Genomic DNA, 113,356 nt, shown 5'->3' on the forward strand with positions numbered 1-113,356 from the left:
CCTCCTGATGATGGTAACGAGCAGCAGCTGTGCAGAGGGCTCTGCTCAGGAGGATCCACGGCGGACTCTGCTGGAGAAGAGAGGTACTTCTCCAGCTTCCAACAGATTTCTTTTTAATAACACATAAGAATTCACTTTCCTGGGGGTTCTACCTTCAAAAGAAAAAAAAAAAGAAAAAAAATTACTACTGATGTTATGAATCTGAAGCTTACAAACCATTGACACCATCAACTATCATCTGACTGCACTAGAAGACAATCTTTTTATTGGCAGTTATTCTATAGAAATGATTTTGACCTAAAACAGGACAGTATCACTACACCTTTTTAAAGTTTGTACTTGCTTACATGTCTCTATTTAACATGGCTTTTCTGTCTAAAATAAAAGTTATTATACAATATTATATTATATTATATTATACATTATGGGTTTATATTATCTCAATTTTAATGTAATTTTTTCACCTGTTCTGTCTGTGCCAAGGTTCAGCTGTAACACAGCACTTTTAAATATCAAGATCTGCCAGAGTTGAGCTGAAGAGTAAAGAGAAAGTCTAAAATGTATGTGTCAAACAGGTCTATAAAAGATTAGCCATCTTTAAACAAAGGAGAATAGACTTAAACTCTAAACTAGTTGCAAAAATCAGTTTTGAAATAGTTTTCCTCCCCCTACTGTTGAACAGAACTGCTTAGACAATTTAAAGACTGCATGTGTGAAATAAACTAATCTGTCAGACTAGTTTGAGTTACATGAATCAATGGCTGGTTGTTTAGCATGTGTGTGAAAATAACTGCCAGTGTGTGGAATTTTAATTGACATAGTATTACAACGTTAAAAAACACTTATATAACTGGAAGCAGAGGACAAATGTGTGGGAACAACTGCTTTAAAAGTGTTGTCATCCATTTTTCATGTTAAAACGCGTGTTGGCCCTCAATTAAAACGGACTGCCGGTCAGTCTGGAGTTTGAAAGTGCCTTGTTTCTTTTTTTTCCCCCCTTAAGTGGACTCCATCTTGCAAACAAGATGTCTTCATTCCATTAAAAGGCACAATTCAACAATCAGTGACTCTCCTTCAGTGCAGTCAGAGAGAGTTGAAGCTTTTGAAAAGTTTTACCTATTGTGTAAGAGAAAGGAAAGCTATGGCACCGTTGGAAACTGCTAATGTTGCTAATGCTATGTCCAGAAAAAACACAGATCAAATTCTTCTACTCTTCAATTTCAGAGTTGCAACGGTTTCAGAATGGTTCTACATGTGAATTAACAGGTTATGACTCGACTTGTGCACAATCAAAGTAAAAGCAACAAACATTAAAAACATTTTGCTTGTCTCAACCACTACTTATGCAACAACTGAAAATGATGATAGTTTAGACTCTTACTCATTATACAGAAATAATTGTTCCATATTTTTCAACATTTTAATTTTATCTAATAAATGATCTTATGTAATTTGGAAATCAATGTTTTGATTTATTAGATAGAAGCTGTATTTTATTGCCCCTTGACACACTTGTTACCTGCTGCCTCTCCTAGGATATTGCAGCTCATAAGCTCATAAAACAAAATCCTTCAAAGCTGGAACAATGCATGAGCTATTTCCCTATACCCCTCTCACAGAAACTCTCCATCTAGCTATCAAAATCTATCCATGTCCACATTAACTCCTTTCTGTGCTTTTTTCCTCACACAGATAGAGCAAATCCTTGCAAAAAAAATGCAGTTTCCACTAAAGCTGAAGTGTCCTTAGGTAAACTGATAGTCACCTTGGCAATTCTGAATTACCATCTAAAAGTATTGAAGCTGACTAAAGTCTCTGCTACAGATTACAAAAAAGGGAAACATGTTGAAATTCTAATATAATCTTTTATAGCTGTCGCATCATATTAAGATGATGGAGTTGATTTGAAATTTGCATCTTTCCACAAACCATTTCCAGAGTTGTAAATAAACAGAAAACCCACAGAGGTTACTATGTCTGCAAAAGGGAAACACTCCCCAACAGAGGAACACATCTTCTTATAAAATTGCTTCTCCCAGCTTCCATAACATACATAATTACCTAGAGAAATAAAACAGATTTGCAGTTTAGCACATCCACTACATGTTTGTTTACAGGTATCAAATGGAAGGAAGTTGGATTAAAATGGGATTTGAACCAGATTTAAGAGTTCACATGTATAAAAGGCAATACAATCAGTCACCAGCAAGACCTTTGGCAGGCGCTGGAGTTGAAATTTAATTGAATGAACTGGATCTATTAACTATCTCTTTAAAATGCAATATCAACCTACTAATATATAAGATACTTGTGTGACAAGTGAAAGGGAAGGGATGTAGAATAGAATAATGTACATATTGGATTGCAGTCTGATTTATCCACACTTCCTTTACTGAAATGCTATAACTCACATCTATCTGAGAGCAGAATAGTTATCGATATACAGATCAGACATTTTTTGACAAAGCTTTTGAAAGGAATTGGTAAGACATTAGTAAGAGATCCCCTGAACAGAGATCATCTGAACAGCAGCCAAAACAATGGGTAAGGCAAGGCAAGGCAAAATTATTTGTATAGCACAATTCAGTTCAAAGACAATGCAAAGTGCTTTACATGATTAAAATACAGGAAAAAAAAACTGAATCAAAGCAAGTAGGAAAAAAAAAATAATAAAAATGCAGAAACGAAAAAGAATATTAAAAACAGTTGGACTAAAGAAAATAAAAAAGTTGAACTAATGATCACTGCATGAAAAGTGGGATTTTCGTCAATATGCGGCACTGTAGATTGTCGTGGAACTTCAGGTTAGCTGCAGTTTACGACAATTTGCAGGCTTCGCCGAAAACTCCCGTAAATTGTCAGAAATTGACGTGGACTCTCTTAGGCAGTGTTCCCCCCATGCCTCCCCCCCATGGAATTCTAGGGGAGGCTTTAACATGTAAATGAACATGCTGTGAGCTATACAAATGCAAATCAGGGTTGCAGGGGGGGTTTTACTCCAAGTGACATTTTTCTAAAAGGTAAGAAAATCTCTGATACAAAGAGATCAGGCTCAGTATAGCCTCTTACATTTTAGCTTGAATTGATTTATTTAATTAAAGTATAGAGACCAAAACAGATCTTTAGCTGACAGAGCAATACATTTAGAGCAGTAATTATAAAAAAAAAAAAAAATTGCATTTAAGATAAAAAATAAAATGTTGTCTGTCAATATGCTCAATTCACAATAACTTAAGTGGAGAAGTTTCAAGAAATGAGTCTGAGATGATTCACTTTATAACATGGCGCATTATTCTGTTGGAAGTAGCCATCAGAAGATTGGTACACTGTGGTCATAAGGTCCGGCCAGGTCAAGATCCGCAATTGCAATCGCACCAAACAGGAAAAAGAACATCGACAAATTCCGGTTCGTCAAATTAAAATATAGCAGCAACAGATCGGTGACTAGAAATTATAGCACAATTCTTATATATTAAAAAAAAAAAACTAACACCGTTTATTTAAATGATTGGATCCAAACTATTGGTTATTCACCAACGAGGAAGCAGATTTCTCATCTCCATCAAAATATTTATTTTATACCGAGGGACTTAAACTTTAATCAAATCCATTCAAAAGAAACTTCTTATTACAGGAATGAAAAGAGATGTTTGGGAGAAGAGAACAAGTTCATTCAAAAAAAGCAGTTTTGAATTATCCTTATCCCCGTTACAAAAATCTACAAAAATATAAATATATATTTGGGCAGAAACTGAACATATGCTGGATGATGGTGGGATTGTTTTAATATGTCATATTAAATTAAGCGCTCACAGGGTTCATACAGGAATGAGTGACTCTAATTTAATGCTATTTGAAATGATTTTAATGCCATCAACAATAACCATGTACACAAGTTATTAGTGTACATGAAATATGAAGGAGCTGTAAGCAGAGTTCCATGACTCCTGTATGTATGTAAACACACACACACACATATATACGTATATATATATCCTCTAGCTTTTTCTCCGCCTGGAGCGATATAATATATCTGACGAAATTGTTTTTATAAGCATTTTTTATTAAAGAATTATAAATACTTCGATAAACATATTTAAATAATTTTAGTGCCAATTAAGGCCTTGATTTAAAAAAAAAAGAATGATTTTTTAATTAAAACCCTGGTTCATCTCACGCATGCTCTTTACGATCTCCAAGAAACTCAGAGCGGAGCTCTCCAGCCACAGTGGAGGATGTATGCTTTGCTTTGTGCAGGCGGTCTGGAGCGTCTGGATTTCGGGGTAAAACTCCTCTTGGACGCGATGGCGACTCTGCATCGAACAAGACGAACTCAAAGAAGAGATGCTAGCGGTAAATATATGTTCGATTACTGCCTGCTAGGCTAAAAGCAGCCTAGCCTAAGCTACGGCTAATAGCAGCCTAGCCTAAAGCTACTGCTAACAGTAGCCTTGCAAGAACAAGCTTTATTAAAGTGTATTTTTTGTGATTCACAGGAAGCAGTACGCCGTCTTCACAACTCGGAGACTAATTGCAGGCGGTATGAACCGGAGCAAGGGTAAGATTTAAAGAATATGCTTTCATTCTGCGGTAAAAGGCAATGGATACGGATAGATACCGATCATAGCTTTACATTTTGTTTTCACAGACTACTGTCGCCTCACAATGAGGCGGTGACCTCCTATTTGCTCGGAGCCATATCAGCAAGTCAAGATTTGCACGATATTGATAAAGACGACATTGTGTGTAAGTGACTTGTTTTAATGTTTTCTCCTTCCTTGTTACTGTGACTTGCGTTTGATTTTTTATTTATACCACTCTCATTTAATTGTTTTCCAGCTGCCTGTAAGACGTATTTTCAGACGGTACGCAGGAACTTCAGATATACGCAGCCAGCCACACGCTGCGTGCGGAGGCTATCTGCTCAGAGTCGGGCCAGAAGAAAGAGGGTAAGACTTTATTTGGTGACTATTTTTCAGGTGCATTAAAAGATGTGTTGTGTCCATACGCAGTGCGCTGATTCATTGTTTTTTTTTTTTTCAGCTGCTGAAAGCGAGGCAGAGTGTGCTAGCAGATGAGGAAGTGGAACTCTGGAAGTCCGCCGTCGTCTGCGGTGTCTCTGGATGGATTGTACGGTCGCCGCCATTTCGTAGGCCGGATCTCACTGAACTCTCACTGAACTTAAGCTGCAGTCCCGGTTAGAAGCGATGCCGAAGTACAGGGCCACGCACAGTAGGCGTCTGCACATCGGACCTGCCTCGGAGGGAATGCTGCCAGTTACCTCCAACCCCGAGGAAGCAAACGGACCGTTCACGGACTTTTAATTTTTAGAAACGCATGTGTTTGGATACGCGTTGTATATAGTTGTGTGTGTTTCAATAAAGCTCTTTGTTTGCATAAACAGCTTCCTGGCAAATGTTCATTTCCTGTATAAATTAATTCATGTCCTTGATGGTAGCATAATAATTGTGTAGTAGTGTAGGATAACATAAATACACACCATATGAATGAATAAATATATGAATGAATAAATATATATATATATATGAATAAATATATATATGTATAAATATATATATGTAAATTTATATGTAAATATATATATATGCCAACCAATCACGAGCGACTTTACTTGTTTAAAAAGAAGTGGTTCCGTCCAATACTCAGTAAGAAAATTAAAGCCTGGCGTGGCCACGTGTGGTTTTGCTGCCAATCACGAGCGATTTCATTTGCTTGAGAATAGTGGTTTCAGCCAATACTGAGAAAGTTATTCAAGCCAGACCTGGCCAGCCGCGCGGGTTTGCTGCATTCATATGCTAATTAGGGCCATTAGTACAGCTGATCGCCCTCCACATACGTCAGAGTCCGTTTCCGACAATTTGTGGCACGACAAACGCGGACAAGCACGGGTTGCAAATTGTCGGAAACTGACGAAAATCAGGCAGATCTGCGGGAGTTTACGGGGGTTTACGGGGACGAAAATCTCACTTTTCATGCAGTGGATGTTTCAGTTGAACTGTTTAACTAGAACAGTCAAAAGCAATCCTAAACAAATGTGTTTTTAGTCTTGATTTAAAGGAACTCAGGCTTTCCGCACCTTGACAGTTTTCTGGAAGTTTGTTCCAGATAAGTGGAGCATAGGAACTAAATGCTGCTTCTCCATGTTTAGTTCTGGTTCTAGGTATGCAGAGCAGGCTGGAACCAGAAGACCTGAGTGGTCTGGAGGGTTGATACACTGATAGCAAGTCTGTGATGTATTTAGGTGCTAAGCCATTCAGAGATTTATAGACTAACAGAAGTATTTTAAAGTCTATTCTCTGAGATACAGGGAGCCAGTGTAAGGAATTTAGAACTGGGGTGATGTGCTCTACTTTCTTAGTCTTAGTGAGGACACTGGCAGCAGCATTCTGGATCAGCTGCAGCTGTCTGATCCACTTTTTAGGCAGACCTGTGAAAACACAGTTGCAGTAATCGATTCGACTAAAAATAAACGCATGGATTAGTTTTCCCAGATCCTGCTGAGACATTAGTCCTTTAATCCTGGAAATGTTCTTCAGGTGATAGAAAGCCGACCTTGTAATTGTCTTTAAATGGTTTTGGAGGTTCAAGTCTGAATCCAGCACTACACCTAGATTTTGGGCCTGATCAGTGGTTACTAGCTGAAGCGACTGAAGCTGTGGCACTGGTCAACAGCTTCTAGCGGCTCATCAGCAAACAACAATTTGCTGACCATTTTCCGTGGGTCAACCAAGCGGGTTCACAAAACACTACGTTCTACTGGGTTTGAGGCACAGGAGAAAAACACACTACATTAAGCTCTTGTGATTCGTAGGCAGCAAGAACTCTTTGTCAGCCAGCAAACACAGATTTTTCTTCAGAGGGGTCTATGATATAGCCTCAACCAGAAACCAGTGTAGGTACCAGATCTGATCGGGTGGTCAGATCTGCTTGGGCCCTCTGCATGCCAGTGATGCAGGGTGACCAGATGTCCCCGATTTCAAGGGACAGTCTCCATTTTGAACCACCTGTCTTCTGCTAAATCTGTCCCTGGAAATGTCCCCGATTTCACTGTTTTATGAACAAGGGGGGAAATGTTACGTATAGACTGTTATTGAGGTAGAAACGTGCGTGAGCATGTTGCGGGCAGAAACAGCTATTATGGTAGCATTTTGCGCTGCTCTAAACCTGAAGATGATTAAAAGAGTAAATCACTTGTTGGACTGTCAGCTGCCATTTAAACACAAAGAAGAAAAAGAGTGCACCACTTTTTAAACAGAAAGAAGTAAAAGAGTAAGTTCATTATCACAACCTGACACAACTGATGGGGAGCCTTGTGTCAAGGTGTGTGTTAATCAATTTTCTTTATTTGGATTAAGCTGATACTTTGATAAATCTTTGCTTCATTTCCAGTTTAAAATATAATCAACAAATAGAAATAAAACAAGACCACGGTTTACTGCTGATGTGAGTGACTAGACTCGCATTAAAAACTCCTTGTAAGGAGTAAGGGGGTGGGGCTCTTTAGGCCCCAAAAATCAGAAAGCCCTGCTAAACACCCTTGACCCGTTCACTCTCTCTCCCAACCCAGAGACACATTTCTAGTTTTCTATTAAAACACTATCGATGTATTCATTTTATTAATCTTAAGAAAATACTACCAGCGTTAAGAGACATATGCCTGGCTTTAAAACTTGATTTTTGTTGTTTAAATATTAATACACTTATAAAAATAAATGAAACCGTAATAGTTCCCGTTTCATAATTTCATCTAGATGAAATGTACTATTTTTATCTATGAGTTGGAAATGTCCCCAGACTTGGTTTCAGAAATCTGGTCAACTTACAGTGATGTGTCTGTCGGGATGTTGCCACATGATGTAAAACATTGTGGTTGCCCAGGCAACGATAATATAACAGCTTCCATGCGTCGAATCGGGAGCATCTGTAGCGTTAGCATGTCTAATGATTGTTTTACCTGATTGATAACATGTGAAAAAAGTAAGTGCAAGACCACGATATAAAGGTGGAGAGCTGGGTAGCTCTGTGGCTAGCTGTGCTCAGTAGCTAACAGGTTAGCCAAATTAAGCTACACTATTAACTTTTTGTCAACAACAACAGTTCATTTTCTACAAGGAGAATAACTGTTGTTTTCTTTGTCTAAAATCTCAAAGTAAATAATTTTTAAGATGTTCCATTTGTTCTCCCCAGCCCTTAGATTTTAATAAAAAGAATAAGAGATCTTTTTTTTCAGCTTGTTAAATGGCAGACCTCAGTCTTAGACTGCAGTACTTTCCTTCACGACTGACAATGATTGTTTTAAACTTTCGGCTATTTTAGATCCCCAATGAAATGTAAAATAATAGCAAATATAGGTAATATGTTGAGACTCTAAAAGAGATCTCATTCTTGCAAAAAACGCTTGCAACACAGTTTGTCCAATGCCATATGATGACAGCATAAGAAGGGGCAGGGTCCCAAGCAGATCTGGTACCTACACGGGCTGTGTCTCCTCTTTCGAGGCCAAAGAGCCGCAGGCCAGAGAGCGTGGAGTGGAGTTTGGCTGCTTAAGTAAAATCTGTTGCAGGAATGTAACGTCAGGGGGGGACTCACTCCTGCTTTGACATTTGATTATCACCAATAGGTAAAAGCTGGCTTTCCAGTACTCAAGAGTGCCTCACAAAGCTACATCTTAACAACTATATGAACCTTTTTATATAATTATACATTTAGCTATATGCTAAGAAAAAAATATAAAATTGATAATGTCACAAAACTTGCTTTCTGCTGAACTGAGTCTGGTCGGTCTGGTCTTGTCAGATGAGACACAGTTATTAGGAGGTGTGTAGTTGCACATGCTTAAAAATCAACACAAGGTGTTGGGTGGCCCAGAATAAACCAACACATGATCTTAGAAATTACAACCTCACAGCATATAACTCCATGCCCAACAGAAATAAACTAGCAAATTTGGTCAAAATAGCCAATTCAATTAAAATAACCCAATTATATTACCCAACATGCTCAACCTAGCAATTGGGTTAAAAAAAACAACATCCAGTATTTCTTAGAGAACAGGGAAAGTAAACAATGGAGACCAACATGGAAGGGAGCCTTGGCGTAGTAACTGTACTTTACTGTTTAATTTATTTTTTCCTCTGTATCTTTCTCAGCAGTGCTTTGACATGTTTATCTGATGTAAGTAGAGTTGTTTTGGCTTTTCAGATCAGACACCATTGGCTTGGTGTGTTGACATCTGTACACTGCATTTAGTGGTGTCACGTGAGTTAAGAGGTCGACCCGTGTCTGCATGACAATGTGTTTGAAGGTGACTTTAAGCCTGGTTGCTTGCTAAGTCGTTTGACATGGGTCGTCATTGTTCACTGGATTTTTAGCCACTCAAAAAGGCATATTTGTGTCATCCAACAAATCCCTACTCTCAATATTAGATCCGATTTCAGAGGTCCTATCTGATTGTTAAATGCTGAAAAGGTCACAAGAGTGAGGTTTTTGTATGTCGAGAGCTAAAGGGTGACAGCTTAAATGCAGCAATTACTGCTATCTTAGACTCAATTGGCTTTGTTCACAATGTAAATAGTCCAAAGCATTCTCATCTTTATACTTTGGACCGCGTGCTTACAAATGGCATTGAAATGTAAAGAAACAACAGTATTTCCTCACAACCCTGTCCTCTCTGACCACTTTTTGCTGACCTTCATAATTACTTTAACAGAGTTCTCCTCCCCTAAAAGAAGGTTACGCTTTATCAGATTCTTATCAGGTAATGCAGTAATGAATTTTAAAGAATGCGTTCCACTTTTTATCTCCTCTGCATCACTAAACAATACTGCAGAGGGTAACATTTCATTTATTCCCCATCAAAATCTATTATTTTGTTAATGGGTTTATTAGTTCCTTGCTCACTACATTAGACAACATAGCTCTTTTGAAAAAGAAAACATTAGGAGTAGAAAGCTGGCTCCTTGGTTTAATGCAGAGATGTGCACTCTGAAGCAAAAAGCTAGAAAACTGGAGAAGAAATGCAGCTCTAGGAATCCTTCCAAATCCTGTGAAAAAGTTTGCTGCTGTATAAAATGATATTTTTTTTAAAACTGGAGCAGCATATAATTATTTTTGTTTATAGAGGAAAATAATAATCCTAGATTCTTTTAATACAGTTCACAAACTCCTACAAAACCATAGCTCTATTGAACTGTTTTATGAGACAACCTAGCAATAAAGCTAGTTAAGCTGTCCTTACCTTCCAGGGCTCTCCAGTCTCATGTATGACCATAGAACCCACATTTAATCAAACCCAAATGCTCACATGCAACACTTTGAATTTCTTTTTCTTTTTTTTATGTATTTATGCTTTTTCAGAGTTAAACAGACAAGACAAAAAAAATGTACAACAAAAAGTAAACAAGAACAACAATAACAAATATCAACAAGACAAAACAGTGTCAGCTTACTGTAGAACTGATAAAAGAGGATAAAAGATGTACTCATCAAACCATACAGCATATTAAAGCACGAGGCAGAGTCAGAGGGAAAAACAGACAATTCTGGAGACATTATATCAAGCGGCTCTCCATAAAACATGGGATATCAACAAAAGATGAAAGCAATAAACGATAATGACAGTATTAACAATAACAATGAATAAGAAGGAAAAAAACACAGGTCCAGAAGAGTATGAAAGTCATTTCAACCCAATTATTTTGAATGTATTTATGAAAAGGACCCCACACATCAAGGAACTTATGATAATTGTCTGACAAAAAGTATCAAATTTCTTCGAGATAGATACAGGAAACCATATCATTGAGACATTTCTTAAAGCAAGGAGTGGTAGAGGATATCCATTCCTGCAGAATAACCCGTTTTTGCAACCACCAAACCAAACATTAGAGCCTGCTGCAGAGACATAGGAAGAGTAACAGAGAATTTAAAGCAACCCAAAATGATCAAATGATTATCTGGATATAGAACTTTGCCATATGCGTTACTATAAAATTTAAATATCTTCCACCAGAAGTCCATAAGCTTAAGGCAGGAGCTAAACAGATGACCCAAAGTCCCATCATCTGATTTACATTTGTCACATGTTGGTGAGACACAGGGAAACAGCTTATTGAGTTTGGTTTCAGAAAAGTGCAAACAATGGATAACCTTGAATTGATTAAGTTGCAATGTAGAAGGTTTTGATCCTAGACAGACTCAAATTCCACAGCTCATCTGAAGTTTCGACTAGTGTATCAGAAGCCCAGGCCTCTTTAATATGATTAGTAGGTGGAGATGGACTGAAAAGATTAACAAACTGACAAATTAGCTTTTTAGAAGTAGGGGGCTTTTTTATAACATGATTTTATGACAAAATTATGAACTTGCAAGTGCCTAAAAAAATGGCTAGAAGGAACACCAAATTTGGATTGGAGTCGCGGGAAGGAAGCAAAGTTGTTATAGATGTATAAATACTTGCCCCTTTCTAACCAGTGCTTAAAAGCTACATCCATATTCCCCGGCTTAAGTGCTGCGTTCTGAAAAATAGGAGCATAGATGAAAAAAACGTGGAGATTCAGAACAGTCTTTATCTGCTTCAGATTTCTGAAGGATTTTTTGTAAAATAAAAATATCCTTCAGCAACTGAACAGGGAAAGAAAAACACCACAGCAGAAAGAGAGGAAGTAGTAAGGGCTTTGGACACAAGGTCAGCAGCCAATTGAGCAATAGTGAGTCAACCTCTTCACCCCTCGGATAGACATGACTCCAAAAACCCAGGTTCTGGTATTACAAGCCCAGTGATAATGACGACAAACAGGAAGGCCTAGACCAGAGTTTTTCAATCCTGGTCCTCAAGACACACTGCCCTGCATGTTTTGGATGTTTCTGAGGTTCAGCCAGCCTGATTCAGATGATAAAAGTTCAGCAAAGCCTGATAATCTGCTATCATTTGATAACAGGTGTGTGAAAGCTGGGAAACATCTAAAACATGCAGGGCAGGGTGCCTTGAGGACCAGGATTGAAAAACACTGGCCTAGACCACCCTCAGCAGTAGGTTTCTATAGGTGAGACTTTGAGATTCGAGGGTGTTTACCGGCCCAGAAAAAAGGAATTATAATGGAATCTATCATCTTAAAAAAAGAAGCACTGAGATAAATTGGTATATTTTGAATAAGGGTTTTTGTCAATTTTGGAAGGACCACCATCTTAACAACATTAACATGACCAATCAAGGAAAGAGGGAGGAGCTTCCAACTGTCCACCATAGATTTAAGTTTGTTGATTAACTCCACAAAGTTGTGTTTAAAAAGAAGTTTAGGGTCCCTTGGGATATTTATACCCAGATATTCAAAATGACTACTGAAAATTTTGAATGGTAGGTTACTAACAAAAGTAGTGTCCAGACCATCAGTAAGAGGCATAAAAAGACTTTTGTCCCAATCAGTGGTAAAACCAGAGAACATGCCAAAGTTTTAATAAGAGCAAGAAGCAGGGAAAGAGAGATTGTGACATCTGAAAGAGTCAAGATAACATTGTCCGCATAAAGGCCAATGGGACTATCTGTAGCATAGTCCGTAATGCCAATGATCAATGGATGGTTCCTGATGGAAATAGCAAGGGGTTCCATGGCCAGCGCAAATAGAAAAGGTGAGAGACAGCACCTCTGTCTGGTTCCGCGATGTAATGAAAAAGAGGCAGACCTATCATGATTAGTCAAAACTGAAGATTTGGGGTGAGTATTTTTAATAATCTCATAAATTTATCACCAAATCCAAATTTTTGGAGAACCAAAAACAAATACATCAAATACAATACAACAAAATAATCAAATGCCTGCTGGGATCCAATGAAATAATTGCAGAGGCAGGAAGGTTGGTCCAGTACATAACATGTATGAGTCAACGAGTGTTTGAAACAGAATACCTGTTAGGGATGAAGCCAGTCTGGTCAGGATGGATCAGGAGAGCAATGTGTTTGTTTAGACGAGTAGCTAATACTTTTGCAATTATTTTTTGGTCGCAGTTTGGTAAGCTTAAAGGATGGTGTGAGGCAATATTAGAGCAATCCCTGCCTTTCTTCAGGAGAAGACAGATATTAGCTTTGTAGAAACTCTGTGGAACTACTACCTCCCTAATTGAAGAGTTCACCATACGCAGAAGAGGATGGGCAACCAGATCAAAATGGCTTTTATGGAATTCTATTCCAAATACATCCGCACCACAAGCCTTACCAGATGATAATGAACGTATCGCAGATTTAATTTCTTCAACTATTAAATTATAGTCCAAGTCTACCCTGGCGGATTCATCCAGAACAGGTACCTTTATATTGTTTAGGAAATGTTTAGTATCAGAACTGGTAGCAATAGTCTTAGGAGAGTATAAATTGCTGTAATAATTGAAAAAGGCGTCATTTATAAGTTTAGGGTCAGTTAACATTAGCCCAGAGGCGGACCAAATTTTATGAATAGCTCTATCTCCATGTGTGCCTTAAATTTGTCTGTAGAGCAATCTATCATTATCCCCTAGTTCAAAATATTTTTGTTTAAGTCTGCAAATGTAATTATCAACTTGTTCCCCAAACATGTGATTGTATTCAGAATTTATCTTCAGGATAGCACTGAGTATATTTATATCATTTGAATTCTGATAGCCGTCCTCCAAAACAGCCAATTTAGCCTGAATATCTGCAAGACGCTCTGATCAGGTCTTTTTGACTGAAGACTGATAAGAAATAATATTTTCCCTTTATACTACTTTAAATTAGTCCCACAAAACTGAGTCAGATACTTCTCTGTTGTCATTAAAAAAAGAAAATCTGAGATTTTGGCAGAAACATAAACCTGAAATGATTGATCAGAATTGATAGGGGGGATAAATTTCCAATTAAACGATGGAGCATAAAGATTAAAGTGAATCTGTAGTAAGAGAGGGGCGTGAACTGAAATGAAGATGCTGTGATACATTGAGCCAACTGTATGTGAAATTAATTAAGAATCAATTAAAAAATGGTCTATTCTAGTAAAACTACCATGGAAGGGAGAAAAAATAAAAGAGTATTTACGATCAGAAGGATTGCTGACGCCTCCAGATATCAACTATATTTAATGACTGCGTGAGATTATTTAGAACCGAGACCGATTTCAAAGAAGGGGCAACTTTATTGGAGGACCTATCCAGCAATGGATCGAGATAACAATTAAAGTGACCTCCTATTATTATGTCCCTATCATTACATTGTGCAACAATGTCAAATATCTTGCCAAAAATAGTGGGACAGTCATAATTCGGGGCATAAATATTTATTAAAGCAACAGGGAATTATCGCCAAGGACAAGCACATATCTTCCCCCTGAATCTGCAGAGATGGAGTTAAAGATAAATGGAATGGATTCCCGAATAAGGATTGCAACCCCTCTAGCCTTGGAAGAAAAATTTGATTGGTAAACTTGTGACACCCATGAAGATCTCAACCGTCTCTGCTCATTTGGCTTTCTCCTGAAGAAAGACAATATCGGATGAAAGTGATTTTAAATGTGAAAACACCTTTGCTCTTTTAAGCGCTTTACCAAGCCCTCTGCAGTTCCAGGAGACAAAATTAATAGGACTCATGCTTAGAAGTATTATTATCCTGCAGTTATCATAATGTAAAAACATCAGCTGACAAGATGAACACAACAGAACAAAGGAGGTTTAACAACAACAGAACAAATACAAAATCCCCAAAATTCACCCCAGCTGCAACAGGTACGAAGAGGCATATCCCTCAATCTAAAGTGGAGGCTGCCAGATAACAGAGAGAGGAAGCCCTAAGTAAGTAGCCCAAACCCAACGAGCGGTGTTTACCTTCAGAGGAATTATATAAATGCTAAAATGCACCAAGGCTTAAATAAACATTGGTGTAGAACGCTTCATAAAGTCAGTGGATGTGAGACAATGAGTTGACAAACCGCTCTGTATAAGCCTATGAAGTGAAGGTTTTCACATCGTCATTTAAAGACACTTGCAGCTTGGCAGGAAAACGTGAGGAACATTTGGCACCAGCTTCCACCAGCCTTTTCCTCATGGTGTTGAAAGCCTGGCGCTGTGCTGAAACCTCGGTCCTGTAGTCCGGGAATATGAAGACTTTCTGGCTGTGCTACAGCAGCAGATTTTGATGTCGACTCAGTCGCAGAATAATCATCACGTCAAGATCGTAGTGCACTCTGGCGATGATAATCCAAGGTCGTTCATTGGGAACCGGCTTGGGTCTCAGGGGGCGGTGCACTCTGTCTATTTTAACGGGCTTTGTAAAGTTGTCCTGTCCCAGCAGCTCTGAGATTAACTTTGAAACAAACTCTGCAGGACGGACACCCTCTTCCCCTTCCTTGACACCAACAATCCGAATAGTTTGTCTTTGTTTTAGGAAGACCCTTAGCTGGCTGCAAGTTGCCCCCAGCACCGAAACACGGATATATGTGGAGGATAGAGCCACGTCTATGTCGTCTATACGGTGTTGGGCTCACCATGCTCTGTTTGCAGGGTTGTTAAACAAGCCTCAATGGAGTCCAGGCGACCTTTCAGTGATTTCTTGAGAGAATCCATGAGGGTGTAGACTTTAGGAAGGTCATCTTTATGGCTATTGACGGCATCTAAAATAGCCTCGTTGCTAAACCTCATTCACTGAAAAATAATACTACCCCTGCGTTATAGATTCTGAAAGACCTTCCGTCAAAAAATGCTGCACAAAATCAGTGCAATGAGTGCAATGCAATACCTCGGCTCCAGACGTCCCCGCCCCCTCCACAGACACTTCGCTGCGCCTCTCCCACATTGTAGCTGACCGCAGACAGTGCCGCAGACAGGAGGCCGGCTTGTTTTGTTTTTATGACTGAAGTTGCAGAAAACAACTCGTGAAGTTTGACCTGCTAGAAGAGCGAGGTGCGCGAGAATGCTGGGACCCTTTTTCCACCTGGATCTACGCTCTTTTTGGCCCTCATGTCCCTCCGTCGTCGGACTAAACTCACCCCCACTCCCTCACCTCCTCGGCTGTATCTAGACGCACAGTGTGTAGCACAGACCACGCTTAAATACTGAGCATAAATCAAAAATGTCTGTGTCAAGCTTGCTGCAACACACTGCTGTAAGAGTATAACCAGGAAGCGAGGTAGGAGGGCAAAAAAGGTTTAGCGCCACTGCAGCACGGGAGGAAGAACTACGCCCAGGGGCAAATGGATAAAAATAGACTGGAGGAAAAAAAAAACATGAATCGATACTCTTGCGGACGTTACGATGCATCGGATCATCAGCTGTTGGTTCGATGCATCGATACAAAACGATTATTATTTACACCCCTACTTTTGATACTACAGTTATTTTAGATAATGCCTGTGTCACTATGTAATTCCATGAACAAACAGTAGGAGATTATAACAGAAGACTTTTCAGTTATTTTGATTAAAACGTAATTTGTGATATTGTGATATTGGAAAAACAGTAAGATGTTGTTGCAACATGACAACCTCGTCAACACTGTAGAGTAAACCATGACACAGAATATGTAGAACTGATAAAGAGGACAGAGAAGGAAGGGCAAAGGTGTTGCTGCTGTTAGATAGAAGGCAGGTACATTGCAGTTATAGAGCCAGAATATGTGGAGCTCTAAATGGCACTAAGCCCTGTTGCAGTTGGTGTTGCACATAATAAGTAGTTATAAAATAAGTTGCAGGATAAATAAATGCTTCCAACAAATACCTGCATTAATTTATTTATTAATTCACTCAGGGTGAAATACTCTAATTACTATAATTTTAATATAACGTATTTAGGGAACTTAAAAAAATATATATATACTAGATGGTTTTGTATAAATATATTTATATGTTTTGCTATTTACAAAAATTCCAATTAGCTAAGACTGTTGAATTAACATTTAAAAACTGTGTGCTGTGAATTTATTACAATAAGTATGGCATTCATTTATTTAGTTAAATATTTCAAAGGGATTTTCAATTAGAGCCTGCCAGTGTTATGCAGCCGCCTTTTCTCTTCTAAATGTGTTTCTGTTCCAGGAGATTATTGCATTCCTGTCCAGAAGCTACCTAGGGCTGCATATGCTTGTTAATGACCTATTTATTAAGGCAGGGAAACACCTAAACATGCAGAACAGTGGGTCCTGAGGAGTGAGTTTAAAAACTATTGTTTCGAAGGAGTTACTAGATTTTGTACATTTAACAAACACATTACAAGGTGTATTTGCAAAAAAGAACTCTATCCTAATCACAAATACCAGATTGTATTTTAATCAGTATCAGATCCTTAAGGAAATTGGTGGTATTGAACATAATATTTGGGAAGACAATTTAGGACACAGCATCTGTTCATTATCATATAAAATAATTTAATTAATACAAACAGAAAATGCATCAAATTATTCTGTTTGTTTATGATTTAAGAGAGTGATTTTGCTGTCAGCGATTGAAATCTCCCTCCTAGATCAGATCAGTAGTTGAAAGCTCTATTATCTTTACTTTTCCCTAAGAAAAAATACAAATGAGCAAAATAAGTGAAAGTTACAAACAAGTACAACTTCCAAATTAAAAAAATGAAATAAGCTAAGAACTAAGCAATAAATGCAACCAGAGGGACATGCATCACTAGTATTACAGTAGTTTGGGAGTCTTTCTGTTTGCCTGCATCTTCCTTCAGAAACCTGTTTTTTTTTCTAATCTATAACTCACAGCTGTACAGTGCTTTTAGGATGCAACTGCATGATACCTAAACCTAAATTTTTCCGTCTTTTTTCCTTCTCCTCTGGCGGCCCCCGGTTTTACTGTCCTTCATCCCTGAGCTGAAGGCTAAACTGCTTTTCTACCTCCTCTTTCACCATCTAGTGTCCAACACCATTAGCCATTAGAACAAACTGGTCCTTTCCTTAGCATGCCATCTCCTCCTGTTTCCATTTGTCACTCACATGTCAGGATGATCCGACTCTTCCTTTTTTCTCTGTTTTTACGTTTTCTCTCAGAGCAGCCATAGCTTGGCTAAGGTATCGCTCCAAAGTTAATTGCAGAATCTGGTCTGCAACACAGCAACTCAAGATTGGATTACAGTGTGATTTAATGGATGGAGGGACATTTTCTGCTCTCTGGAATTGATTGTCTCAAGTGACTGCCGGCATGCTATGAGTCGACATGAGTTGAAACAGCCTGTTAAAGGTTACAGTTGTAATAAAGGAGTGCTCAGGCGATACCAAACATTTACTTTTCCATGAATTACCCACTGACTGTACTTCATTGAACACTTCCTGATAAACGCTCCACAGTATTTCCCTTTTTGCCGCTCTTCTCCACTTTTAATCTGCCTTCTTTTTTATTTAACCTCAAGTATTTTGCTGTGGGTATTATTTCATAGCTTCTTACTCTTTTGCCTCCTCTTTTCCTCCCTCTTGTCATCACTTCACCTCCCCATCCCACCATCCGCTGGAATCCTCCTATCCCAACCAAGTGCACTTCTGCTATCTCTCTCTTCCTCTCTTCATCTCCCCTCCTACCTCCCTTTTTCTCCCCTTCATCTCACCTCCAGCAAGCCGGAGCACCCCTCCTCCTCCTCTTTCTCTTGGATCGTTCTAGTGCACTTTTTCCCTCTCTCTCTCATTCTCCCTCTTACTCTCTCTCTTTGCATCCTCTTGTCTCTCCTCCTCACCCTTTCTATCTCTTTCTTCCTGTCCTTCACTCCTCTTCAGCTGCCAGAAGCTCGCAGACTCAGCTCTCCTCTTCCAACAACTGACGATTCAGAAGCACCCCGGACAAAGACCTTGCAATAGAGGTAGGTGTCTATGGTTAGGAGTTCATATGAGTGCTTCTATGTGCATTTGTGATGATTGTTCACTATACCTGTGCTGGCACTGGCTTTAGGGCACAGGTGTGAAGATGATGGGATGTCTGCAGTAGAGGAATAAAGTCGAGAAAATGAACAATAAGGATTATAATAGGAATGCATGAGAAGGAAATAAGGGAAAGCCCTTTGATAAAAGCTGTTTTAATGCAGCATTCCCCCCAAAAAACTGCAGCATTAAAAAAAGATAGACATTTGAGGTAAAACAAAGAAGACAGTAAGGGAAGAAGAGCTTGGAGAAATTACAATAAAGTGGAAATTAATAAAAAATATTTTAAAAGAACAAAAAAAAATAATAATAAAATTGGTCACTGGTGTCTTTCTGCATGCCTACAAATGCATCAGCTCCTGCCCCCTCCTCCTCCTCCTCCTCTCCCGTAAGAATCCCATTCACAAACAGGACCAGCAAGCAGGCAGTGGTGATTGGTTCCCTGAGCTCTGTTTGTGTGTGCACATGCGTGTGTGTGAGGGAAGAAAGAGGAAGACATGAAGGATATAAAAGAGGTGGCAGAGATGAGGCAAAGGACATTACATTCCTGTGCAGGTGAAGCTTTGTAGAGGACGGCTGAGTAAAGCCGCAGCCTCCGCTCTGGTACATTAACATTATCTGTAACGCCACCGTCCATACGGCACAGTGCTGCAGTGATGGCGAGGAATATCAGATGTGGATTGGAGGAATCAGTGCTTTCTAAACTACTGACAGAGATATAGACATAGATATGTGACACCTTAAAACCGCATCGAAACTATTTTAAACATTTAGCTTTACTGCATGATTCACACATTTATTCCATTCATTAACATTCTGCAGTCTGTTCTCTTAGCTGGCCATATGGAAGTAACAATTGTCTTGATAGAAGGACCAGAGGCTAAAAACTTAAACAAATCTCCGAAGCTCTCAACATCTCATAAAAGCTCTGTTCAGTCATCCAAATAAACTGCTTCTAACCTTATTGCCATCCCGCTAATCTGACCAGAAGAACATTAACCAGAGAAGCAGCCAAGAGGCACACGGTGATTCTAAAGGGGCTGCAGAGATCTGCTGTTAAGGGAGCAGTATTTAGTAATATGATGTTTTTCTAACCTTTTCTTGGAGATTGGCAAGAAGCAATCCTCTGAAGGTGCCCTTGTCAGACGGTATATTGAACTTTTTGGTCTACATCAAATGTTCTCATTTTATTTCACCCAGCAGAATTAGTTAACGCCTCTAAAATCTATCTGATAACCTTTGGGGAATGCTTGTTTTAAAGAAAAAAAAAGATGCATTTTCCTTCTAGCTCTTACGTTTTCTCCAGAAGCTACATCACCACTTTTCCATTAACCAAAAATGTCAAGCCTGATACATGGGTAAAATTTTTCCACCCGATTACCTGGGAATTCACTGATTTCATGAGGATGAAGCTCAGCGAAGCGTGAAACACCCAGGTGTGAAATAATGTTCCTGTGGGAGGGGACCTTGCAATTTAGCTGTGGGGAGTGACTGAAAAAATCAAACCCAAGCAGACAGACTGAATAGTTTTGTATGTCTTTGTTAAAAAGGCCTTGATTTGCCTGACATTAGCAGATATTGTAGTCATTTCCATAAAACGTCTTGTTATTATATTTTATCCTAATTTCTCTGTTTTTTTTTTTTAAATAAATACATGTTGATAACATCTAGTTCCTAGCACCTTATTTAGAATAAATAATATAATCCTGCCTGGTTTCAATTTTCATAAGATCTCAGTAATCTACCTGAAGAAATAATGTAAATGTAAAATAAACTTCCTCATCTACCAGCTAATGATGTACTACACTCACTCTCATACTATCGTTGATTAAATCCCTTTTTTATTTACATGCACTAACGTGTGGTCATACACCTATTCCACAAACACATCTAGAGTAAATCTCTGTTTTGAGACAAATCCTTCTACTCAAAACTGAATATGGTATATTTATAACTGCTTCTTTTTTGCAGAAATCATCCTTCAAGCACTACAAAGTTTGAGGGAAAAACACCAATCCAGAGTTTATTAGGGAGGGATTTCTGACAAGAAAAAATGATTCTTTTACATCGCCCTCATAGCCACCAATTTTGCTCTATGGTCGTCATTTTTGGTCAGTTTGTAGACTCAAGCCTCTGGTTTCACACAATGTCTTTACAATTGTGCTCAGATACATGGTTTTCCGTAAAACCCCTCCAGACCGTTAGAAAGTCACTGCATTCTTTTTACATTCATTTCCAGCAAGTAACTAGAAGAAAAGCAGTAGTGACAAACTATTTTTGTGATTGAGATACAGACATAAGATTGAGCACAATCAAGGAAGGGGGATGGCTGTCACAGTGAAGCAATTTTTTGAATACCATTTACAATTTTCAAACAGCTGTTTATTTATATTTGGTATTTGTTGGGAGGGGTTGTCGCCCTTTTAAAGCCCCTGTCACACCTTCACTATTTAGACCAGGGTATGCCTTGACGTACAAAAAATATGTCAAAAAAGCTGGCATACATTACATAAGTTATTGGTATGTTTTGTGTAAGTTATGAGCACGCTGAAGTATGCTTAAGCACACTGGCACACGTCGACATATGGCAAGTATGTCGAGAGATTTTGAGTGTGATAAAAATTTCCTGACGTACTAGATCCCAACGTCATACGTGGGGAATCATTTGATCGTTTACATATTTTAAGTGTAAGTTACTCATCAGTCGTGGTGTCCAGCTTATCCAAAATTTGGGCATAACTTGTGCATAACTTATGCATAACATATCAAGAAAATCCAAAACTTGGGCATAACTTGTGCATAACTTATGCATAACATATCAAGAACTTATCTCCAAAGCATATTAATGAATTTGATGTGTTCCAGACGACCACTGAACGTGTTTTTATCTTACAGCTACTGTATAAATGGCATATTTGGTATAAAAGGGGGTTCATAGGAGGAAACTGTCAGTTCTCCTCCAGACTTCATCCCCATCATAGAGTGAGGAGGAAGGTTAGAGTGATGGATCCCTAAACATCTTAGCAGACATGACCCTAAATCTGCATTGACTGCAATCCTTCTTTCTTTCTTTTTCTTTTAATATATTATTTTTTGGTGCAGGCGGTAAACAGCAGCCAGTGTAATACCTCTATCAAGGACATGGACTTTTTATGCAGCCCAGGTGCCTCCGGGCACAACGCTGCTCTCCTCAGGAAACTGGCTTGTGCATCATTTCATTGGTATTCCAAAAAAACGTTAAAAACAATCCAGTGGACCGTCCAGTGGATTGTTTTTAACTTTTTTTTGGAATGACTATGACCTGGATGACTGAGAATCTTCACCAACATTTCATGGGCATTATGCAGCTGTGCGTTATGCATAAGTTAGGCTGTCATTGGACATAAGTTCTGGACACGTTATGAATATGCTATGTATACAACCAAACTTGAAAAAATACATAGAAAGTCCAGCGTATGCCAGTGTTTTAGAAGATTCTGGGTTGTCGGGCGTATGCTGTCTTAATCAGCAAGGTGTGACAGGGCCCTAACATACATTTCCAATGAGATCAGCAGAAACACAGTTATAACAAACTTTTTTTCCAACATCCTAATAATGTTTTAAAATGACATACAGACATGAAATGAAGCACAATTGAGGGCATTTCCAAGTACGTATCCATACTATATGCAAAACTTGATAATGTTATGAGAGTGTTCGTCTGAAGGGGCCCCCCCCTTTCACTTCAAGACATATAGATATTGCTATTTGGTCAGCTGCTGATGACCCTCTAGGATTTATTGACAGAAATAGGACAAATGATCTGAAAAATCAACACATCTAATACCAATAACCAATTTTGGAAAGAAATTTAAAAGAAGATTCTATTACCGAAGCACGTGGTTAGTGTTTTCTTCTTTATTCATAAAAAAACAAAAAAACATAGAAAATTTTGTATAAACTAATCAGCTTAGCTTTTTCTAAAATCAAAGTGTTTTATTATATAAAGCATATAATTATGACAAACAGCTGCAGCAGAGGAAATGCAATGGGGTTGCAGATGTTATTTAATAGCATTGTTCTGCAGCTGTGTATATATTTATAATTGATGGTGCCCTTCTATTACAAAGATTGTGTATGTGGAGCTAATGGATCAAAAATACACAGAGACTACATAAGGGCATACAAAGCTTTTTTAAAAATCATGGTATTAAAATATTTTCTTTGTTTTACATTTTCTGGTTACCCTAGCATGTTAGGGTAAATGTTTAGTGATCTATATTCAGTCTTAGAGCATCTTCAGGGGGTCAGATAACTGATTTATTCAGAAAATAAGTTTAGGTCCAAGTGTTGTAGTAACCACACCACAAATTCAAGTTACTTTCAATGCCTTAGTGAATGAAACTTCATTGGCGCAAACAGAGCTTCTGCTTAGCATAACCTGAGTTCATGTAATCAAGTAGATGCTATAGCTTTTACTTACTAATACAGTGAGAGGCTGCCTTAGCTTGAGATCACATTTTACAAGCTAAAATATTTATTGTGTGCAAAAGTACAGCATGGGCATGTTATACTTAAGGCTTCTTTACACTACCCTTTTGAAACCGTGCTGAGAACGGTAACCGAGTGCTATCTGAGATAACTGTTGAGTGTTAATAGAACGCAGCTGAACTGCTAGATCAAACTGTGCTAAATCTCGTACTAATTCAACAGTTGCGCTTGGCAATATTCAGCTGTGGCTCGGTTCTCAGATAACAAAGGGCGAGCAGACCGCGTCATCTCGTATTTACAGTCAGTTGACTCATTTTGCGGGTTTTGTGGTGTGTCTGGCTTTTTAATTTACACATCTATTCACCTGTTCACAACACAAACTTCTTCTCAGCCTATTAACAATAACTGGCATCATAAGAGCATGGTGCGACCTGGGATGATGCAGAGACTGAGGTTCTCATTAAAATGTGGGCAGAGGACATTTTTTGATGGGTAATTACCACATTGAGAGCTGTAGAATTATGGACTGCTGATAGGAGGCGAGGAACAATGCTAGCGTGATGTGAAAATGGTTATAAGAACAAAGCTCGGCACGGTTCACCGATCCAACCTCGGTCTGAACATGGCATGAACCGGTTTCAGAGGGGTAGTGTAAATGGGGGATTAGGGTTAGTGTTTGTCATGTACCACTAAAACTGAAGGGGGATTTGCATTTATTTGCAACATCTTTAACTCTAAATAAGAGAAATAAATAAATTTAGAGATACAGGCAGCTCTAAAACCTCAATTTTCATTTCTCATGTGAATCTACAGTATATTTTCCTTTTAAAGGGTTATTAGTAACATAATAGCTTATAAACTAATAGAGGGCAGTTCTTGGTCATAAAGGGGTCAAATGTTTCATTTACTTCTTATAATTGCAGCTCAAGAGTTGTCATCCTATTTGTAAAAAGATCACATAAAACTCCTGCCAGTGCCAGATGTGAGCTCTGCTAATGGGAACTACTGAAAGGTCAAAGTGAAAGAATATGGACTGGTCCGGTTGAAGGTTTTGTGCAATGTGAGGGAAGTTAGACTTAGAAATATAGAAACTATTTCAAGACACAAACTGCTAAACTTCACTAGTGGTAACTAGCAATATGCAGTTTTCTAAAAGGAGAAATTATTCTTTGAGTGGTTAACAACCGTACCTGTTTTACAGTTAAATGCTAATTGTCATTATGTCCAAAAAATAATTACTGCCTAAGTGGAGGAGCAAATTTGAAGATGTCTTGAAAAATAATGCTTTCATGATGTTGTTGTTACTATGACTCAGTTCTACAACGTCAAGTGCAAGATCATCTTACACAAGCTTAGAAGCTTATACTTTAAGAAAAGCAGCTCTGGTTCCTCCAGCTTTCAAAAAATGATATATTGACATAGAAGGCTAGAGTTTTAATTTCTGTAACATCTTTACAAATGCAATTTTTACAGTGACTTGCTTAATCTTTTTTATGGCATTGGTGGTATCATGCTGAGGGGCCACTATTCAGTGTTAGGCTCTTACTTAATATCCCATTACAGGTTGAGTTTGTACCATTATGAAAAAAATCCCAACATTGAATATTTTGTCCCTTTGGATGGCGTATCATGATTTGCCAAACTTAATGTCTTAAAATTACATCAATCCAAATATTGATTTTAGAGGCAGCTGCAGCCACGTCACTGTTTATTTCTTAGCACAGGAGTAGAAGCTGGATGTCAGGTCCATCCATTCCCCAATTAGCACAGAATAGCTTCCCTGTCGCTGCTGAAGAACATCCCCACTGCATAATGCCACAATGTCCATGTTTTAACTTGCATAGACTTGTGCAAATGTAAAATGATAAAATGTGGAAAAAGGGTTCATGTGTGGTTTTGTTTTCAAGGCACCGGAGATACACAAATTTTAGAAATTCATCCTTAAACTGGAGAATTCAATCCCCAGAAAGGAAATCAAACACCAAATCGCCCATCTGAATTTTTAACTGCCTGATCAACCAAACGGTCAACAAAATGGATGACCATTTGGTTGACAAAATGGAGGTTGGAGGTTGACAATGCAGTTTAAAGGGTAAAGGTCTTTGATCAGTTTTCACTCCTCTTATAAAACAGCATCAAAGAAATGAAAGAAACATGATTGATGGCAGTAAGCAGTCTTGTGTCACATTTCATTGCTGCATTCATGGCAGCATCTATCCTACAATATGTCCTACTTTGCCAATTGCCCTCTGGTTCCCTCCCTCCCTTGCACAGGCTTATGGGGCTTGTATGGAGAGGTTGAGAACATGTGTAGGTAGGGGTGCTGACTAGAGGTACATATGGGAGTAGATGTTTGCGTGGGCTGGTAATTGAAAGTGAGAGATGTCAAAAAGGGGTCAGTCAGATGTGAACAGTCAGAGGGGGAGGCACAGTGATTCCTCGTGTTTTTTCTTTCCCTTGACCTTTATTTACCTGAATAAAGGCTTTCCTTTTCTTTTCTGTCAATCTCTACTTCTCTACTTCAGTTTTACTCATTTCAACTCTTTTGCAAATATGGCTGCATTGTCACCAGGGTGCCTCAGCAACTTAAGAGGCTGCTTGGATAATTAAAACGCCATCACTCTTCCCTGTGGAACAGAGGTCGCTCACGGAGAATTTGCATTTGCACTGATTTCAGGAAAACCACAATTAACCCCCTGTTTAGAGCCTTTGTTTTAATGGCATTAATTAAAGGAGATTTTGGATGAAAACCGAGGAGAGAACTACATAGTTCTCATTGGCAGACAATAGTGAAACAGAATTACACATTAGTTCGCTGAAGCTTTTGTGCAATATGTAAAGATAACTTGGCTAACTGATACAAAAAGGCAGAAATTGGGTTCACTGAAGCAAGCCAGGTTGCAGATGACATGCACTCTTCTACCTATCACAATTACAGTGCACGCACACGCATTAATAAAGGTCTTATTTATCATAATGGTTTCTGACAGAGGGCTGTGATAGCCAAACTGACTCCCAAGAGTTTTCACTGCTTAGCTGTTGCTGCCAAGGTCAAGGACAGATGTTGTGTGATGCGGCCAGCATCTGAGAGCTTGATGAGCTGGCTGATACACAGGTTGATCAGCGTAAAACGTGATCTGTGCTGCATGTTTGGGGCTTAATACTGTCTGAATGCATCTGTAGACATCAGATAAAAAGCACATAGCAACAACTCCTGGAACTAAGACTTTATTAAGGGATCAGTAGAGATTTGTATTTGTGCACTAAATACATTTATATATACAATAGATAGATAGATGGATAAATAGATACATCGATAAATAGATGCAGATCTAGGTGTGTGTATGTGTTTGTATATTCAAATCCAAAAAAATATGTCTGATAAAGCCCAGCATGCATTAGGACACGTGTAAGTAAATCTGTCCATTATGTTCTGAATGGAAAACACTTCCTTCTCGTGGGAGGGTGCGAAGGTTATTTGAGTAATTTAAATGATTGACCATGTTTGTGGGAACAGAGTGTGACAGCGTTTGAGTATATTCAATGAGGACAAAAAGTCGCAGTTAACTTTAGACAGTCACCGAGTTCAGTCCAGAGCAACGAGAGTCCTCCCATTTCCAATTAGAAAACCCATGACCCCCTAAATTAGATCATTAACAAACCCGTGGTCTGATGGGACAGAGAGCTAGAAAAATGGATAGAGAGGTCTCCTGTTATTTTAGCCTGGTCTTTTTCCTTTTCTTTTTTTTAGAAAAAGAAATTAATTGGATGATGTGACCTATTTTGTTAAAACCACTTAAAGTAACCATCTATAGGGAGCAACGTTCCAGTATATATAGATGTGCTGTACTTCTCAAGAAGTGAGACCTAAGGTTAAAAATTCTTGGTCAACATATACTAGCCAACAGTACACATAACGTACCAACATTTAGTTTTTAATAGCAAGCAACCCAAATAAATAAATAAGAATTCGGGTTCAAGAAAGTCTTTTTTTATCTTTGCAGTCCTGATACTGTAGACATGGCAGATTGTTTCAATAGATCGCAAATGCAAAAATTGAGCATTCCAGAAATCCAGAAGGCTTATGGAAGCAAAACACCTGCAGACCTCAAGGAAGTCTAAACCTAACCAAGGCATCTTAGTTTAGAAGGAGTTTTTTAGGATATTGTAAAGAGGTGGGAGGAACAATATGAGCATCTCTGCGATCTGATCACCTTGTCAGCTGGGTAAAGTAGACTCTCAGTACTTTTGGGAAGGAAATTTTATCACTGTTTAAGCAGTTGCTGAGATAATTCTTCCCACTTGCATGGGAAAATGATATGGGGATACAGCTGTGCTTAACTTACCAGACAATCTTAATAGCTATGTTTACATGGACACTGATAATTGGATTGAAGGTCTGATCAAATCAATAGTGTTTCATGTAAATATGTCAGACTGAGGGTTCTAATCCAATTTCAAATGAAATAAATTTAATTCCTAATAAGACAGCTGGGTTTTTTTTTTTGCTGATCGTCATTCCGATTGGCGTCCATGTACACACCCATTTGGACCTTTGAAGTAAAATAATTTCCACTTCGCTTGTAAAGCCGATGTGACGTTTTTCTCTTTACTAAGCTTCATCCACTGACTACTTGGTGGAGGAGGTTGATCTAAATGTAATGAGCGGATGAACATGCCATCCTACCCTCTACCCCTGTAGTGAAGGAGCATAGCATAAGGTACTGCTGAGCACTCAACCAAAACAGCCAACAAAAGCAAAACTATGGATACAAAGATGCAACAAAGGACTATAATGGAAAAACAGTCACAACTGAGTAACTGAAGAAAAAAAAAATTACGCGCAGGAAAATTTAACAACAAAGAGTAACTAAAGTTGAGGATGAGATGACTACTATAGGTTTGTTCATAAAAAAAAAGGATGCTTCTTCTTCTATTACTTAAGTGTTTCTGGAAAAATAGATGATTTAATCTGATTAAAAGCTTGGTACATGTAAACACAAGTCACGATTGGATGATTTTATTTGTCCATATAAACAGAGATTTTGAATTTCCAATCAACCAAGGTTAAATTTGATTGGAGAAATTTTGGGCATGTAAATGAAGCTTATGTCACATAAAACACCAGTGAGACCAGAGCTTTGAAAGACAGAGCATGTTCTAAATATTAGGGATTTGTCCTTTTTAAAAAAGTTTTGAAATGTCAAACCTCAGATTCAGCAGTAGCTGTATAGTTTCTAATCCTGAATAAAAAACTCTTAAACATATCTTCTCCTTTATAGTGACAAGGGAAGAGTTTCAGAGGATATTTAAAACTAGAGATGCACCTTGTGGGGGATGTTATGGTAGTATTTGGTGCAAGGGATACTTTTATGAGATTTTATATCTTTGCAGATGCAGTGGGGTCAGAAAAGAGATACTCACTTCTCTGTAGTAAAAGTGTTCAGCAGTAGTTTTATCTCGTAAAGATGCGAATGCTACCTCGGATGCCTTCTTTTGGAGTTGTGCACTGGGTAGAAACCCTAACCCTTTCATTTCAATTCAGTGTATTTATCAAGGCACTTAACAGATAAAAATTACCTAGATCGACAAGTTAAATTGCCTTAGCTCGTTGACTTTTCAGCAATATGTAAGAGTATGCCACCCAAGACAAATTTCAGAATTTTTACTTGTATAATTCTGAAAAAAAATATTCATCCAAGCCTGAACTTCCCACACTGATGCTCCGAACAATCTGTTATATTGAATTGTTTCTGTGAGTTGTTGTTACTTTTGAATAAGTACAAAATGCAAATGAAAATTAACCATACCGAGGACAGCACACATTAAAACTAGTTACATAGAGTTATATGGAGATATCACAAATATGATTGAATATTGATTAACTTGTAAGACTAAATTTTATAGATGAAACACATAGAAAAGCCACTTGACAATAAGATAGAGAACCAAAAAGTAACAACTGTACTATTCCTCCTCGACTCCTTACAGTCTTGACTTGTTCAGTCTTAACACCAAACTAGTCCTTACCTGCCTGCTATATATAAAATAAAATGTAAAGGTGTTACATTACTGGCTTCCACTGCCAGACCTGCAGAAAATGTTATTTTTACTGTTTATGGTTTCTATAGACAGCTTTGAACTGTCATATATTTTGAATTTCTTATATATGCATCTTTAAGTTAATGATAAATCAAGCCTTTGATGTGACGACAAAATGAAGACAAAACTTTACTTATTTACTTCCAGAAAGCATTTAATATCTGTTGGTTCTTTTATTTTGCACATTGGCTCTCAAGTAAGCAGAGAAGAGTGTTAAAAAGTGTTCTAGCTACAGAGCAGATATTGTTTTACGCTGTGGGTGTACCATCATTCAGCTCCACTCAAAGTGTTTTTAATGACATGAATGACAAGGCTTTTCCTGCGGCCTTGCAAAGAAGCATTCATTGAGAACAATATCCATCAATCCCTCCAAGACTGTCATATTCCAGGCCACATTCAGCCCCTCAGGATTAGAGACATCGATTCCAATTGTGAGGATGTTTTCCTTTAATAGCAGTCCGCTTTCGTGTGACCTTCATGTGACATAGTGACAGTGCAGATTAAGGTCAAGCAGACTTTGTTTAGTTGGATGGGGTGAGGAAAGATGGTCGATGAGGCCAACACAAAACTGAATTTCCTTGTTTCCGCCTTTGTATGGTTGTCAATTCTTGTCACGGTTGTGGATGGGTTGGGCTGAAGTGCACTGGGGTGAAACACATCATCCTACTTCAGTCAACAGTTAGAGATTGTCAACTAGAAAATGTGTTCTCTGTGGTCATATCACAACTTCTCTATGCTTAACCATTTAGAGTTGGAGAGTTGGAACATTCTAAAGACCATTTATCTATGATTTGTGTCAAAAAGAATCTAGCCTTTGGGATGCACCCAATAATTCTTTCTATATCTACTGTTTTGGGCCACATAATGCTTCAAAATAAACCACATACAACAGAAGTCTAGTTATTTGCTGTTTTTGCACACTTCAGTGCAACACGTTCAGTATGCTATAAAGCTTTCAGTTAATACTCAGTATTGATCCATGTGAGCTCCTCAAGACTTCTTCAAATTCTGTTTTTTCATTGAAAGTTTACATCTTAACTTGACGAGGCTGGCTCAGCTGAGGATTTAAGCAGAGCCATCTTAAAGATGGCATTGTCTTAGTGGTTACAGGACAATTCTCCTTTTCTCTAAAAACGCTAGCGTTTTAAACTCTTTAAATTCTGCTGCAAAGTCAGTAGAGCTCCACTCCCCTATGCTCAGCTGTTTCCCACATACGGCACTGCAGGGGCTGCTGTGAATGACAAGACAGTGAGCTGCTGATCTGGCGTCCCGTGCAGGGGTGGAGGTGCAAGGCAACTTTGCACACTGGCACAAATTGGCACCCGCATGCACATCTGCCGTTGCAATGAGCACTGCTAATTCATGCACAACACAAGATGATGAACATTACTGTAATGGTAGAATTCAGTGTCTCATTCTCTAAATATCATTAGTAGGAATACACTGCAAGTCTGTATTCAGGCTGTATGGGGCGACACTGGTGTCAGATGCATAGGTTTGCCCTGCAACCGAAAGGTTGAAGTTTCAAGCCTTTCAAGGCTTTATACGTCGTTATGTCTTTGGGTAAGACACACTCCCCGACATTGCCTCTGATCAAAAGGCTAAGAGGTGTACAGCAGCCTTGCTTCTGTCACTGAGTCCAAATGCAGCTGTGGCTACAGTGTGGGATGCAAATGTCTGAATGTGGTCTAAAGCACTTTGATCGAATCTCCTGACTGGAAAAAGAGACATATAAGTATGTAAAATATCATAAAACTTAAGTGCAGGCAAGAAACAAGTCAAAATAACAACCTGGGTAATCAAGCATATGTTCAAACAGGTGCTGGTCATGATGGTCAAGTAAAATGATTTGCTCCTAATTTGAAGTTGCTGCAAAAATTCTCATGATAGCACCAAGAGTTTAACAGTGATAATCAGTATAATAGTGTAGGAACACGTTGATTGATAGTGCAATAAAAGCCATGTAACACTTGAATTCTTTTTCAGTGAAATTAGCCAGTCTTCACCAGTACACCATACAAAGTGCTTCAACAGGGACCAAAAGAAAGGGTTTTTACATATAAGCAATCAATGCAAAAATACTTGCAAAAGAAAAAAAGATGGATTCCACTCAAGTCTTTGCCATTGTGGCCCCCTTTCCCACCTGCCATCTGCTCCATTATGCATCACACCTGTGTTTGGAAAAGGCATTAAGAGTGAGGAGAGAGGACCTAGAAGAGACAGTGGGATGAGCTCAAAAATAAAGAAGTGCTTGATAACTTGAAAGTAAAAATAAAAAGTACTTGCAAGTAGTACTGTTTAATTTAACACATACATGCATAATAAAGTAATTTCCTTTAAGGACCAGTAATTTCTTTTAATGTGTGATTAACACACTTTTCTGTACTTTTTGGAACTCGTCTGTTTTCTTCAACCGTTGTTGAAATCATTGCATCTGAGAAGGGTCTAGAGAAGGGCGACAGGACGAACCTCTGGATTTTTAAACTGTTATCCACTAAGGAAAGTATCAGACTAAGAGTTACACTTTGACAAACTATATTGTCATTTTGTATGCACAGAGTGTATACAAAACGAAATTCCATTGTGTTCAGATTTTCAACAGTGAAGCAGTTAAATGAACTTTACCATTCATAAAGTGCAGCAGTGATCAGAACGTAAACAGTGTAGGAGAAAAGAAACCATTTTAAAAATACTGGTGCAAAAGGGCAAAGTAAATGTCAACCAAAGCATCATGTCACATGTGGTTATTTACCACTGAGGCAACAACATATTTTTTTACAGTAAACAAATGAAACAAGAAAAACAATAAATACAGATATAACAAAGACATGAAATATGATCCATTCTTTTTCATCTGTCCTAATAAAAGAATATATTTATTTAAACAGTATGTTTAAAGTTTGTTCATTTAGAATAATCTGTGGCAGTAGATTAAAGATGTTTGGTTTTAATAAGGTCAGGATGGATATTCCTGAGGAAAACAGAATGTATTGTGATCATATGGCTCAGTTTCCTCTGTAAAGTTAAACATTTTGATGTTTTTATTGTTTCACATCAAACTAATACAGCATGTGATAAGGACAAAAAACAAAAGCTTCATTCTAGCAGCTCTTTTTGGGATGACAGTTTGGCATTAATCTTGCATTTCGTTCGTTGGATATATTTAATTTCTCATTATTATCCCCCTTAAAATCTTCCGTTCGTGTTCGTTTATTTTTCCATCATAACAGGTAAAATTCAGCTATCTTGAGTTAAAGTAAATGCCCATGAGTATTGTTGGCATTTTTTAGGATAAGAGTCGTTATAGGTTTTCTGCAGAACATTCTTGATAATTGTCATGTTTGATGTTGTTGCAATCGCAATAAATACAGAGTTCCATACAACGATATGTGTCCACCATGATGCTCAAATGAATTCTGTTAAGATAAATAAAAAAAAAAGAAAATCAGAGATTAATTTGTGATTAATTAGGAGTCAACAATGGATATTCATGCAGCTAATCACAAGCTAATATTAGAACTGATAGGCAGACCTACTTGTAATTAAACATATGGTGAAGTGCCAAGAAACCAGTGTTTATGGGTTAGTGCTGGGAGGGCTACCACAAAGCTGTTGTGTTTAGGGAGCCTAAATGGCTGGAATACTAATTCTGTTGCCTGAATACTGTAGGACAGAGCAGACAAGTAGACAGAAATAATGTGTTCAACTGAAAGAGGATCCACGCAATAACAAAGTCAGGCTGCTCAACAGACAAAAAAGGGAAAGGCAAAGAAGAAATAGAGATGGTTGCAGTGAATGATGCAAAATGGATATAAAGGAGGGAGACACTTAAATTGAAAGACAAAAAGATGCACAGGATCAGAGTGGAAGGAAAGAGAATAAACAAGATTTTTTGTCCTTTCTAACAATAATAGTGTTAGACTGAAAGTCTCGCCGCATTTCAAACTGTTGAATTAGGTTCAAAAACAGTTAACTAATAAAGCTTTAGCTTTTCACCTAAGAGATAACCTATGGTTCAACTCTAAACTTAGTCATTGTTCAGACAAGCACAGTGTGTGCAAGGGCCACTCAAAAGTGATAAAAAGGCACCTCAGGAACCTGAGAGATACTTCATATCTCATTTTTATTGTCTGTTCGGAAAGAAATATAAGAACTCCAAATTTACAGGATTGCATATCTGTTCTGATTCCTATAATAAATCTCTACTAGCTTACAGAATACTTTTATGGCTATATATAAAGGGCAAGGCCAAACCTGATTTATTGTAAAGTAATATTAGATTCCTCACATAATGTTTGGGATTCTTCTTTTTCTGCAAAAAAGAAATATGAATTCCTAAGGTATGAGCCAAGGGTATGATAGAAAAAAGTAACATTATTTAATTCTCTAAATCGTAAAATTCCGCTGTTTTTCCTCACAATATGTATACAGGTGTGTTTTGTATGTATACTCCTAGTTTTTAAGGTATCACCACCACCTGGCATGGAGGGTTATGCCACCACTTCTTCAATTTTCCACATTCTTCACTGGAAGCAGTTTTGTTGTTTTTAAAGAGCTAATGAGGATGCCCTTTAAAAACATTTTTGATGTAATCAAAGCCTAGGTTTCATTTAGTACATTCTCTTTTTGTTTAATGCAAAGGGTTCAGCAATTTAAAAGAATTTTAGGACAATATCAGTGATATTCTAAGGATGATACTAATTATTATGTCATAAATAATGAAGTTATAGGGACTAACAAGGCAACACTGTTTTAATATGCACATAGGCAGCATACAGTGAGTCACCCCCGCAAACCCATCAAGCTCCATTAAAATCATCAAAAATGGGTCTTATTGCCATTCACTGCATATGAGCTATCTTTCTGCAGAATTAAAGCATAGATAATCGAACTGCCTTGCTCCAAATGATCTATTTCTTTAATCTCTGACATTAAAGGAAGCAAAAAGGAAACACAGAAGATGCAAAAAGTGGTCAAAATGATATTTATATATGATTGTAATTATTTTGAATGTCAGACTGTGCAGAACAATCGCCCACAGGCCGTGTGTGCTATAAAAGAAACATCGGTGACTCTCTCTGACCCCATTTACTCTTGGCCCAAACTATGTTTGTGTCCCATTGCCCCAAGCACTACACCAGTAAGCTATTACACATGCATACTCTGTGACATAATCAACATCTGTCCCATTCAATTAATTTTTTTCCTCTTGAAACTGAGTGAAGCTGAGCTCCCTTCCTTTACAGTCGCCACAGAAAAAGGAGACCCTTACATCACACTGCTGTAAGCCAGTCGGGCATGACGAAGACTGCAGTATTTTCAGCCAGGGAGACACAAACTGATAGGCACAGGACAATATAAGAAAGGGGCAAAAGTAAATTAATCAAACCCCAAATTAGCAATAAACCTGATTTAAACACTTAGAGATGACACAAACCTTAAAAAGTTTTTCTGTTTTCAAAGAGTATTCATTAGATAGAGCATGTCTAAAACAGTGCAAACACAGCAATAAATCCTGAACTTAAAAAAAAATGCCATACAGCTGCATTCCTTTTTGTCTGTCAGCTATGTGGTTTACATGTTGCATGCAAATAATCTCCTGCTTCATTACAATATTAGTCATTGCCCTTGTTCCATGTAAGTATGCATCCTTCATACCTGCTCTGTAGGAAAGCAGGGATGCTTGCTTTCATTGCATGAGTGTGTGTTTATTGGCCTGCGGGCTTTCCTTACTGCAAAGCTGAAAATTTAAACAAGTTAACAAGAGAGCAAAGAAGAATGAGGCATCAGAAATACCTAAATAAAGGAGGAAGTGGATCAATCAGTCAGACTCACAGCCTGTAGCAACTAGTGACACCAATCACAAAATCACATAAAATGAAAACTTAAATTAGAGGAAATATATTGGTGAAGAACAGAGTAAAGAGGCCTCCTTTTTCAGACACTGCATATTTTCCTAAAGAAATGTAACTTTTTAGGCTTAAACTGCTGTATTTGGTTTTAATGTTGATGAAATGAGGATGGTTGACATTTTTTTAACTGGACGGATTTACACTGTGCAGACTGTATCTGCAAGTCACTGCCCAGGCATACGTTCATGACTGACAACAGTGAACATAAGAGCATGACCGTCACTCTGAATCTGTGTCATCTCTGCTCAAAGCCCAAATACACAAGTCAACTATTCATACATGAACACAGATTTTTTTTTTTTTATAATTTTTTTTCTGTGAAATATGTGCAAATGTATTCATCGCTTTTCCATAAATGCTCTCTCCTTGGAGGGTCGTGGAGGGATTTATGCTTATCTCCAGCAGTCATTGTACAGGAAACAGCTCACTGGTCCATTAAAGGCCAATCTAAAAACAGATAACAGTGAATGCATAAGCTCACACCTAGGTGCTATTTTGAGTATTCAGCTGGCTTCACATTTACATTCAAATAGTCCAAAAGGTAGATTAAGCAAAACAGACAACCAGCTTTTTAATTGGACATTAATCATGTGTTAAAAAAATAAATACATTCTGGTAATTTTTTGTATATTTAAAGAAATTACTACCCGAGCAGAAAACATCAAACCTAAAAAGTCTAGTGCTTTTTACACACTCCAGATTGTATGAAATATAAGTCATGCCCATGGCTGTGATTGTTGAAACATCATCTTGGTTCATTTTCTCCCAAGTATACGTACTACATATAAATCTGTGATGCCACAAGTAGTTTTTATATGTTCTTTCCGGTTTATCGAGATTATCTGTTAGAAAACTCTCACCAAAGGCTTGAATAATCTGGCACTGGTGACTGGAAAAAGGCAGGTTAAAAATAGGCTGGGGAAGGTGACACAGATTAACGGTGATGAGAAACTGGGCGGAGCTAGGCAGGTGAATAGAATTAGCAATCAAGCCAGTCATCAGCGCCAAGATTATGACATTATTAACCTCTAAACAGTAAACATTTTGCAGGACGTGCAATTAATGAGCCATTATAGACATCAGGATTTTTTCTGCATTCCCTCACAAAACATAATAGTCGTTTTCATGCCTCATTGAGTCCTGAAGCAAACCTTTGAAAGCACAATATTGATGCTGATGTTTTTTTAAAAGTCGGGTGCATTTTTATCCTTCGGAATCAGTATAAAAATACAAGAAGTGGGGAGAATAATCACTTGACAAGAACACTGAATTGGGGGAAATGGCATAGAATGCACATTAGACACATAGAGACTAAAACATCGTGAGGAGAGGAAGAGACCTTTTTGTAGGGCAAAATGTCTAAAGTTAAATTTCATTCTTTGGTTATGCATAGAAATGTATTTTTAAACCATGGTGATGGCTCCATAGAGAAAGGCTTATGTTTAAATCTCATATCACAGCTCAGGCTTTATGCATGATAGATTGTCTTTTTGGAGAAAGAAAAAGGAAAAAAAAAGATAAAGGGCTTGGCACAGAAACATTGGTGCAATGATGGGGCTATTGGCTGCTCAACGTGTGTGTTTAAAGGTTTGTGTGTGAGCCACATTTGGTCCTCCTGTGGTCATCATTCAGTGCAGCACACCTGGAGTTTAAGAGCCCGTTTGCTACGGCCAAATGATCTAGAGAGCTTCTCAGGGAGAAAAATAGATGGGGATAAATGTGTGTCAGTGTGTGTGTTGGGTGGAAGGGAGATAGAGGGAGGGCTGCAAAATTTACTAAGACATTCTGATGAACCCACCCATTTAGATGTGTTATACTGAGAAAGAATGAAAGCATAAAATTAATGGAGGGTGATGGAAAGCAGAGTGAGTGACTAGAGGAGACTGAGAGAAGGATGGCTGAATGAGAGGGAGGCGATAGATGGAGGGACACGCAGATAGATGAGAGCATTCATTTAGGTTGCTGGGACAAAACATTCCTTAATCTGCAAAAGGTTGAAGTCAAGCCGCAAAGGCAAATCAGCAGAAAAGTAAAAGAATGATTGAAAAGATACACTGTAACATTCACTGAAATAAATTAAGTTTAGAAACCCCTATTTGGTTGTTTTAAAAAATAAATGTTTATTTGAAAGACATTCTTCCCTACCTTCTTTCACAATCCCCCCTCCCCCCAAAAAAGTGAATATGAAAATAAAATGTGCTGCTGGCAGAGACACACAAGTAATGTGAAATAATTCTGCAGTAAGGAGATTAAGAAGGCTTGCAGAAAGCTTTTCATCAGGTTATTACCATCAACTCCCTGCAAAGTATGACAGCCCTCATATAAACTTCTGGCATGTCAAAGGTTTTTTGGGCTATTATAAGTTTTCTCCTTTTTTATATTTAATGTTTATCTTTTTGGTAGCAAAAGCAAAGTAGAGGGGATATATGCAGTATTTTGTATAAATAGCTTCTCTTATATATTGTGCATTTAGTTTAATTGAAATACCATTGATAAGGCTTCCATTGGTGTTAAAGGAATAGTACACCCAAAACATGATTAGCCTTCATTTTCTACTCACCCCCATGCTGAACAACACTCTGGAGTACTTTTTTGATATCTCAAATGCATCTGGAGATCTGGGAGGCTTCTTGCTGTCTGCTGACATTCAAATAATGGAGGTCTATGGTGCCCGAGGCAGAAAGGTCCATAAAAATCCACAAAAAAACGTGTCAATATTCCTCCATACTGCTCGTCCAATGTATTCCAAGTGTCCTGAGTGGGTAGCATCCAAAATTTACTCGAAACAAAGTCATTTAGAATGTTTTTAGAGCATAAACAGTAGTGTAGTGTAATTTGCCAAATAAACATTTAGCTCCAAACTGAATATTTCGTTTGTTAAATAAATATTTATTTCCAAATAAAATATTTATTTAGCTTACTAAATATGCAAATTCACTTTCCGAAACGTGGAAATGGACTACCAAAGTAAAAGCCTGTGAATCTCTATACAACTCCTACTGCTCAAGAGAAGAGATTTCTGTTTAATCAGGTGAATCTTGGTCTGCTAAGTAATTCCACGGCACAACGTAAAAGGGACAATCACAAACTAGCTAGGATTGTGGGTGTCAGTGTGTCAGTTTGACCAGCTTGTTCGTCATCTACAACCCTTCATCCAATGCCGGACAACACCTACTGCAGTTCACCCGTGAGTGTTCCTAAAAGACTGGCCATGGCGCTGCATGTTTTGGCTTTGGGTGCAAACCAACAGATGGTCGCACAGAGCTACAAACTAGGGTCATGTACTGTGTCTGGGATAGTTTCCGAGGTGTGCCCGGTGTTGTGGATGGCACTACAGCCAGAGTTTCTGCCATTAGGTACCATACAGGAAATACGCATAGTGTAGAGTGGATGTAGAATTTACCAATCAGATGCCTTCTTTGTCTCCTCCCTGCGACTCTATCTGCGGCACTGTCTGCGGTCACCTACAATTTTGGGGAGGTGCACCATTCACTCTGGTCCACCTCCTGCTTCCCTTTTCTCTGCATGTAACCTAAAGGTCTGTTTAAATATAATATAAGGAAACTGGAACCTGTTTGAGATGGAAGGAGACACCTTGTGATTTGATCCAGTCTCTCCAGAGCAGAGAATGACATAATGGTTAAATTAGGAAAATGAGAAAATCATCATAGACTCTGGCATGAATGACAGCTGCCGGTTTCCATCAGAGAGAAGGAATGAGATTTGTCAAAGACGGAAACAGCATGATGCAAAGATGTTTGTTTGATCTAGCAACATATGTCAATGTACAGTAACACAAGAAGAGAGGGAAGATGTGGAGAAGATATAAAATTATAACTGGGGAAATGAAGTGGGTCCAACGTTCAGAGCTTAGCATTGGAAATAAATAAATAAATACTGTTTAACTGGGATTTATTGCTCTTATATTTAAATCTCAACTGAGCTAAACTCAGGAATTGCACATAAACTCTGCAAAAGCAGTATGGCGGAAGCTGTATTTCTTTTCCTTAGCTTACAAAATCTGCAGGATTCTGTGACATAATTTATCCCTTTTAAATAAAATTCCCACTGCACCTGGCTTTGCTATACTGCCAGTAAGGTCCAAAGCGAAAACTCTAGCATTATAATCAATAAGAGCAGAAAGCGGGTCAGCATAGTTTGATTCAGTGCTGTAGCAGGACAGAAATCAGGCGCCCCATCAAGACAGAGCATCAAGATTTTCAAATTAATTCACTACAGAATTCTAGATGTAGCTAAAAACCTTCAATGTTGAACATTTCCTAAGCATATTTGTATACATGTCTAAATATTAGCAACTCAACAGATCAATTATCGAGCTGTGCATATTGAATTAGGTAGTCAAAACATGATTAAATAGTTTAGTCTGACTTTATTGTTTATCATTGGCTTTTAGTGTCAGATATGTCTATGTTCCTCCTCTTGGCTTCAAACCGCAGCAGAGTGCAGGCAGTGTGAATTAGGAGGGTGGAGAAGTTCACAGCGGAGTGGTGAGCAGTGGATTACACATCAGGAAGAGCAACTCTAGTATTAGGCAGCAGAGGAGCATTGTACTTTCAAAGTTGATCTGTTGAAGGAAGAAAGGATTTTAGCACTTTTCGCACAAGACAAAATGTTATTGCTTTACCGCCGAGTAAGAGACTCATCCTGCTTGGAGCATCTAGTTAGTGTACTCATGGTGACCACTGTTTGTTTTGCAAAGCTCCAACAGTGTGTGTCTGGGTCTCAGATTTTGATTAAGAAGCACAATGATACCAGTGGAGACAGAACATTACACTTTTCAGCTGGAAAATCTTGGCTTTTGCCAACAATCTGGATGTTACTCTGATGATTTTCATGTAAACAACATTTTCTTCTGCTGTACTCTCTCTCAGCTGGACAACACTGCAAACCAAATAGTCAAAATGAGTCAAAACATCTTCTTAGGAGCACCTCTGTGAATTTAAAGTGTCCCCTTGATGTGAAGAGTTTTCAGATCTCAAAGCAGTCGAGCCTTTGTAAGACATGCAGGACAAACAGATCCATGGAGGTCCAAGCTCGGACCCTTCAGCACCTAAAGAATTTGTTCCTAACATCTTATGGCCAGACACTAAAGCTGTGGTCCAGTGACAGCCATGCTTCAGTGGATCAGGGATGTTTTGTTTTGGTGGACATAGTGACTTACAAATCTATTACCAGAAAGTCAAGTCAATGTGTGAACCTAAGAGAAAAAGGTAAATAGAGGTCATTGTTCATTTCTTGAACTGTCAGCGTTAGGTACTTTCATTAGCGTTCACTAATGGTTTTTATTTAATCTGAATCTTTAAACCCTTTTGTCTCTGTTTCATTCAAACACTTCCTCCCTGCATCCTCCTCTACTGGATCACATGTCTCTCCTGATTATCACCCTTGTCTATTTCCTTGTCTCCTATCTCGTTCCTCCACTCCTCACCTGCCTAATCTGTCGCCTTTCATTTCATGTCAGGTCTCTTGTTGGCAAACCTAGAGGCAAAACCATAACCTCAACCCCAACCCCAATGGCGTTCCTTAGAGATGTTTGTGTGTGTGGCATGAAATCTATGGAACAATATCCACTATTGGTTATTTCTCTAATTTCAGGCACAGCTCTGTTTATTCCTGGAACGCAGTAATTTTGCCTTCATCCCCCTTACTCTTATCTTTTCAGCTGCTCTGTGTTCAGCCATGAGAACCTCAGAATCCCTGAGCAAACAAAAGATAATACACACAGGTTCACTGAATGGAGAAGTGTTTAGGTTTTGTAAGCAGGCTGCCAAACATGAATTCCCTTGAATCCCCTACTCAGAGTAACAACAATAGCTCAAAATATTGTTCATAGTTCATCTGCTGAAGCTCTGCAAGTTCTGGAACCCTTTTTTTCTATAAGAGGACACATACAAGCAATGTTTAACACGTGATCAATCAACTTAAAAAAAAAAAAATTTAGTGTACTTTACAGTGGTCTGCAAAGGTTTGCAGACCTATTTATAAACAAATAGTTTTTATGTGATCAAGCCTATCAAAAATATTTATTATTTTCTCAAAATCCTGTGCAATTTAATTGAAAAACTACAACAACAAAAAAAGCATTTTTTGTGTAACCTTTGGCCCAGGTATTAGCTGAATTGAGATACATTAAATGATTTTTCAGATCAGTGTACAGCATTTGAACCTTAGCTATGCTCTGTGCATGCTGCCTTTCTCAAAAACTCTATGTAACTTGAGAGGGTTGAGTCGATTTAATCAAGAGGGGTGAATATGGCCTTGAATTTACAAGTAACTCTGTGACTTCTCAATCTGGTGGTCTGCTATCAGATTCCTTTCATTTTGTCAGTTGCTCATGTTTTTCATCCATTTCCATAAAAAAACAGACAAATTCTGTTAAAAAAGTAACTAGATTGGCATACTGCCCCTTTTGTATTTCAGTGTTAGACAATGATCTCTTGATAAGGGTGTCCTGATCTTGGCTCATTTCCTTCACCTGTCTAACTCGGCCTGTTTTTTTTTAATTACTGCTCATCTGATCCACTTGCTTCTGCCTCTATTTAAACTGATTGGTCCCAGCCATCAGTGCCAGATTATTCTTGAGCCTTTTTTTAAGAGTTTTTCTAGAGTAACTTATTGTGTTCTTATTGCCTGATCCTGACCCGTTTTGCTTTTGGACCTTTGAGCCTGATTGGTTCGCCTGAACTGTCTTTGGACATCAGCTGGATTCATATGTAGCCTAAACCTGGACGTGCCTCTTGGCTTTGCCCTGTGGATATTCCTGTCTTCCTTAGCCTGCTTGGATCTGACCTTCTGCCAGTTCTGAAGCCTTCTAGGCTTTAGTGTCCGGAACTCTCTGGCAGCATCCACTGCATCTTGTCAACCGACCGGCTGGAACCATCCTAACTCTCTGGGCATGGAATGAACTGGAAAACCAGGTTAGTGACCCACGCGTTCATAATCATCCTTCAGATTATGGTGGTCACTAACCTTTGTTTCTCTCATGTAGAGGTTTCTGCCTTAGACGCCCGGGCCGCTGCCACTGCAGATCCAATCCACCAGTTATTTTAATAAACACTTTTGAAGTTATTTCAATGTTTGTCTTGCCTGATTACAGGGTCCCTCTGTTCTGAGTAATTACAGAGTGAACATTGTTGGAAGCTGTATGTTAGCTGTAAAGTCCCTGTTATAATTAGCAAGCCATCATTTTTATCATATATACATTTCAGAAGTGAACAAAAAAGCATGTATTTAAAAAAAAATCTAAAAAGAAGCTTTTAAACATTTGCAGTAACAGCATCAATATCTGTTGCATTAGCCACTTAAGCAAGTCATTAACATTGGAACCTAAATGTATGCCATTAAAATATCAGCAAGGGCATATTCTAAATGGAAAACATGTAAAGGGTGAGTTTGGTATTCCTTCACTTTAATTAAATATTTGTTAAAATTCTGCATAGATAATTATGATGGAAAGCCGTTCTAACAATTTTTCATGCAATTATCCTCCCCCCTAAAAGGGAAACACCTCATCCATAGAGCTGAATTATCTGACACACTAAAACCCTTTTCTTTTTCATTCAAAGCTTAAACCAAGGACAGTTTCTATTTGCCTAATGGTATAAAATAAGCATTGCTCTCCACTGGTTGTGGACTGAACAGCTGAAACAAGATAAAGTTTTATTTTTAAATCACAAAGGAAGGCAACCAACATGATGGTTCTTAAAATCATGTTTACCTTTGATTCTCACAAAGGACCATTTACCACTTGTGTATTTTGTGTGTAGAACAGAGCGATGATCATTATTATTATGGAGTTTAATACTGTTTAGACGGGAATGAAAGAATGCTTTAATGTTACTGCATGAAGCTACAGTCATGACACTATCTTTCTTTTGACTTCATTAAGCCTTAATTTCTGTCCCTGCTGGTGCGTTTCCTGTCAGGGCCAGTGACCCGGTGTGCAGGCTAAACGAAGTGTTGAGCGGGGTTGTACGTGCACGCCTTATAAGTCTAATAAGTCAAATGGCAATAGGTCATTATCATGGAGTGGATCAATGCACATGAGAGGCCAGTGCATTAACTTGATTTAATTGTGGTATCTTTACAGAGCCAGGCCCCATTTTGTTTTACCGTACAACAAATAAATGCATAAAGACCTGCTAATATTGCAGTTCTGTAAGTTTAAAAAAAAGATCCACTGCGGTGTTTTAATCAAGTGTTGATGAGATTCTTTCAGTTTGACTTTGTGGTGCTATTGACATTGAAGGCATCACCACATTATCCGGAAAGTCACTTTAATAATCCCGCCCACCACTTTAATCAAAAACGTCAGTTGTAAATATTTTCCTTTTCTTGTAAGTGCAATTTTTACATATAAAAATCATAAACAAAAGATGACCTTTGCTCTAAAAAGGCTAACTAGTTATAAATACCATATGTTATTATTATTACAGAACACGCAGAACTTGCGCTGTACCTTCTGGCTCTAAACTCAGATCTGGAAATGTTGTTGCAAAGGTTTACAGATTCTAGTCAGCCTTCTAGGTGATTTTTGCTTTTATTTATAGTCTTACTGCAAACATATGCCTTTGATTGTTTGAGTGTTTCTTTGATTAGGTTTTTGCTTAATTTTTTAAAGAAATTAGGTGACTTACTGAATCCAAAAACATCTTCACATAGGTGTGTTTGGTTTTTTGCCAAACGATTTATTATCCATAAAATGAGAATTTGTGGACCAATAACCATGAAGTGCCTCTTTAGGAAGACAAAGAAACACAGAAATGGACAGAGTAAGGGAATAAAACAGGTGGTGCAGGGTTATTTATAAGAACAATGCCTTTAATTTATCCCTGTTTTTTTATAATGAGCAAGGTTTTACAAGGTAATGAAACCAATATACATTTAAACAAACTGCGAGAAATAAACAAATGCTTTTGTCTTAATGTCAAGTTTTATTGCGGATTACATTCCGGGCATCCCTAAGATTAAATTTTGTATAAAATTTGAACAACCAGTCTTATAAGTTTAGATCAATGTCTGTAATTACTGTTTATTTTGTCTACACTGTTTTGCTTTGTGCCCATTTCTCTCAAGCACAGACAGATTGGCTTGTCTTCCCACTCAGATTTATGTTTTGCTCTAAATCATGCTGCTGGATGAGTTTTTTCTGCTGTCCTGGACGCTAAACTGCTGCCCCTAGTCTGTCCCAACTCATTTCCAGGCTATAACAGATTTTAGACATTTAGGAGGCCTTTATCTTGCATTCAGTTTTATTTATCCTCTCATAAACTCTGACCACTTTCACTGTCCATGTTAAAGGAAAACCTCCAACCAGAATAATTGGCCAAAGCTACATTCACCATTAGTGTTTAATACTTTCTTCTAGTTTTTTTGCTATGTTCCCTCTGTGGCTTTGAGTAAAATGGATACAGGATTTCTTCTAGCTTTCTTTTTATAACAGAAAGCTAGAATAATTTCTTCAAAAATGACCAGATAAAAGACTCGGAAGGAAGTATCAGACATTCTCCTGACAAGATAAATAATATTTTCAGAGACTTTTACAGAACATTATATAAATCACAAATAAACCCCTCAGATGACAATATCAATCATTTTCTTAATAGTATTATTCTTCCAGAACTGCAACAGGAAAATAGGATGGCTTTAGATTCACCCCTCTCAATAAGTGAATTACATGACGCTCTGAAACATATGCCCAATAACAAAGCCCCAGGACCAGACGGGTATCCGGTAGAATTCTGTAAGGAGTTCTGGACAATTCTGGCTCCCACTTTTTATAAAATGATACTCGAAATAAAAGAGAAACAGAAAGTACCACCAAATAAGAACTCAGCCATTATCACTGTTTTATTAAAGCCAGGGAAAGACCCTACACTCCCATTGAATTACCGCCCAATCTCATTAATAAATGTAGATCTTAAGATAATTAGTAAGGCACTTGCTAAAAGGATAGAAAAAATAACTCCTCTCATAATACATCCTGACCAAACTGGTTTTATAAAAGGTAGACACTCTTCTACTAACACGCGCAGACTGATTAATCTGATAGACTACGCTACCATTCACAATTTAGAATCCACTATCATTTCGTTAGATGCAGAAAAAGCTTTTGATCGCGTTAATTGGAAATTTCTATTTGCAACATTAAATAAATTTGGTATTGGGCCTTATTTCATAGACTGGATAAAAATTCTCTATAATAGCCCAAATGCAAGGGTTAGGACTAATGATCAAACCTCCCCAAGTTTCTGTTTACAGCGAGGCACTAGGCAGGGCTGCCCGCTTTCCCCATCACTTTTTGCCATTTTCATTGAACCACTAGCAGCCGCGATAAGACAGGATACAGATATTAAAGGGATCTCTGGCAGAAATATTGAGCACAAAGTGAGTCTTTATGCAGACGACGTATTACTTTTCCTCCAGAACTCATTAACGTCTCTCTCCCAGACAATTACATTGATTAAAAAATTCTCAATGGTATCTGAGTACTCTATTAACTGGTCCAAGACCACAGCTCTATCTGTTAAGTGTACTTTACAAAACATTCCTGGTATCACAATACAGGCCGGTACCATTAGATATTTAGGAATAAACATCTCTCAGAAACTTTCAGAATTAATAAAGCTAAATCATGTCCAGCTTTTGAAATCAATAGAGGAAGATCTTACACGATGGAAGCACCTACCCATATCACTAATGGGGAGAGTTGCTACCATTAAAATGATGGTTCTACCCAAAATTAACTACCTGTTCTCAATGATACCCGCCAAACCTCCCTCCAGTTGGTTTAAGTCACTGGATTCTCACATAACCAGATTCCTTTGGAAAAACAAGCCATCACGTATTAGTTTAAAAACCTTAAAACAGACAAAAGACAGAGGAGGGTTAGACTTACCCAATTTCAATTATTACTTCTTGGCAAACAAACTACAGTACATCTACAAATGGCTGAAACCCAGCCATCTGGACGAACCGTGGCTAGACGTAGAACAGGCATTTTGTGAAGATCTGGTTGTCTCCGATTTACCATTCATCAGCTCAGCAATTAAGTCTCATACATGCTTTAAAAGCATCAATATCTGCTCTACTCTGAAAGCATGGTGGGAATTCTTGAAATTAACTGAATCTTCTATTACTCCATGCAAGCTTACACCCATCTGGAATAATCTGGATATTTTACAAAATAAGAAAATGATTAACTTTGCACATTGGAAAGATAAAGGAGTAAAAAAATTAGAACATATAATTGAAAACGGAAATTTCTTATCATTTAATACACTTACTTCACAATATGGAATCAGTAGTACTAAATTCTTAGAATATCATCAACTTAAATCTATAATAAGTAAAAAATATACCTCTAACCAACTGAACCTGCAGACTCCAGTTAGGGTAGCAGAATTTCTGAATCTCTCTATCCCTAAACTACTTTCAAAAATATATAGACTATTAACAAAACTGGATGATTCAATGTCCCTTCCAATATTAAGGTGGGAGGCTGACTTGTCCAGAACCTTTAACCACAATTCATGGACACAGATATGTTTAAACACATTTTTAATGACCAAAAACTCAAATATGCAACTGATACAATTCAAAGTTTTGCACAGAGTTCATTTCACAGCACAGAAGATGTTTAAGATGGGTCTGTTACCTTCAAATACTTGCTTACATTGTAATGAGAATACAGCAGACAATTATCTCCACGCCTTATGGTCCTGTCCACCTGTCCAGAGGTTCTGGCTTCAGGTATGTGACGACCTGTCAACGTGGCTCAGGTGTAATTTTCCCGTAAGCCCCACACTTTGTTTACTGGGGAACTTGGATGAGATCGACATGGTCACCAACTATGCACATATGATACTTACTGTCTTATGTATTGCAAAGAAAACTATCCTAGCAAACTGGAAATCCAAAAATAATCTGAGTATCAGCCAGTTTAGGAATTTCTTAGTAGACCACATCAGTATTGAATCAATGTCTGCCTTCTCTAAGAATCAGTTAGATGAATTCCACTCCCTCTGGTCCCCTGTGATTAGCTCCATCACTTAATGTTGGTGGAGGAGAGCGGCCTCGAGGATGCGGGGGTTGGATGTGCGGGGGGGGGTGCGTGTGTGGTTACCCGTGGGGGGAGTGTGGGGGGGTAGGGTGGGCGGGTGGGAGAGGGTTGTTGATGGGCGGAGGGCTGTGTGGTGGGTTGGGGTGTAGGGCAGGGGGTTGGTCCTGCGCAGGTGGAGAGGAGTGGGGTGTGCTTGGAGTGGACGAAAGCTGGAGTGGAGGGTGGGTGCTTGTTGTGTGTGAGGATGTATGGGTGGTTGGCGTCCTTGCCCCGTGGGGGGGGTCTACGGGACCTGAGGATGGGGGGCCTGTGGGCCCTGGTCCTTCCGCGGTCCTCGTTCATTCCCGTCCCTGTCCCTCCTCTGTGGCGGTGGTGGTCGGGGGCCCCTGGGGGGCCACTGTTGGCCCTTTTGTGGCGGTGCTGGATGCGTGGCTCTGGGGGCGGTCGTGCCTGGCCTCTTCTGCCCTGGGGGGATCCCGGGGGGCGGGGATACTTAATGCCGTTAACGGCTTAAACTCCAGCGGGGAATTCATACACCCCGCTGGTCTTCCTTCCCGATTCCTCTCCCCCCCCGCTCTTTTTCACACACACATATAGGGCTCTGGGGAGGGGACTTCGGGCTGGTGCTGAGAGGGGGGCATCAACGTGCCCTAGCTCGCCGCATACCGAGACAACCTGCTCCCCAGTTTTTAACTGCATTTAGACACTGGACACATGAAACAACAACAGCTCACAATCACCTCTGGGGGGCGGGCCGCGGAGTGTGTGTGGGGGGGTGGGCCGGGTAGGTGGCTATGCTGTCTGCGCGGCCCCGCTCCTGACATGGCTTAGCACTGCCTCTCAGTTTTAACCGCAAACAACACACATTTTACACATAGTCATGAGCGGGGGGGTGAGGGAAACGGGATCCTTTGATGCCCTGGCCTCCCGGGCACTGCTGGGGGGGAGGGTGGTGGCTGTTCCGCGGGCTCAGGGTCACGGCTGGCCGCGCTGCGGGGGGTCGGCTGGACCCAGGGGGCGCCTGTTCTGCTGCGCCTGGGGATGGGGGACGGTGGTTGGGGTGGCGGGGGGCGGCGGGGGCTTGGGGCTCGCGGAATGATGTTTAGGGGTTCCTGTATAGACGCACCAAGGTACTGTGTGAGTGTATTCTCTTTTTTTTTTTTTTCTCTCTCTCTCTCTTTCTCTATTTCTCTCTCTCTTCATCACACTTTTAGTTTTTTCCTTTATCTCTCTCTGTTCCACTTTCTATCATTGCCTCTTTCAGTTTCGTTTTGTCAAGCCCAGCGATATGATGTAAAATGTTGCTATAAAAATGTGTAATTAATGAAATAAAAATTAATAAAATTATAAATAGGTTCTCAAGGGGAACCCCCAAGCTCCCCTTGGCAAAGCAAAATCTGTTCAACACAATAAAGCAACCAGACTACCATTCTGCTTACTATGATGCTGGACAGGACACAAAAAAAAAAAAAAAAAAAAAAAAAAAAAAAAAAGACCAGATTTAAAAGTTCTAAGCTAATGCCTGTCTCCTGGATATGAGCTCATCCAGGGTTTCGGAGCCTCTTCGGGGCCATTTCTCAAGATAACGCTTTTGATGCCCCATCTGTCACTTGATGCGTTTCTGTCTATCTTTTTTATGCACATTTTAAGAGAATTCTATTAGAAAAGGTTGATGGAAATGCCTTTGCAGGTGTTTCTTGAAATTAGGGTAGATAAACACATTTGTCCAATAAGTTCTGATGAAGTATTTACCTCACTTGGCTCAGAGGATGTTTAAAATTCTGGTGTCCTCCTATCTTAAATTGAAGTATTACAATTAAAATTTTCTCTCGACGTCTTCAGATGGTATGTCAAATTACTAATACTAGCTGACATGATAAAATAAGCCCAACCTGTCCAATTACAACACATTAATTAAAACCTCTGATCTGTGCTCCATGCTAGTTTACTACCTTCTCTTTCTGTTTATTATAGCCAACAATAAGTCAGTGTGTGACCACACTGTATTGCTGGGCTAAATAAACTTTAAATCAGACAGAAACATGTTTAAATCCCATTTTCTTTTCAAAGATTGCTCAAAATTCGAATGAGAATTGGATAAAACTGTTAGATAGAAGATAGAAGGTCTTTCTATTTTCAGGTAATTGATTAATTCTGGATGTTCAAAGCTCTATACAGTGTTTGTAATGTAACCCTGCTTTGAACTCTGATGCTCTTTTCACTCTAATCTGTTTTCCTTGGACTTCATCATACTATTTGTTCACTTGTATTCTCTGAAAAACTAGTTTTTCTCTCATTTTGGGGTTTTAAAGGAGAAGTTCGGTTTTTTACACTTTAAGCCCATTTTCTGTAGTGTCCAGGATGAAATCGAATGATCGACACCAAAAGTTTGACAATTGCTCCTGTCTCTGCTTTTTGGCTCATTTAGAATCACCCCCTGGCTGCTTTAGAATGGCTAGCATAGAGCATGTCCGATAATGTCCTTAAAACAACCTTAAACGTTCTTTTTTTAAAATATGCTACTCACCGGGTCGTCAGCGCTGTTCAATGACGTTCCAAAAAAAGTTTCGTGAAGAAAAAACGTTCCTGTAGTGTTTTATTTAGCATTTTGTAAATCCCATTGAGTTCTGTAGGAATAGTCAATATTCCGCTGCCACCGGAAACGGAAATGGGGCCTGTTTACACAGTTGTAGTCTTTTCGCTTCACTCTGTGTACTCCGACGTCGAGGTGCTAACGTCTCTGTTAAACACTTTAAAAAACTCTGAAAATGGAATACGAAAGGTGGATTCTTGATTCTCGACGATTCACTACAGAAAATGGGCTTAAAGTGTAAAAAACCGAACTTCTCCTTTAACATAACATGAAAAATACTAAGATTAGTTTTATAACGTATCTATTTGTGCTTTTTACTGTTCTAAACAAGTTTATGTTCTGATCTCCGTGCTAAATAGACCCGGAACTGCTCTGGCTGTAAATATTTTCCTATATACTGTATGTCCAGACACCTGTTGTCTGAATTCACACCATTCTACCAGCCAAGGCTAGCAATAGATACTGTGTGAATCACACAATCACCCCATGTCTCCCCTCTCTAAGCTAAACTTTACACACTGTTGCTCTTTGCAGCCCTCCACGGCTGAAAGCTTTCCAGTATGCATATTGCCAAACTCCCTTCTGGACTTTAAGATCTGTTTTTATTCCATGTTTGGATCTTTTCAACAATCTATGTTTTGCATTATACGTCTTCTTTTTTTTTTTTTTTAGGTTTTTGCTGTTCCATATTAAAGTCAGATCCAAGTCCAAGTTGCACAAAGCAACAACATGTTCTTTCCATCACCAAAAAGTGCAAAAATACACAGCAAGTTAAAAGTACAGTACACATCTGTAACTTACACAAACAAACAAAAGCACACACACATAATCTAAAAAATAGTGTTGGGCATAGATACATTTTTGTAATCTAGATTAATCTCATTGTATCTTGGAATTCATCTATATTAAAATCGCTCATTTCAATTCTGCCAAAGGCATTCATGATATGTGTGTGCTACATCCGAAATATAAAATAACAGGTTTACTTTTTTTTTTTTGCAAAATCACATGTAATTTCGACTTTTTTTTTATTTTGGAAAAAGTTATAAATACTTTTTTGCTCATCTTTTTTTTTTTGTGTGTTTTTGATGCAAAAAATAGAAACTCCCAATTCTGATTATAGATGTCCAACTTTAACATAGTGTCTCCAGAATTCTGACTTTGGGGCAACAGCGTTTGAGGATAATATTAAATCTGTGGTTACAATTTCTCTTATGATGTGAAGATCCTGAGGTTTATAAAAAAATACCATGACTCTAACTATAGAAATAAAATAGGATGATATGGCAACTAAATAATTGCCAGCTGAGAACTACCTCCCCTCTCACACACTGATGGAAAAACAGATTTAAATATGAACAAAAAGGGAAATTTTAAACATATTCTGAATGTCTTTATATTTCTTATGAATGGTTGCCCTAAAATTTTGTTTCTTTATTAGTGATAGGCCGATATCAGCCCATCCCTAATAAAACCATATTTATTTCGCTGAAGAACAGAATACCTTTACAGATATTCTTACAAAAATGTGATGGGCAAACAAATAAAATAAGTTCAAAAGAAACTGCTTGGTTCAAAACTTTTTCTCATCACTCTCAGTCTCCTCTCTAAGGGTTCTGGAGGGATAAAAGAAGAAGATCTTGTCTAAGAAATAACCTTGACAGCTCCTGGGTTTGGAAGCTCTGCACCAGCTGGCAGGGGAGATCATGTCTTCCATTCTGTTCAGATCATTGGACAGACATAGTAATCAATATCTAACACCCTCTGACACTGCATTCATACATATTCCTCCCTGATCACATTCCTCCCTCCGTCTTGCTGCTGTTGCCCTTGTCAGAACATCATTCTTCTATCTGTTGCAGAAGGCATGCCAATCATTATTGAAGTCTTCTAAGGCTCCAGATACAGTTGAACTCTTGCTGAGAAGCTGGTTATTTCCAGCTTTTCCAGATCCTGCCCTGAGATGTGTTGCTTTGCATCAAAAGTGTGAAACCTAATGTCTTCTTAGAATGCAGAAGGCAATGTTTAAACATGTTAACATTTTGGCTGAATGATGAAAGATCTGCCTTGGTGAGCAAAGGCAGATAAAAACTGATATTAGATTTAGGTTAGATATTATATTAACAGAAAGTTCTAATTTGCGCTCTGCTGAATTTTCCATGCAATGTCCTTCCTCATCTACCATAGCTATTGTTTGTTTTTTATTAACGGTCTACTCTCTTACATTTTCTTTAAATCAATTTCATACAGACTTTTCTCCTGCTATTTTATAACAAACTTCGTCCTTGTTCTCCATATCCTCTAAATACGATGGAGAATAGCGCTGACTCAGACAATGCAGGAGAGACATCAAGGACAAAAAACAAACAAACATTGGAGCACTTTTCTCTAAAATTGTCTTTCACTAACAGGTATTTCAGTTTGTATGAAACCATGCAGTCATGATACTTTATTTCTTTACATTTTAACCGTTAATTTCCCTGCATTTATTTTTAGACATTTTGTAATGGGTTTAAATTATTTAATTACTTTATAAGCAACAAAAAAGAAATGTCAGTTATGTTTCTTTATATATATATATATATATATATATATATATATATATATATATATATATATATATATTTTTTTTTTTTTTTTTTTTTTTTTTACTTTGGACAAATGGATAAAATCATCCTATTAGTAGAAAGCCAGAATAATAAAAGATTAGCGAAAATCTTGCTGTTTTTATCTCTGTCCTTCTTGGTACTCAAAGAGCTTTCCACTGTGTCTGCACTATGCTGGCTTACCTGGATTCAAGTTCAAACGAATCTATCTCATCTGCTTCTATGCTCTGTCTTATCATCATCACTATTTTATTTCCTCGAATGAATTTTCCCTCAACTTTATCTCTCATGTCGATCCAAAGAATAATTTTCCTTTGCTCTCAAGTACGTGACATGTAACCCCAAGTTAGAAGTCAGTCATGTGTATGCCAAATCAAATAGGACAGAAAAGAAGATAGGGGTGACTGTATATAAGTTTATCATATGTATTCTTTATGTTAGCTAGTTTTGATGTCATATAATGTATAAAAAGTAGTAACAAAAATTATAGATGCAAATATGCTGAAAAAATTATCCAAAGCTCGAGGGCATTATTAACTGATCATAATTTTTTTTTTTATCTCTTTAGAAGCTGACCATGGCTACATTTTAACAGATTAACTATGTTAAAGGTGTATTTTCTGGCAGTATCTTTAGTACACAAGATAGAAGTCTAATAAACAAAATGATAAACAAAGTGAAGACAGGCCAATAGTTCGTAGTGATTGGACTTAAGATCAATTTAAATGTTGACTTTGATGCAGACAGGGTAAGATTACTGCCGCCTCTACTTCACTGCCGTGTTCAAGTGTTTTCATTCACTTTTACCTGCACTCACCTCATCAATCTCTGAATCCAAGACAGATGGCTGACTGCAACCTTGTCCATGCTTCTCTCTTTTTTTTTTTTTTGGTCCACAAGCCTCCTTTTCTCTCAACTTTCTTATAACTTTTGTTTAAACCACAAGACTTAATTTGAATTTTCCTTCCTCTTCTGTCTGCCATTATTTCGCATTACTGGCCCTTCGAATTTGGTGACAAATGAATAATGGAAAAAATTGGAAACAGACATCCCACTGTTAACTCAAGGCAGATTCTTAATAACGTATTGATTATTTTGATTTCCTCCTGCAAAGCACCAGTGTTAGTCATGGTAATTCTCTTGCCTGTCTGCACCTAACACATTCAGATCAGGACTCTGAATCAGAGTTATGAAAAAAAATATACCTTTTAAAACATTCAGAAGACATCATAATTAAACATACAAGTTGTGCTGAACTGTAAAGTACCTTGAGATGATATGTGTTGTGAAATGGCACTATATAAATAAACTGAATTGAATTGAAGTGCTATCTAGTTACCAGTGTTTAAGAAAATTAAACATGGAGTTTCATGGTTCTTTGCAGCAAGACTGCTATGCTAACTGCACATTACCTCCATGCTAAAGACAACCAAAGTAGTCAACAAGTGGCTCTTTTGAGCTATGCACAGTCTTCATGTGTCTTACGCCCAAGGGTGGGCAACTTAACCTAAGCATTCTAGTCTTGTCTGAAAGCTGGCTGAATGTAGGGGTGGCTTAGACTTCCCCTTGTAGTGGGTGGATGTGTGGGACGTGGCAAGGCCTCTAGGTGGGGATGCTTCTATTTGGTGGGGGACTTCAGGCTCCTTTTGGCTGGGGCTCCTGGTCTGGGTTGTGGTCTGCCCCTGGTCACTGGGTCCTTGCTCTTCTGGCAAAGGTTGGGGAACAGGGTGCCTTTAGGGATCTGAATGAAAGCTGGCTCCATGGGAGAAACTAGTTCCCCACTTCTTTGCTCCCCATCTCTGAAGCTTCCCCTCACCTGCTCTACCATAGTACCATACACATAGGATTTTGGGGAAGAAATCATCACCAGGGTAGGTCCTCACATCCTAGTGGTAGCCCTAATATTAATAGAAATCTTAGTCAGCAACATTTACAGCATTTCCAAGACTTGCACATGTAGGCCATCAGAGTACAATTTATGGGGGGGGGTGCCGTGGAGTGGCTTTGGCCAGTGCCATTGGCGGGGGATGTCCTCCCTGGGGATGGGTCGGAGGTTGTGTTTGGTCTCCCCACCATGAGATGTGTCTGTGTCCACTTTGGGCGTGATCAGCCATCGGCAGAGCCCATGGTCTAACTGCAGCGGCCCTGTGGCTTGAGGCACTATGACCTCTGTGGGCTTGGCCCTCAGGGACTGGACGCCTTTGGAGTCTGGCTCTTCAGGGGTCGGGTGGCCCTTTGTGCTATCGTCTGCCCTTCTGTGGTGGATGGGGCCATCCCTATATCTGCCCTCCTTGTGTCCCAGTGATCTAGGGTGCCTTTTCATATCTGGGGCTTGCATCACCTCTTTTTTTCATCCGGGACCCTGTAGGGCGAGTCTGGGGCCCCCAATACCTGCCATTGAGCACATTTTTTTTTTCTGAAAATCCTTTGTAAATCCTTTATAGGCGAACATGCCCATGCTTACAGACCACAGGACTTTGGTTCAAGGTGTTCACGGATACACACTAATACAAATAACTAGCTGCAGCTACAGATATTTACAACTCTAAATTATATTGGGTAATCAGCAAAGATTTTGGCTTAAACACACATGGATATCTAAGGGATACCCGTTGCTCTGGATGCTATTTTGATGTTTATTTTGGTTGTCTGTTGTCTTTCTTTAGCTATTGTTATGTTCTCTGTTTTTTTTCCCTCTCGTCTCATGCAGGTGTAGAAGCAGACTTCTAGGAGTTACTGTATATCTGCTGTGTTGTTTATTTTTGCTGATATGTTTTATTTATTCTCTTTTTATGCACTCTTCCTTCTCTCCTGCCTCTGCCTCTTTCTCTCTCCCCTTAGATCTTATTCTTTCCTTCTCACCTCCCTTGTATACGATTTTATTCCATAAATCCTTTTCAATAAAATTTCATATACAAGTACCAAGCTTAACCTTATGGCAACAAGCATAATGGTCTGCTTATGAAAGCAATTCTATTGGGCTATCATCTATCCCAGAGTGATATTGACAAAACAGGACACAAAAAAGGATGGGCTAAATCAGTATCTGCCTTTGAGCAGTGCTGTTTGTTCAGGTTACCACTGTCTTGCAACGATTTTTACTCACTTACAGAAAAGACAACTTTCCTGCAAGTATCATGTGAATTCGTCAATTTTATATCAGATTTTGCAGATATTTTTGTATCAAAACAACAATACATATTTTACAGAATACTGCATCCATTATTAAAACTGCAGTATTCAGTGCTGGACAATATATATTTTAGGAATAAGAACATTTTTAACATAAAAAATTACAGTAAAGAGACAATATAGCAAATTTTTGTTTTTACTTTTTTGCTTAAACATTATAATACCCTGTAGCAGAAGCTTGTTTCATTACTAGAGGGCTAATTAAGTAAGTGACACTTTTTTTCCCCTAACAAGCAATGGTTGGATTTCTATAATTGGTATAAAGGATTTATTTTTAAGTTTTGCTACATCTGATGTTAAAATTTTATTCCAGAATCCTTCAATAGATAACTTTGTAACTTTTTAATGATGTCACAAAGCACCTTTAAAGTAAAGTGTTTGATGGGAAATAAAAGTAAATTTTTAAAGTTTAAGAGATCATATTCTGAGAAAGGGGAACAAAAAGCAGAGAACTGAGGTAGAACAGAGGACAAAGCAGGGTCCCATGCGTGGTTGGTATGAGAAAATAAGGAGGAGGAGACATCAAACGGCCACAAGCAGGGGAGGAGGGGCAAAAGAAATCTGTCTGGAATGAAGGGTGGAGAGGGACAATTATTAATAGTAATGTTTGATTAGCATGAGCAGGGTTGGAAAGTGATATTATAAACACCACGACAGGGAGCCCATTTTTCATCCCAAAATAGTTAGAGAGGACATGTATAAAACACAAAGACCAAAGCCTCCGATCTTTCACTGGACTCCCCAGCTCCACTGACCCAGCTCCTGCATCACATCCAAACCCCATCATCAACCAGTTACAAGGTAAACATCAGAGAGCATGATTTTAGTGCTGAAATGTGTGCTGCTAATTATTATAACAATGAAAAAGTTTAGAAAAAGCAGGTTGCTCTTAAAAAAGGATATGTACATAATGAAGAGGTTTTAAGAAAATAGAGCAAGATAAAGTCTTTAGAGAAGTGAAGCCATTTAGCCTCTTTTATGTACTCTTCCATTAAAGCAGATCAGATGAAGATAAAGGGATATTAAATAACCAGAATAATTACTTTATGATAACAGTTTGATACAAAAGGTGAAAGTTTGCAAAGTAATATTAGTTTGCTTTAATTTTTGAGGATAGATCTTAATCACACCTTTTTAGATTGAAAAAGCGTCTCTGATCAGAGCTCCTGTTTCCAAACATTAATGATTTTAAGGAGATATAAAACCACACCGCAGTTATATGAACGTTCCAGTGCAATACACATGTAGAAAACTAAACCTGCGCTGCTTATGCTCAGAACAACCTGCAGCCAAATGACGACATCTTTGAATGATAAATGTGTGTCTGTCCATTAGACATAAATATTCCATTTTTTTGTGATATTGTATACATTTTGTTTGTTCCTCTCATTAGATTATAATTTGAGTTTAAATGAAACTCTATGAAAAAATGTATTGTGTATTGTTTTTCATTAGAAAAGCTTGTCATTCCAACCTCGTGAAAACATTAACGAAATCTAAGATTAATTATGTCATTATCATTTTATATCTTAATTTGGTTCACCTGCTATAATAAAAAAATATGATAAAGATGGAGTCAGTCTGTCATTGATTTATGGGTTTTCCAATTTTTAGAAAGCTTGATAAGTTTATTTGTTACAACCCAAGCCAGTTTAAGCCCGACATTATTTTTAAAGCAAATCTGACTCTTATAAAACTTCTAAATAAGTTTTGCTTGAAATTATATGAAACACTTTTAGCTCATCTTATCCATGCTCGGTATTAGAAGTTTTTTTCAAAATCTTTTTAAAGTAATATTTAAAATGTACCCAGAAAGACAACTTTCATTAAGGTAAGACAAGTCTAATAATGGTTCACCTATCAAGCCTTAAAGCTACCATTAGTATGATCTGAGAACATGCCTATCGTCTCCTCTGACCACCCATCCTTGCGTGCTTCACTGCTGTTTCTGGCAAAAATGCTCCCATCCTCTACCTGCCGGGATTAAACAGCGGACAGTAGGGATAACTGCTATATGATCCCAGGCTTTTATACTGTTCCTTCATCCCCTCTCTTCGTATGCAATGAGTTGTACATAGCTGCATGTATCTAGTAGGATGTTTCTCTGTATAGATCTTTCTCTTCCTTTTTAATGGAAATAAATAATAACTTTTAAAGAATGACAGTTGGTTTCATTTTAACACCCTTGATCTAAAATGAGACTCAGTTTGGATAAAAGTCTATCACAAAAAAATCAAAACAGTCCGACTCATTTAGATTCAGTAAATGGCCCATAGAAGCTATCTACATTAATAATCCCAGTGCACTCACTACATCTTTAGGGAAAACATAAACACGACACTATGGTAATATTTGTAGCAGATCATTGGTTGTCACACATTGGTATAGATTCTTAGGCTGTGTCTGAACGTCAGCCTAAACCCTAAATTCCTCAATCACAATATAGAGCTGGGACTATATTGTTAACTTTATAGCGAACTTAGTTAACTAAGTCCAGACTGATGATCGGTACTTTTCACTCCTTTCGGTGCCTGCCGTATCTTTGATATTTGTCGCCGTTGTGGGACAGCAACAGCAGCCAGCTGTGACAACGAATCCCATAATGCTTTCTTATTAGAACTCTCCTCGCAAAGCATTCCGGGATATATCTGCTTGTCAAGTGCACTGATCTCTATTTATTCACTAGATTGCTGATATGCCTTTGGTAGTACAAGGCGCTGTGAAGTCACCAGCCGCCATATTGGTCGAAATGTAAACAACATGTGTGCTTCAGCATTGAACAACGATGATTTGCTCATTTTCAGGGGGGCTTATGCCTTTACGTACAAAGATAAATTAATCACTTTGACACACACTGTCGTTTAAGGTAAAAATTAGGCACTTTATTAGGTACACCTGTCCAACTGCTCGTTAACACTTGATTTCTAAGCAGCCAATCACATGGCGGCAACTCAGTGCATTTAGGCATGTAGACATGGTCAAGACAATCTCCTGCAGTTCAAACCGAGCATCAGTATGGGGAAGAAAGGTAATTTGAGTGACTTTGAACGTGGCATGATTGTTGGTGCCAGAAGGGCTGGTCTGAGTATTTCAGAAACCGCTGATCTACTGGGATTTTCACGCACAACCATCTCTAGGGTTTACAGAGAATGGTCAGAAAAAGAAAAAACATCCAGTTCTCTGGGCGGAAATGCCTTGTTGATGCCAGAGGTCAGAGGAGAATGCCCAGACTGGTTCAAGCTGATAGAAGGGCAACAGTGACTCAAATAACCACCCATTACAACCAAGGTGGGCAGAAGAGCATCTCTGAACACAGTACGTCGAACTTTGAGGCAGATGGGCTACAGCAGCAGAAGACCACACCAGGTGCCACTCCTTTCAGCTAAGAACAGGAAACTGAGGCTACAATTTGCACAAGCTCATCGAAATTGGACAATAGAAGATTGGAAAAACGTTGCCTGGTCTGATGAGTCTCGTTTTCTGCTGCGACATTCGGATGGTAGGGTCAGAATTTGGCGTCTATAACATGAAAGCATGGATCCATCCTGCCTTGTATCAACGGTTGAGGCTGGTAGTGGTGGTGTCATGGTGTGGGGAATATTTTCTTGGCACTCTTTGGGCCCCTTGGTACCAATTGAGCATTGTTGCAACGCCACAGCCTACCTGAGTATTGTTGCTGACCATGTCCATCCCTTTATGACCACAATGTACCCAACTTCTGATGGCTACTTTCAGCAGAATAATGCGCCATGTCATAAAGCTGGAATAATCTCAGACTGGTTTCTTGAACATGACAATGAGTTCACTGTACTCAAATGGCCTCCACAGTCACCAGATCTCAATCCAATAGAGCATCTTTGGGATGTGGTGGAACGGGAGATTCGCATCATGGATGTGCAGCCGACAAATCTGCGGCAACTGTGTGATGCCATCATGTCAATATGGACCAAACTCCCTGAGAAATGCTTCCAGCACCTTGTTGAATCTATGCCACGAAGAACTGAGGCAATTCTGAAGGCAAAAGGGGGTGCAACCCGTTACTAGCATGGGGTACCTAATAAAGTGGCTGGTGAGTGTAAATGTATTGATTACATTGTTACTGTAAATATGGGTAGTACCAAAATGGAGGCAGGTGACTTCAGTTTTTTTGGCCTATCAACAATCCAGTGAATAAATAGTGATCAGTGGTCTAGGAACCATGGCTGATCACTATTTTTTTAGGTGCATTATCAGAAATTTCGAGTCAACAACTTTTTCATCCACTAGACGTTCGGACACTCATTTAAAAATGGCGTAATAAAAAAAATAAATAAATAAATAAATGACGTAACCACTATATAGAAATAGAAAATTATAAAAAGCAAATAGAACTTTATTGGTCTTACATTGGAGAAATGATCTGCATTTAACATATCCCCTTTGGGAGCAGTGGGCTGCCACGGTGCAGCGCCCGGGGAGCAGTGTGGGGTTAAGGGTCTTACTCAGAGACCCAGAGTGCCAGCAGTGACGATCGAGCCGGGTACTTCCAACCTTCTCAAAGCACAAGCACACTGCTCTAATCACAATGGCCAACAAACCACCCTAATCACGATAGAGGGTACTTTAAAGTGATTATGGCGGACATCTGGACACAGCCTTAGTTGGATTTCTGGACTTTGCCGAAGGGTGAACCTCTGCAGATTTTCTTTCTTTCCTGTATTTAGCTTTATCCAAAAACATGTAGAGTGTTCAAGGTGAGTTTTTTTTTTGGCATGCATATTAATTGGATTGTAACCCAGACAGTTAGATTTTGATCTCAAGTTTTCGACTGATTCTTGGCTCAAAAAGGTCAGATTGGAGTGTGCATGGTAATCAGTGGCACTTCTGATCAATTCCCCCAGTCAACCCATAGTTCCCACAGACCTTGATGCTCTGATTAATGCTCTTCTCCTGTTTGGGTGAATAAAAATGTCTTGGTAGATTTGCAATTGCACCATACAGTAGTCTTTTCCTTTTCTGGTAAAGTTTCAAACAGTGCAATGTGATCTATAAAATTTGGGATTTCACTTTTTATTAAGATCCTACACAAAACCTTTGCATTATCCAGTTACGTCCATGTGTCCTTTGGTCATGAGGCTGTTTGTTCATTAACGTTCATTAAATGACCTCTGAATCCCTCAGAGAAAAGCTTGATCTATACTGAGATTAAATTACGCACAGAAGGACATTAAACCTTTGATGACAGTAGGAAAAACTGAAATGTATCTATAACATAAGTGAAAATTGTGCTGAAATGCATGAAAAAAAACAAACAAACAAAAAAACATAAAAATTCCCCCCACCTAACAATTATTTAAATTTATCATATAATTCCATATCAGATACAGAGCTTTGTAGCTGTTAAATGAAGAAATGTGAAAAGTTCAAGGTACAAGAGATTGTTTCCTTAAGGTGTTGTATATGTTTGTTTAAAGTATATTACTCTCAGTTAATACCGTTGATAAAAAAAAAATCAATATGAGGATCAATATTATGACCTCAGATGAAGCTTTAAATAAAAACTGCTACTGAACCATATAACCCCATCAGAAAATGCTCATAGTTTTCTGAAATAGTATCATAAACAGTTACGGTTACAAAAAAACCCCCAAAAAACAATCAAATTAAATCATCTTTTTCTTGGACTTTTTCTGGCTAAATAGTAACATCACAAAATAAGCATGTCTCTCTTCTCCTCTCTACATCTCTCCTAACCCATCCTGCTTTCTATAAATCCAAGTAGTCTACTTGCTTTTACAGCCTCCTTACAAACACTGACTCAAATGAACAAATAGGAACCTTGGTTTCTTTAAATGCAGGGCACTTCCTCACTGAGCCTCCCATCTCCTTTTGAGTCCTCTTGGTGCTTCAATAAAAATACACCCACACACACACACAGACACACACAGACACACACACACACACACACACACACACACACACACCCTCTCCTTCACACTCATGCAGCTGTTACAGCGGACTGGGGAGCTGGCAGTTGTGCAGGATGGTTAGGTTTCCCTCACCTACTGAGAATATTAGAGTCATTCAGATTCCCAAGAGGGAAACATCTTTTTTTTCTTTTCTTTAGAGCATAAAGGTCAAACTTTAGCACTGTTGGGGAGAACAGCATGTATGACATTCTATCCACCACTGGGGGTTATTGTCAGCTTATTATCCCCATCTAGTACAAACATTTGCTCTGTTTATTTGTATAACAGTTGAAAACCGCCATATATCATACCCCTTACATCAAATAACCATCAACCGAGAGACTTCTAAATTTAAAAGTGCACCTCTCCAGCTCCTTTTCATAAAAGGAAAATGAAATACTTTGATACATGTCAGAATTTTTCCGCAGGATGTCAAATGATTCTTGTTAGAAAAGGTTGAATCATCCAGGACAGAGCAGGTTTAAAACATCTAATCTATGGATCTTGTTAAAGACTATCTACATAAAGTATTCTAACCAAAGCCGGAGGGGAATCAACTGTTGCCTTGCAGTGAGAGGGGCCGGGGCTATTTCCGTACTAATGCTGCAGTTTCTCCCCTTGCCTCGGTAGGTTTGCTTGTGGTACTTCAGTGTCCTCCCACAGTGCAATAAGGTAACTGTTAGGTTAATTAGTTATCCTAAAGGCTCTCGGCCAGGGGTTCCCAAATGTAACCACAGACTTGTGGTCCACTAAAATATATGTATAAAGCAATATTTTCATTGGATTTATATCAGGGCTGCACATAGATGGAGCTTGTAGCACTCTTGCCTTAACACAAGAAGGTTCAGGGTTCGATTCCTGGCCCGGGATATTTCTTCATGGAGTTTGCATGTTCTCCCCGTGCATGTGTGGGTTCTCTCTGAGAACTTTGGCTTCCATCTACCAGACAGGGGCAATATGGAGCCAACAAGTCATCTCCCTGTCATGTATTTAATCTACCCAGCCAATTAACCAGGTGAGTCCAATCTGCACAGGTTAATTCACGGTGAAGATTGGACTTACCTGCTTCAGTGGCTGGGTAGAACAAATACATGACATGGAGATGACTTGTTGACTCCACATTGCCCATGTCTGCCACCTAAAGTGAAAAAAATAGGTTTGTTAGTGCAGCTTCTCTAAATTGTGAATGTGTGTTTGTGTGCGTGTCTCTGTTACACCCTGCAACAGACTGGCACCCTGTCCAGGGTGTATCCTGCCTCTTGCCCATAGAGTGCCTGAGATAGGCACTGGCTGCACCGCAACCCTGATGGAATAAGCAGGAGAAGATAGATGGATTTATTTATTTAAAAATATAAAAATAATTATAGTTTTATTCGTTTAAGCACCTATGGATTGGGTTGCCTCTTTCTCTGAACGCTGAACTGGTCCATTATCGTTCCCCCTGCAGGGGGTGGACCCACTGGGGGATGAGCTCACATCACTCATTCGAAATGGGCCCGGTCGGGTCCCACAAAACCTGATCAACAGGCCTGGGTCCAGGGTGGAGTCCTAGCTAGTGCCTTGATTTTCTTGGCCATCAATAGAGGTTTTTTGAACTGAAATAGAGAAAAATCTTTAAAGAAAACCTGTTAAAAGCTTGAAAAGACTGGGGTGGAGGTTCATATTCTACCATAAAATCAACCCTAATCATAAAACCAGCCAAATGGATGGTTAAGATCGAAGCACATTCCTCCATTGGGATTTCCTCTCCACCCGATCTGACTAATTATAATTATACCTGGGCTTCACTAATTATTTAAACAAGAAATGAATCAAATATTCAGGTACTAATTAATATAATACTGGCAAGGAATGCATTATTTGAAATGTAAATGCATAATGCACTTTGAGATATGCAAATGAAGGATGAAATTTATCATTGACAAAACTACATTATTAAATAAATCCCTGAATACTAAAATATTAGTGATCTTCATAGTTCTCCCCCCAGAAGTACTATTTTTTGTTAAAAGGTTTCCCAACTTGAACATTAAATAGACAAAGTAAATCGTAAACAAGTTGTTTTTATGCTTGTGGTGAAAAACATTCAAATGGAAACATGGATTACTCCACAATTTATGGTTTCTTGGCTGTAGTGTTTTATGCTCATATTTTCAAGTGAGTAGATATTCATTAACAACCAAATAGATTTACCATATAGATTATTCTGTGTTTAACTTGCCTAGTTTCTAAGATGGTTTCACAAAAAAAAATTGGATATATCATGGAGCCCTGGTAGCAGAGGATATGTACCACAGTTTAAAGCTGAAATGCCCATGCTGACCTTGGGTCAAGGCTAGAAGCTAATTCCGTTCCAACAAGGCTGAGTGCAATCTAGATAATTGATCAAAAGTCTCTTGGGACTCAGTAGTAATAGGAAGGAGGACTGAAAACAACTAAATCAAACAGAGAACAGCACTGCCTTAAAATTATCTATGAGGAGGTGCAACCCTGTGCTGATAGCACCTGAATCCCCTCATGCTCCACAGATAAAAAAATACAGATGTTGTATCTGAAAGCTGAAAGTGATGATAGAGATGCAGAAACCACCAAATACAGTTGTGATAGCACTGGCTGTGGAGGTTTTCCATATTTGTTATGATCCAGTGATGTTTGGATGACTGTGAAGGTCACAGACACCATAGGGTGGTCTCCCTGTATGAAGAAGGAGATAAATAAAATTACATGACAAAAACATAATGCCAGTCTGCTATAAGATCTTAGTTTGCTTTTGCATTCAATGATTAATACGCATGCAGCAAGCATCAGCATCAGGACTTACTTAATGGACTTACCTTGTATGTTCTACTCAAAGCACGGTTGATGAGATATTGCTGTAAATCTATTTGTTTATCTTCAATTTTTTTTTTTCCCCCTGGGATACCTTTGTGCTAAAGGTCAGTGAAGAAGATTATGCTTTTACAGTGACAAAGGATTGGATGTGTGGCCACACAAGTTAAGCACTGTTCATTATTGATCTGTGTGTGCAGCAAGGTGTTACTGAAGTAGATAACGCCATGCCTCTCCAGAAGCTCATGCATCACTGGACCTCAGTGTGACGTGACAGTAGGGGGGGAAATCTATGAACTACTTTATAGACTCGTTAACATTTGACCTACAGTATTTCTTTGCTCTTCATCCGTTTTTCTTAATATAGTATAAAAACATAAGCTCATGTTGAAATAAAGCAAAATATATGTTGAGAGTTTGCTCTGATGGCGTTTCAGTTGAGTTTGAGTTTATTGAACTTAGTGAAGTCAAAGAAAAAAAATGTATATATTGGGATAAAAGAGCGGGTAGAGATAAATTATTTTTAAACCCACCCCTTTATCAGCAGTGATGTCATTCAATTATTTCCTTGATTAGTTTTCAGTTCAATTCAAGTCAGTTTATTTATATAGTTTATTTATATAGCGCCGATTCACATCATCTCAAGGCACTTTACAGAGACAATTCAACATGATCATACAGTCAAACTGATTCAAAGTTTTCTATCTAAGGAAAATCATTTGATTGCATCAACTCATTGACTCAAATGCAATCCCTCACATCAAGCATGTTTGTAGCGACAGTTGAGAGGAAAAACCCTTTTAGCAGAAGGAAGCCTCCAGCAGGACTAGGCTTAGTATGAGTGGCCATCTGCTGAGGCTGACTGGGGTTCAAGGAGACAGAAGCAAACAATCTGAAAAAAGCAGAGATTCAAAAGGCAACTGTAAACCATCTCCACAAGCGACCCCGTCCAGGAAACATCGCCAGGCAGATGAGCTCAGAGCCAGCTGCCATAACAGAGGAGGAAAAAGAGCATATACAGTTAGTGACAGTCAGAGAAACAGGACTACAGTGCGGAAAGCCTGAGTTCCTTTAAATCAAGACTAAAAACACATTTGTTTAGGATTGCCTTCGACTATTCTAGTTAAACAGTTCAACAAAAACATGTTTTCTTTAATCCAACTGTTTTTAATATTCTTTTTTTGTTTCTGCATTTTTTATTTTATTTATTTTTTAGTTTTTCCTACTTGCTTTGATTCTGTTTTATCTTCCTGTATTTTAATCATGTAAAGCACTTTGCATTGTCTTTGTACGACGGAGTATTAGGGCCACACATGAAGAGAAAAAATATTTTTGCCATGACGAGATTAAACTCGACATGTCGACTTTAAAGTCGACATGTCGACATTAAACTCAACATTTCGAGAATAAAGTTGAAATGTCATGTTGAGTTTAATCTCGACGTGTCGACAATAAAGTTGAAATTAGTTCAAGAGAGCCAACCGCTGCACAGGTTACATGCACAGAATCCAGAATCAGACATGCCTTGTGTAGATGATTTGGTCAAATTGTACTTTCTGTGATGATTATACAGTTATACAGTTGCAGCACGTCAAAGACTACCTTCACTCTTAAAACGCAGACTGCAGCTGTGGAGCGCGGTTGCTCTTTTCTCCAAACGCAGACTGCAGCTGTGGAGCGCGGTTGCTCTTTTCTCCAAACTTTGGAATGTCGAGATTAAAGTCGCCACGATATATCAACTTTATTCTCGAAATGGCGAGTTTAAAGTCGACATGTCGACTTTAAAGTCGACATGTCGAGTTTAATCTCGTCATGGCAAAAATATTTTTTCTCTTCATGTGTGGCCCTAATACTCCGTCGTATCTTTGTACTGAATTGTGCTATACAAATAAATTTGCCTTGTCTTGCCTTGCCTTACAATGAAAAACCTGAAAAGCTCCATCATCTATAAACAAAGGTGTCGATGGTGGCAGCTGATATTTCCTCTCTCCAGGATGGAGTCACAGCCAAATAGAAACAGACCACATGAAGCCACTATGTTAAGAAAATGCAGGAGTAGAAGTAAAAAGTTGCCACAAAAATAAGTAGTAAAGTAAAGTAAAAATATCAGAAAAATCTATTTGAGTACAGTAACGAAGTATTTGTACTTCGTTACTTCCCATCTCTGGAAATGAGTTAGTTGGTTGGTGCAGGCTGAAAGGAGAATCCAGATGTAAAACTGATTGTCTTCTCTCAACTTTATTAACTTTAATGTTAGAGAATAAACTAAGAAATTCTTCAGAATGGGAGAACAGGAATAGAATGAAGCAGAATAATGAAATAGGGGTCCCTATGTCCTCCAGCAGTCTAAGCCTATAGCAGCATAACTATAGAGATAGCTCAGGATAACCTGAGCCACTCTAACTATAGGCTTTATCAAAAAGGAAAGTTTTAATCCTACCCTTAAAAGTAGACAGGCTGTCTGCCTCACGGACTAAAACTGGTAGTTGGTTCCACAGGAGAGTAGGTGGATAACTACAATATCTGCCTCCCATTCTACTTTTAGAAATTCTAGGAAGCACTAGTAAATCTGCAGATTGAGAGCGAAGTGCTCTGTTAGGAACATAAGGAAAAATCATATCTCTGATATAAGATGGAGCTTTGCTATGTAAGGGTTTATATGTGAGAAGCAAGATTTTAAATTCTATTCTTGATATAACTTTTAATTGTTTTTTAACAGGAAAATAATCACTGCACCAGGTGCAGACAGCAGACTTAAACATTGCTATACCATGGGTTGCCATGTGCTCGCAGCTTCTAAGTATTTAGCACCAGCTTTCACATTGTTCCAGAGTGCTACCTGTGTCTTATTCTTCCAAACCTCCAATGTTTTTTGCACTTTTTCACACGTGATTTTGTTTCCTTTTTCTTTTTACTATGCTGGAGAAATGCATACCTGCTTGGCTCCATTATTTCCTTGTTTACCTATTGCTCACTTGCGCAATATCGTACCTCATGTATATGCTGATGAAGATTCTCAGTCATCCAGGTCATAGTCATTCCGTAAAAGTTTAAAAAACAATCCACTGGACTTGGTGTCCAAGATTTAAAGACGTTCCGCTACCTCTCCAGGAAGCTTTCTCAATTCAAATGTCTGGATCCGCATGCTGTAATTTTATCCAAATTCCTTTGTATGCAATGAGAGTGAACTACTGACATAGAAACAGGTAAAGCCATAGTATGTGACCAGGCCCCTTTAATTCATTTCAATTGTATTCAAAAATACTTTTATAGGCGTTGATAGCTGTAGGCAGGAAGGATGTTCTGTAGCGCTATAAAAATGCATTTTGCTATTTTTTTTCTTGTGTCCTAGTGTACTCATAACCAAGTTAAATTAGATAAATAAATACAATAATAGTTTTGAATGCTACCAAGTTTTTATAAAACATAGATACACTAAAATAATAACAAGTGGTTAAGAAAGCTTTAGAAACGTTTCCTCAAATGGCTGCAGAGCTTGTCTAAAGGAGCAGCACAGCTAATAACAGCAGAAACTTAGAAAAGTAGCAGTTGAAAGCTTCTGATTGCCATTGTACCAATATAGCGTGACATTTTGGCTAAGAGGGAATGTTTTGCACAAACTTATCCAAAAATGTTTCTATAAAATAAACTGCGTGACAATGAGTCACTTGCTAAATAGGATGTGAAAATAGGATGTGAAAGCTGAGAAATATTGATATATTTTATTCAGCATTTTTTTTATTGAAGCCAATACATTCATTTGCGAATTTGATTACTATTACCCCAGGCTCACACAGACTCCGGTCTTACCGTTGCGGTGCGGTGGGAGCGGCGCCGCAGTGATTCCAAGTCATTAAAAAGACGTAAACCTCTCTCACTGGCTGCTGAGCTGTCCGGCTGCGGTTACCGAGACACTCCGGCGCTGCAGAAAATTCCGCAAGAAAGCTATCCTTGCGGCGTGCCGGAGCCCTCCGCAACAAGCTCTCGCAAATATCCTTATTTGGGCCGTGTTATCGCGTGAAGTTACGTGAACTCAAGTGAACTTCTGTTAAATCCCCGGACCTGTTGCCGGAGCCGCACCGCACCGTAGTCAAAAGGGCGGTGTGAGAGGGGGTGTGCGGGAGTTGCGGTCTCCGTCGGCTCGGTAACCGCACCGGAGCCAGTGTGAGCAAGGGGTTAACTGGGCAATTGCCATAAGAACATGTCCTTAAAATTGGTCTCTCCAGCAATGCCAGGTCTTGTCATCATATTATATATTTACAACTACTCACCAACCAAAAAAAACCTAAACTACTCTTTTTGTGTTTAGAGTTGATTCACATTTCCTTTATTTCAGGTCAAATAAATGCAGAAGTAACTGTGTTATTTGTGTGAATATAGAGTTAAAATAGTTTTAAAACCATATAATTGTGTGAGGGGAGCCATCAGTGTTTAGAATATTGCTTTTTCACAGTCTAACATGTTTTGTGTGGATTTAAAGCCAGACAGCTGAATTTTCTCCATTTCTTTCAGAGCTTGCTATCTGTCACATGATGCTGCTCTGTCCTTACTGCCTGCATCAGTCAACGGTTTTATGCCTCACCATAAACTCTTGCAAATGGGTTTTTCTCTGCTTGACCAAATAGATGACTGATGAGAGTGTGAAAAGTTGGCCTCTTTTCACACTCAATGCATACAAGTTGAAAACCCTGCATCACAAGTTAGTTGCTTTATTTAGCCATTAATTATACAACTTCTAGAGCATTTTTAGGATTCAGTTTATACCCGAAACAATGATACCAGTTCATTTGAATTTATCTGCAGAAAACAATTATCTACCTATTGAGATATGACATTCATATGACCTAGGTTGACTCCTTCCCGCTATTGTCTCAACCCCCATCACTATGCAGGGAACCAAAACATCTCAATCTGGTCAGCCAGGCCAACAATGACCCCAAAAACTCCCTTTTCAGAGGCATAGGCCAGGATTGGGTATTGCAGGCCAACAACGTCTTTAACGACTTCCCCATTACTAAGACCTGGACCTGCTGGTCCGGTTCGATTTGCATGTTTTCTAACCCATAACAAGGCTTTGTTGGGCTACTCCATAAAGCTTGAAGCTCAACACTAGTTCAGACATTATAAGTTGAAAAAAGCCTCCTGGATGGGAAGCAAAACATCTTTAAACTTGGAAAACAAAGTCCAGTGTTTTTTTTTTTTTTTTTACTTTTTTTACTTTTTTGTATGACTATGACCTGGATGACTCTCACCAGCTTCTTATGACATTAAACTTCAATACATGTAAAAGATTTTTCCTTTTGCATCCAGTATCTCTTTATGCTACTGGATTTAAAGTTGGATCTAAGCTTGTAGCAGTCATGATGGGGTATCATTACCTTTTGGATATAACATTAATCAAAATAATGGTATCTGGAGGGAGTTTGATCGGTTGTGGATGTTTAACCCTCAAACTACAGTAGACCTGATCTTTTATTGTCTAAAAAAAAGCTCCTTATGACATAGGTGGCTTTTCAGTTCAACTTATCTTGTGTTATTGCTGTAGGAGTGTGTTTAATGTATAAAGAGGTGAAAAAGGGGATCAGAAAAGGGTGACAACTTCATAAGCAGCGATCAGGTTTAATCACACACAGAGTAAAAAGCCAAAGTGCCATTAGGTGCCAGGCTCACCTTTCACAGAAAGACTCTGCCTGTCGACTGGGCTGACAAATTAAATTCTCTTCAAGTACTTCAGAGACATTAGAAGTCTTGGATGGCATGCTAAAAACCACAGACTTTCTATCGGGTCCTGCGCCTTGCTTTTATCAACTCACTGATGACACACAATGGAAAACACAAATAGTCATTTCACTTTTTTGATTTTACAGCATTGTACAAGCTCAATACCCTTGGATTTTTCCACATTTTTTCATATTATAGTTTGGGGTTTTATGTGATATACAAACACAGAATTGTGCCTACTAAAAAGATGAAGAAAAAAAATACATGATTTTCATCTTCCATTGCTTTGATACCCCTCAAACTGTTTGTCGCAGATCAAACCTGATAAGTCCATATAGGCTCTACTGGTTTGAAGTTTATTTTCAGAATGCAGAGGTTATGTGAAGACCTCTGAGGCTTTTAGAAACCATTAGAAAACCAGCAGCACATTGGTGCCAGTGGTCCTGATGTGAGAAAACACAGAAAAATTAAAAATGTATGAATCCTCGGTTTGTCCCAATGAACTAGATTCTGTATAATTTCTCTCACTTGCAACTCTCGCTTTTTTTCTAAACCGTCTCTAATTCATTTTTCACCCATCACCTCCTTCTCACATGTCCTGATTTCCTGCTCCATTTCTGGAGCATCACCTGTGTAATACGAGAATGTCTCAGTTTTCTCTCTGCTCCCCTGCGACCTTGTTTTTAACCTTGTCCACTTTGTTTCCCTCTCTCTCCTTTCTTTCTCTTCACCTCTTTCCTCCATTAGCCAAGATGGCAATGAGCAGCATCCTCAACGCCGATGACATCAAGAAAGCTCTCGATGCATTTGCAGGTAAAATTCTTGACACAGATCCATTACAGTTTTGTTTGAAAACCTTAGACTTTAGCAGGGGTCCTATATAGGAGGATCACCTTTTAACAGTTTAGTGACCAAGTTTAGTCACCAGACCCTCACTCTGTTTAAACACCACTTTAGTCGTTGACAGTTATTTACTAGTTACTAGGCAAATAATTTACTTTTTATGCTTTTAAAACATAAAAGAATGTGAAATTTTTTGTAAGAAAATTCTAAATTAATTAATAATTTAATTAGGGAATATAAGGTGTTTGTTCTTAATAAAAAAATGCAATAATTAATTTAAAGATCTACAGATCAGAAAACATTGAAAACGAATGTGCACTATTCTGCACTATATGTTATAGATTTGATGATGCTTTTTTAATAATAAAATTAATAAGATGCTTTAGAACAAAAATGTCAAATTTACCTGAAATAAAACATGACAGTAGTTTATAGTCAGAGGTGTCAAGTAACAAAGTACAAATACTTTTTTACTGTACTTACATACATTTTTTAGGTATCTACAGTATACTTTACTGCCAACTTATTTTTCTTCCTACTTCTGACTTCTACTCGTTACATTTTCATACAAGTATCTGTACTTTCTATTCCTTAAAGTTTTTAAAACAAATGTTACTCATTACTCTTGGCTTCAGTTTAATATTTATAAATATTTATTTCACGTCATGTGCGCCATCCAATGCAGATCATTGGCGCCATCCAGATCTAGTGAAAACTAGTTTAATTGGATGAGTCATATAACACAGACACTCATTGGTTAGCTAAAGGAAATCATCAGAAGCAAGCAGGTGTTCTTCAAACTGCAAACGTGAATTGTCTATGCCATGCTACAATGTTGGATTCAGAAAAAGATGTTTGAATGTCTGAAAGGTTGGACACAGGCGAGAGCGTATTGGGAGATGGAGACCAACAAGACCTCCCTCATCCTTGGCCCTATCTCAAAGAATTTTTTTCAAAATAGTTGACAAATTGAGCTTTCTATTCATCTAATGGGATCTGGCTTTTTTTTTTTAAGGTTACTTTATACTTTTATACTTTAAGTAGTTTTTTGGAGGACATACTTTTTCACTTTTACTTGAGTAAAGAGGTGAAGTTGATACTTCAACTTTTACCAGAGTGTTTTTAAACTGCAGTATCTATACTTCTACTTAAGTAACAAATGTGTGTACTTTTGACACCACTGTTTATACTATTATTGTTAAATGAAATACCTGTGGAAACTTATATACCATAACATGTTACATCAGTAGAGATTGTTTTTACTTTATCACTTGGCCAAAAAACAGATTTTGCTGACAAGCTTTTGAAACGCCAGGCAAGTCAGCTGTAGAAAGAGTTGGCGTATTCTCCATGTCATAGTCAGCCTCCAGCCTTCTCACTTCTCCTAGGGTTTTCACCTCTGGTCTAGAACTTTTGTTCGTTAGATTTCGCGCTATCATCTTCCAACTTCTTGCTTATAACAGGTCGTTTAGCCTCCAGCTTAAGGTTTCCGAGCACTCCCTTCAGGTGTTCCTTGAGGCAGTTCCCTTGCCCACCTGCCAGCACATAAAGTGCATTTTTTCTGTGATGTTCTTACCCATTTCAATGACAAATTTTAAATAGCAGACATAAAGCAATTTGGAGCTATACTGCTATTTTCTTCTTCTGTTGTTTTAAAACTTTTGTGTTTTTTTGTTGATGTAAATCATCAACAGAGAAAAGCAGTCTTCTTCTCCTCTTTATTTAGTCTATTGGCCATGGGTTCTCCAGCTCAGACAGTAACATGTTATCCACTTTAGTAACTGTAATAATATGTCCAAAACTTTAATTGTAACATCTTATATTAATCGATTACTGCCTAACCTATTATATTACAGTAACACATCAGTTTGGTAATGCATCACTGACAACAGTAGTCAAAACCCAGAGGTGGCACATCAACAGTGCAATAACACCAAATGTTATTCACTTAATTGCCCTTTTAAATTTAATGTCAAAACCTGAACAATTTTGCTTTTTATATTTAATTAAGTAAACTATCTTTTATCATATAGTGTTAATTTTGTGTGTAATTTTGATTTCTAAGAGCAAATATGTTTACTTCAGCATCCCAGAAAGCCAGTACATCCTTCCTCATATCTTTATGGACAGTGGGGTCCTTTTTTGTTGCAACAGAAGATACATGATGTTAAACAAAGTGGGAAAGCATTTTAGCTACCCTGATGCAACAACATTTTCTTTATGTTTTTCTTTCCGATTGAAGTTGCTGACTCTTTTGACCATAAGAAGTTTTTCGAGATTGTCGGTCTGAAGTCCAAGTCCCCTGATGATGTGAAGAAAGTCTTCACGGTGCTGGATGCTGACAACAGCGGCTTTATAGAGGAGGAAGAGCTGAAGTGAGACAAATGCACAGAACAACAAAAAGGCTCAAACTGAAGTCAGAAACATGTCTCCTGACTAATTCTTTTGTTTTCTTTTGGCTAGATTTGTCCTGAAGGGCTTTGCCAAGGATGGCAGAGACCTGACAGACAAAGAAACCAAAACATTTTTAAGAGCGGCTGACAAGGATGGAGACGGCAAGATTGGAGTTGATGGTAAATACGAATATCTACATGTAGCTGTTAATGTCTGCATGCAGAAACACCAACGTACAAAGATTACAAAATGCTTAAAAGTTACTTAAGGCAGAAGACTATAATTCTATAGTCTTCTGTTCCCAAAAGTTCTGGGAACTTTTATCTTTAATGAAACAGGTTCACATGAAGAATCTAAAGTAAAAAGCCCCACAAAAGTATTTTGTATATGGGGTTGGTTCTCCTACAGAAAAGGTCTATTTCTCCTAATGCCTACTTTATTGTAACCAGAAACATGGATCCTTGAACATATGTGGCAATCAAAAGCTAAAACTATTGTTGCCAATTACTAAAAAACTTGATACATAAAATAAATAAATAGTAAAATAAAAGGACTGACTGAACATCACTCTCAATGCACAAGTAAAAAGTGTTTATTTTTGCTTTGAATCCTTTTTATTTTATTTCAAAATGACTTAAACAATGTAAATATTAAGCCTATGGGAAATAATTGAACAGATTTATATGGTTTAAATATTCATGAAAATCTATAAGTTGTTCCGTTTAAATTTTGACCAAATATTTAAACAAGATTTGTAGACGATAAAGCTTCATAACCTACAGCAGTGGTGTGTTGTAGCTAAATTAGGTAGCATGCGTTTTATACAAAGATGCTTATTTCAGTCATTAGAGACCTAAAACTTGAACTGAACTTAGAATTACTGATTTGTAGACAATTCTGCTTCCCTGTCAGTTTGATAGTTTCTCAAGTGTCTGATTTAAATGCCTCTTGGACATCGTATCAGATGTCTTATCCTTCTTCAGCTAAAGTAGTAAACACATACATCCTACTCTGATTGACAAATGTTGTGTGATGCAGGTAAGTAACTCCTAACTGCTTTCTGCTTCTCTGCTCATTCTCTTTCAGAATTTGCTGCCCTTGTGAAAGAATAAACAGCCACCCATCATGATGAAGTATAGCGCCCCCCCCCCCAGCCCTCACCATCCTGACTCCATGCTCACACTCTTTCCTATTAAACACTGCACCTCACCCCACCTCCCCCCCTTGCTTTCATTGCTCCTTCCCTTTAACTTCAGCATCACTGCTGTCTTTACAAAGTGCAGAACTGCAGTGGAGTAGGCTGTATTACGCAGCCCATAGCCCCCCCCACCCTCCCTAAAGTCGATTTAATTTAGCCTTTTTATACAAACTGGTCATGCTTCTGTTCATGTATAGATATAAAACACTCCTGCAGGAATAAAGCTATATACTTTTCTTTTTAAAGAACATGTACTGTAGATATTAACAGAGAACATTTCCTTCTGACTATTTTCTCATGTTTTTCTCTGCTTGTTCTTCTTCTTACTTTCTTTCCTCTTACTTCTTTTCTTCTATCAACGTCATGTCTGGCTCAGTGAACCTTCCTGTTCCTTCTCCCCTTTGCCCTCTCTCAAACCATCATCCCATCTGCTAACCATCTATCACTTTATCCTCTGATAATGAGCTGTTGTAAACAAAACCAATGACAGAAGTCAAGCTGTGAAAGATTAAAATAAAAATGTAAAAGACAAAGCCTGGACAAGTTTTTTTTTAATATATATATATTTAATACTCACTTTAGATATAAAGTCCCAGCTAGAAATGTACATTCACTCTTCATTAGCAAGTATGGTTAGGTTAGGTGTATGCAGCTATTTTATAAAGTATGAAATAATAATAGAACATACAAGTTAAAATATTTTTGGGTGAACCAGATTTTCCCTTATTCAAAATGATACATGACCAATGATGTAAGATGCAGACCTCATCAGACAAAACACTTCTGGCGTAATCCCGACCAGATATTTGACTTCAGTTCTTTATCTAAAGAACAAAGTTAAAGTTTTTACCTGTCATTTAAACATATTTTATCCATTTTCTGTAAGACATCATGTCCGCTCTAAACGTTTTATTTCAGGTTTTATCCATTTCTGAACTAGATTGGATGTCTTGATTCATTGCCCTGTTGGACTAACCAATCATGATCCAGATCTAACTGTCTAGCAGCTGGTTTGGGATTAAATGTAAATAATTGCTGGTTTGTAATAAATGGCCTCTGGTGGTATTTGGGAACTGAACAAAGCAGATTAAACAAGTTTTGGTCAGTATATTAGTCCAACTGAAAGTAAAACAGCATAATACTACCACCACTATGCTGACCAGTTGTTACAGAGTTCTTCTGTTTGAATGAATCACTTTTAGTCAATAATGTCAAACTTTTCCCCAGAAGGCATTTAGATTGTCTGATTCAGAGGTTGCAAATCTCCTAATTGTCAATCATTCTGGTGATTTGTTTACGTAAAGCTGTCCTACGTGTTCGTCCCCCCTACCAGTGGGTAGTCTGACAAAGTGGAAAGCAAGGTTGTTTGAGCGATGCAAACATAGCGTGCAGGAGGAGAAATGGACTTGTACGTGCTCTCGTACGCATTTAATAGGCATTCCCTCTTAGGGGTGTACAGGGTTGTAAATGTGCATTTTCTTTTTAAAGCGGAGAGGGCGTGTCTTTTGAAAAATTTGCAAAAATACTCCACTATACCTACAAGTTTTTAAAAAAGCAGCCGGTATGTGAAACAAATGGAACTTTTACATTCTGGTGAGAAACTTTTATATTCCACAAAAAGTAACCCCATAATCTATTTTCGTGCAGTCGATGACATTCAAAATAGTAAAGTGTAACTTCCTGGGAAATAACCAAAAGATTTGGAAAGTAACCTTTTAATTTTTGAAAAACGCAACATTAAAAGTCACCTGATTAAACAGCCCAAACCCCCAAATTAATGATGGAATCTCAGGGAAGAAACCTGAAAGCTGTCTATGTGTGAAAAGAAATAGCTGGTTGAAGTGAAAATCCTCCACAATACCTTTAAAACATTTAAATTATTTGTTTGTCAATATTTAGCATATTTACTCAATCTGTTTTAACCTTTTAGAAGGTTTTTCACCTTTAATTGCTGTTACTTATGGAGACGAACTAAAGCAAGCTCACAGGCGTGCTTAAAGGAGCCTTGATGATCTCTAAGCGCCATATTGCTAGTATTTATTGACTAGAATGCAATAATCAAAGCTTTGATTAGAAAAAAGGTTGCTTAAATACCACCCCTTTGCAAATAAATGTTCCAAGGAAAACTTCTTGTAGATGAAATTATTTGTTAATGAGTCCAATTCATGAATGTACGCTCTCCAGTGAGAACAAGATAAAGAGGCCAGATCATGCCAAGCAGCCACTGAGTCTTTACCCAGAAGTTCCATGCTGTGTTCAAGCCATTAGCACAATTGGATTCGCACCAAGGTTCAATTTAGGTTAAGTATACCCAGGGGAGAGCCCAAATAAGCAGTGCAGGAATCTTGATCTTTTTTAGTAGGACATCTTACTGCCTGAGCAAACAGATCCGAAACTTATAGGTTATCAATATATTCAGCAACTGCTTTAACAATTCATAAATCTGGCTGAATATGGAGACTGGAACAAAAACAATGAAACAGGTTGGATTCATAATCAGAAAGGAGAGCATATTTATTTTACAGTGATGAAAACCTCCATGGTACATCATATATTACTGTTAATTTATTTGATAAGTGTAAAGAAATATATGTGACAGGTTTGATTATATATTTATCAGCAGTGAGGGATACATTCAATTTATACGTAAGGTGCAGAAGTTAAAATCAATTATTATTATCCCAGACGGATGGCATGACATTATCTTTTAATACATGAAATTATTCATGACACCCAAGTTTTACACCATTTGCCTCAGGTTCTTCTATTTTCTAGAAGCCATTTTCCAAAGTACATTTTCTTCACATGTAATATTTAACAACAGAAGTAATCTCACATATTGAACATGTGGGTATTAATGGAGATGGAGAAAAAGATAAGGCCCAGATATGTGGCAGGATGAAGCTTTCTTTCCAGAAGCTACAAAATAATATACATAACATACAACTAAATACATTTGAATGCATATGAAAACACTGGAATGATTGAAGAAAAAAGCTCAGGTATCTTTAATGGCTGAAAAAGTATATCCCATCCATGGATATATTCCATCTTTTTTTAGCATTTTCCTGGTATAAATTATGTGATGGTTCCCTTTGTCAACACAGGCCATGTCTCATATCAAAGGTCAAACGTAAGCTCTCTGGTAATATTTTATAGGACTTTGGTTCTGCCTTCCAAATGAGTTGGAGTCAAAACAATTAAAATATTGGTAAAACGTAAATGTAAAAATATATCCTAAGCTTTGAACACCTCATGTATCCAACCCATCAACCAAGAAAAATATGGCATCTCAACAAAATGACAGGAAGACATCATTCGGAACCAAAACTTAACAACAGAGAAAAGTGTTGCATATTAAAAGCATATTGCTAGAATGACTCACAGTCCATACCTATCTATTTAATCTGTTACATAACCTCTCCTCCCAAGAAAATAAACAGGTGAAGTTTTCTCTACCACATAAGATCCAAATACAACCAGGTAAAGAGTGTGGCTTTAACAATACAAAATATGAAAAGAAAAGTTCAAGAGATTTGAATACTTTCTAGCCTCTCTAAATTGGCAAGTGCTGTACTCACAAGATGATTTTTATATAAAGGTCTTTCAGAAATTGATCTGGGTAAATCGGCACAGGTTTGAATACGGGTAGCATCATATAATCAGTGATTCGTTCTTGCTGATGTGTATTTTGGTTGACATCTCAGCAAAAATATTTATCTTATATTAGTTTTTTTTCCTGTATCTAGGTGTATATGACAGTATTTTCTCAGAAGGCAATATGGCACACGGATGAGTGCTTTGGTTTGACAAAAGAGACCCTTCTGCACATCCACCTGTTAAACTAAATGGAAGCATCTCTTTCCTGGAAAAGAAGTCATCTCCGATGTATTATTGGAGCAGATCTGTCATTGGTCTTAGTGGGCTTCAACTTAACTGTAGCAAATGGATTGGTCCCCCTGCAAAATACAAGGAAGGAGGGAGAGAAGGAGATAGAGAGAGAAGAAAAAGACAAATCAGGTGTGAAACAATGGGTGGAGCTAAAATAATGTTTGGGATCTGGGCATACGGGGCCACAACCAGGGAGCGCTACATTTCAAACATCATTTAGTGACCTGTTTGTGTGACGTCCCGCTGATGGCCACAGTTTCTAAACGTTTTTAACTGAAATGGTTTCAGTGTGCAACTCTAATGGAAGAAAAGTCATTCTGTGTCATTTAGATCCTTGACTCCATCTACTGTTCCAGGATTTAATGGGTTCATGATACGTTTAAAAAAAAAATCTCACTTCCTCTAGAGGACAGCATCATTGATGGCCTTCATTTTAACAGCAGCAAAGATGCATCTATTATTCTTACCTTGGGAAAAGTTCGCTCTGCGGTCGGTGTGACTCTGATTTCTGCAGGAAGAAGTTGGAGAAGAAGGAGGTTAGTTAGGGCCGGCTTGTATCATCAACATCATCAACACAAACTGCTTCTTTCCACATATGCTGTTAATCTGTCCTCCTACAACAGTGCATTATCCACAAACACACCCACTGCACATTTTTATAATAGAGATAGGAAATAGGGAACACTCAGCATGGTTTAATGCTGGTTTCACTCTTATCATTTTCAATGTTTTTTTATCTTTCGCAAATGCATATATGGAGGTGAGTGGTTAGTTTTGCGATAAATCTACTTCTATTATTCATTTAAATTTAACAGAGCTTCGAAACATGCAGAAGACACAGGGAAAAGGGATGTTTAGACAGTCCGTTTCCGTGGTTGAAAAGCTGCAGAAACAAACCAAACCACAGCACACATCTTTAAATCACCCCTGGGCTCACATCCTCAGCAGCTGGAGCTCCCTCCCTGCATCCACCAGAAAGAAGGCTGAGGTGTCATTGAGAACAGCACCCTGCCACAGTGCCCCTGCTGGACAGATGGGACGATACACGTACAATACATGTAAGGAACCGCATCACGGTGGCTATATGTTTGCTGCCTCTTTGGAAGACGGAGGGATTTTGTGAATATTTCCAAAATTTTAAAAGCCTTAATTTTATATTTTATTTGTCTTTGTAAAAAAAAAAAATAAAATTAAGGTAAAGAATTGCACAAAGGATATAAAAATAAACTGAGATGAATGATATGATGAGTGTAAGAAAGTTATTTTGCATAGTGAGGTATTTTCCTTAATCAAGTGTCTTCTACTGTCTGTTAAAGAGTGCTGAATATACAGCAAGTCATTAATCTAACAGCAGTGTAAAATACTTATATTTGCTTATAAGTCCTCAGTGCATACTTTACTTTGCTCTTTCTCTCTTGTGCCTTTTCACTTTCTTACTAGAGAGGCAGAGGGACAGCTTGCGTGTGCACCTAAGCAACAAAAGGAACAGCGCTTAAGTGTGACTTTGCATCTTACACAAGAGCACGGTGGCATTTGGTGGAAAAGATGGCTGGAGTTAAACGAGCTTTCAGCCTACAAAATGACTAATCTAGCCACTGAGTCACAGCCACCCTAAATTAGTTAAGATTGAGCTCCTCCTCATATAAAACAAACAAAAAACAGTCCAGATGTGTTAACAAAACCATGTGAAAAGTATGTCATGGCTACTGCAAATTAGGTTGGAGGATCTGTTGTGCTGTGGGCTTATTTCTTTTTCCAAACTCCCTGAAACATTTTCAGAGATCCCGGTGTCATAAATAGTTCGAGATAGAGGGAAACTGTTAGTCAAAATCTGCTGCTCTGTCAGAAAACTGAAGATTGAGGTCTGTTGAGGAAAGCATTGAAATCTGCAATAAGTTCTTCTCCCATGAGTTTGTTAAAGCATATTTCTTCTCCTAGTAGGTTGGATTAAGATAAGGTTACTTTAATTTAAGAGGAGGTCATTTCAGAACTTTTTTAAACATCTATTTTAAAGTTGCTGAGTGAAAATCCTCCAGCTCATTGGAAGCGAGATGTTTTTCTTTGTTTAAGATATATTATTAAAATCTTTTAAAGATCTGCAACTCTTTGAAAATAACTGAGCTGTAAAATCATCAGAATGTTGATTTAACAACATTCCTTTAATCTTCCTACAGAGAATACTTCAGTTCCATACTTCAGTCCCTAAAGTCATACGTCACATCTAGCGTGTGAATTCTATAGATCACCCAAACCTTAATGAGTATTGCCAAACCAGCAAGATGAAAATCAGCGTGAAGGAGTGAAATCTAATAATCCAAATCCATTCTCGTTCTGCTTTATTGTTTCTGTGTGTGTTTGATTGTAAAAAGTACAATCGGCTGAAAACAACAGACAGTTCAGATAAGATCATAAGATTCAGCTCAGTAAAACAATTAACTATTCATCTTCAGAGCGCTTTCTTTATCATTCTCTGACTTAATTCATTGTTTTTGGTCCCAGATCGACAGCTCTGCTTTTGTTTACTCACAGATGACGTCTGCATTGGAGGTGGAGGTGGAGGGGGTTGGGCTCCACCTGTGCTGCCGATGCTGCTGTTAGTGCTGAAGTTCTTGTTGCTTGGTTTTGGCTGATCAAACATACCATTGTTGGTACTGCTGGCTCTTGGTCTGACCAGGTTGCTCATGTTAGTGTGGAGATTGGAGTTACTAGAAGAGGATAAAGAAATTCATTTTTAGCACTTCTGCTCATTTAAGATCCCAAATCTTCCTCATATCATGCCCAGGAAGCCTTTTGCTCATATTTTGTTTCTTTATCTTGAACATAATAAACTTTACTAACTGTGTCAGAAGGCTTAAGATCTTATGAGTATTTACCAAATACGTAGATAGAATAGAACAGAATAAAAATTCCCTTTATTGTCCCACAATGGGGAAATGCTGGTGGTACAGCGGCAAAAAGATTATAGAAAAAATGGTCACACAAATGTAGACCATAGAAGAGTCTATAAAAATAACATAATAGTAAAGAGCTGAAAAAAAAAACAATCAGAGACAAAGTACAGTAATAAAGATGTTCCCGTTGTTGCTCGGCTCATTTCTAACTGTAGATATTTTGCTGTGTCCATGTCTGCAGTAAAAGGATTAATCTAATAGTTTTGGGTGGATTTCCTAACAGCTATGGGTCACCCATATATCTTATGTAGTCCATTTTATTATTCCAGGCTTGAATTGATAATGTCCCTGTTTTAAAGCTATTAGACACCATAAATAACAGGAACAGCCTTGGAGCAATTGAACATGAGCTGTTTCTTTTTTTTTTTTTATTCAGCCAAACCTCAGAAAGCTTGTTTACTGTTTCAATTCGCTACTTCATCCAGTTGTAATTATTTATAACGTTTTTATTGATAGGCTGTACATTTTTAGGGATTTTGCTGCGATTCAAGGCTTTTGGGGCTTATTTCTACCCGCATGCCACATCTACAGACTTAGTTTTGCTCGTCCTTCTTTGCAAAGTAGAACAACACTTTTCCCACAAGTTTTAATGGGGGTTTGAAATGGAGGCTTGGATGTTTTCTATGGAGGAACTAACTTCTAAACCACCATCAGTAGATTGGAGAAATGGAGAATATCAGTAATTTGTGATGCATTTTGTAGCATCACAAATTCATAGCATAAATTCCTTCAGCTCCTGTGAATGTTTCCCCTTTATGCTCTGAAATGTTTACCTGTTAAACCTCTTGGTAGATTATGGCTTTAGATAAATTATGCATTTAGAGTGTCAGAAAACTTGTACTAGGATTGCTGAACTACAAATTTAGTAAGATTTAGGAGTTGAAATAGCATAAATATCTTTTTTGCTGTTCATCCAAATTGGTTTATGTAACTTAAGTTCACCCAAAGTTACTCCAAAATTTCTGAGTGTTTCCTCGAAATTTAAAAAGAATTTGAGCACTTGTCCAGAGGAGCATTTTTAAGGTTAGGCACTGATAGTGGAAAAAAAGGTTTTGTTAGACCCTCAGGTTCTTCCTCACCAAACTCTTTAAACGTGTCCCCTTGCATGAAAATGAATTTCCAAACAATTCTTATTATCCCGAAGAATGAGGATGTTTTTTTTTCAGTGTGTCTGTTGTTAATAAGACCAAACATTGTAATCCCTAAAATGTACACCAAACCAAAGCAATTGTTCATGTTTAATGTTTTACTTCTCCTCGATCACTATTTTAATTATAGTAAGATGGATATATTCTTTTAAAAAAATCAGAAAAATATTAATATCCGGAAAATCAAGAGTAAATTGATGCATATTTTATTACGTTTGATTATGAAGCATCTAAGGTTGACATAGAAATCAATAGGTGAATTTACCGCAAGTTGGGGGACATTGGAGGATCATCAAGTTCTTCTACATAGGAGGCTGGAAACCATCCCTGACTGAAAATGAAGAGGGCAGATAACACAGATGGCTTCATATGGTAATTATTAATGGATATCTCACTGAGATATATGCATTCTTTCAAACCCAAACACACAGGGACGGTACCATACTTTGAACCGTTTTCAGTATTTCCGTATATCCAGCCGTTCCTGGGCTGCTGGACCATAACCGTGATGATCTGTCCCCTGGAGAACGGCAGCAGGGTAGGATTGTTGCCAGCCGGCTGGTGGGCCACCTTGGCTCTCATGGACACACCTTCTCCGCCTCCTCGAGAGCGATAAACGCTCCCCACTGGGGACGGTGCTGGGGGAACAACAGGTTAAACACACAGAGATCAGTTAGCTGAAGCACGAATCTAGCTGATAAACAGGTGAAATTATTCATTAGAGGGTATGAATAGTGGGGTTTTATTTTAATTATTTTAAATGTTTGCTAAAATTTGCATGTTAAAGTTCTAATGCATTATTATTCCTAATTACATGCATTATGATTCTGAGCAGACTCCTAAATCTCCATGCTAATTTCCTTTGTTTCAGCTGCGGGAGATGCAGATAAATTGATTGTGCTCAACAAGGTGCCATTTTTCTTCTCTCCAGTGAGCACCAGCTTGGCAGCTTCAGACAGCAGGCCTGCTGTTTGCAGAGTTTCAGAAGGGCAGAAAGTTGACTATAATGAGGAGGGGTATCTCATATGGTAGGGATTGCTTATAGTCAGACGTTGATTTCTCAATATTGGGTCTATTTTTTACTTTAGATAAGCAAGCTGAATAATTAGAGATTCCTTAGAAGAATACAAATAATGTTATATTTGAAAAGTATGAGGATGAATATAAAGGGGAAAAGAAAAAAATGAAATAATTAGGAGCAATCAGATAAACTGGAATTAATCAGGAGTGCTGCCTGAATGTAATCTACAGGAAAAAATGAATGAGAGACACGCAAAGGAATTATTCAACACTAAACTTTTTTTTGGACTTTACTACTGAAAATCTTTGGCATTGTTTGAAAATGTAATAACTTATATATTTTAACTAGACAGCACTCACCCCTTGAGGGTACCCTGCCCAGAGTCATCTCCTCTCGGATCTGTCTGATGTCTTCCGACCTCATTCCTCCCTGTAAACATGTATTTATGCATAAGTCTGGCAGTATTTGATGCATTTGTCAATTTAATAGCCTCATAGCTCCTGAGAGCCATTCCTACATTTCAGCAGTTTCTTTATTGTGAGAAAACAAGCGCTTGCAAAAGTACAATTGCCATATTTTGTCACATTACAACTATAATTATAAATCTATTAGGGATTTTATTGTTACACTAATTGTGCAGTGGAAAGAAAATGATTGTAATATTTCCCCATCCCCTGAGTCAACAAGTTATAGAATTACCTTTTGTTGCAAAGACAGCTGTAAGCATTACAGCAAGTTTACTTTATGTTAATTATCCTGATCAAGATCATTCAAGCCTATTCAGGTTGAATGATGTATTTCTTTGAACCAATGTTATTAAATATATACTTCTAAATGTTTAGTCCAGATTTGGCTACTCTTTGTCCTCCTGGAAGGGGAACCTCATCATTGTGATGCAGCCATCAGCATTTTTCACCATAAAGGATGTTTTTAGGGTTAATGTTAGTGTTAGTCCGTTGGGTAATTGGAAGGTAGACCCTTTTTTGGCATCATCTGGTCAGAAAACATTCTTCCACTTTAGGACTGTGCTCTTGTTTCAACTTTAGTTGTCATCTTACCACTTTTCCTTGAAGGTCAGATTTCTATAGTCATGATTAACAGTTATCCTGCCAACTAACTTACCTACCTGAGCAATATTGCAGCTGCTTTTCTCACTGATTCCTTTCCTTACTCAGATTCGTGCACCAATGGTTAGATCTATAGACCAATGTGATATTATATAGCTTAATCTATCTTAGTGTAATTAACTTTTTTCACTATTGAACCTGATCAGCCATAGCACACACATGAGTTTTGACTGAGTGAAATGTAACCCTATTGGTTAAATTCTGAGAAAAAAGAAATAGAATCAGAGCAAAAGGATTTAAGAGGCAATCCAGTCTGCTTAGACAAAAAAAAACAACAACATATATTTATTTTCATATTTGTGGTTCCTGTGTGAAAATGCCAAGAAGTTAAAGTGTTATAAATACTTTAGGGAGGTATATTTGACTTCTGTCTCTGAATAAGTCTACTGTTGTTGAATTTAGAAGCTATACCTTCCTAAGACATTAATTACAGAATGGTTGGGATTCCTAGAGCATTCCTCTGACATTGATAACTCAAAATGACGGCGTTAATCTATAAATATTTTGCTTTGCTTTGTTTAGTACTCGGCTGCTACATTTCCCAACCATGCTTGCATAAAGACAGTATAGCAAGTCAACAGAAAGTCTAACTGTGAACACACTGAACATACCATTAGCTCGACAGTATTTAACAATTTATAACATCTGCCAAACAGAAAAACCCTAATCCCTCTAAATCCTGTGATTATTACTGAAATTGACGTGTGCTCCTGCCTCATCACCTTTAATTTGAGCAACAGGGTTTAATGCTAAAGTAATCCAATCATGATTACTAATGATTATTATTTCATTTTTATTTATTTATTTTACAGGATGAATGGTCTACTAAAGGTAATCTGTAATTCTTGGTTGCTCTAATTAAACCACAAACCCTCCACTGGAGGGCACCATTGTATCTGAATAATCCTTGCTGGAAATATTTTTTCCTTCTGTATGACTTTGTTATTAGGTGTTATTGTTTGGAACTTCTAAAGATAAAAAGTAATTGCAGCTTTGCTGGTTTTATTTTATCTAACAAATGTTTTAGAAATTTAAAAAGAAACAAAATATAACTTGATTTACATTCAACAAAATGACTCCATTTACTCCCCAAAGACATGACTTCCCTATATTTCAGCATCATTGCTGTAGAGTTACACAGATTTTCCATGGTGGGCTCCAGCTGTACATGAATAATTTACAGACTAGACAATTGGTTGCTCAGTCAGTGGTTGACATTGTTGAACATACAGTGTTTTCCACAGCAGCATGTTGTCTGGGCTCCGGTTGTCTGGCCTCCGGTCGTCTGGCCTCAGGTCGCCTGGCCTCAGGTCGTCTTGCCTCAGGTCGTCTGGTGGCCCCGATCTCCTCTGACCAGATATCAGCTCTCTGCAGCAGAGTTCCTCCTGTCTGCCTCATAGTAAAGAAAAGTAGGAGTAAAAGAGTCCATCAGGTCTTTACACTGTTAAAGGACATGCACTGCAGGACACATTTAACGACCCTTTAATTCAGCAGTGGAATCAGAGACCTCCTTACTTATAATCTGCTCATAATGTAAAGTACTCTAACAAGATTTCTAGAGCATGGTGAGTTTCTCCCCCTATTAAGAGATAGTTTTACATCATATCCGCCTGTTTGTTGCTTAGAAGCTCATCTAAGTCAGTTAAGGCCCTATTAGAGTTTAGCAAACTCAGCACGTTTGGAACTGAAGCCCGTAAAAGATTTCTTTGCCTCAATCTGAAATATGGACATGGGGATAACAAAAAGCGGCAGCTATGGTAACCCTCATTATGTATGGCAGCAAGATAAATGTGAATTCTTGTCATACTAAAAGAAATTGGCCCAATGTCAAGTTATTGTTACACAAAAGTATACCAGAAACGTATAAAACTTCTATTTTAAGAATAAAAGTACAAATGAGACAAAAGTAGTCTGAAATGATTTCTAATTATTCTTAACTTGCGATGTCCCAATAAAACATTTTCATTTCCCATACAATACTGATATTTCAGCTTTAAGGAATGGCTGATACAATATTGACCTGATATGATATCAGCATGAATCATACATAGTTTTATTACTTATTTTTTACTGTAGAATGTTAGAAAAGGCATGATCAAGTGACGCTATTAAAACAAAGAACAAAACTCAACAACAAAATATATGAGAGCAACTGACCCATGAAGTATTAACTGATGAGATACAGAAAATCTAAATCCAACAGAGATTCTAGATGCCGGTTAATATAATCCAATGTTATGTTTTTGCTCAATATCTGACCGATATCCAATATTAATACCCATATTTTTATATCTGTATTCCAGTTTCTAAAATAAGCTAGAATAAGCACTGTAACACAGCTTCCTCACTTCAGAAGCAATCTAGAAATAAGTCAAACTTTCTTAAATTAAGCCTTAATTTGACCAGGTAAATAAGATTATTTGCCAATGAAATGAGTATTTTTACTCTTAAAATAAGATAGTTTAACAATATGCACTTGAAATAAGACAATGCAATTGGTTTTTCTTATTTTAAATGTACATTATCTTGTTCCATTGGCAAAGTCTCTCACTTGCCTCTTCAATTCAAGAAAAAATGCTCTTATTTTAATGACTTATTGAGATTTTTTTTTTTTTCCAGTGATGGGGAATTGAGAAAAGAAGCTTATAGAAATAAGCTGATGAGCAATTATCTAAAAACTTGTGGGATAGTAAAATATGCAATTGTTGTTTTTTTGTTGTGTAGCAACCACTAATATAGATAGTTACTGTATGGAGTGTGTTTACTGGTTTTCAGTATTGATGTTGCCAAGGAGGACTCTCTCGTAATGCAGCCGTTTAGTAGCAGCCAAGATAACAGTAATGAGTCATAGGCTGCCATCGTTTGGGCGCTGGTAACGTCAACGATGAGGCGAAGCAACTTCACATGAAGCAAAGGATCAGAATGAAAACTGATCAAAGCTGATTTTCCAGCCTTGAAGTTTTTTTTTATGTGCTAAAATATTTTCACAGGAAAACCTTAATTCTTCTGCAAGGGTTTCTTTGCACAGAGCCAGTCTGGTCACATGAGGGCAGCATCTGATTTACTGTGTTCAGAAGTTTCATCTAGAAGCTTTGTGTTATTTCTAAGGTGTCACGCTCAGCTGTAATTTTACCTACTGTTTGTGTATTCTGAAGTTGTGTTCAGAGCGTTAAACAAACAGCCTCACTTCATTTCAGGTAATCAGGCTTTATTCTTCATATGTTTCAATACACTTTATGAAAGCCCAGGTAGAATTAAGAGACAATAATTTATAAAAAGATCAACATAAATATTCTATTGCATTATCTGTAGATTGTGGATTAAGAAGGTCTACTTGTTTTGCATTGCAGTTTATAAATTTCCTGTCAATGTAAAACCTTGAATTACTTTCACACAGAGGGGTCATAAAAAAGGCAGGTCCAGAGTTCAAACACACAACTTGTTTAATATGGAATCGTTCCAAGTTAAGACACAGTGAAACTGATTCTTACTTATCAAAAAGGGGAAATTCACACAAAGACCATTAAAGCCTCACATCACCTTTCCCCGATAATCTACATTCTATTTTAAGGAGTTGTCTGACATTTGTTGTCATAACCTGAGTCATATTGCAGATATACCACTGTAGATGATAAAATGCAGGCTAAATGAAGTCATTTGTGTACCTTATTCATAAGTCGGCCAATGGACTGTATGAAATCACAGTGTTTCTCTGCAACAAAGCGGTACCGCCGCTCCTCTTCCTCCAACGCCTCACGATGGCTCTCCCTCAGAAACATTGCATACTCGCCAGAGTCCTGAAGATACACAGAACAGACAGAGCAGATATACAGCAAATGAACTATGATGAAGAGACAGTTTAAGACATTCCCTCTGTGATGAAGAAGAAAAAGACAAGCAGACCTGGCCCTTTCCTCTACTCCGCTGCCTGTGCAGACCTGCTGTCTGGTTGTGGACCTCCTTCTCATACTTCACTCTGCTGTCCTGTGGGACAGACCAAGATGAGTTAGTTTAAAATCAAAACCAAGGCAAGATAAAAATGAGTAATCTGGTATAAATCTTTGACTCTTAATGTAATATTTAAACCTTTTTTTTTCAATACAAGATTAAACTTAAAATAAAAAAGAGAATAGAGTTCCCTGCATTGAATTATTACTGATATTCTCACCCACTTCAGATTCAAGCCAATCAAAAAGCTTAAATGCACAACTCCACTCTAACTTTTATTCAACAATCCTGTAATGAGTTGGAAGGAAATTAAAGACTTTTGTAACCATCCTCAAAATATTTGGTATATTTTTAGCAGAATGTCGTTTTGACAGAACTTGAAATATTAATTGGTAAATATTTCATCCTTTCTTCTTCCATGGTCAGGTCCTTGTATTTCCAGAACATTTGAGGTCGAGAATCTTAAAGTATGCCGGCCTTATGGAGTTAGGTAGATAGTCTAAATGTTTGTCTGGAGTCATTATCCTGTAACCGTCGGAAAAGAGGACGTGCATTTCAATATTCAGACAAAGTCAAGACAAGACAAACTCCAGGAGAAACATCTGATAAAAAGTCAAGACAAAGCTGAAGTATTTGCTCCCCCACATATCTGGTGTCCACATCAGATCATAAAATTTTGTTTAAAATAAATGAACATAAATATTAAAAAAAAACTATCCAAGCCAAGCCAAGTGTGGAAATATATATATTCCCCTCTTGTAAAATCCTAAATGAAATAAGATTAAAAAACGTTTTGCTTAATATCCTTGGATACAGCAAGACTCGATTAATGACAGATCTGTAGAATCTACATACAATTTAGGCACAAAACAGGCTAAAGTATGTCTTAAAGTGACAGATCATGGTCTGATATAAAGAAATTCAATAACAGATGAGACACAATTTGAGTGAGAAAATAACAACTGCTTAAAAGATTGCTAAATGGACAAAAAAAGGGAATCCATGGGAGAAATTTCCACACCTGACCAAAAAAAAATCCCAAAAGCACAATAGACTGTTAAAGATTTTTGGTCAATTTTTTTTAACTCATAAAAAAATGAAACTTTTTAAAATAATTTTCTATGAAAATAAAACATAATTTTAGAAAAAAAAACTACTTTTTAGATTTTAGAGCTACACACATAGTGTGCTGGTGGTTTTATGGTCTGGGGCTTGGACAGCTTTTTGTATCTGATTGAATCATAAATTTCTGCCCCCTTGAAAAAAATTTGATAAGTAAAAACAATGCGGGAGAATGTTTTAAATCATGGATGCGGCAGCATCATAGTATCGGGTCTCTTCTTTTTTTTTTTATTACTAGAACACTAAACAAGAAAAGATGGACTAATGATACTACTGCATTTTCTTTATATGTTACAACTTTATCTCATGTCAACGGGTAGTTGCTTAAATTTAAACACGACTGTTTTTTTTTTCCAACAGGACAAAAACTCTGAACAGAATAAACCATGTTAAGCCTTGAAATAGCCCCAGCCCTAACTCTTTGGAAAATGTAAGGATCATCCTTGTCAATGGCAGAAAAAAAAAAGATTTTTTGGAGGTTCTATAATGGTTCTAAGCATGTTGTAAACGACAAAATCAAAAGTAAGTATAATGTTCACAAAAAATGGTTAAAAACCTGCTAACAAGTATGCAAGATACTTGCACTCTTCAAGGTGTGTGGTTTCCCTTCAACTCGCTTGGGACTTTTTCAGTATGTGTATTTAAGAACATCTAAAATAAATCCTAAAACTGAAGCAGTTATTTCTTTCAAACTTTCTCAAAGTTATTTTAAAATAGTGGTGTCAAAAGTACACACATTTGTTGCTTAATTAGAAGTATAGGTGCTGCAGTTTAAAAACACTCTGGTAAACGTTGAAGTATCGTTACTCAAGTAAAAGTAAAAAAGCATGTGCTTCAAAACCTACTAAAAGTATAAAAGTATAAAATAACCTTTAAAAAAACAGCCATATGCCACTCTATGAATTAAAAGCTAAATTTTTCGACTATTTCTAAAAAAATTTTGAGATAGGGCCAGGTGAGGGAGGTCTTGTTGGTCTCCGAAAATCATCAACCAGTAAAGGTCCGGAGACATTTTTAATGATCTGTTACTTTAAACAGAATTTAACACTGAAAACAATGAGGTATTTATGCCATCATGGTTTACATTGAATAAAAAAAATGAAAAAATAGAAATTTGCCAAAAATGGCATCCCGTGCTATCTCAGAGGAGTTGACACTATGACTGTATTCCTGTATATCCATCAGTAGTTAATGGACAAGGGTCAGCAAATGCAAATTCTGCCTGTAAAACAATAACAGTGCAATTGTATGATCTGAAGCCTCAGGCTTTTGAAAAATTTAGATAATTTGCTCCTGTAATATTATAGATTTTTTAGAATAAACAGCTAGCAGATGGGCATAATCAAAAAATAAAAGAAATACAATTATAGAGCATTCAGTATTGTAAGAAAGCCTACAATGTTTCTGAGTTAATACATTATTGTATAAGTTAAGTTCTGTTCCGTTTATGTCTTTTTCCTTGTAAGAATGAAATGTCCCATGCTCCTGAATGCACCATAGCTATCTGACACTTGTGAATTCATCACACTGGTCAGTGAACGCTGTGCTGTGTAGTTTGATTTTTCGCTTAAAACAAAGCTTCGCAGTTTCGGCTATCACTGTTTATTGTTGTGTGCGAATAACAAGAGACTACAACAAATAAATCAGTTCGTACCTCGGACAAAATCTTTGGATTTAATGTTGTTCATAATACACATACTTTTGAAAATGAACCTGCCAAATAACCACAATTTTTTTCCCCCCGAGAGGAATATTTAAAGGTGTTTATATGATTAATATAACAACAAGTAGCACCATTGGTCATGTTTTAATCCGTTTTCCTCGTCGCAGTTGTACAAAGCGAGGCACACTCCTGTGACTAGGAATGCATATCTCGGCAGTCATGTACTTTTCGGCATAACACCGGGAAAGAGGTCCCTTATCCGTGACCTCTGCATTAAACCGAAGCCAAGAGTAACGACTAACGTTTGTTTTAAAAATATAAGGAATAGAAAGTACAGATACTTGTGTGAAAATGTAATGAGAAATCAGAAGTAGGAAGAAAAATAAGTATTGGAGTAAAGTATAGATAGGCTACCTAAAAAGTTTACTTAAGTACAGTAACAAAGTATTTGTACTTCGTTACTTGACACCTCTGTTTTTAAATAATCATTCCTGAAAATAGGATAAGGTGTAAGCTTCTGCTACGATTAAAAAGTCATGTCAAAGACTTTCCTTTGCCCTGTTCACACAGTAATACAGTACAGTACAAATGTCTTCTGGCGGTGCTATATAAATGACCAAAGAATCCCTTATAGATGTTATCATTTTCTATGACTTTTATTTTATTGTTCTCTCATAAAACATTTTCTCTTTGTAACATTTCCTTATTATTATTATGGCATGATTTGTCTTTTCTCTGCTTTCACTCACTGAGATGTAGTCCCTGTCCAAATGGATGTTGTTGTCCATCACCTGCAGGACTTCCAAACTGAACTTGCGGAACTGAAAAAAAATAAATAAATTAAATTGTGTTTGCATTGGTGTTAACAGAAACTTGTCTGGTAATCTCATCCACGTTGACGTCATTTACCACTCCCTCCAGCTCCAAGGTGAGCCTTCGTTGGTTCTCAGAGATCTGAATCAGGACATCTCCTTGAAGATAAGAACACCATTTGTAATCAGATTAATTTATTGATCATTTACCTATAATGTTAAAATGAGTATGAAGTCAGTGGCTTAGACAAACAAAGACACTGTTCCATATAAAGCTGGGGAGGCAGTAAAACAGGCCACTGCCCACAACAGATTAGACTAATAAATCGGTAGATTGTCTTTTTATCTGTGGTCTTTGGGCTCAGTTGTGTGGCTCGTTTAAGGAACAAGTGCTCTGTTAGCAGGTGGCTGTTTGCTTTTATAAAACATTAAGTTTCTATTTTATATCTACCTATTTTTGGCTTTTATTGATCATTACTGTAAAATTAGACCCACTTAGATCTCTGCATTGCTACTAACTTTAAATCAAATAAAACTTTGTTGGAATTCTGAGAGTCACCAAAAACAAAAAGGAATGAAATCAGGGAACAACAAGAAGAATTAGTCTTACTAATGATTAATTAATTGGGGCAACTTGCAGATTAGTGAGGAGGTATTTTCAATTTGCAAGAGTTTCTTCATCTAAGATGGATGCCAGTGGGTGTAAATTTTGGCGAGGAGAGGATTGTAAGACTGTTTCCTCCACGTCATCAGTCAGGAAACTGATAAAGAGGTTGAGTTTTCGTTTGATTAAACTGCTTCAGCGTCTTATAAGAAAGAAAGAGAAAAACCTGAAGGGGAAGCTCTTCTTTTACGAGTCAATCTATGTTTAACCTTTTACTTAAAACCACAACGTATAGATCAGAAGTTTGATGTAGACGAGGTTTTGGCTCCGTCCCTTTGTGCCAGGGAAAGAAGCCGTCAATAATGAAGCTTGCCACTTTTTTTGTCTTATCATGACTGTTCAACTGTTGAACTTTAACAGTTCAAAAAGAAAGGGCCATAAAGATATCAATAAGTACGTTTGGTTTATAGAAACCCGACTGTTCTGCACTGTAAGTTCTGACCTCAGGATAGAAACACATTTTAGGGTGAATGAAACTGGTGACTGTGAGTTAGGTTCTTTCATCCAACATCAGTGTCTGACCTCACAATTACTACAAGGAAATTCCCGCAAACACTTGGGAATGTGATAAAAGACATATAAAGAGTTTATAGGCATTCACATATACCCCCTTTGTGAAGTACACTAATCTAAGTAGTAAAATTTGAACTTTTGTGTGACATTATCTTGGTGTAATTTAGCTGCTCTATGAAGGAATAATAGAGCATCTTAATGACAAAGGAACACAGCAGATAGAAAGTAGGGGGGGTAGGTTATAAAAAAAAACTGTTCAAGCTTTAACTGTCATACAGATAAGTGTTGAGTCAGTCATTCAAAAATCACAAGTGAACAACATAAAATCTGGCAATACTTTCCCACCCATTTTAAGTGACATCCCTGGAAAGGATTAGTCAGGGAAGCAGTTAAAGTACCTAAAGGTATAGTGGAGAATTTTGTTGCAAATTTTTGAAAAGACAAGCCCCCTCCACTTAAAAAAAATAAACGCACAGAGACAACCCTGTACCCACCCCCGAAAGGAAACATCTAATAAAACCGTGCACGAGCTCATTTGTCCTCGTGCACGCTCTGTTTAAAGGTTTCTGTGTGGATCACTCATACAAGCTTACTTTAAGATTTGCAATTTTTTCACTATGTCAGACTCACTATCGGTAGGTAACAATGGGACGAGCCCATAGGATGGCCAGAATGATTGACAATTTGGAGGACCACTTATTTTGATGATCCACCCGAAAGAAGAACATCCTCCACTATACCTTTACGCTTTTTTGTAAAGGAGGTTTTGGTTCTGTCCCTTGTTTCTAATGAAAGAAGCCGTCAATGCTGAAGCTTACCAGGTTTTTGTCTTATTATGAATTTTGGACTGTTAAAAAAAAAAAGAGCCATGACGATATCAATGAGTAAGTAGATATTAATGAGTAGAACCTTGATCTTTCTATGCCAAATGCTGACCACAGGATAGAGACACTTTTTAGAATGAATTAAAGGGGTGAGTGTCAGTTAGGCTCTTTCATCCAACATCAGTACCTGACCTCACAATTACTACAACAAAATTAGCAGAAATTCCCACAAACACTGCTAAACTTGTGGAAAACCTTTAAAAAAGGTGAGCAATTTACAGCAGCGAAGAGTGATCCAATGTAGTTGTAAATGTTTATGTTTCAGGAGGACTCAGGTTCATATTTCCGTGAGAGAAGATTCATAAATGGTGAGACCCGCAGCATGGAAATTTCAGTGTCTACAACAGCCATCATTTTCAAGGCTTTTGCAAACATATTTATGGTTGTCAATAAAAGCAGATGATGAGGAGTCTATCTGCTTTATTTATGTGGTAAACTGTTGCCTTAACCCCTTAAAACTCACGGGGTCACCTTAAGTGGGGGTAATAATTCAGAATGCATAAAATTCCACTGGTAAAATTTGTGTCATGTTTGAACTGATGCAGGTTGGTCTGTGTTCTACTCACCCAATTTTATTTATATATTAAGAAACTAGAGGGTTTTAGCTTTCAAATAATGTATTGCACATGTAATTTGGGCTTACAGTTCCTAAGTTATTTGCTTTTTCATTTGGGTATGCAAAATATGCAAGGATTACCCAAAATGAGGTGGATGTTAAGAAGTTAAAAAGCTCTAACAACAGACAGAAGCAACTGAGACTTCTGACAAGACGTTTGCATTTTAAAATAACTCATAGTGACAGCCTGTTAAAGGTGTAATGGAGCCTGCTGTTTTTCCAGGTGGATCATCAAAGTAAGTGGTCCTCCTAATTGCCAATCATTCTGGTGATATGTTTACGTAAGGCCGTCCTACATGCTTGTCAGGTTTAATCAATGATGATTATAAAATTGTGTGCTTATGAAACATTTTTGCACTCAGGAGACCATCCTGCCTGCTGCATTGTGTCTTGTGATGCAGTCAGGAGACCATCTTGCCTTGTCATTCTGATGGAGCATCTTGTCTTTATGAACTGATCAATTGTTGTGTCAGAACAAATACTGTTTTGTAATCATGTGCTATGCTCTGTTAATAAAAGACGGCTGCAGGAGGGGGTTCATTGAAGGAGGAAAGCTTGAAGTTGGGTTGGGCTTCTCCTTCCGCTCCTGCAGTACTGTAGCTGCTAAAACCTCTTTCGTGTGCAGGCTCAATTTCTATTTATTTGCAAAGTTATTCTTCCTGAATCCAACATTTTTGGTGCCGAAAACCCGGGAGTCAAGATCCAATTGTCCAGGACCGTGTGGGACCAAGGCCAAGAATCTGTCGACAGCCGTCCTCCCTTCGCTGGACGGGGCCCATAGGTTGGTCCAGCCCTGCCCTGGGCATCCTGGTGACGACTCCCAGAGGACTGAATCTGCGCAGCGAAAGGGTAGGCCTAAAGCTTTTGATCAAAAGTTGGTCTGGGACCATATGAAAGCTATAACTGGTTGTAGTCGCAAGAATATTTGACAAACAGGGTTTTGTTGTGATAGATCTGGGATCGGTATTCTGTGCGTATTGGGTCTGGGACCCTCTGTGTTCTTTTGAGATAATAACACAGTTAAGTAAGGTGCAGCTGCAGCAGAGATATTTGACGAAACCAAGTTTTGTTGACAGATCTGGGATCTGGATATCTGGTGTGTGTGACTGTGTGAGAGTGTGTGAGGAAACAATCAAACCTTTCAGGTTTTGTTGTTTCATACTAAAACAGCAGGGGTTAATACAGTACAACTCTTGTGGATGCAGAGGCAAGAATTTCTCACCTGAAAAGGTAGAAGCAGAAATTACCACAACAGTGTTTGGGTGCTGTCTTGCTGAATAAAAATCCAGTGTGTAGAATACCCTAGGTGTTTGTACTGGACTAAATTCTTTAAAATGGGTAAAGGTCAAAATAAAATTAGAGATAATTTAGAATCTACGATTAGAAGTTTGTAGAAACTCAGAATCCAACAAAAAATAAACACTTGAATATATAGTTTGGTAAAAAAAAAATGGGTTTGAGGGACGCCTCTATTCCAAAAATAAAATAATAAGAACTAAATGATAACATAATAGAATTAAAGTGAGCCAGGGAGGTAACAGAATTAAAAAGGATGGATTCAAAAAGAGTGTAGAGATCATAAAGGGGATGAAAAAGTTTGTGTCAGATTGATACAAGTAATTTAAAATACTTGTAGAAGTAGAAGTAAAAGTATATTCCCTCTGGATTTATTCAAGTATTTCTGATTCTGATTCTGATCAAAACCAGCAGCTATTTTTGATCCATGAAATTATCATGTCTCAAACAGGGGGGAGTTATGATGAATATAGTATACTAACACACACACAGGTGTGTAACTACTACTACTTTTAAAATTTTTGCATGTTGTAAATACAGTTCACAAGGAAATGAGATAACTAAGTGAGGACAGGTGCCAAGAGGTACAGCTCCAGTTGAAATAATTAGCATGGACTACATTGAGCTGACCCTAAGTGGACAGTACAAGTACTGCCTAGTCTTAGTGGACAATTTTTCTAAATGGGTAGAAATTGTTTCCACAAAACATGCAAATGTACTGACCGTAGCAAAAGCGTTGTGTAAACATAGCATACCTGAGCATGGTATCCAAAAAATCCTACAAAGTGATAATGGAACACATTTTGTGAATGAAGTGGTATCACTAATGTCTAAACATTTAAACATAACCTTAAAACATCACTGTTCCTACCATCCACAGAGTGCAGAATTGGTGGAACGAGCTAATGGAGAGGTTAAAAACAGATTGAGAAAATTCATGGCAGAAACAGGAAAGCCATGGCCAGAGTGTTTGTATTTAGTAAAACTACTCATGAGGATTACTCCCATATCTGATGGTCTGACCCCTTTTTAAACTAGTGTATGGGAAACCTTTTGTTCTACCCTTATGGGAAGGGCAACCATGGGCAGAAGAGAAAGGAAAAGAACATTGACCCATTTACTAAGCGAATTCTGAAGTTTTCAGATACAGAACTGTTCAAAGAACATGTAATCTGCCCAATGCTCCTTTTGTTTTTCCCACAGGAAGGCCTGAAGCTGGAGACCGAGTGCTGATTAAAATCATCAAAAGGGAAAATTGGGCAGCTCCGAGGTGTGAAGGACTCTACATTGTGCAACTAACAACTCCAACCACTGTGAAGAGATCCAGGAAAGAGAGACTTGAATCCACCAAAGTCATTGTAAGCTGATTAAAGATTTTCGTCAGCAACAAGTCCAGTTACCTTCACAGGGACCCCACGACTAAGGTATAGATCTGTGGTGAAGTCCAGCTTCAAAGGGGTTTGGTTTTTTTAGGACCACTCGTCTCAACGCTGGTGAAGGGACCAACCTAACCCAGTCTTTTAGAGTCCGGTTAGTGGGTGTTTCCTTGGACGGACTGGCAAAGATCTGAAAAACCAAAGTGGTTTTGCTGCCTGGTGATGACCGTTGAACTGGTGTTCCTAGGGACTCAAACTGAGTGCCAGAAACAAAGGAAAAACCAGAATTGTTTTTGATGGATCCACAGCAAGTCCTTCTTGTGGTGCCAATATGAGATGGCAACATTCCAAGCACGTTGCTGAAGGTTTGAATAAAACGGACTGTTATGTTTGTACTCATACAGACTACTCTGGATGAGTTGAAGATTTAAAGAGGTATCTTGACCATCACACTTCTGGTGCAAGTCCAGCACCATGGACAAGTTGGTTCACCATGGGATCATGGTGGCAGGTGCTGATGAAGATAGCTTTACCATTTGTAGGATTGTTTTTCATATTTTTCCTTTGTATTTGTTGCTTAATACCATATCTCTAGTCAATGATTCATAGAATGATAGGATCCACTCTAATCCAGTATTCAGCTGTAACTTATGTTCAACTCCGCCAAGATGCTGATGCCGATACTGATGATATGGTGGCAACTGTGTAATCTGTTACAGGGATAATGATCGCTTCCTCGGGAAGGGTCGGGTAGGAATTTTCCTCTATTGGAGAGGTTTTGCCTACTCAAGGGACAGATTTTTGAAGTTTTTACATTCTTAATAAATCTTAAATTTTTGCTTAAGTTTTACATTTTAATCCTTTTCATATTTTTGTTTTTTGCATATTGATCTTTGATTACTGAATTCCCTATCTGCAATGCATTTATGATGTGTGTAATAAAAATCTCTTTAGAAGTGCTATATGCTAATGTTTCTATGCACAAGAGGAGGGAAATGTCAGGTTTAATCAATGATGATTATAAAATTGTGTGCTTATGAAACATTTTTGCACTCAGGAGACCATCCTGCCTGCTGCATTGTGTCTTGTGATGCAGTCAGGAGACCATCTTGCCTTGTCATTCTGATGGAGCATCTTGTCTTTATGAACTGATCAATTGTTGTGTCAGAACAAATACTGTTTTGTAATCATGTGCTATGCTCTGTTAATAAAAGACGGCTGCAGGAGGGGGTTCATTGAAGGAGGAAAGCTTGAAGTTGGGTTGGGCTTCTCCTTCCGCTCCTGCAGTACTGTAGCTGCTAAAACCTCTTTCGTGTGCAGGCTCAATTTCTATTTATTTGCAAAGTTATTCTTCCTGAATCCAACAATGCTCCTCCCCATTTTCATTTACCGGTGGTGAGTCTAACATAGTGGAAAAATCGCAAATCTTCTTTTGGAAAGTAAGCTTGTATGAGCGATGCAAACAGCAACTTTAAAAAGAGCGTGCAAGAGGAGAGATGGGCTTGTCCATGCTCTCGTACACGTTTAATAATCGTTGCCTCTCAGGAGCGGGAACAGGGTTGTGCTTGTGCATTTGTTTTAAAGGCACACAATGCAACATTTTTCAGTTAATTAATGTGTTCCATAACGTTTTGGATGATTAAATGAGTCATTTCAGGTTGAACAAAGGTATTCTCGGCCGCCCTGGTGGTCTGTGGGGGAAATACCGCACTTGCAAATGCAGGAGCACCGACCCGCACCCACAGGCTCAGAAGTCGCGCGAGAGTCGGTCTTGCTTTACGGCGAGAACTGCTACACGCCCCCAGTTAAAAGCATTCTCGTTGCTAGCACAGTGGGGATCTTTGTGCAGTGCTGCTTTCACACCGGACGCAGCAAAATCGCGTCTGCTGCTTCATTTTTACTGCTTGTACCAGTTAGTTCTGACGCGCAGCTGAAGCAGCTTTGCTGCTCTGGCTGCGCGGTGCAAAAGTGTGTCTGACGCGCGTTGGGCGGAGCTTCACTATCCTTTCTCTGCCTTGCAGCTATATTTGCTGTGATCAGTGGGAATAACGTAGTTTGAATAAGTTTTTAAGTGAGAAAATACACCTGAAAACGTAATCAGTGCAGTCAGTTCATTCAGATTATCATCCTGCCTTACAATATTTTTTCTGTCGGAGCCGCTCAGACCCCCACATACCAGCGGTGTGCCGACAGTAGGAATCCCTTCATCAGCAGCCTCTGGCCGGGTCGCCTCCTCGCGGTTCACCGTGGCAGCTGGTAGGTGTTTTTCATCTAAATAATCCAAACTGCAGGCAGCAGGATAATAAAAGCCAACATATTCTGCCGGCAGATTTCTGCATTTTAAGTTAACTTAGGCGTCAATAAACTGTTTAAGAGGAGTGATCATAGCGCTCTGACCATCAGCGCTGTGTCTCTCTCCCTGCCAGCTCCCAGATCAGCTTCTCTGATTGGTTGACGCGGCGCGTCGAGCAGCAAAAATTCAATTTTTCCATCTCGAGCAGCAGCGCGTTTGCGGCGCGTCACGCACGTCAGATGCTTAGTCATTCGTTGCGTTCGCCTGTCTGCTAAGCTCAAAACAACCGCGCCTGGCTTGACGGAGAAACCAGGAGAACACATCTGTGCATATTTACGACAGTGCACTTTTACTTTCGCCCTCTGGGGGGAGCCTCGCTGGAAAATCAACACCGTTTGCATAGTGTACCTTTAAGTGCATGTCTTTTAAAAAATGTGTGAAAATCCTCCACTATACCTTTAAGTAATAAACTACAGATACTTTGTTAACCTACTTGAGTAGAAATTTTAGCTATCTATACTTTTACTTTATCTCCTTCAATTTTTTACAATTATCAGTATTCTTACAACTCCTTACATTTTAAAAATTGACTTTTGCTTCATTTAAGCTTGTTTCATTTTAGTTATGGCAGGTTGGCATTTAATATCAAAATGATTTGTTTCAACCAGACAATTAATCAACTCATGGTGTTGGGATCTGGAGTTGTTCCACCTTTCCCCAGCAGAGTGCGCCGTGGGTTCTCTGGGCTGGAGCTCACCAGCACACCTGGAGCTCGTCAGCCCATTAGAGGACCCCTCTACTTAAGCAGATGCCAGACCTTTCTTCGACGCCGCAGTGTTAGCTAAGTTTGATTAGCGAACCTGAGCCTCCTTGTCTTTGAATTTTGTCCCCTAGAGAAAACTGAATTCTAACCAGCCTTTGTCTTGTCGCTCCTAGGAAAACCTGTCTCTCGTGTGAAGCTCTGGGAGAGCTTAACCTGAATCTGCCTGCCTGCCCTAGAGAGCCAAACCTGAAGATCTCACTTTGGAATCCACCTGCTGCTCTCGGAAGGAGAGCTAACCCCTCAATCCAAGGTCTGATCCAACAGTCAGAAGTTAGACGCTGCACCTGCTGAGCACTCTGTCAGACCAACAGTCTCTGGACCCAACCGGTTCCCCCCCTCTGAGAAGAAAGCCTGAAACTCTCCAAGGTATAGTCTGCAATAATCTGAAAACTCAACAACGCTTCCTATCCACCTGGTTAACCAAACTGTCATCTCTGCAGACGCCTGAGAATCCAACCCGGACCTGTTTCCTGAACGCAGTCTTTTTTCTGTTCAAACATTTAATAAACTCTGTTAAACTTTTCATCTGTCTCCTGGTAGTGTTCTGCATGTGGGTTTGATTCAGAACCAATCATGACACATGGTTGGTATTGGTGCTGCAGCAACTTGTTTGCTACATACCAAAATAAATCGTTTTTCAAGATGATGCAAAGTTAAATTTGACACAATTTGTTATAAAACTAAGAAAATTAACATCCAGAATTTTGGAAAAATTCCCTTTCATAGAGTAGTGTAGCAACCAGTATAAGGTTTATAGTAGCATTTTGAAAATGCTACTTTTACTCTTTACTTGAGTAAAAAGCTTAAGTAGATACTCTAACTTCTACAAAAGTGTTTTCAAAACAGTAAGATTTATACTTCTACTTCAATATTATATATTAATACTTTTGACACCTCTGCAGACTGATGATGGAAGATTAGTTTCCTTTATTCATTCTTACAGTCGCTAACAAAAAGCTGAATTTGGGATTCAATATTTTGGGTGAAGGACTGGTAGATATCCCTCTATGCCAGCTATTTAACCCGCATTGCTCCATCATAATGACTTTAGGTAAAGCTTGCAGAAAACTGACTGTCATCATCTATAATTCATGTTCAATTTTTCCATCAGATTTAATGCAATCCACATGAAAGCTAACTCACATTACAACCCAGCAGAGCTTTGAACAGCTGCGTGAAGGAAATCTGAGTGAACAGAGTGACCCAATCTCTGACTGTTAAATTATGTGCTATAACTTCTGAGAATATGCAGTCACAAATGCTAAAGAAATGTCCTCACCAATACAAATTACAGAGTCACTGTCATGTTGGCAGGGGGGCAATAAAACGCCTCATAAGGGTAAACTTTGATCTCCATGACACGGATGAGCCAGAGTTTAATAAATGACCATGCAGACAAACTGAACACATCCTAGACAGCTGAGCCTGTCTGAACCTCTCTGAGCCCCGACCTCATGCTTTGACATACCGAGGGAGCGGGACGACATGGAGTAGAAAGCTTTCTCGCCGATCTTTGAAAGTGCATTGAAGTAGGCTTCGCTGCTGACAGCAAGAGCTGAAACACACAAAAGGTAGTCATACATTCAGAGTTCCAGCTTCCATACAGAAAAAAGCCAAAGGAATTTAAAACAGTTCCTTCTAAAAAAAAAAGTAATACCCCTTGAACTTTTTCACAATTAGTCGTGCAACAAACTGTGATGTGTAAGTATTTTATTTCAACTTTATGAGGCAGATCGGCAATAATGGACATAATTATAGGTGGGGTGAGAAAATACATTAAATAAGAGATCATAGCATTCATATCAACCTTTATGTAAAGTACATAAATCTAATTAGTAAAATGTGAACTTTTGTGTGACATTATCTTGGTGTAACTTAGCTGTTCTATAAAGGAAAGCTTGAAGGTAATAGAGCATATTAGTAATCAAGGAACACAGCGGAAAGAGGAGGGGTGGAGAAGTTTAAAGCAAGGCTGGGTTATAAAAAAAAAATTCAAGCTTTAAACTTCTTACAGATAAGTGTTGAGTCATTCATTACAAAATCAAAATAGAACAACATAAAATCTGCCAATGCATTCCCACCCATCTTAAGTGGCATCCCTGGAAAGGATTAGTCAGGGAAGCAGTTCAGGTACTTATGTAAGAAGTAACTGCAAGGCAACTGTGAGAGACCTGCTGAGATCCACAGCTCAGGTAAAAACAGTTTGAGTGGTCAATAAAATGTTGCAAAGGTTGGATATAACAAACTTAAGCAATGACCTTCCACAAACTTATGATGATTTGTAATTTCAAATCCCCTTTAAAAATACAACAATATTATAGTTTTAATGTTACTAATTGTAAGAAGTTCAGTCATATTTTCACTTTTTCATAGCTAGAATTGTATTTTTACAGTTACAGTATTAGGACTTCCTTTTCCTTACAAGCCGCCATTTCTGTCTGCAACAGGCTGCAGCTAAAACTAATTAACATATATAATAATAATAATATCCCGTACCATTTTTGTAATTTACAAGGAATAGGTCTATAAACTGAATAAACAAGCTCTATATGAATGAATGCTGAGGGAAAAGCTCCTCAGCATAAGGACACAGCTCAGCCCAAAATACAAAGGGGAAATTACAGGCCTGCTGCAGGTGGCCCATAGGTTCTTAATCTATATTTAATGTCTGTTGAGCTGCTGGAACCACTACTGAAAAGCTGTTTATGTAACATTAAAACCAATAAAAGCTTTATATCTCTGTATCCGATTTTTCTTTTACATACTGCTCTATCAAAATGATTTACCTCTGAGTGAGCAAAACAAAACAAAAAAACATTTTAGTTATCAATCCTTCATTTGTGAATGTCTGTGTTTCTGTCTTTGTTTCTATCCTTCTTCTTACTTCCCATTTTGCTCTCCTATGGCTTTCCTCCTTTTTCACTTTCCTCTTTACTTGTTCCATCCATCCTATGATTCAGCTTTCTTCCTTTCTGTCTCATTTTTCTTCTCTCATAAATAATCTATTCCTCCCTCCTATATCAACCGTTCTTTATCCTTGGTTCCTCCATTTCAACCTTACCTTTGAAAGCATGGGCGTAGCTGTTTCCCAGTGAAACCAGCTTCTGTAGACTTGGGTTGAGCTCGTCAGTCAAACTCTGTTAAAAAAATAAAAAATTAATGTATTGAGTGAAAGCTCATGTGTATTTTGAAAGACAGAAAAACACAACGTCAGATATCACCTAAAGAGGAATCAATAAAGAACATCTTTTATTCACAAGATAAGGGTATTCACACATTTTCTCTTACAGTTAAAATAAGTTGTTTTCAGGACAGAGTCATGTGTACTTCATAGAAATTACAATCAACGTTTAACTTTGCCTTTTTCCACAAACTATTCCTTAACTTCAAGCCACTAGTTGAGCTAAAGAGATTTCACTCACCATGTAAATCCCCAAAGTGGAGCGGTGCAGCTGGTCACTATTAATTCCTGACATGTTTACATCTAGAATGTTGCAGCAGTCAGTAGAAAACCTCGAGGAGCACCAGCTACCAGGCCCTCAATCATCCAGAAAGAGGGAGACTCAACCAGTGGGAGAAAGGCGGGAAGGGTTGGATCGGACTTGATGTGGAGCTGCGTCAAGAAAGCAGCTGAGTGTGATGGAAACCAACACCGGCACAGTCTGAGAAAGACCCGAGTAAATAATTAAACATGGCTAAACCATAAAACACTAGCTAATGCTCTGTGTGTGTGCGTGTATGGGTGTGTTTGTGCACTAGTGTAAGACTCACTGTTTGCTTTATTCATGACTATGAAAGATATCTATTTCCTTTGAGTCGTTAAAAGTATTAACACTAGAAAGCTGTTTAATCTTTGTTTGATGTATTTGTGTTCCTAACACCACAGTTACTAAATGGGTGTTATTTTCAAATGCTGTTTTATAAATTCATTTTGAACTAAGCTATGATCAAGGCATGACACTGGGAATGGAAGATGGGTTTCTTTATGGTTTAGTGGAAAGACAGTAGAGAAATCCTTCCTGGTCCATAAGTGACTATATAAATGCATTTTAACCAATATATCTCAAATTGTTTCCTGTTGAGTAACAATATAATCAAATTGTAATAGTTTAATTAGGATTTAACACAATAGACCAAGATAAAGTAGTGTTTTGTTGTTGGGAAATCTGACAAGTGGTTAAATTCATTCAGACTAAAAATTATCCAGTTTACAGAATTTTTAGTTTTTATCCTTAGAAGGATTTAAGGTTGGACTTATTCTCCCATCTGAAGATGTGCTTGTTTATTTGGTTGCTGACCTGCTACTAGGTGAAGCTCTGCACTGAAGTTCTTCAAAGGATTTCTGTCTACTACATCTCAGATATCTGGCCTTTTATAGGCGATGTATTTCTTGTTCTTTTCTAGCTTTTATTATGCCATGGATTGCAGATGCTGGTATGGGTTATTTAAGGTCAAGACCAGTTTGGTTCATGTGTTACTGATGAGAATGGGTTAATGTTTTTCTACAGAGTTTGATCTAAAGTTAAGTTTCTCTTGTTATAAAAATGGAATTGGCAATATCAATGAAATGATGGGGTAAATAAACTGGCAGACTATAACTGAAATTGACAGGAGGAACTTTAACTTAGTGCAGATAATAACAAAGTGAATCCAATTATTAGCGAATTAGTCATAAGTATACATTAAGATAGAAATACGCCCTGTTAGGAAGAACAAACTAGAGTCTGTGGTGCTGAGAACTGTGAAGTGAATTATGTTCCCAAGTTTGCTAATAGGTACTGCTCGGGAAGTATGCATAAAACAAGTAGACACAAAGCATTGACCCAGAGACACAGCAACCATCAGGACATCACACATCAGACTGGAGCTAGATAGATCATGATTGTGGGGATCGGAGTTGTAGACCAGTGATGGAAACAGCAGCTCTTTTGACTGCATTGATTCACTATGATCAGTAGACTGAATGATTCGTTCAAATAATTTCTTCATCAAATCTTTGAGTTCATGCATTTGTAGTTTTGGTCATACACTTAATTTGGGCTTCTACTGTCACATAGTGTGCTATTTTAGCGGCATTAAGTGTGGCAGTCATAGACCTTTATTAGACTTTTATTTTCTTAAGAATCTAAAACGAGTTATAAATGTGAGAGATACTCAAGCTTTCACCTTATTCTGATTTTGCGCATCTGGATATAAGTCAACTCATATGAGAAAAATATGACTCAGATGTGACTTTTGGATTTGAAAAATCAGTCTAATTAGTAAAATGAAAATGTTTTTACGATCACATCTGAAATGAAATAATTACGTCTGTCATATTTGGTATATTATGTGAGTAAATAAGGCAGCACTATACTTCCCATCCGATCAACTTGTGCTTATTTTAACTAAACCGGTTTGAAATGTTTCATTTGAGCAACACATTCATGACTGACCCATCCTTACTGTGCCAAATTCTTGATTCTGACATCTGGATGCAGACCATTGATGGCATCACTGTGTGTATATGGTTCAACATTGATATGAACGTCCATAAAAATGTGTGACATAGTGGTTAATATGTGCAAATCCAATGCATTGATAGTACACCCGAGACTGCTTTGAAAGAGCTCTATAAAAAAATTTGATGCTACATAATTAGGAGATGTACATTTTTAATCGATATAAATTACATGTTCGCACAACTGTAGGCCAGCATGGCAAAAGAGGAAGAAAAAAAAAAAGACCAGAATATAGGGTGTGGAAACAAAAAGCATAAATGTGAAAAGACCTTGTGTAAAACGAAAAGAGAGAGTTGAAATGATCAGCCATTTGATTATAATAATTAGATTAGACAAACCAAATGCATACAAAAAAGATAAATTGGGAGTATGATTGTCATTAAGGATGAGTTTACAGGATTTTTGGGTTTGTCTGAGGAAACAAAGAATACATGGATGGAGGGTTGAAGCTCAGAGTTGCTCACACATTATGTATGATGATATTGAACAAAATGGGAGTAAAGAAAACATTGAAACTGAATTCAAGACCCTCAGTGGAGGCTGGACAGAAGATGAGCCCCAAATTAAACCTAATGACAGCATGCACAATAAAGATAGCATTCCATTTAAGTACACTGATGGAATGGAGTCTTACTTTAGAACAGCTGCTAGACCTGGGATCAAAGGTTTCCTGCTTATTCCAAAAAGCTACACAGCTGGTTTTCAAGTCTTCATGAAAATATTTGTCTGTTTTTTATAAAGAGGGGCAATGAAATTTAAATGCAGCCTGATAGATACACATCCAAGCTCATACAGGTGACACACACTGCATGAAAAGTGAGATTTTCGTCCCCGTAAACCCAGTAAACTCCCGCAGATCTGCCTGATTTTCGTCAGTTTCCGACAATTTGCAACCCGTGCTTGTCCGCGTTTGTCGTGCCACAAATTGTCGGAAACGTACCATGACGTATGTGGAGAGCGATCAGCTGTACTAATGGCCCTAATTAGCATATGAATGCAGCAAACCCTTGCGGCTGGCCAGGTCTGGCTTGAATAACCTACTCAGTATTGGCTGAAACCACTATTCTCAAACAAATGAAATCGCTCGTGATTGGCAGCAAAACCACACGTGGCCACGCCAGGCTTTAATTTTCTTACTGAGTATTGGACGGAACCACTTCTTTTTAAACAAGTAAAGTCGCTCGTGATTGGTTGGCATATATATATATTTACATATATATATATTTATTCATATATATATATATATATATTTATTTATTTATTCATTCATATATTTATTCATTCATATGGTGTGTATTTATGTTATCCTACACTACTACATAATTATTATGCTACCATCAAGGACATGAATGAATTTATACAGGAAATGAACATTTGCAGGAAGCTGTTTATGCAAAGAAAGAGCTTTATTAAAACACACACAACTATATACAACGCGTATCCAAACACATGCGTTTCTAAAAATTAAAAGTCTGTGAACGGTCCGTTTGCTTCCTCGGGGTTGGAGCTAACTGGCAGCATTCCCTCCGAGGCAGGTCCGATGTGCAGACGCCTACTGTGCGTGGCCCTGTACTTCGGCATCGCTTCTACCCGGGACTGCAGCTTAACACAGAGTTCAGTGAGATCCGGCCTACGAAATGGCGGCGACCGTACAATCCATCCAGAGACACCGCCGAGGAAGGCGGACTTCCAGAGTTCCACTTCCTCATCTGCTAGCACACTCTGCCTCGCTTTCAGCAGCTGAAAAAAAAACAATGAATCAGCGCACTGCGTATGGACACAACACATCTATCAATGCACCTGAAAAATAGTCACCAAATAAAGTCTTACCCTCTTTCTTCTGGCCCGACTCCGAGCAGATAGCCTCCGCACGCAGCGTGTGGCTGGCTGCGTATATCTGAAGCTCCTGCGTACCGTCTGAAAATACGTCTTACAGGCAGCTGGAAAACAATTAAATGAGAGTGGTATAAATAAAAAATCAAACGCAAGTCACAGTAACAAGGAAGGAGAAAACATTAAAACAAGTCACTTACACACAATGTCGTCTTTATCAACATCGTGCAAATCTGGACTTGCCGAGATGGGAGGTCTGTGAAAACAAAATGTAAAGCTATGATCGGTATCCATCCGTACCCATTGCCTTTTACCGCAGAATGAAAGCATATTCTTTAAATCTTAACCTTGCTCCGGTTCATAGCGCCTGCAATTAGTCTCCGAGTTGTTAAGACGGCGTACTGCTACCTATAAATCACAAAAAATACACTTTAATAAAGCTTGTTCTTGCAAGGCTACTATTAGCCGCTATTAGCCGTAGCTCAGGCTAGGCCGCTTTTAGCTTAGCAGGCAGTAATCGAACATATATTTACCGCTAGCATCTCTTCTTTGAGTTCGTCTTGTTCGATGCAGAGTCGCCATCGCGTCCAAGAGGAGTTTTACCCCGAAATCCAGAAGCTCCAGACCGCTGCACAAAGCAAAGCATACATCCTCCACTGTGGATCCAGCTGCGCCGCTCTGAGTTTCTTGGAGATCGTACAGAGCATGCGCGAGATGAACCAGGGTGTCCGCGAATCAATAAAAATAATTAAAAAATAATTCTTTTTTTTTTTTTTTTTTTTATCAAGGCCTTAATTGGCACTAAAATTATTTAAATATGTTTATCGAAGTATTTATAATTCTTTAATAAAAAATGCTTATAAAAACAATTTCGTCAGATATATATTATCGCTCCAGGCGGAGAAAAAGCTAGAGGATATATATATACGTATATATGTGTGTGTGTGTGTGTGTGTGTATGTGTGTGTGTTTATATACATACAGGAGTCATGGAACTCTGCTTGCAGCTCCTTCTTATTTCATGTACACTAATAACTTGTGTACATGGTTCTTGTTGATGGCATTAAAATCATTTCAAATAGCATTAAAATAGCATTAAATTAGAGTCACTCATTCCTGTATGAACCCTGTGAGCGCTTAATTTAATATGACATATTAAAAAAATCCCACCATCATCCAGCATATGTTCAGTTTCTGCCCAAATATATATATATATATTTTTGTAGATTTTTGTAACGGGGATAAGGATAATTCAAAACTGCTTTTTTTTAAATTAACTTGTTCACTACTTCCAAACTCAGCATCTCTTTTCATTCCTGTAATAAGAAGTTTCTTTTGAATGGATTTCATTAAAGTTTAAGTCCCTCGGTATAAAATAAATATTTTGATGGAGATGAGAAATCTGCTTCCTCGTTGGTGAATAACCAATAGTTTGGATCCAATCATTTAAATAAACGGTGTTAGTTTTTTTTTTTTTTATATATATATATATATATATATATATATATATATATATATATATATAAGAATTGTGCTATAATTTCTAGTCACCGATCTGTTGCTGCTATATTTTAATTTGACGAACCGGAATTTGTCGATGTTCTTTTTCCTGTTTGGTGTGATTGCAATTGCGGATCTTGACCTGGCCGGACCTTATGACCACAGTGTACCAATCTTCTGATGGCTACTTCCAACAGGATAATGCGCCATGTTATAAAGTAAATCATCTCAGACTCATTTCTTGAAACTTTTCCACTTAAGTAATTGTGAATTGAGCATATTGACAGACAACATTTTATTTTTTATCTTAAATGCAATTTTTTTTTTATATAATTACTGCTCTAAATGTATTGCTCTGTCAGCTAAAGATCTGTTTTGGTCTCTATACTTTAATTAAATAAATCAATTCAAGCTAAAATGTAAGAGGCTATACTAAGCCTGATCTCTTTGTATCAGAGAATTTCTTACCCAGAAAGATGTCACTTGGGGTAAAACCCCCCCTGCAACCCTGGTTTGCATTTGTATAGCTCACAGCATGTTCATTTACATGTTAAAGCCTCCCCTAGAATTCCATGGGGGGGAGGCATGGGGGGAACACTGCCTAAGAGAGTCCACGTCAATTTCTGACAATTTACGGGAGTTTTCGGCGAAGCCTGCAAATTGTCGTAAACTGCCGCTAACCTGAAGTTCCACGACAATCTACAGTGCTGCATATTGACGAAAATCCCACTTTTCATGCAGTGACATTTTCAATTTATTTTGTGTTGTGAACAAACCCCTGCTGTCCAAAGCTCTACATCTCCTGTTTGGTTACCAACCACCCAAACTGCAAATTGTAATACTGCATCTCTACCAAGTCAAAATAAAACAGCTGGAAATCTTCAACACTCAGATGCAAGCAGCCCGGATATTCCCTCATTATGAAATTCTTATCTATGACAAAGATTCTGTGCACTGTAAAAAAAAAAAAAAAAAAAAAAAAAAAAACTAATTCTGAAGGATACTGTCTGTACTATCTTTAACAATACACCAGGGGGCAACCAAGGGACTGTATATGCAGCTGCCTTTACTTGACTAAAAACCAGTTCCTTAAAGAACAGTAAGCGTAATGTAACAGAAGCCCACATATAAAAGGTCAAAGGCTAGCCCAGTGTCAGTGGTGAGGATGCTAAAGAACCACAGTGCTGGAGCTTATCATTGGAGCATCAACACCATTGATCAGGGTCAACTTTTCTGGGGCAGCACTAGACTGGTTTAAATCCTACTTGACAGAAAATAACATTTTTGTGTCGTTAAGTAACTTGAAAACAGAGACAACAAAAATCAAATATTGTGTTGCAAAAGGGTCCATGTTATGGCAACTTCTATGCAACATCTGGCAGAACTCTCCTACTAAACAGAACTCTCCTACTAAACAGTTCTGGAGGATCTAGGAAGCTTGAGTCGTTGGGAGCTGTAAGTGGTTTGTTAATCCATGTAGGACTTGGAAAATGGACTTGTAAGAGGTGGGTGACCGGAGTTATTGAGCCATGGAGAGAGTAGTTGAGGTTCTTTGCTTTCCAAGCAAATCCGGATCTGGAACCCCGAGGGAAGAGACATCTATCCGCATGGATGTGGATGGGTGCACTCTGTTGTCTCTCACCTCTTCTCCTTAGAGAAGTGCTGAGACACAACACAGACAGGCACCTGCACACAACCTTACACATACAACAGCATGTGTCAAAATGTACTTCAGCGGAATCAATATGTTTTAATTTTTTGAACAAGGGATGTGTTCAAAATTTAGCTCACAACTTCAGTTAATACAGCTTGAAACCACTGATCAGGGTGTAGTGATGTATTCAAACTTGAAGTTTCAGAGGCACATAAAGACAATAAGGAATTCAGCCTTATATCGCCTAAAGAACGTCTCTGGGATTAAATTACTAATCAAAAAAAAAAAAAAAGGTGGAGCACATCAGCCCAGTTTTAAAGCCATTTGATTTGCTCCCCGTATGTCAGAAATTAGCCAAAGAGTACCTCTGTTAGTCTATAAATCACTAAACAGCTTAGCTTGAAAATACATCACAGACTTGTGGTCAGGCTATAATCTACTCCTCATACCTAGAACCAGACCTAAACATGAAGAAGTAGGTTTTAGTTCTTACTTTATGCTCCACTAATGTAATAAACTTGAAAAAAATGTAAAAATGCTGATGCCTTAACTTATTGTAAATCTGTAATTTACTCTTCAGTAAATTACTTTCCTCAGTAATTTATTTTGGTTAATTATAATCCATCATATTTTAAATATCAATTTATAATATCAAATATAATCAATTTTATTCTCCTTAATTATTTGTCTAATCTTTAAGCCGCTGCAATATACTCTTTTTTATTCATTTTTTTTACTCTAATCTACAGCATTTTGAATCGTCTTGCTACTGAAATATGCTAAGTAAAAAAGCACACCTTGTCCTGCCTCGCTAAAGCTCTAAAGAGCTAATCCAAGATTTTGCAAATATTGTTTACTTTATTGATCAGATTACTGTATGATTATATCAAACCCAGTGTTTTGAAATATAAATAATATACCAAGTGAATCACAAGACCAAGTAAATCCCAAATATGATTACAGTTTCAAATGAAAAGCTTTTTTATCTATTTTTCTGTTAAGGATATCTGCAAAATGGCTTTGCTCAAAATGAAGGCAGCATTGAATCAAACACAAACACATCCCAGTATTTTCACATTAGACAGAAAGCAAAAGCTCATCCTAAAGACTAGGGTCAGGGATTAAAAGGCTTGAAAGCGACCTCTACTTGTGGTCATACCCCTGTCAGCAGCAGGGGTGTTCTTCCCATCTTTTAAATGTGAATTGGGAGTTTTTAGTTTGCACTGGTCTTTATAACCTATGCCTTCCTGGAGCAAGAAAAAAAACGATACATTCAGCTCTAAAAGGCACCTTTATGATTATAAGGTTTAAGGGCAAAAGGCCTATATTCCTCTCTGCACCATGGGTCATTATAAGACAACATTTCTCAATAAAGGGCTAGAAATCTTGGATATAATAGATAAAAAATTTCACTCCATCCACTCATGGGTTTACTCAAAATTTATTTTTTAATTTCCACAGACAACATCATCAGTGAGAATGGGGAGTCTAAATGGCCTTATTAAAAAAATATAAACTTCCTTCCATACACACTGGTGTAGACCTGCTTGTCTGCACTTACACAGAAACGCTTATACAGCCTTGAGAGGTGATTAACAGTCAGGGTGATAGGGCCAATGCAATTAGATGCTTACTATAAATGGTTTGGTAAATGGCTTGAATCGATATGTATCAAGTGGTGGTCTCATGGTCTCATGAACGGGACCTTGAGGAGAACCATATTACTCTTCACTTATTTGGCTCAGTTTCCCCTTGATGTTGTGCTTGCTTTATCTTTAGAAAAACTGCTGAGGAACCAGAGCAACTGTTCAACAGATGTTGTACAGGCAATCAACAACAACAGTTATTTGAATGAGCCCCCAAACAGTCTGTCATCCAAAGAAAATGCAGTAATTCAAAGTATCACCGAAGAGTTTAGGCCTGAGACTTTGTGATCCAAAGTAAATGGTAAATGACATGTACTTAT

At 38.1% G+C, this 113,356-nt stretch overlaps 2 protein-coding genes across 4 annotated transcripts; one reads left to right on the forward strand and one right to left on the reverse strand.

The window, feature by feature from the left end:
* Positions 1–18,637: 18,637 nt before the first annotated feature.
* pvalb6 (parvalbumin 6) lies at positions 18,638–75,287 on the forward strand. Of its 2 annotated transcripts, none has more exons than XM_038267732.1 (5): positions 18,638–18,806; positions 71,067–71,132; positions 73,405–73,537; positions 73,626–73,735; positions 74,643–75,287. In XM_038267732.1, exons 2-5 carry the CDS (start codon positions 71,072–71,074, stop codon positions 74,666–74,668), a joined length of 330 nt encoding a protein of 109 aa, XP_038123660.1. In that variant the 5' UTR covers positions 18,638–18,806; positions 71,067–71,071; the 3' UTR covers positions 74,669–75,287. The 2 variants fall into 2 exon arrangements, with proteins under 2 accessions (XP_038123660.1, XP_038123651.1); XM_038267723.1 differs by lacking the exon at positions 18,638–18,806 and adding an exon at positions 56,471–56,622.
* Positions 75,288–77,238: 1,951 nt separating this feature from the next.
* Positions 77,239–104,552, reverse strand: baiap2l2a (BAR/IMD domain containing adaptor protein 2 like 2a). 2 transcript variants are annotated; one of them, XM_038267755.1, is made up of 15 exons: positions 104,325–104,552; positions 103,964–104,039; positions 102,371–102,457; positions 92,535–92,596; positions 92,375–92,446; positions 88,796–88,876; positions 88,558–88,689; positions 86,123–86,281; positions 84,125–84,194; positions 83,190–83,382; positions 83,010–83,075; positions 81,173–81,350; positions 79,583–79,670; positions 79,113–79,153; positions 78,636–78,713 (listed from the first exon to the last, which is right to left on the reverse strand). In XM_038267755.1, exons 1-13 carry the CDS (start codon positions 104,376–104,378, stop codon positions 79,587–79,589), a joined length of 1,314 nt encoding a protein of 437 aa, XP_038123683.1. In that variant the 5' UTR covers positions 104,379–104,552; the 3' UTR covers positions 78,636–78,713; positions 79,113–79,153; positions 79,583–79,586. The 2 variants fall into 2 exon arrangements, with proteins under 2 accessions (XP_038123672.1, XP_038123683.1); XM_038267744.1 differs by lacking the exon at positions 79,583–79,670 and having other exon boundaries at positions 77,239–78,713.
* Positions 104,553–113,356: the final 8,804 nt, after the last annotated feature.

The sequence above is a fragment of the Cyprinodon tularosa genome, unplaced genomic scaffold, assembly GCF_016077235.1.
Source record: "Cyprinodon tularosa strain WSP-4 unplaced genomic scaffold, ASM1607723v1 ctg118, whole genome shotgun sequence".
NCBI classification, from domain to species: Eukaryota; Metazoa; Chordata; class Actinopteri; order Cyprinodontiformes; family Cyprinodontidae; genus Cyprinodon; species Cyprinodon tularosa.

What these genes read in the sequence shown, in the direction of transcription:
- pvalb6 (XM_038267732.1), top strand. Translation starts at nt 71,072, where the DNA reads ATGGCAATGAGCAGCATCCTCAACGCCGATGACATCAAGAAAGCTCTC. An exon ending in ATAGAGGAGGAAGAGCTGAA is followed by an intron (nt 73,538 to 73,625) that starts GTGAGACAAATG and finishes TCTTTTGGCTAG; the next exon opens with ATTTGTCCTGAAGGGCTTTG. An exon ending in CGGCAAGATTGGAGTTGATG is followed by an intron (nt 73,736 to 74,642) that starts GTAAATACGAAT and finishes ATTCTCTTTCAG; the next exon opens with AATTTGCTGCCCTTGTGAAA.
- baiap2l2a (XM_038267744.1), bottom strand. Translation starts at nt 104,378, where the DNA reads ATGTCAGGAATTAATAGTGACCAGCTGCACCGCTCCACTTTGGGGATT. An exon ending in GGGCAGGGTACCCTCAAGGG is followed by an intron (nt 83,383 to 84,124) that starts GTGAGTGCTGTC and finishes TTGTTCCCCCAG; the next exon opens with CACCGTCCCCAGTGGGGAGC. An exon ending in AATACTGAAAACGGTTCAAA is followed by an intron (nt 83,076 to 83,189) that starts GTATGGTACCGT and finishes CTTCATTTTCAG; the next exon opens with TCAGGGATGGTTTCCAGCCT.